Raw genomic sequence first — 138,491 nt, 5'->3', positions numbered from 1 at the left:
AAGAGATATGTGCTGGTAAATTCAGTCCTGTACTGGTAACCAACACTTGGCTTATGAGTCCAATTTCCCTTATACCTAACTCTGCCTAAAGAAGTAAATGATGACAAACCATATGGTAATTTCTAATTATTTTTTTGGTTTAGAAAAATCCAGAGTTAAATGAGGCTTGTTACGAAAAGAATCTTCTATTTTTAGAGTATTTCATTGTCTTTTTCCTGTGTGTGTTTTCTTTTTTGAGATTAATTTTTCTTCCCAACTTTTCATTTTGAAAAATTTCAGCCCTCCAACCACAATCAAGTCAGTCATCATATATTGTAATTACTTGTCATATTGCTCTAATAATTCAGAATAGTCACCCTCATCCTGTGTGTGTATTTTAATATTTAAATGAGTCCACATAAATTAAGCCATGTTGTAGAATGTCCTACATTGTGAATTTGTCCAGTTGTTTCCTTATGATTAGATTCTGGTTTAAATACTTTTTGGTAGCAATCCTAAAAAGGTGGTGGTATTTGAGATGAATTTTTAAAAGAATTATTTGGGTATAAATGAATATGAGAAGGTTTTAATGTGAGTAGATGTCAGGGCCTCAGGTTTGGGGGTTTTGAAGCCGTAGTAGAATGGTTAATACTTCTGGTGAGGCTCAGAAATTGGGACTTCATAATGGAAACATTGGGTGCATTGATATATCTGGGGTTGTTATAATTCCATTGGAGGTTAATGCCCAACGTGCTACATTCATTCATTCAGCAAGTGCTGCTTGATTGCCTACTCTGTGTCAGGGATTATTTAGTAGCTTGATGTATAACCATTGAACAGCAGCAGGGGAGGATATCTGCCTTTGAGAAGCTGACATTCTACCAGGGAGATGATGGCCATAAACAATGTATGAGTGAGTAAATGGCAACCTTTTTGGCACCAAGGACTGGTTTGGTGGAAGACAGTTTTTCCACGAACCGGGTGGGGCAGGGGATGGTTTCAGGATGATTCAAGTACATTACATTTATTGTGCACTTTATTTCTAATATTATTACATTGTAATATATAATGAAATAATTATACAACTCACCATAATGTAGAATCAGTGGGAGCCCAGAGCTTGTTTTCTTGCAACTACACAGTTCCATCTGGGGGTGATGGGAGACAGTGACAGATCATTAGGCATTAGATTTTCATAAGGAGCATGCCATCTAGATCCCTCACAGTACAGCCCTCCTATGAGAATCAAATGCCGCTGCTGATCTGACAGGAGGTGGAGCTCTGGCAGTGATGTGAGTGATGGGGAGCGACTGTAAATACAGATGAAGCTTTGGCTGACCCTCCACTCACCTGTTGTGCAACCCAGCTCTTAACAGGCCATGGACCTATGTTAGAAGGTGGCAACGGACAGGTGGAATAGCAGATTAAGGAGGCTGGGAGTTAGGGTGAGGGAGTGCTGGTTGCAGAATTAAATACATGATCAGGGTAGGGTTTATTGAGAGGGAGAGATTTGAATATAGACTGGGAAGAGGTGTCTGGGAAGTAGGTATCTGGGGAAGAGAAAAGAGCTTGAGTCTAAGGTCCGCATGAGCCTGCTGTATGGAAGACTGAGAGGCGGTCCATGTGGTACACAGTGAGAAAAGGAGATTAAAGCAGAAGGTAGCGAGCAGTCAGGTTGTGTAGGGCCTTGAGGCCATTGTAGGAACTGTCTTATGCTGACTGAGAGTTTGAGAGAGTGACATGGTCTGCCTTCTGTGTTAAGAATTCAGTATCATCCTGGCTGTTGTGTTGAGAAAGCACTGAAGGACAGTTTCTTGAAAGGCAGAAACTGGTAATGTGCTTTTAGAGCAATCCAGGGAAGAGGCGATGGTGACTTGGGCCAGGGTGGTATTGGAGTTGGAAAGAATTGGTTGACTTCTGATATGTGGAAGTTAGAGCTGATGGGATTTCTTTTGAGATGTGCAAGGAAGCCAGAAAGCAGGTATGATTCACAGGTGCTTTTTGCTAGCACCTGGATGCTGCTGTGGGTGGAGTGGGTTTGTGAGGGGAGATCAGGAACTGAGTTCTGGACATGTTGAGTTATAGATACCTATTAGGCATGCAGGTACACACCCACGTAACTTGGGGGAGAGGTTGGATGGAGGTAGTAATTTGGTGTTGGCATAGATGTGACATTAAAGCCGTCCAAGACTGGGTGAGCTTCCCAAGGGCGTGGTCTGAATAGAGAAAGAGCCCCCAGGCCTGGCCCTGGGCAGGAGCGGGGACCCCAGGGATCCCAAGAAAGAGTGACAGTGAGGTAGGAGGAACTGATATTTGTTCTACTCTCTTCAAATTTGAATTCCCTTTTTTTGTTTGTTTGTTTTTGTTTGTTTTTTTTTTGTGTGGAGACAGGGTCTCGTTCTCACCCAAGTTGGAGTGCAGTGGCATGATCATGCTTCCCCAGTTCAAGTGATCCTTCCACCTCTCATCCTCTTGAGTAGCTGGAGCTAGAGGTGCACACCACCATGCCCGGCTAATTTTGGTATTTATTTTGTAGAGATTAGGTTTTGCCATGTTGCTGGTCCTAAACTCCTAGGCTGAAGTGATCCTCCTGCCTTGGCCTCCCAAAGTGCTTGCTGGGCGTGGTGCTTAGGTGCAAGCCACCATGCCTGGCCAGATTTGAATTCTTGCCATCCCTTAGCTGTAGTTTCTTTCAGTTGTAATTTGTAAGATAACTGGTAAACCCACCCAGGCAGCAGTGGCTTTTTCGATGCTCCTCCTGTGACCATTTGTGATCATGTCTTTGAAGACAACTCAGGCATAAAATTAGATTTAATTTTAATCAAATGTAGTTAGCCTTTGACTTTTGTGGCACCTCAGCACTGTCCTTATGCTGACCAAATTGTGCAGTGGATCACAAAGCAGTGGCAGAATGAGAAGCCGTGGCAGTGTAACAGGATTAGCAGGTGTCATTCAGACAGAGGACGCCTGGTGTGGACAAAGCATGGGGTGGGGTGGGTAGTGCTTCATCTTCACATGGTGCCAGCTGACTCTGTGTGAGGACACTGGGTTGGCTGTACTCATCCATACTATAACTTGTGTTCATATGTGTGTGGGTAACTTCTAATATGAAAATATTTCTGAGGAAAATAAATAGCTGGGCATGATAGCAGACGCCTGTGGTCCCACAACAATTATAAGTCATTGTGTAGAAAGCAGTGCAAAATAAAGTTTGTTTGGATGTCATCTGAGAAATCCAAAGGTTGAAAATTACCACTTTAAAATGGCCTGGCATATCCTAGGTAATTTGGCTCAAAGGGAGAGGAAATAATCTTTCGGGTGCTGAAGTTAGAAAGGGCTTTTAAAGGGAAATAAAAACGAGGTAATGAAAACATGTTGCCCCGGGCTTGCCCATGGCCCTGTTGTAGTTTAGTTTGTTAGAGATTCCTCCCCGACCTAGAGCTGTCCAGAAAGTTCAACAGAGACTGGAAGCAGCCCTGAAATTGAGCGAGGACTCAGCAGCTCCCTTAGTTGGTCCTGTGTGGTCATGATGTTCCAAAGCTGGACCAAAGCTTTGCAGATTCAGAAACTTCAAATTTTGTTCTTGTCTCTAGAGCTGATGCAATTTCACAGAGTCGAATCGCTAACCAGGCTGCCAAGAGAAATTGTGTTGCATGTTGTTTGTATTTGTGACAGGTAACATTCCTCTCAGTGGAGCAGGATGTTCCCGCTGGGTGGTGACAGTTCTTTGTACTCAGGAGAGTCGCATAATAAACCAGTTTCGTAATTGGAAGATTGTGTTTGGACCAGAGTGTGGAGTAAGAGAAATGAACTGGATGGCCTTTGTAGCTGGTGGTGTGGACAAGTCTGGCCTGTCTATACTGACAGGGTTGGAGTTCTTGGCTCCGTTGTGTGTTGTGCTACGTCCTCTTACTGCCTGCTAACCACTCTCCTTTTGTTAACAGGAATTGTTAAAAAACAGTTGACTGGCTGGAATGTGGATGTTTTGTCTCCTCAGGCACCCACTTAGGGTTGCTGGTCAGGGTGCTTTCTCATAGTTTAGGGATAGCTTGCTGGTGAGCATGGGTACCATAGGAATATGATTATACCTAAAAAACAAACTGGATAGATTCAGCCAGACTTTGACCTTGTTAATTCATGACTCAACCTCGACAAAGGCCTCTCCCTTTTTTCTGTGGCAAAATATACATAACATTTACCATGTTAATCATTTTTAAGTGTACAGTTCTGTGTCATGAAGTATAGTCACATTGTTGTGCAACTGGCAGAGTCTCTCAATTGGTGACTTTTGTGGTTTGATGAGGTACAAGAAATAAAAGGAGGGCAGACAGGAATGCAAGTCAGTCTGTTGTGAGAAGAGACTACACTGGGGTCCAGAAGCTGAGTGCTAGTTCTGGGTCCACACCACAGCGTGGCAGTGATAACACAACTTCTTTTTTCTGGAGTGTGACAGGAGAGTAACAGCAGTGCCACGGGTCTCATGGATGCTGTAAGAACCCCATGGATCTGCGTCTGTGGGTACACGTTGAACATCAGAGTGCAGCGCCTGGCTAAGGGATTATTTTCAGAGCAGTTAATTGTTACATGATAGGAGAATAAGTTCTAACGGAAATTCCTTTTTGTCTTTGGCGTTATCAAGAAATCCAGACATAGCCTTATGGGTGGACACGGTTCCCCTTTCCAAAGGTGAAAAAGGGAACTTAATACAATCTTTTTTAAAAAAATAAGACTGTAAAAATCTATTGTTTTGAAAGCCAGTGACATGTTCATTGAGGAAATTTTGGCAAAGAAGGAAAATAAAATCATATGACAGAGATAACTATGATGGTTTGGTGTGTCTCCTTTTAATTTTTGTCTTTGCATGAATACACATGCTTTTCTTAGGAAACTGGAATCAATACATACTCATTTTATCATCTTTCACACAGTATCATTGTCAATTATCCTTTGAAATCATGTTTGTGATTCTCACTATTCTGCCCATATTATACTTTCACTGTTCTCATGTTTTAATATGTTGTAGGTAATGCTAGAGAGAACATTCTCAGACACATTTTGTATTTTTCTTAAAATGTATCCTTACGAGATATTTCTAGGAGTAGTGTTACTGAGAAAAATGACATACATACTCCCTTAAGACTTAAAAAATATACCAAAATCCCCTTCCAGAAAGGTTCCATCAATTTTAGGCTCCATATGCGTGTTTTTATTTCCATTTCATCATGACTCACTTTAACTACTTTTTTTTTAATGTTCATTGCCATTTGTATTTCTTTATTGTGGGTTTAGATCCTGGTCCATGCTTAAAAAGGCATTGTCTTGTTTACCTATAAAGTCTTTATAAAAGAGAATCATTCCTTTCCAAAGATATGCCACAAATATTTTCCACGGTTTGCCTTTTCATTTTTTTGACATTACTTTCTTTTTCTTTTGAGACAGAGTCTCACTCTGTCACCCAGGCTGGAGTGTAGTGGCATGATCTCGGCTCACTGCAGCCTTTGCCTCCCGAATTGCAAGCAATTCTCCTGCCTCAGTTTCCTGAGTAGCTGGGATTATAGTTGCCTGCCAACATGCCTGGCTAATTTTTGTATTTTTAGTAGAGATGGGGTTTCACCATATTGGTCAGGCTGGTCTCGAACTCCTGACCTCAAGTGATCCGCCTGCTTCGGCCTCCCAAAGTGCTGGGATTACATGTGTTAACCACTGCACCCAGCTGATACTATTTTCCTTTAAACTTTAAGCTTAAAAAAAGTTCCTTTTCTGAAACCAGGCAGGTATTTCTTGCATTTTGTTCTCGTCTCTCTCGTTATCTCTGTGTGTGTGTGTGTTTATATTTTTTACACTTTAGTAAACTGTGACTTTTCAGTGCATTATGAAATCATTAAAGTGGGTTGCAGCCACCACTTTTTAAAGAAGAAAATGTAATTAAAATAGGATATGCCAGTGCATTGCATGTACTTAAGAGTAACTTGTTTTAGGGGGTACACAACGTAAAATGTGTTCTTGTGCTAAGGCAGTTGAAAGCTGCCTCTGATCTATACGGAGTTCTTTTTGGTGTGTCTTGTGCGATGAGGCTCTAACTTGGGATTCACACACACACGCACAGCCCGTTTTCTGCACACTGGATTATTCTTTCCATCCTGCACACTTGTGCTTGCTTGATTACGGTGGGATCCTAGTCTGTTTCAGCACTATCCATTCTGTTCCATTGCTCTGTCTTGACAATACATTATTTTTAACTTTGGGGGCTTTAGAATTCACTTTTATTGTTGGTGTCTTTATACCTCTTGAAATATTTTCCTAAATGTCTCTTGCCTTTTCCTTCTCCCACTTTGCTAAGTAAAGATTATTTGGTTGTAAGAAACAAAAATTGGGGCATTTAAGCTAAACAAGTGTAATTACAATTTCAAAGAATTGTCAGGGTGCCCAGAGACAGCTTGGCTGCAGGGAGGATTACAGGAGACAGAATCTTGAGGGCTTTTGTGTAGTCTCTTTTTTTTTTTTTTTGAGTCTTGCACTGTTGCCTGGGCCGGAGCAAGATCTTGGCTCACTGCAACCTCCGCCTCCCAGGTTCAAGCGATTCTCCTGCCTCAGCCTCCCGAGTAGCTGGGATTATAGGTGCCCGCCCCCACGCCAGACTAATTTTTTGTATTTTTAGTAGAGATGGGGTTTCACTATGTTGGCTAGGCTGGTCTCGAACTCCTGACCTCAAGTGATCCACCTGCCTCAGCCTCCCAGAGTGCTGTGTGGTCTCTTAACTGCTGCCTTAGAGTTCCTGCTGTCGTTTGGCTGCCTGACTGTTCCTGAGGTTATGATGTTATCATCCAGCCACTTGCCGATTCTTAGGAGAGCTGGGAATTCTCTGCTGTCTTAGATCCAGCCCTCTCCCCACACCTTTCTCCATCTGCTCTATGCCCTTGGAGGCTGAGTTCCACTGATGGCATCCGCTCAACTCCCTTGCTGGAGATTGGAGGGTGGGAGGCCACGCGGTCAGAGTCTACATTCCCCTGCTGAGCTCTCAGGGCTGTGGTTTGGTGGGGACCGCCCTGGTCCTCTGGCTGTGCCCTTCACTCTGGCTGGAAGTCCAGTGACAATTTCCTTCTTTTGGTCGCTTTCTGCCTGTGCCAGAATGCCTCACTCTCCCCTGTAGGCTCCCTTAACTCCACTCACACTGTTTTAAGTACTGTAGTCCCTTTATAAAAATCTGTTAGCTCTGCTTAAAAGTGTTTGTTTCCTGCTGGGAGCCTGAGCCAGTCCACACTCCCAGCTCCTGGGAGGAACATCTGATGGACTGCATTTTGGTTCAGGTGTTCATCCTAGCCCAATCACCCCTGCCTGGGCTGGGGTCACACGGCACTGGTGACTCCAGGAGCCTTGTGAACAGCGCAGTTTTCATGCTAGAATAGTTTGTTTCATTGGGAATTGAGCTGGGAATGTGAGCACATTGACAGTGGCAGTGAGCACATTCACGCTGTGTATCACCACCATCCGTCTCCAGAACTTTCTCATCCTTCCACACTGAAACTCCGTATCCATTAAACAATGAACTCTCCCTCCAGCCCCTGGTAACCACCATTCTTCTTTCCTGCTCTATGACTGACTATTCTAGGAAGCTCATTAAGAAATGCATATTAATTAGACAAGTAATATAGAAGTACATTCTTGTAAAAAAGATGTAAACATGACACCTAAGGATAGACTAACTATGCCCATCACCTGGGCTGCTTCCAGCTTAGTAATTACATGCAGAGGCTACCATGGTTGCTTTAGAGTTTTGGACTCGAAGTCGTTCCTGTGAATCTGTATATATACAGGTGTGCTCTTAGAAAATAAGTGATTTCTTTCCCCCACATAAATGGTATACTGTATGTAGCATTCTGCAACTTGAGCTTGCTTTTGTTGTTTTTTTTAAAACCTAATATATTTTGGAGGACTTTTCCAAATTAATAACATAGGACTAGGTTCATTTTAGCTGCAGCAGCATCAGCGGGAGGGCTGGTTAAAACACAGACCGCTTTGCCTTACCCTGGAGTTTCTTATTCAACCGGATGGGGGCCAAAGAATGCGTCCCACGTGATGCTGCTGCTGCTGTGTTCCGGCTGCACTTCTGAGAACCACGGTGGTAGCTCAGGCTGTTGAACCATTACCTGATTGATAGATGCTTGGGGTGCTTCCAGTTTCTCAGTAAAGTGAAGTTGCAGCGACCTCGTGCCTGCCTTCTGTGCACCTGTGCCAGCATCTTTCTCAGGTGGGTAAGGAGAGGTGGAATTCTGGTCACGGGCTACATGTACCTTAAATTTCAATAGGTTCCATCAAATTGCCTCTCAGTACGGCTGTAACAATTTATAGATGAGCTTTCACACAATATTTTTACCAAAGCTAAAAATAAATCCTGGCCGGGCGTGGTGGCTCACGCCTGTAATCTCAACACTTTGGGAAGCTGAGGCGGGCGGATCACCTGAGGTCAAGAGTTCGACACCAGCCTAGCCAACATGGCGAACTCCTGTTTCTACTAAAAGTACAAAAATTAGCTGGGCATGGTGGCGGGCATCTGTAATCCCAGCTACGCAGGAGGCTGAGGCAGGAGAATTGCTTGAATCCGGGAGGCGGAAGTTGTAGTGAGCCAAGATCGTGCCACCAGATTTTGAGACAAAGCGAGACTTTGTCTCAAAAAAAAAAAAAAAGTCCTATGGGAATTTTGGGCTTGTGATAAGCCAATATGTTAATTTACAATTGAGGCCGGGCGTGGTGGCTCAAGCCTGTAATCCCAGCACTTTGGGAGGCCGAGACGGGCGGATCACGAGGTCAGGAGATCGAGACCATCCTGGCTAACACGGTGAAACCCCGTCTCTACTAAAAATACGAAAAACTAGCCGGGCGAGGTGGCGGGCGCCTGTAGTCCCAGCTACTCGGGAGGCTGAAGCAGGAGAATGGCGGGAACCCGAGAGGCGGAGCTTGCAGTGAGCTGAGATCCGGCCACTGCACTCCAGCCTGGGTGACAGAGCGAGACTCTGTCTCAAAAAAAAAAAAAAAATTTACAATTGATTTTGTTTCTTTTTTTTTTTGAGATGGAGTTTTGCTCTTGTTGCCCAGGCTGAAGTGCAGTGGTACGATCTCAGCTCACTGCAACCTCCGCCTTGCGGGTTCAAGTGATTCTTCTGCCTCAGCCTCCCAAGTGGCTGGGATTACAGGCGCCTGCCACCACACCCGGCTAATTTTTGTATTTTTAGTGGAGACAGGGTTTCACCATGTTGGCCAGGCTAGTCTTGAACTCCTGACCTCAGGTGATCCGCCTGCCTCGGCCTCCCAAAGTGCTGGGATTACAGGCGTGAGCCACTGCGCCCAGCCAAGAATTGATTTCATCATGGAATATTATAACACTAAAATTTACTTTTCTCATATGATAGTAATACCGTGATGATGATTTTTAAAAATTGGGAATTGTGGCTCTTCTGCCTCTGGCTGGAGTCATGACATTGGAAGAAATGATCTCATTGCTCCTTTAGGAATGTGTGTATCTGAACATCCCACTTTGGGCAACATTGATGAGGTTTTTACACACGGTACTTACCACACTTTTACCTCATGAATGAATGATTTTGTGTGTTTATTTCGAACTTCAGTTTCATAGGATAGGGAAGAAGTGGAGGGTCTACAAGAGTGGGGAGGGTATCTTCGACAGGAGTGGCTTTTTTTTTTTGTTTTTTGGGGGGTTTTTATTGCCACTCTCTCACAGCTGGTGCTCAGGGCCCTGCATTTGACACCGTGTTGAATGTCCCTAGGAGTGGGACTATGGCGTAGGGATGAGTAGGGAGACACAGTTGAGCAACTGATTAGGACGTGAGGTAGAATGAGTCATTAACTTTCACCAGTGAAGCCATTACAGTCATCACAAAAAAGAAATGGATCTATTAAGAGCCAGGAATCTAAAAGATTTTAGGATTTGAGGGAGGGCCTTCTAGGAAGCAAGAGTGATGAAAGTGAAAGACAAATAGGTCCGTTCTAGAAACTCGCAACTCGAGCATTTTAGAACGGAGGTCCTTGATTGGTTGGAAATCAGGTGTAAGAGATTATCTGGTGTTAGGCAACCAAAATGAGTTTTAATGAGTGGAGAGCCTATGGCAAATTCTTTTCAGGTGTCTCCACATGTTCCTTTCTCCCTCACTAGACCTGGTTTTTTTAATCCCCCTTTTCTTTTGAGACGGAGTCTCGCCCTGTTGTCCAGGCTGGAGCGCAGTGGCATGATCATGGCTCACTGCAGCCTCAGACTCCTGGGCTCAAGTGATCCTCCTGCTTCAGCCTCCCGAGTAGCTGGGACTACGGGCATGCACCACCACGCCTGGATAGTTTTTAATTTTTTTTGTAGAGATGGGGTCTTGCTAAGTTGCCCAGATTTTGAACTCCTCGGCTCAAGTGATCCTCCCTGCTCAGCTTCCCCAAATGTTGGGATTACGGGCGTGAGCCACTACACCGGGCTGACATTCCGTGTTTGGATTTTAGAGTGCACACGTGTGTACTCTTTTTACTGTTGCTTGGATTTAGTGAATTTAGGGGAAGCACCACCAGGGTGCTACAATTGTATTTTTTCTCACCTTCTCCAGGCCTGTCGGGATTGTCCAGGTTACTTTCTCTGGTTAGAAGTATAATACAAACGTCAATATAAAAAGCATCCACTAGGTGCCAGCCTTGCTTTGTGCAAATTTCGTTTTTGTCCCAGCCTTCTGGGAAAGCAGTTGGTTCCAGCCTCCTCCTGTCTAAACTCCCACGGAGGGTGGGGATGTGAGCTCTCTGTGCGCCAGCCCTCTGGGATTGGCTGAGAGAATCTCCAAAGTGCTTCCAGCTCTTTTCCAGTGTACAAGTCCTGAAGCAGAACCTGAATGACTGTAGCCCAGCAACAGGCATGATGAGAAGGACCTAGAGGGAATCCTGATGGGAGGAGATCGAGTCTCCAGGTGGTGGCTGCACCTCCAGTTTCCCTGGCCTGGCTGTACCCTCCCTGGACCTGACCACACTCCCCATCAGGCTACAGATGCTAACCCGATAAAGTGCCCAGCTGGCAAGAGAAGCGGCAGCAGCTCTTTAGTCTGACACAGTCGCTGAGGTTAGGAAGCTTGAGTTGATGTTTCCCCCTCCTTATGTCCTTAAAAAGTGAAGTAACAGTAAGCCAAAATAAGAAAGAAATTAACCACATCATACACCAAGTGCATCGATTTCCCCATAGACTTTGTCCATGAACACCAGGAGTTTACACATGTCAATGATAGCGGGGGAGAGGGAGAAGAATATGGTTTTTCACTTCTTTTCCCAACTTAGGAAAATTTCAAATATAGAGAAAAGTTAAAATAATAGTATAGGCAGCGCGTGGTGGCTCACGCCTGTAATCCCAGCACTTTGGGAGGCCAAGGCTGGCAGATCACAAGCTCAGGAGATCGAGACCATTCTGGCTAACACAGTGAAACCCCATCTCTACTAAAAGTACAAAAAATTAGCCGGGCGTGGTGGCGGGCGCCTGTAGTCCCAGCTACTCGGGAGACTGAGGCAGGAGAATGGCGTGAACCCGGGAGGCGGAGCTTGCAGTGAGCCGAGATGGCGCCACCGCACTCCAGCCTGGGCGACAGAGCGGGACTCCGCCTCAAAACAAAAAACAAAAAACAAAAAAAGAATAGTATAATGATCTCATACACACCACTTAAAGTAAAACACTGTTGATATAGTCATACAACCCTTAACAACGGGGTATGTTCTGAAAGATGTTGTTAGGTGAAATTGTGTCATTATGAGAACATCATAGAGTGTACTGACATAAACCTGGATGGCACAGCCCACTACACATGTAGGATATATTGTGTAGCCTGCATTGTTTCTAGGCTACAAACCTGTGCAGTATGTTCCTGTACTGAGTTGTAGGCAGTTGGAACACAGAGAGATGTGTGTATCTAAACATAGAAAAAGCACAGTAATATGGTATTGTGTTATAATTTTATGGGACCACCGTCGTATATGTGGTCCAACATTGACCAAAATGTCATTATGCAGTCCATGACTATATTTCACTATATTTTTCTTCCTCTATATTTGTGTGCATGTATTTATTTTTGCTGATCTACTAGAAAGTAAACTGAAGGCATCATAACACTTTACTCTTAACTACTTCAGGGTGACGTGCCTAAAAATTATGACTCCTGCATAACTACAATACCATTCTTATACCTCTGAAGCTCCAAACCGCAATTCCCTAATACCATCCAATAGCCAGTTCATATTCAGTTTCTTTTCTTTTTTTGAGACGGAGTCTCACTCTGTCACCCAGGCTGGAGTGCAGTGGCACAATCTCGGCTCACTGCAAGCTCTGCCTCCCGGGTTCACACCATTCTCCTGCCTCAGCCTCCTGAGCAGCTGGGACTACAGCGCCTGCCACCACGCCTGGCTAACTTTTTGTATTTTTAGTAGAGACGGGATTTCACCGTGTTAGCCAGGATGGTCTCGAACTCCTGACCTTGTGATCCACCTGCCTCGGCCTCCCAAAGTGCTGGGATTACAGGCGTGAGCCACCGCGCCTTGCCCGGTTTCTTTTCAAATCAGGATCCAGTCCACATTCACTCATTGGATTCGGCTGTCAAGTCTCCTTTAGTTACTTTTGCTCTAAAACAGTTTCTTACCCTCTTGCCCCCTTAGTTTCTTCCGTAACGTTGACACACGGAGGAGACCAGGCCAGTCGTCTTGCCAAATGTGCCACATGCTGGATTAGGCCATTTCCCTAAGTGAATTTAACTCATTCCTGTACCCTCTGTCCCTCTGTATTTTCTATAATCTGGAAGTTGTACCTCAGCACTACCCAGTACAACTTTCTGCGATGACAGAAGTATTCTCTGTGCTGTCTACAATGGGGTCATTCACCACAGGTGGCCAGTGAGCACCCAAGATCTAGCCAGTGTGGCTGAGTGACAGAATTTTAAATTTTATGTCATTTTCACTAATTTACTTTTAAATAGCCACATGTAGCTAGTGGCTATTGTCTGAAACAGCACAGGCCTTAAGCTTGATTAGATTTGACAAGACATCAAAGGTGATGCTGTATACTTCATATTGGAACACACCAAAAGCAAGATAATGACAAAGTCTTTCTTTCTTGGGGGGGGGGTTGAGTACGATGTTTAGTATAAGATAGAGTGACTTGGCAGAGTTGGTGCAAAACTAAAGAGTACCAGATTCAGTTCTAGTCAGTGAGTCAGCAGCCTAGGCACTTGGGGAAAAAAAATTGACCCTGCTGTCCCCAGTCCTCCAAGGCCCTCTGCACATACCAGCTAGGAGCTCCAAGACTGATAACGCCACTACTTGGAGGCTTGGGTAGAATCCAAGTGTCCTCAGTTTCCAGAGTGACAAGAGACTGGCCTCAGCCATCAGAGCAGTAGACAAAGGCTTTTTTTTTTTTTTTTTTTTAAAGCTTTGAGGTATAATTTATTATTTAATTTTTAATTTTTTTTTGAGGCAGAATCTTGCTCACTCTGTCACCCAGGCTGGAATGTAGTAGCACGATCTCGGCTCACAGCAACCTCTGCCTCCTAGGTTCAAGCGGTTCTCCCACTTCAGCCTCCCAAGTAGCTGGGATTATAAGTGCCCACCACCACGCCCGGCTAGTTTTTGTATTTTTAATAGAGATGATGTTTCACCATGTTGGCCAGGCTGGTCTCAAACTCCTGATCTCAAGTGATCTGCCTGTCTCAGCCTCCCAAAGTGTTGGGATTACAGGCGTGAGCCACCGCGCCTGGCATGAGGAATAATTTATAATCAATAAAAATATTTTAAGTGTAAAGGTCAATGAGTTTCAACAAATTGAAGTCTACACCTGTATAGTCACAACACAATCCAGATACAGAAAATTTCTATTATCCCAAAGAGTTCCCTTGTGCACCTTCCCAGTTAATCCCAAATGTTCCTCTTTTCCCACAAGTCTGAGGCAACCAATGGCATACTTTCTATCACTATGGAATAAGTGTCTTTGCTCGAGCTTCATATAAATAACATCATACAAAGATACTCTTTGTTTCTTCTCCAACTACCATTATTTTAAGTCTCTGAAACAATATTTCCTTACAACTTAAGTAGTTTTTAACAGTAGTGACATTTATCATTGATGGGATCTGCTTGTTTAATATGACTGTAGTCAGAAGGGAAGTTGGGCCTATTATTCTTCCAGAAATTTTTAAAAAATCATCATTAAGGAAGAGATTTATATCATCTTATTGGAACATGTAAGTCTCACGGTTGGAGAATTCGTGGATATTGCTATATTTACTATATATACATAGTTAGTTGGTTTTTTTTTTTTTTTTTTTTTTGAGACAGAGTCTCACTCTGTCACCCAGGCTGGAGTGTACTGTCATGATCTCGGCTCACTGCAAGCTCCGCCTCCCGGGTTCAAGCAATTCTCCTGCCTCAGCCTCCCAGGTAGCTCGGATTATAGGCATGCGCCACCATGCCTGGCTAATTTTTGTATGTTTAGTAGAGACAGGGTTTCATCATGTTGGCCAGGCTGGTCTCGAACTCCTGACCTCATGATGCACCCACCTCGGCCTCCGAAAGTGCTGGGATTACAAGTGTGAGCCACTGTGCCCAGCCTACATATGTACCCTTGATTCTGGTTTTCCAGTGATGGATCCTCCATGGTTTTGAGATTGATTGATGTTGCATGTATCTGTCGTTTGTTCTTATTGCCGAGTGGTATGTCTTGGTACGGATATGCCACAAGTAGTTTATCCCTTCTGCTGGTGGAGATCTGCATTGTTTCCAGTTAAGCACTGAAGGTAGACTTTCCCTCTATGCACTGCTTTAGTTGCACCCCATAAATTTTGATTACCTCTCCTTCTCCCTCTCCTTCTCCATCTCCCTCTCCCTTCCCTCTCCTTCCCTCCCCTTCCCTCCCCTTCCCTCCCCTTCCCGTTCCTTCCCTCCCCTTCCCGTTCCTTCCCTCCCCTTCCCTCTCCTTCCTTCTCCTTCCCTCTCCTCCCCTCCTTCCTTCCCTCCCCTTCCCTCTCCTTCCTTCTCCTTCCCTCTCCTTCCCTCCTTCCTTCCTTTCCTCCCTCCCATCCTCCCTCCCTTCCTTTTCTCTCTCTCCAGGGTCTTACGCCATTGCCCAGGCAGCTCTGCAGTCCTGACCTCCTGGGCTCAAGTGATCCTACCACCTCAGCCTCCTGAGTAGCTGGGACTACAGGTGTAAGCCGCCACACCTGGCTAATTTTTAAATTTTGTTTTTTGTAGAGTTGGGGTCTCCCTATGTTACCCAGGCTAGTCTTGAAGTCCTGGGCTCAAGTGGTCTTCCCACCTCAGTCTCCGAAAATGCTGAGTTACAGGCATGAGCCACTGCACCTAGCCTGCAGTGTTTTTATTTTAAGAATTCAGTTCTTAGTATTGTCCAATTTTTCCTTCTCTTGTTTTTCTCCTTTGAATCCTGGATTATTTAAAAGTGTGATTTTAAATTTCCAAATATATAAGGATTTTCCAAAGATTTTTTTGACATTTCTGATTAATTTTGTTCTAAGAGAACATATTTTATAGGATTTAATCCTTTATATTTATTGAGATTTGTTTTATGACTCAGTGTATGATCTATCTTGGCAAATGTTTCTTCTTTTTTCCTTTTGTTTCAGAGATGAGGTCTTGCTGTCACCCAGGCAACAGTGCAGTGGTGCCATCAGAGTTCACTGCAGCCTCCAACATCTAGCCTCAAGTGATCCTCCTGCCTCAGCTTCCCAAGTAGCTAGGACTACAGGCATACACCACCACACCTGGCTAACTTTTAATGTTTTTTTGTAGAGACGAGGTCTTGCTGTGTTGCCCAGGCTGGTCTTGAACTCCTGGCCTCAAGTGATCCTCCTGTCCTCCTGCCTTGGCTTCCCAACATGCTGGGATGACAGCCAAGGCATGCAGTGCACCCAGCTGGTGAAGGTTTCTTATGCACTTGAAAACAATGTGCATATGGCTGAATGCGGTGGCTCACGCCTGTAATCCCAGCACTTTGGGAGGCCGAGGTGGGCAGATCGCCTGAGGTCAAGAGTTCAAGACCAGCCTGGCCAACATGGTGAAAACTTGTCTCTACTAAAAATACAAAAATTAGCTGGGTGTGGTGGTGTGCGCCTGTAGTCCCAGCTGCTTGGAGGTTGAGGCAGGAGAATTGCTTGAACCCAGGAGGTGGAGGTTTCAGTGAGCCAAGATTGCACCATTGTACTCCAGCATAGGCGACAGAGCAAAAACTCTGTCTAAAAAGAAAAGAATGTGTATCTGCTATTGTTGGGTGGAATGGTCTGTAAATATCAATGGAATCAAATTGCTTGATAGTGTAGGGCAGGTTTTCTACTTTTTGTGTCTACTTCTCCCATTACTTATTGAAATAGGTCTATTAAAGTATTCAAATATCAATGTACCTTTGTCTGTTTTTCCTTCAGTTCTGCCAGTTCTTGCTGCATGTATATTATGGTTTGTTATTGGGTATATTCACATTTAAGACTGTTGCATCTTCTTGATGAATTGACCCTTTTGACATTATGAAATGTCCATCTTTATACCAGGGAACATTTCTTGTACTAATGTCTACTTTGTCTAATGTAGCCACTCTGGTTTTTCAAGTGGCTTCTTGTTTGTATGATGTATATCTTTTTTTTCCTCTTTATCTGTGCTTTTAATTTCAAAGTGTTTTTCTTATAAACAGCACCTAATTGGGTCTTTTTTTAAATTTAAATTTAAATTTTTTAGTTCTGGGTTACATCTGGAGGATGTGCAGGTTGGTTACATAGGTAAAGAAGTGCAATGGTGGTTTGCTGCACAGATCAACCCATCACCTATGTATTAAGCCCAGAATGCATTAGCTATTTTTCCTAATGCTCTCCCTCCCCCTACCCAACCCCCCAGCAGGCCCCAGTGTGTGTTGTTCCCTTCCCTGTGTCCATCTGTTCTCATTGTTCAGCTCCCGCTTGTAAGTTAGAATATGTGATGTTTGGTTTTCTGTTCCTGCATTGGTTGGCTGAGGATAATGGCTTCCAGCTCCATCCATGTCCCTGCAAAGGACATTGTCTCATTCCTTTTTATGGCTGCATAGTATTCCATGGTGTCTATGTACCACCTTTTCTTTATCCAGTCTATCACGGATGGGCGTTCGGGTTGATTCCAAGTCTTTGCTATTGTGAATAGTGCTGCAGTGAACATATGCGTGTATGTGTCTTTATAATAGAATGATTTATATTTCCTTGGGTATATACCCAGTAATGGGATTGCTGAGTCAAATGGTATTTCTGGTTCTAGATCTTTGAGGAATCCCCACATCCTCTTCCACAATGGTTGAACTAATTTACACTACTACCACCAATGGTGTAAAAGCTTTCCTATTTATCCACAACCTCGCCCGCCAGCATCTGTTGTTTCTTGACCTTTTAATAATTGGTGTTCTGACTGGTGGGGTTTTGCTTTTTTATCCAATTGAACTCTTCCTTTTCATTGGAATGTTTAGACTATTTTCATGTAGTTTAGTTACCAGTTTGATTGGGATTAAGTGTGCCACTTTGCTATTTCTTTTCTATTCATCTCTTCTGTTTTTATTGCCCTTTTCCCCCTTCTTCTCATGACTTTTGGATTGAATAATTTTAAAATTTCACTGCATCTCCACTATTGGCTTGTTAGCGCTGCTTCTTTGTGTTGTTGTTTTAGTGATGACTCTGGGGTTTATCATGTGTGTCGCAATATGCATGGCCTTTCCCATTCCCTAGTGAAGGCCCCGAGTTATCAACAGGGATCCCTCTTTCTGAATCGTTGGAACTCAGATACTGTGTAAGCCCTGGGACCCCTTCAGATCACTGTTTCTCAGCAGCTCTTCGCCTGGCTTCCTGGAATTGTACCTTCTTGTGCACATCTGAGTGTGGAGTAAAGACTCAAGCGGACTTTTGGTGTTTTTTTGGAGACGACTTTCTGCCTACCTCCCTCTTCTCTAAGAGCAGCTGCCTCAACTTTTCTGGATTCCAGTCACTGTCTCCTCAATACCACTAGATTGGGATGCCCCTTCCCTGCTCCATGGTCTAGAATGCCTGATTCCTGGAGGCCTCACTTCCTCTGTTACCCTTCTCTCAGGAATTGAAGGGCTGCCTGTCATCCAGTGTCTGAAAATAATTGTTTCACACTTTATCCAGTTTTCTCATTGTTTCTTCTGAGAGGGTATTTGGTCCATGTTATTCCATCATGTCAGAAACAGAGGGCTCACTTATCTTTTTTATTTGAGACAGAGTCTCCCTCTGCCACCCAGGCTGGAGTACAGTGGCATGATGTTGGCTGACTGCAACCTCTGCCTCCCAGGTTCAAGTGATTCTCCTGCCTCAGCCTCCCGAGTAGCTGGGATTACAGGCATGCGCCACCACGCCTGGCTAGTTTTTGTATTTTTATTAGAGATGGGGTTTCACCATGTTGGCCAGGCTGGTCTCAAATTCCTGACCTCAGGTGATCCACCCACCTCGGCGTCCCAAAGTGCTGGGATTACAGGCATGAGCTTAATTTTTTTCTTTTTTCTTTTCTTTTTTTTTGAGATGGAGTCTTGCTCTCTTGCCAGGCTGGAGCGCAGTGGTGTGATCTCAGCTCACTGCAATCTCCACCTCCTGGGTTCAAGCGATTCTCCTGCCTCAGCCTCCCGAGTAGCTAGGACTACGGGCACGCACCACCACGCCCAGCTAATTTTTGTATTTTTAGTAGAGACAGGGTTTCACCATGTTGGCCATGATGGTCTCAATCTCCTGACCTCATGATCCGCCCACCTCAGCCTCCCAAAGTGCTGGGATTACAGGTGTGAGCCACCGTGCCTGGCCAAATTATTGTAATAATTTAAGAATGTATATAAATAATCCATGTTTACAGTAGAAAAATCTTGAAATAACAATTGAAGCAAGAATTACCCACAATCCCCTGCATCCTGATATGGGCAAAATTAATGTTTTCGCATATATCCTTCCAGACGTTTTTTCTGTGTCTATGTATCTATAAATATAAAAATAAGACCATATCATCCACACCACATGATGGTTTATACTGGCTGCCTACTCCTCAAGAGCGCAGGAGAAATGGCACCCATTTTTCATGTGTATTATGACAGCTCATGAGTTTCACAGGAAAGCCTACTGCATTTCAGCGATGTTTGTAAGGCTCTGGACTTGAGAAATTTCATGTGTAAAAGAAAGCTATATATGTTTTATTTTTTCAAGTCTGCAAGTCTGCAAATGTAAAAGGTTTCAAGAGGAAGAATTTTATTTCATTAAAAAAAAGGAAAGCAGCAGCTTTTACACTACATTTTTAGGCTCCCAAGGTGCTCGACATCAAATGCATTGTTCAAGTGAATGGGCATAAACAGATAACATTTCCAAAATAGATGATCAGATTTCTAGAAATTTGCCAAAGTCTAGACTGTTTATTAATTTGGATCTTTTAAAAATTAAAAAAAAAAAAAACCCTGTACTTTGGCAGGCCAAAATGGGAGGATTTCTTGAGCTCAGGAGTTTGAGACCAACCTGGGCAACATAGTGAGACCTTGTCTCTACAAATAATACCAAAAAAAAAAAAAAAAAAAAAAAAAAGCCAGGCATGGTGGAGTGCACCTGTGGTCCCAGCTACTCAGGAAGATGAGGTGGGAGGATCCCTTGAGCTCAGACACTTGAGGCTGTAGTGAGCTGTGATCACACTACTGCACTCCTGCCTGGGCGACACAGTGAGATCCTGTCTCAAAAAACAACAAGAACAAAACAAAATCAAACAGGCCACTTTGCTTAAAAAATGTAGAAATTAAGCCGAGTGTGGTGGTGGGTGCCTGTAGTCCCAGGTACTCAGAAGGCCGAGGCAGGAGAATGGCATGAACCCGGGAGGCAGAGGTTGCAGTGAACCAAGATCAAGCCACTGTACTCCAGCCTAGGTGACACAGCGAGACTCTGTCTCAAAAAAAAAAAAAAAAAAAAACAACAAAAAAGAAAAAAGAAAACAAAAAACAAACAACAACAACAAAAAAGTAGAAACTAAAGCTCTAGAGCTCTTATCATGAAATGTCCTCCACTGACCCTAGCTGAGGTGGCCACGGGCTGGCCTAGCGTGCCTTTTCCTATAAAGAAATTCAGTATTGAAAAAGCACTGATTAGAGGGGTGAGGATCCAGTCTCCAGCACTTACTCTGTGACCTTTGGCAAACTGCTTACCTTCCACGAGTGTCAATTTCCTCATCTACAAAGCGAAGATAAAAGCAATTCAAAGGGTGAACATGAAGATGAAATAAGATGGTCTTTTTTTTTTTTTAGATAGAGTCTTGCTCTGTTGCTCTATCGCCCAGGCTGGAGTGCAGTGGCTCGATCTCGGCTCATGACACTGCAACCTCCCCCTCCTGGGTTCAAGCGATTCTCTTGTCTCAGCCTCCTGAGTAGCTGGGATTACAGGCATACGCCACCACACCCGGCTAATTTTTGTGTTTTTAGTAGAGACGGGGTTTTGTCATGTTGACCAGGCGGGTCTCGAACTCCTGACTTCAGGTGATCCTCCTGCCTTGGCCTCCTAACATGTTGGGATTACAGCCATAAGCCACCACGCTGGGCCAATAAGATGGTCTTTAATGTGTCTGGGGACAAGGACGCTCAGGTGTTCAGTAAAAAGTCTCAGCAATGTTACAAAACTAGCTTAAATAGAGTCAATAGAGCAATAGGTATAAAATCACACCTTCCATTTATTCCCATTATCTTCATCTCTTTTCCAGCTAGGTCTTCTCTTTCTAATGGTTAAATTATTATTATTTTTATAACACAACAAATTCTACATTTGGCCACCTTGGTTTCTAGACTCACTGGTATGTTCTGCTCTCATATTCTCTCTCTCCCCTCCTCCCTCCTCCCTCCCCCTCTCCCTGTCCTTCCCCCTTACCCCCAGCGGAGGTTGCCCATTTCCTCAGTGTGTCTGTTGGTTGCAATGAGGCCATCTTGGTCCTTTATACCTTTGTCCTTTTCCTCCCACCCATATGCACCCTAGGAAATGTGTGTATGACTTTGGGAGGCCAAGGCAAGTGGATTGCGTGACTCCAGGAGATTGAGACCCGCCTGGGCAACATGGCAAAACCCTGTCTCTACTGAAAATACAAAAAATATTAGCTGAGCATGGTGGCGTGTGCCTGTAGTCCCAGCTACTTAGGAGGCTGAGGTAGGAGGATCACTGAACCCAGTAGGTGGAGGTTGCAGTGATTGAAGATTATGTCACTGCACTCTAGCCAGGGAGACAGAGTGAGACTCTGTCTCAAAAAAAAAGGAAAAGGAAAAAGAAAAAAGTGCACACTGAACATGCTTCTGGGTGAAGTACTTCCCTGTAAAGGGTCCTTAAAGAGCCATTGCTTCTGCTGTGATCGTGGTCAGTATTTCAGAAGCTGGCTCTCTCTGCATCTGGGATGAATGAGGCTATTGGTGGAGGCAGTCTGAGTGCCAGGAAGGTCAGCATGAGAGGAAGCCAGGATATTTGCTCTTTGGTCTCACCGGAAGAATATGCCATCCATTATTCACAGAGAGGACAAAAGTCCTCATGTATTTTAGGATGGAGCACCATGATAGGCTGTGCAGAGAGGTTTCGGGAGGATTCTAGCTGGGCCTCAGGAGGTTTGCAAGGTTTGCACTGCCGGCCATCTCTGGGGGATTGAAATTTGCCACAGAGGTTTTCAGTTCTGGTTTTAGCCCCATTGAAATGTGAGATTATTAGGGTCTGAGAGGTCAAGGGCTTTGCCCAAGGCCACACAGCATCTGTAGCTGCCTGGCAGAATGTGGGGCAGCAGTCGTGAGTGCTACAGTGGAGTCAGAGGCAGGGGGTTTTGGTCCTGGGTGGGCACCTTTCCCAAATGCAGAAGTTGGAAGCTACACTGGCAGAACAAATGAGGATTCCAGAAGACAGGAGGCCCAGTGGGACTCAGGCCATTCACACCAATGGGTCATTAAATTTTGTACCTGTGACATCTCGGAGCACAAGAAGAAAAACAAAAACGCCCAGAAGTTTGGCACCAGACAGACCTCTGTGGGAATCTAGACTCCAGCTGCCTGACCACGAAGCCTCTGATAAGGTCTTTGACCGCGGGAATGAGAGATAAGTTTCAGAAAGCCACCTTGGAATGAGAGATAACTCTTATAAGTAACAATGTAACTGCTCTGACACACAATGGATGCCTAATGAATGTTAATTTCCTTTCTTTTTATCTTCCGTTCCCTAAATTTCTGTTGCCTTCTATGCAATTCTTACAAAAGTCCCAGGACATAGGCAGGAACAATTTTTCCCCCTATTTTTGAGATGAGAAAATGGGATTCAGAGAAGTTTAATGATTTGCATGAGGCCCCAGGGACACAGCTGGGTCTGGATCCCAGAAGTCTTGACCATAGAGTAAAGCTGCTACAGAATTAGATAAGCTGGGTTTTAATATTTTTGTGACCAGTGCTAGTTGAGTGACCTCTCTGAGCCTCCCTCATTTATAAAGCGGGGATAATAACAGAACCTATCCAAAGGGTTGTTTTGAAGATAAATGAGCTAATATGTAAAGCGCTTAGACTGGCAAATAATAAGTGGTAGCTCTGATTCTTAAATGAGCCGTTAGGATCCTGGCCTGCTCTCTGGGGCTTGTTTTTGAACATTTTATTTGGATATTCTAGGGAATGTCTTTCAGAGTTCTGGGTGTCCTGCCTATGAATGTGGGGAAATCACTATTCAAATATATCAAGTTGCTTCTCCCTGGTGGTGACGTGTGCACCCTGTTAGAAGCCCAGGGTAGACTCCCAGGAGCCAGGCACCCACCTGCGTCCACTCTATTGGCTGACCTGAGCTTGCTGTCAAACTCTGTCCCCATGCATGTCTCTGTCTGACTGTGGCTCTGAGAGAGTGCACTCTTTCTATTCATTTGGCTACTGACAGACACCTACAACTGATTTATATCCATGGTAACTGTCACCCAGGGGAACTGTGAGAAACAAGAATCTTTTCTTCCATTCACATCAAACAGAGGTCTCTGGGCACTGACTCTCACCCCGGCCGGCCCTGGCTCATCTCCCTGAGGAGGAAGTGTGTGTCCTCACCCTCTCGCCTCTCCTTCCCAGGGAGCCCTGGCTCACAGCTGGAGCCAGCAGGTCTGGAGGCTGCAGACCCCGAACTGGGACTTGTTGCTTTTGAGAGCTCCCCTGAAGCCTGGCTCCTCAGGTACAGGGTGGGAATCTCTGGAAAGTATTTGTCAATCACATTCCAGAGGGGGGTTGAAATTGCTCACAAAGGCTTGTGTTTGATGGGAGTTTAATTTCTTTTCTTTTTTTATGAGTCAGAGTCTTGCTCTGTTGCCCAGGCTGGAGTGCGGTGGTATGATCATAGCTGATCAATGCTGAATTATTTATATTGTATTTTTCTTTCTTAAATTTTTTCTTTCTTCCCTCTACTCCTGTGACAAATTATGTATTTTTTAGTTCTAAAACTTCTGGTTGTTTTTCTTTGGGTCTTGTGTTTCTCTGCTGAGACTTTTTTTTTTTTTTTTTTAACGTGTTTTAAGCATGTTCATAATTGCAAATTGAAGCATTTTTATGATGACTGTTTAAAAATCCTTGTTAGGGGATCCTCAAATCTGTGTCATCTTGGTGTCGCATCACTGATTGCCTCTTCTCATTCAAGTTATTTTACCTGTTCTTGGTGTGATGAGTGGTTTTCAGTTGTCTTCTAGACATTTTGGGTATTGTGTTATGAGATTCTAGATCCTCTTCTGTCTTCTTTTTTTGCGGGGCATTTATCCTGTTTAGGTCTAGCACACAGATCTAGGTGGGATTGGATGTTCAGTTCACCACTGGGCCTTGCTGATACCATCTCAGCAAAAGCGGGACATCGCCTCACAGCCCTGCACCTTTCCTCACTGCTAATGATGGGATAGAATTTCAGCTCCCTGCTGGGCCCTGCTGGTGGAGGCTTGTTAAAAAAAATGATAAGATACATACAGGAATATGTACATATTATAAGTATGTGAAACATATGCTTAATTTTTACAAACTGGAAGTTTAGGAGCATTTTACACATTTTCCTATTTCTTTGCATGTTCTTATAAAAACATATCAAACTCTTTTTTGCCATTAGCTTCCAGAGTTATTTACTCATCTGTTAACTCCTCCTCTCCCCTTGCCCTCCATCTCTCGAGCTTTCCTGTGGCTGTGGGGCAGGGAGCTGCTCTTTTCTGACATGTCCTTTTGTGGAATGGGGAGAAAGGAGGGAGAGGCCCACCCCATGTGAGGTGAGGGGTTGGCTTCTGTTGGGAGAAGCCCTGAAGGGCAGCTGGGGCCAGAAGCAGCATAACCAGAAGGACTTAGTCCCCATTCTGTCATTACCACTGAGTTCCCGTGTGACTCCATCATCTGTGACAAGAGGGGCTTGGCCTGGTCCTCTCTCGGATCCTGTGCTTAGGTTGCATCTATTATTCTAGAGTTTCCCAGGAACTTCCCAGGGAACCTGTCAGCCCAGTGGCAGGTGCTGGTTGGGAGGGGTCTGTTCTGTGTCCTTGGCAGTGTCTGAGCGCCCCTACCCAGCCTGTGGTACCGACAGAGCCTTCCAGGCTCTCCGGGCTGGGGCTGGCCTTGCAGGGGTGGGGCAGTGGTATTTTGGGAGATAAGCCCGCGCAGTGTCAGTCTGGAGGCAGTGCTAGCTTGCCTGCACCGTCCGCTTTTCTACCTGGGGGCGCGTGGCCTGTGAAGGGAGGGGGCTTCCAGCCCTTCTCCTCAGCCTGGGCCGGGGCCCAGGACACAGGGCATCAGGGCTCTAAGGGACAGGGAGGTCACCCAGTGTCTGATCACAAATGACAGTTTGGAAGCCCAAGGAGGGCAGGGGCTTGTTGGAGGGCACACAGTAATGGTGACAAAGTCAGGACTGGAACCAACTCTCTGTCCCCTTGCCTGGAACACTTGGCCATGCCATATGCTAACCATCCTTAGCCTAGGGGCGCATTATCCTGAGGGATGGGTACCTGAGGCAGAGATGGGGGAGGCGCCTGAGCGTTCCACCTTGTAGGGTCCCTACCAGGGGCCCTCACCCCACATGCTCCCTGGGATCTGACCTCCAGCTGGGCCTGGGATGGTCCTGGTTTATAAGGGGGCAACGCCAGCCCAGGGGGTCAGAACTCCCCCTACCTGTTCCCTGCCATACAATGTGTGGGGCTCGGACTCTGGTCTGCAGCTTGGATCTCAGGTCTGGTCCTGGAAAAAGTGGCGAATGTTGCAGGGGAAGGGGGTTCTTATGCTGCCAGCCATCTCCTCTCCCCATGTGCAGTCAGGTTAGTGTCGCTCTCTCAACACCCATGTCGAATGTCTATTGTGGGCCTGGCTGGCGCTGGTTCTAGAGATATAAGGCATGAGTCCTACCCCCAAGGAGCTCACAGTCCAGGTCTGTGTGGCTGGCTGCTGGGCCAGGACAGGGGCGGGCAGTTACAGTCAGTGGATTAGTGGTGCTGTGATGGGGAAGTGCTGGCCCTGGAAAGGCAGAGGAGAGGCACCTCTTTTCTAGAGAGTCAGCAAGGGCTCCCCTTGGGAGCAAGGGGTGGGAATTGGTCAAGGGAGATAGGGACAAGGTTTTTTTTTTTTGGTTGTTTGTGTTTTGAGATGGAGTCTCATTCTGTCATCCAGGCTGGAGTGCAGCAGCACAATCTCGACTCACTGCAACTTCTGCCTCCTGAGATCAAGCAATTCTCCTGTCTCAGCCTCCTGAGTAGCTGAGATTACAGACATGCACCACCATGCCCAGCTAATTTTTGTATTTTTGGTAGAGACAGGGTTTTACCATGTTGGCCAGGCTGATCTCGAACTCCTGACCTCAGGTAATCTGCCTGCCTTGGCCTCCCAAAGTGCTGGGATTACAGGCGTGAGCCACTGCGCCCGGCCGGAGATAGGTGTAAGTAAAGGGTAGGAAGGGATATGGGAAAGGCTTTTGGGGTGGAGGGAATAGCATGAACAAAGGCCAGGAGAGGAGAGGAGCATGACAGCTACATCCCAGAACAGGGGCAGGAGAAGAACCCTCAGTGAAGTCCCTGTTAATAGCCCAGCTACGTGTTCAGGAGACTATTTGGATATAGGAAGTCCAGGTCATTTGCAATGGGAAGTGTGTTCAGGGCATCTAGTCCTTCTTGTTGCTAGATATAGAAACAGTTTTGTTCACTTTACAAATCAACAAGGGCCAAGAGGACGCTTAGTGACATTTTTTACCGAGGGAACAGGATCAGAATTTAGTAATCTTCCACTGACCAAATCCATTAGCATGGAAAGTTACAGAATGTTGGTTTCTGAAATCTTGAGTGACTTTCTGGGGTAGATGGGGGCTATCCCCTGTGGATATGGAGGGGGCTACTTATTTGGTGCTTTCAAGAGCCCTCCTCCCAACTTGTGATTCTGTATCGTGAGTCAGTTTAATTCATTCACATCAAGTATTTGTTCATCGGTTCTGGGGGGCGGGGGCAGGCCAGTGTGAACACACCCAGGAGAGTCGGGGCGATGACTGGGAACACTGGGCACTGGAGGAGACAGGTAACACCTGGCTTCCTTCCGTAGCTGTTGACCCTCTTCCAAGGGTCTGGCCACCCTTCCGCCAGGGGTCGATACAGGCTATGTGAGGCTCGGGGCTTAAACAATTTGGGGGCTTCTTTAAGAAAGAAAACAAAATTAAGTATGAAAATGTTTTTTTAGAATGAGAAAAGAAGTACAACAAATGACTGGGGCCTGGATTCATGTCCCTTTCTTTCTGAGATCTCTTCAGGGGAGTTCCAGAGAGCTTCTAGGTGGCAGCCTGGCTCCCCTCTCCACCTAGAGTGCCTCCATCCTTCCGGGCAGCTCCTGGCTCCCCCAGAGGCCCGGGGCTCAGGTTGTGTTTGTCTCAGCAGTTTCCACCCATGCTCCTCCCCTGGCCTGCTCCTTACCTCGGGGATTTCATGTGGATTTCATACCTCACTGCCCCTGGGATTTGCTCTCTGTCCATAGTCACAGTGAGGGTGAGTGCGGCTCTGTGCCTGGCGGGCACACTGAGGGTCACTGGAGCCACCCCAGGGAGGGAGGATCTACAGTCTCCCTGCTGGGCGTGTGAAAGAACCAAGACTCAGAGTTTGTTTCTTGCCTAAGATATCATTGCTGGGATCAGAATCCAGTCTGGAATCCAGGGGCTTCAGAGCCCTGGTTCTTAAGGGCTGTGCTATCAATCCCCCCTTATTGCAGGTAACACAGGAATGAACAGGAGGTTACCTGCTGGGGCCTTTCTCTATCACTCAGCTCCTGAGGGCAGGCAGTGCTGCCTCCTGCGTCTCTAGCACTTGGCACAGAGCATGGCCAGCTCACCCCAGGAACACATAATGCTCGACCATCCAGTGGAGGCAGAGTGTGGAGAGTCCGGGAGCCGAAGGAGGATGCAGTGGGGCCTGATTGGAGGGGCTTGGCGGCCACGGTGCTGAGTCTGGCCCTTACTCCAAGGACAGTAGGGGCCACGAGGGGTGTCCAGCAGGGCACAGCCATTGGATAATGTGTTCTAGAAGCTATGACTCAAGCAGCGACGTGCGGATGGGCTTTAGTGGAGCTGTACACACACCGTCTCCCTGGCAGAGCTGAGGGATACCAAAACCTGCCTTGTCACATCCCCGCCCTGGGTTCCCATGGTTGACTCGCTCTCACTCACAAGCTGTGTGGCTTGGGGCAAGGGCTTACCTTGCCAGGCCTCTCTTTCCCCACCTGGGCATCTTCATATCTGTCTCCCAGGGGGAATCCGCACAGCCACTGTTCCTGGTTTGGAGGAAGTGCCTCCTTTCTGGGCCTCTGCTAGAGGGAGTTCAGGAGTTCGGTTCGCCTTGTCAGCTGTGACCTCTGGCTTGGGGCCAGCACTGCCCCAGGGGGACCTTGTTCTCAGTCATAATTGGCTGCCCCTCCTTGCTCCCTCCTGGATCTTGGTAAATGACAGCAGCTACTCCCAAGACCTGCCCTCCCTGGCCATCTCAGGGAAGAGGAGAGAGTCCCAGGAAGGCGCTCCCCGTGTGCAAGCATTTCAGCGGCCCAGGCCTCGTGGAGGTGTAGTTGGCCTCCCACCAGCCCTCCCTGCGTGTTCCACATACCTGCCGATTCCTTTGTACAGTATATGGGGAGGAGCTGCCTGGGAAAATTCATAGAGTCTTTGGGCGAGTGGCTGTTTGCAAGCCTGCATACAAATTGAGTCCTTGGCTCCCACTCTGTGCCCCCTGGATGGCAAGGCTAGAAGTGGGTAGCATGAGGAGTGGGACTGGCTGTCATTCCAGGGAGAGGATGCCAGCTTGAGATTTCCGCCCAAGAGCCTGGGCTCAGTGAGAAAGCACACATGGGCTGCTAGGATTCACATTTTCCAAAAGTTAAGATGGAGAAATCTGGTTGGGAAGAAGGCCACAGGCTTCCTGCTCTGCAAGGATTTCTGGGGAAGTGTTGGAGAGCCTACCAAGTGCTAGACAAAATTACAAGCTGTTACACGCACCTTTGAAATCCTTACAGTAACCCTCTCAAGTCAGTACTATTGTTGTACCCATTTTATAGATGAGGAAACTGAAGTCAAGAAAGGTAAAGTTCTGACCAGAAGGCACACAGCTGGAAGTAGCAGGATCATGATTCAAACCTAGCTCTGCCTGCTCACTCTGGCCTGGATGCTCACTTTGCCTTTCTGCCTCTAGAAGAGCTAGTAAGCAGAAGCAGATTGAGCCCAGAGACCATGTAAACAAAACCAGGGGTTCTACCGCCAACAACATCCCTGCACCAAGCCAGCTATGCACTTCCTGGCTACAGTCACCAGGCAGAGGGGGCCCAGTGCTCTCTCTTTCTGTGGTGTCCATGACCCCAGAGGACAGGCCGGCCACTTGGGAGTGCCTGTGCTCCAGTGAGCCACAGAGGCAATGAGACCAAGGGGAAAAGTCTCTTGGCTCGGTCTCTGCCCCACGCAGGGAGCTATGGGCTCCTTCAATGAGTGGTTGCTATGCAGCCTTGTTTATTCAAGGAGAGCTTTGCTGAGAGCTGGAGCACGCCAGCAGCGGGGCTCGTGGCCACCCAGCACCTGCTCAGACAGGAGGCTGCAGCCCAGGACTGCGTGGCTGGTAGGGGCCAGGCTGGGCCAGGCCTGGGGCTTGCCTCCCTTGCCCATCCTTGCCTCCCTGGGCCCATAAGCATCAACATCTCTGTAGAGACCAAGGACCCTGGATTCCTCCAGTGACAGGGGTTTGGCCTCTGGACAGAGAGGTGAGAGGTGATAAGTCCACCAAGCCATCTGTTGTGGGGAGGTGAATGGGAGGCCGGGTCAGGACCCCTGAAGTCCTTGGAGGGAGGGAGAAGGACCCAAACTGGAGCAGGCACAAAGGCACAATGAAGGAAAAAGCATCCTGCCATGACATGGAGGCTGTGTGACCGTGGGGATGTCCCTGACCCTCTCTGGGCCTTTATGTGGCAGCTCTAGGGGAGGAGGTTGGACTCACTGCTCTCTGAGCACTGGGAGCCAAGGAAGGAGGGGCTGGCCTGGGCTGGCCCCTTCCCTGAGTCATGGCCTCTGTCGGCAGTGCTCTCTGCCTCAGGGTGAACCCTTCACAGGGCAGCGGCTCCCTGGGGTGATGTGGGTGATGGTGCCAGGAGGGGTGTGGGCATGCTGTGGGGACGGCACCTGTGCTTAGGGTGCTAGGGCACCCCGTGAGAGCATAGGCTTTGGAGGGGCTCTGCTCTGGGTTTGAATTCTAACCCCACCTCTTTCTGGCTGTGTGGACTTGAGCTCTTTGCCTGTCTGGGCCTCAGGTCTCTCATCTGTGAAGAGGGGTTTTAAAAAAACCTCTCTTGGTGCCGCGTGTGAGCATGGAGACAGTCAGGAGGGCAGCTGGTGCGTTAGCCCATGTGCAGAACGGAAGTTACTGTTGTTGACGCTGTTGTCACGGTGGAGACTAGCGTGTTCCTTTCTGGAGCGCATTTCAGTCTCCTGAAACTAAGTTTTTGCCAGTCACTTCTCCAGGACAAGGGCTGGTGCTGGCGGGGGACCTCAGAGGGCTGCCGTTTCCTCAGGAGCGCTGGGAGGGGAGGGACTGGGGCCCGTGCTGTTGGAGCATCACGGAGGCAGGCCACCGGGCATTGGTGCCTGGCTCCAGGAAGTGGTGTGAGGGTCCCATAATCATTTCTATCCCAAACCGGGTAGTCCCTCACCCTTCTCACCAATGCCCTGCAGGAGACGGCCCTGCAGCCTTCTAGCCACAGGCTGGCTGGCTCCCAGGACTGGCTCAGTTTCAGCCCATGGATCCCAAGACTAGTAGATTTGAAGAAAGGGGAAGGTAGTTGGGGGCAAGGGATGGGGAGATGTCCACCTGAGCTCTGGAGACACCTGCCTCTGAGGGCAGCGCATCCTCCCGTTGACACCACGGCCACCTCAGAGGCACCAGACTCTACGCACCAGCACAGAGGCTGGAAGTTTATTATTGCAGACAGAAGAATGCATAACATGCGTGCACAGTGTGAGGGATAGTTATAAAGTGAATGTCCATGTGGCCACCACCCAGGCCAAGAAACAGACAAACTGGCCGCCTCCCAGAACCCACCCCCATGGGCCCTGTCCTTATCACAGCCGCCTCCCTTCCCCTTAGGGTTAATCACGCTACTAATTTTTCCTTGCTTTTCTATCAAGTTTTTCATCTATGTCTGCATTTTTATTTTAATTTAATTTCGCTTCATTTTTTGAGACAAGGTTTCACTCTTTCCCCCAGGTGGGAGCGCAGTGGCACGGTCTCAGCTCACTGCAACCTCTGCCTCCTAGACTCAAGTGTTCCTCCCACCTCAGCTTCCCAAGTAGCTGGGTGTACAGGTGCACGCCACCATGCCCGGCTAATCTTTGTGTGTGTGTGTGTGTGTGTGTGTGTGTGTGTGTGTGTGTGTATATATATATATATTTTTTTTTTTTTTGTAGAGATGGGGTTTTTCCATGTTGCTCAGCCTGGTCTCGAATTCCTGGCTCAGATGATCCGCCTGCGTTGGCTTCCCAAAGTGCTGGGATTACAGGTGTGAGCCACCACGCCCGGCCTATGTTTGCATTTCTAAACACTCGATGTAGTTTTGTCTTCCTTTGAACTTTGTAGAAGTAGGGTCATACCCTGTGTGGTCTTTCAGGTCTGGCTCCTTTCACGAAACATTACGCTGTGGCATCATCCATCGTGTTCAGTGGGGCAGTCGTTTGTTTCATTACCCTGTAATATTCTATGTTGTGAGTGCACCATGATTGATTCCTTCATTTTCCTGTTGAACATTTAGATTTTTTTCTAGATTTTGGCCATTATCCATGGAGCTGCCCTGGACACTCTTGAGCTCCTTTCCTGGATCACCTGTGCAAGATTTTCTCAAGGGTGGGTTCCTAGGAGTGGAATTGCTGAACATTAGGTTTGTGCATTTTTAGCTCTATCAGGTAAAGCCAGACCACTTTCCCAGGGGGTTGTGCCCATTTGTACCTCACCTGCCAGCTGTCGTGAGTGCTCCCGTTGCTCTGTGCTCTCACTAGCATTTGGCAGTGCCACCCATGTCAATTTTTGCCCATCTTTGTGGGATGGTGGTAGCATCTCATTTGCATTTTCTTGATTACCAGGGGGTTGGGCATCTGCCTCCAGCCCTTCTTCCTCCCCACTTTCTTCTCCTGTTGGGTGCCTTCCTTCCTCTGCTCTCTGTGATCTCAGCCCCTCATGGTGCTCAGGCTTTTGAGCCCCATTTTTCTCTCTGCCCTCCCCACCCCTCCATCCCTCTCCTCCATTCCTCTTCTTGGAGGACCAATCACTCTTCCACGTACTTCTCAGTGTTTGAATTACAGAGCCACAGTTTCCCATTTTGTGTTTTAAAACCTCTGGTTCTTGGCCCAGCTCACATCCCTTCCTGGGTCTTGGATTTCTCTTCAATAAAACAAAGACAGAAAAAAAAATGTCCCTCCACAGAAGCCATTTACATTTCCCAGGCAAAACCTGGTGTATCTCCTGGAGAGGCACATGCAAACCTCTGGCTCCTATTCAAGAAAGTCGACTTTCTCATGGGCCACTGGGAAGGGACAGGGCCTGGGTCTGAAGTCTTCTGAGCTTCTGGCAGGGAGGCCTTTGCCAAGAGCCCTTTCCTGGGATGTGACAGACATTCAGATGCCAGAGTCATGTCAATACATCTTTGCTGAGATTTTAGACAAGTTGCTTTCTTTCTTCCTAGTCCCTTCTGATCCTCCGAGTACAGGTGTTTGTTCACAGTCTATAGTTTGAAGATTCAAGCTCCCGCTGCTGGGCAGGAGTCCTCAACTGACCAGCCAAACCCTGCAGAAGGCATTCCCGGGACAGTGGGCCAAGCCGTTTTTCATTCGAGACTCCAGCACTGTGATCAAGTGCTGGGATAACTCTTACCTCAACGGTGGAAATCTCAGGGCCAGCAGAAGACTTCCAAGCCCTAGCCAATGGCTGTGTGATTTCAGGCAGGATGGATGCAGTGGCATCCAACCCCTCCGAAAACCTTAGTCCTTGGGAGCACACTGCATGGACTCTGACCAGGCACTGCAGTGGCAAGGTGACCATTTTGGGGCGGCCTTGATGGGAAGCTGGAGAAGGAAGCTTTCCTCTCAGTCCTGCTGAAGGCCTTCCCAGCTGGCAGCCAGTGTGATGCCTACAGGGTTATGGGCCCTGGGATAGGCATTGGCTCCTGATGGCCTTATGTATGTGTTATAGACTGAATGCATGTGTCCCCACAAATGCAAATATTAAAGCCTAACCCTCCATGTGTTGGTATCAGGAGGTGGGGCCTTCGGGAGGTAATTAGATTCAGATGAGGTCGTGAGGGTGGTTCTCTCATGATGAGTTAGTGCCCGTAGAAGAAGAGACCAGAGAACTTGCTCTCTCTCCCTCTGCCATGTGAGGACAAAGGGAAGACAGCTACCTGCAATCCAGGAAGCAAGTCCTCACCAGGAGCAGAATCAGCCGGCACCTTAAACTTGGACTTCCCAGCCTCCAGAACTAAATTTCTGTTTTTTTGTTTTGTTTTTTGAGTTGGAGTTTTGCTCTTGTTGCCCAGCTGGAGTGCAATGGTGTGACCTCGGCTCACTGCGACCTCTGCCTCCCAAGTTCAAGTGATTCCTCTGCCTCAGCCTCCCTAGTAGCTGGGATTACAGGTACTCACCACCACACCCAGCTAATTTTGTATTTTCAGTAGAGACAGGGTTTTGCCATGTTGGTCAGGCTGGTCTCAAACTCCTGACCTCAGGTGATCTGCCTGCCTTGGCCTCCCAAAGTGCTGGGATTACAGGTGTGAGCCATTGTGCCCAGCCAAATTTTTGTTGTTTAAGTAACGTATTCTATGGCATTTTGTTATACCAGCCTGAGCAGGCTAAGACAGTAAGTCAGTCACACAGCCTCTGTGGGCCTCAGATTAACCCCTCATTTATAAGGAAGGAGACTAGCTGACCTCCAAGGCCCCTTCCAGCTTGAAATTTAGTGACAGGAGAAAGGCACGGGAAATTCTGTTAAATCACTAGCCCAAGTTCTTATTTATCTCTAATTTATATTTGCAACAACACCACACACAAAGGTGGCGGCAGGTTCAGAAGATTTTGAATTTTGTAAATTTATGTATAAGTTACACAGCCTTTGTTACTAGGACCACAGCCCACTCATATGGTTCCCTTTGAGAATTAGAAAAAGATGTTTCTTTCTCAAGACACTTTTCTTTTTTCATCAGAAAAAGGCTGAAATGAATGTGCAAATATGTACAGTCATTGTCTAAAACAACATTGCCAGGACTTTGGAGAAGATGTAGTGTGAGGCTCGTGCCTGTAATCCCAGCATTTTGGGAGGCTGAGGTGGGTGGATCACTTGAGGTCAGGAGTTCGAGACCAGCCTGGCCAACATGGCAAAACCCCGTCTCTACTAATAATATACACACAGAAATAACTAGCTGGGCATGGTGGCACATGCCTGTAGTCCCAGCTACTTGCGAGGCTGAGGCAGGAGGATTGCTTGAACCTGGGAGGTGGAGGTTGCAGTGAGCTGAGATCATGGCACTGCCCTCCTCTGGCCGACAGAGTGAAACTGTGTCTCAAATAAAAAAAAAAAAGAAAAGGTTGTAGTGTGAGAGATTGAGAAATGTCTCCTTAATTAGGATGCCCTTGTGCAGTGCCCAACCTAGACAATCAAACATGGCGGCCCTGCTTGCAACCTATCTCATTGTTTTTCAAAAACAGCCTAAATAAAGCTTTCTCCCACCCTAGGCTTTCCTATATCTTTTAGACCATTAATGATCACATCAGAATTTCCTAGGGTTGGTGGGGGACGGTTTCAAATGCTGTGGCCCATCCACCCCCAACCCGAGACGCCCACACTGAGCTGCTATTACAAATGGGTGGCCACATTCATCAGCCGCGCTGGGCATAAAACAGTTGGGAAGTGCTGCTTTGGGTTTCTGACCACTTCCTCTGCCCTGTCCTGGGAGGTCATTAGATTCAGGTGTGAACTGCCTCCTGAACAGACTGTTCTGTTAAGAAAGATTCTTCCCAGCAACGTGGTACTTGACCCCTGTTGTAAGTGTCCCGCCCCAGCCTGCCCACTGCTTCCTGCTCACCCTCGACAGCTCAGGAAATGGAAGGACCTCCTGCTGCACAAGGTGGCACCTCCATGTTGCTGTCCAGCCTCAGCCAGGCCTCTGTAGCTTCTTGGCCCAAAGACTTTCAAAAGGGACATTTCCCCTCTTTCTTCCTGAACATCTGAACAAAGCAAAACAGTTACTAAACAACCAATACTATTAATAGCCACTGTGGATTGGGCCCTTGGGCCCAATCAGCCTATTAAATGTTTCTCATATTTTTTGGAATATTCTCAATAACCTTGGAGATAGATATTATTATTTCCATTTCACAGTTAAATGGAGACTCAGAGAATTTTAACCATGTGCCTGAGATCACGCAGCTAGTAAGTGATGGAATTTGACCCCGTTGACTCCTGAATGAATGCCCTGAAATACTACCACCTCCTTGAGCAGAAACCATCAGCCTCGACTCTTCCACTTAGTAGCTCTGTGGCTTCAACTTAGTTACTTAACCTCTCTGAGCCTCAATCATCTTGTCTATAAAATGAGGATGAAAATATGTACTTTCTTTCTCTATTTCCAAAGCTCAATGACATAGTCTTTGGAAGCATGAAGTATATTGCCTGGGCACAAAGCAAAATGGAACTAAGAAATGTTAATTCCTTCACTTACTTTCTTCTCAGCAAGACTGTCTGGAAGATGTGCTTTAGTTTTGAACTCATTCATTCAGTCACACTACAGTTACTGCGTTATTGCCATGAGCCTGGCACTGTTTGTCCCTTTGTCTGCATTCTGTGGAATTGCTGGCTGGCTGCACCTAATATTGCCTAAGAACAGAGTGGTTGCAGGAGTATTAACCCCACCTGATCTCATGATGGTAGAGGAGACGCCATCTGCAGCAGTGGTGGTAGCCCCAGAGCTGGTAAAGGGGTCCAGTTGTGGTGGGGGTGCTTCTCATCTGTGAACGGCCTTCCTGCTGGCCCCCACACACCCATCACAGCTGGAGTCAGGGGCCTGAGTGGCGGAGGGCCTTGGATACCCCCACAGGCGGTCTGGTGGGTGTGGATATCAATCTCCCCATTGTGGGTGAAGTGGCTCTTGGGACTGCCAGCTCTAGGAGTGGCCGAGTTGAGGGTCAGTGTGGAAACCAGCCCTGCCCCAAGCTAATAAAGATGGACACGCAGGTGGAGCCATCCAGGCCTCCTCGCAGCTTGTCTACAGCTCCAGAGAGGGAGGTCTGGGCTCCACTGTAGGCTTGGAAGTCCCGATAATCAGATGGCAATTGAAATCACAAGGGTAGGTGCTGCCTGTAAGAAGCCCTCCTAATAAAGATGGAGGCATCTGGGAGAGGAAAGGAAAGGAATGGTTTGATCCTTCTAAAGTCAGAATATGCCCCCGTGACTATTCAGAACTTCACACTCCCGAGTCCAGCTCTCACATGCAGCAGACTCACCTCCCTCTTCACCGCCAATATCAAGGCTGTTCTACGTGCCCTTTCTCTCTTCCTGACCTCTCCCTCTGTAGGACCCTTGGCTCTTCCTCCACGGTCTGAGGACTGGCACTCCCGTCTGGCCCAGCCTGTGCCCTTCTCCCTCCGCTGTTAACACTGGGCTCCTGCTCCATCAGCTCCCCTCCCTCCCCTGGGTCTTCAGCCTTTTCCTTCTGGCTCTTTCTCCTCCTCCTGTGAACTTGCTCTAGAATCTCCCTGAAAAATACAGATAACAAACAAACAAGCAAACAACACAACTTCATCCACCCTTCCTTCCCCTCCAGCTACTCTCCAATCTCCTGCCTTTCTCATCCAAATTCCCCAGCATTGTTTGGACTCACTGTCTCTATTTAACCTTCCACTCATACCTCAGACCTCAGGATTTTCTGCGACCCCCATGCCTCCACAGGCACAGATATTGCTCACACTAAGCTTCCGATGATTCCATGATGGTCACATCCAGTTGGATGAGCTGACACCTCTAATCACTCTCTGCTCATCTGGCTCTGCTGGCGCCAACCGCCCTGGCCTCCCTGGCTGTCCTTGCTCAGACTCCCTTGGGGCCTCCCCTTCTCTACCCATCTCTGCTCAATGCTGCTGTTTTCCTGAGACATTCCTTAGCTCTGGGCACTCTCTTGAGGCCAGGTTTTGTTTTTGTTTTTGTTTTTCTTTGAGATGGAGTCTTGCTCTGTTGTCCAGGCTGGAGTGCAGTGGTGTGATCTCAGCTCACTGCAGCCTCCACCTCCCAGGTTCAAGTGATTCTCCTGCCTCAGCCTCCTGAGTAGGTAGGATTATAGACGTGTGCTACCACAAAGCTAATTTTTGTATTTTTTGGTACAGACGGGGTTTTTGCCATATTGGCCAGGCTGGTCTCTAACTCCTGACCCCAAGTGATCCGCCCACCTCAGCCTCTCACAGGCATGAGCTGCTGTAACGGGCCCGCTTTTCATATTTTATTGAATGCAATATTGAAGTGAGATAAGCGTTATCTCCTTTTTTTTTTGGAGACAGGATCTCTGTCGCCCAGACTGGAGTGCAGTGGCACAATCTCGGCTCACTGCAGCCTCGACCTCCTGCCTCAGCTCCCCCAAGGTAACTGAGACTACAAGGACAAGCCACCACGCCTGGCTAATTTTTGCATTTTTGTAGAGACGAGATTTTACTGTGTTGCCCAAGCTGGTCTCGAACTCAAGCGATCCGCCAGCCTTGGCCTCCCAAAGTGCCAGGATTACAGCATTATTTCCACTTTGCAGTTAAAAGAGCTGGGCTCAGAGAAGTTTAACAATGTGCCTTCAGTCACACAGCTTGCAGGCGCTGGATTTTAGTCTTATTCCCCTTCGTATCTTAGTAGCTATGGCATGTTTGAATGAGTGAGTGAATTGCAGATTTTCAGTGACAGGCTGAACTCTGGAGGGCAGAGTCTCATAAGTTGGTCACCTGACAACATCCAGGGTCCTCCCTGCAGGTCTATGGCCTGGGCTGCCTCCCATGAGGGGAGCAGAGGTGGGTGGAGGGGTGAGATGTATGTGTATGGTGATTGGAGGCGTGGGTAGCTGTTTCTTATCCTCAGGGAGACAGCACGAGATATAGGAAGGCATGTTCCATCCAGTCTAAACCCTGTGTATAATCAGTATCAAATCCTGGTTAAGTTGTTTATTTTCTGTGCCTGGTCCAGAGGCTGGGCTAACATCTCTACATTTCAGTCCTGTAATTCTGTCAGAGGCTCCCTTCCTTGGGAAGTCCTTCTAAGGCCCCACTCGAGCGTTCTGCATGAACCTGCAGGTCAGATAATGCCATTCCTCTGCTTGAACAGTCTCCAGAGTTCCCCTGGGCTGCAGGGCAAGCCCTGACCCTCTCACAGAGCATTCTGGGTCTCCCCCGATGGCCCTCATCCCGCTCCCAGGCCTGGGTCCTCTTGCCAGACCCCAGACTCACAGGCACATCTGCTCCGTGCTTTCCTCAGGCCGCCTCCTCAGCCTGGAACGCCATTCCTCCTTCCTACCCATTTAGACCCCATTTCCTACCTGTTTTGATCCCACTTCCAGGCCCAGCACGGAGGCTGCTTTTCTGTGGAGCATCTCTGGTGCCCTAGTCAGACGGTGTGGAGAGTGTCCCTGAGTGCTCATCGCTGCAGCAGGGTTACTTCGTCCTGTCAGGTGTGACAGTGACCGTTCACCTTCTCTGCTCGGCATTACAGCCAACATTCGCTTAGAAGTGTGGGCTCAGGGGTGAGAGCTAGAGGGGGTCAAAGGCAACCTCTCATTTGAGCATCTTATTCTATAGACACATCTGTCTCCTCTGCGTGAGAGGCATCTGTGTCACCTGGTCTGTCTTATAGGAATGGAGGGCTGGCCTGTCATAACTTTAAAGACAGTGCGGGTGTATGGACATGCGAGTGAGTGAGTGTGTGTGTGTGTGTGTGTGTGTGTGTGTGAAGTGGGGGGCGGGGGGAGTTGCTTTTCCCCAGGGAAGGAGAAGGAAGATTCACACCTGACATTACTGAACAATTACTATATGCCAGCAATAGGACTATTATTTCTAACATTACTTCATTTATTCCTAACAAAACCCCTTGTTAGGACATTTTTTTCAGATGAAGAAACTGAAGCTCAGAGGAATTAAATCAGCTTCCCAAGTTTATACAAGAGGGCCCAGGGCAGGATTCCAGCCCCACTGTGTCTGAGCCACAGCCAGCGTTCTGGGAGTTCTGAGTGGGGCACTCGGGGACATACTGGCTCGTGGGGTGTGGGACGGGAGGGGGCCTAGATCTGAGGCCTCTCTTCTGACAGTATGTCAGTGGGGGCCATGTTTTTGGTTCCAGAATGAGGGTTTGTAAACTCTGCCACTCTTCCCCTCAGGCTGGCTCACCCCCCCTCCTTTCTCTGTCACCTTGGTGTGAGCTCTACTGTTCCCACCAGCTTTGTCTGAGGAGATGAGAACTCTGGCTGGAGACGTCTCAGAGGTCTCTGAAAGTCAGAGCGGGTGGTGTCATGACAGCAAGAGAAGCTGTGGGAGCGGCAGCCCCAGGGCTGTGGTGGGTGGGCTGGGTCTGCCCTGACCCGTGGGAGTAGGTGGACGTGGAGCTGCGCGCTCCCTGTGGGCTGTGCGAGGCCTGGGCAGTTGGGGTTTTGTTCTTGGGGTGAACTTCTTTACTGGGCCACCCCTAGCTAGCTTTTGTTCCCTTTCTACTTGACACTTGAGTCCCCTCCGTCACCTTTCTTCATTCCTGTGGCGCCAGTCACTATGGAACCTCTGCAGCCATAGGGTTAACGGGAGGAGGGGACAACGGCCACTTACTTTGGGTCACCCCATTCCCTGGGCTGGGAAACGGAGGCTGGGAGGGGAGGAGCCAGCCAGGCGGAGCAATTCAGAGCATCAGGAAGTGAGGACAAGATCCTGGTCACCAGAATCCACTGGCTCATTTAGCCCTTTGGATCAGGGGCTGGCTGTTCTCACAGGGGAGAGTAGCGCCTTAGTGTCTAGAGCAGCGCCAGGTGCGATGGGGCCTCGGTGAACTGCACCTTGGGGGTCAGGTGCTCAGTGGAGTCTGTGCTCTGTCCACACTTGTGCTGGACTTCCTGATTCTTTTATAGTTTGGATATGGATCATTCAGTTCCCACAGGCCCCTGGGCCAGAGTGATTTCCTAGGGTGGTGCCCCTCACTGCACCCACATTAGTCGGGCCTGTTTGTCCATAGCAGCTCTGACCACCTGCCACCTCTAGGGTGGGCACCTCGGAGATCCTGCACTAGACCCTGGGGCCTGAAGGGCCGAAGGTGTAGACCCTGAGAGGGTCTCAAAGGGGCTCTGCTAGAGGGGATGCTTTGGCAAGCCGTGGAATGGCTCCAGATTTCCTTTCCGTACTGCTGGTGTCCTGGGGCCAGGGGGAACCTGGGCTGCCTTGGCCTGTGACCTCTGACCACTGAGGAGGCTACGGTGGGAGAACTGTCTTGTTCAGAAGGCCCATTGCAGTAGGGGTGGCTGTTGAAACTTAAGCATCCTGTACCCTCAGGCAGCTCGAGTCTTCTCTTTAGCCTCCTAGAGGGTAATCACTTTGGGAAAACTGAGGCAGCAATGACCACTCTGACAGCCTAGGGTAAGAAATAGGGCCGAGGTCTTATTATAAAGTGAATCTGAACTACAGGCCAGTGATTTTTCGATCCTGTTTGAACATCAAAATCAGAAGGTAAGGCCGGGCGTGGTGGCTTATGCCTGTAATCCCAGCACTTTGGGGGTCCAAGGCAGGCAGATCACTTGAGGTCAGGAGTTTGAGACCAGCCTGGCCAACATGGTGAAACCCCATCTCTGCTAAAAATACAAAAATTAGCTGGCCATGCTGATGCATGCCTGTAATCCCAGCTACTTGGGAGGCTGAGGCAGGAGAATGGCTTGAACCTGGGAGGTGGAGGTTACAGTGAGCCAAGATCATGCCACTGCACTCCAGCCTGGGCGACAGAGGGAGATTCTGTCTTAAAAAAAAAAAAAAAAAAAAAAAAATCAGAGGCTTTAAAAAAATCCCTGTGGCCTATTTCCTAGACTTAATTCAGCAGGGGCTAGAGATGGGGCCTGGAAATCTATAATTTTAATTAGTTTCCAGGATATTCTAATCTGCAGTTAAGGAGAACAAGGACTGTAGCTAAATATTGCTTTTCTGCATATAATTTTCATAGAAAGTGTATCCTCTGGTTAGAGACATGGGGAACAGGTGGGGCCTGCGGCTCTCACAGCCCCCAAATCCCAGGACCCCAGCTTATTTGCTGTAATTCAGCCATGGAAGGTCTGTGCCAGCCTGCCACATTCCTGCTGGGCTTTGTCTGGAAACCAGCTGCCTGGTCAATCTCTTGAGCCTGTTCTCTAGATCAGGGGGTGAAGTCTGGGGTGTTGGTATCTGTGGAACAGAATCTTCCCTCGCCTTGCCTGGGAGAGGTGCCGTGTCTCACAGGGGTTCAGGACTGCTTTTCAGCACCGTGTGGCCACATCCTTATCCCAGTAGGTATTAAACAGAGAGTTCCCCTCTCCCCGGTTGTGAGGAAAATTCTCAGACAGGGAACTCGTGTCTTGAGGTTCTAAGAAGTGAGACCAGGCTGGGGCCAAGCTGGGCTGGGTGCTGGGCTGGGTGCTGCGCCCGGCGCTGGGCTGGACACCTGTGTTTGGGTGGAGGGTTGCTAGGAGCTACGCTGCCTTCTGGGGCCCGGGTGGGGCAGCGGCTGGCTGGCTTCCAAATGGAAGGCAGGTTTCTCAGTTCCTGAGTTGGGATTTCTTGCTCAGAAAAGGGAGTTGGCACAGGTTCCTGCCCTGTCCGCAGACGCTTTGTGGACGAGAGCTCCTGTCTGGGGTAGAAATTGGGAACTGTGGGCTTCACCCCTGGTCTTACCACAGATCAGCTCTGAGGGCACCTCCATTACCTGTCAGGGGAAAACGGTCGCCATTATCTCAGCAAAGGATTCATAGAATTGTGTGAAGCTGCAGAGGGTGCAGTGAGACCCTGTCACATGGAGAGAGAATGAAGTTAGGTCAAGGGCAAGAGCTGACGGCTGACCCCAGAGGCTGAAGGGAGGGCAGGAGGGATCAAGTGTGGACAATGCAGTGGCTGAGGGGTCACAGGTGTGGCTTGTTCAGTCCGGTGAGAATGAGCACCAAGGACGTCATGGAGGTCGTAACCACACATCCCGAGAGAGACTGGAGAGCCGGTGTCCGAGAGGCCCCGCCAACACCTGTGTGATGAGTGGTCACAGAGGCCAACATCGCCATGGGCTTTCAGGGCAGCTGGTGGACTGAGGGGTATCGGAAGCAAACAGAAACTGCTGGAGAAACAAAGTGTCAGACACTACCTTGAAAAAAATCATCTTTCCCCGCGACCCTAAAGGTGCCCATGTCTCAGTGACAAGGGACGGCAGGTTGATGGGTTTCGTTGACACTCTTCATAACGAACTCTTCCCAAAACCACGTGGCCTCGCACTTGGGAACTGAAACATTTGTGAGTCCAATGTCAGAAAAATGGCATCCTTCAGTTTAATGGCCGATTTCTTCATGACAATAATGCTTTAGCTCCTGACGGGCTTTTTGTGAAGTAGTTTAAAAGTGTTAATTTGCTTTTACTGACTTCTCTTTTCTCTTCTTATCCTTAGGTCCCAGATGTTACAGGTCGGACCCCTCCAGACCCCCAAGGACTGTACGCACCACCCAGAAATAGCTGCTGCCTCTGGGCAACCTTGCAGGCACCTTCCCCACCCAGGACATGGGCACCCGTGATGATTTCCCCAAAGGTAACGGGCACCACAGGCCTGCGGCTGGTGTTTTCCGGGCTAGGGGACCTGCCTTGGACACTCCCAGAGGCCAGAAAAAGGGAGATGTGGGGATGAAGGCTGCTGGGAGATGCAGCCAGGTGGCCGTGCCTTTCCAGCCCTGGCCAGCAACCCACGTGCTGCTGCTCAGCTGGCTCTCTGGGTGGCTCCCTGGCCTAGGAGTGCTTGGAGCGTTCTAGAGCCTTGGCCTGAGCTTTGCCTCCACTCTCTGCAGCAGGGTGGCTGGTTCCTTGAGGGGCTAATTCTGTTCTGTGGTCAAGGGTATGTGGATGGGCAGGGGATGTGGATGGGCAGGGGATGTGGGCTGGGGCCTCAGGGAGAGTGAATGGCTCTATTTCCTTTGCCAACTGGGTGGAGTAGTGGGAGCAGTGCGTGGCCAGTTAGCATCAGGAGACGGGCCTCGAGGCCTGGCTCTGCTTTTGGGAGCCGACTGGGTGAGCCTCAGTTTCCCCTGGAAAGTGAGGGGATTGGTCCTGCCCCAGATGAAATGGGTGCTAGCAAGGTGCAGAGCTGCTTCATCCTGCAGGGGCTGGAGCAGGGGCCAGATGGCCATTTGGAAGGAGGGCAGAGCAGCAGGATGGCCAGAGCTGCTGTTCAGGAGACAGCGCATGATGCACACGGCAGAGCTCCCGGTGGCTTCGACATAGGAATCAGAAAACACCTGCTTACTTCAGTGCTAAATCAGATCCCACCCGAACGTAGATTCCAGTGGGGAAGTGGGAGGTGCTGAGATCTTAGAAAGAAAAATCTACAAATCTAGAAATAGGATAAAGATGTTGTATGAACCTTTAGTGCTGTCAACTCCTTTGCTTTACTGATGTGGGAACTGAGACTCGGAGAAGTTAGTGTATTTCCTCAAGGTCACACAGGTGGCAAAAAGTGGGAACCCAGGCTCCTGAGTCCCAGACTAGGAGTCTTTCGACCTGGGGGTGGATGAGCTGGGTTTCCACCTGCGTGGTGGCTTCTCCAGGTGGTGGGTTAGGGCCCCGTGGATGGTCCTGAGGTGTGCTTGGGAAGGACTGAGCTGGGAGGGTGTGGGACCCATGTTTGTGAAGTGACTGCTGAGTGGCAGGTACAGAACTGCAGAGATGAGTAAGACACAGTGCCTATTCCTAGGGAAGCTGCAGGGCAGGAGCAGAGAGAGGTGTGGGGAAGAGAGAGTAATGGGGGTGTGCCTGGGGCTGTGGGAACACAGGAGAGGGGGTTTCTCTTTCTCTTTTAAAAATACTGACACATAATAGTTGTACATATTTTCTGGGTGTACATGTGGTATTTGGATACAGGCATTCAAGGTGTAATGATTAAATTAGGGTAACTGGGATTTCCATTACCTCAACCATTGGCCATTTCTTGATGTTGGGAACATTCCAATTCTAGCTGTTTTGAATTATACAATACATTATTATGAGCTATAGTCACCCTACTGTACTATCAAACAATAGCTCTTATTCCTTCTATCTAACTGTATTTTTGTACCCATTAACCAACTTCTTTTCATTCCACCCCCTTCTCTTCCCAGCCTCTGGTAACCACCATTCTGTTCTCTGCCTCTGTGAGATTGACTTTTTTAGCTCCCATATACGAATGAAAACAAGTAAAATTTGTCTCTCTGTGCCTGGCTTACTTCACTTAAGATAATGACCTCCAGGCTGGGCATGGTGGCTCACATCTGTAATCCTAGCACTTTGGGAGGCAGAGGTGGGCAGATTGCATGAGCTCAGGAGTTTGAGACCAGCCTGGGCAACATGGTGAAACCCTGTCTCTACGAAAATACAAAAAATTAGCCGGGTGTGGTGGCATGCGCCTGTAATCCCAGCTACTCGGGGGAGCTGAGGCAGGAGAATCACTTGAACCCAGAAGGCGGACGTTGCAGTGAGCCGAGATCGCACCACTGAGACTCCATTTAAAAAAAAAAAAAAAAAAAAAAGATAATGACCTCCAGTTCCATCCATGTAGCTGCAAGTGACAGGATTTTATTCTTTTTTATGGCCTGATAGTATCCCATTGTGTATATGTGCCACATTTTCTTTATCCATTCATCTGTTGATGGACACTTAGGTTGATTCCATATCTTGGCTATTGTGAATAATGCTGCAATAAACATGAGAGTGCAGATAGCTTAATGTACTGATTTACTTTCTGTTGGATATTTACCCAGCAGTGACCTCAAAAGCACAAGCAACAAAAACAAAATAGACAAATGGGATTCCATCAAGCTAAAAAGCTTCTGTATCCCCAAGGAAACAGTCAATAGAGTGAAGAATGGGAGAAAATATTTGCAAACTATCCATCCAACAAAGGATTAATAACCAGAATATATAAGGAACTCAAACAACTCAGTAACAAAAAACAGAGAATCTTCTTTAAAAACTGGCAAAAGATGGAAGGCTTCTTAAAGGAGCGCATGCCTTAGCTGAGCTTCCCCTCCTCTTTCCTGACTCCTGCTCCCTGTATGGTCTCAGTTCAGTGGTCCCGCCCTCTGGGAAGCTTTTTCTGTCCCCATCTCTGGCCGGGCTCCCAGGCCCCACACTGTCATTGCTTATTAATCATTGTCTTCCCCTCCAGACTTCAAATCTCACTGAGGACTGAGTCAGCCTTGCCCACTACTGTCTCCCTGCACAGGGAGCGTTCACAAATCCCTATGTCGGGGATAGAGGGTGCCTTTTGCTGAGCCGAGGGAGGTTAGGAGAGAAGAGGGAAGATCAGTGTAAGACCTGCTGATGAGGTGCCTGGGGACTTCCAAGAAGGAGTTGGCAAAGTAATCTGATGCTCTGCTCTGCAACGGGTGGGATTGGTCAGGGTGGAAGCCATAGGGTAGGGGATTATCTGCAGGGCGTGGCAGTGAGGAAGTGGCCTGGGAAGAGCAGCTGGTGGACAGAGGTTGGGGATGGGCACTCCAGGGGTCAGTGATGTTGGGTGATGGAAGAGGGGTGCCCATGAAGGAGATGAAAAGATGGAGTGGGGTTTGGAGCAAAGCCAGGGTACGAGGAAGGAGGAGGCAGCCAGGCTGAGAGGCTGGGATAAGTGGGGTTGGAGGGATTTGGTGGAGATCACAGGCACCCTGCTGACCCTTCCAGGCTCTGGTGTTGTGGGTGGGGCCACCACATGCCTTGGGTTTTTGGGCAGGGACACTGGGGGTTGGAGTGCTCAGGGTTACGGCCGGGTGTTCTTGGTTTGCTCCCAGTCTTGGCCTTGGAGGTCTCTCAGGTGCCACTCTCCTGTGCTTCTGTCTCCAGCCAAGGTCCTGGCCCCCGTGGCCGAGTACTGCGGGAGCATCCCTCAGACCAGTGCTGGGCCCCGGGTGCTCCCGCCTGGAAGCATCAATTCCAGTCTGCCTCATGGAGAAGGTGAGATGGGAAGACCCGCCTGGTCAGGGCCCCTGGCCTCATCCTGGAGCGGGGAGTGTGGTAGATGCTGGCTGTGTTCTCAAGCTACCAGCAGGTGTCATTTTCCTGTGGCTCCTGCTGAAAATGCCCTTTGATTCTTTCAAAGGCAGGTTCTTTTCAACCCTGTGCCTCAGAGGTTGGAGGTGTGCAGAGGGGACCGGCAGGAATAGGGAGCAGGGCTCTCTGCATGTGCCTGGACCTGGGAGTGTACTGAGCACCCAGGGTGGCAATGGGGAGGGGGCCCCTCTCAAGATGTCCACTCAGCGTCTCTGCCACTTGTCCAGCATCTGTGGCCTGAGTCTCTGATGGGGCTGGGGTGTGGCCGAGCTTTCCAGAGCCCGCATGTCTGAATGCTTTCCCTGTCCCTTTCTGCACCAGGGCTCCCCCAGGGCCCAGGTGAAAAGCACCACTTCCTGAAGGTCTTCTAGAGCCTCTTTCCTCCTCTAAATGTGCTGAGCGTTTTGTTTCTCTCCCATCTGGTGTGTCTGCTAGGGGTGGGGGTGATTTGCTCTGAGACTCCTGAGGTCCTGCTTGCAGCCTGTGCTCGGCATAGGTCAGTGCTCAGGGATCTGATGACTTTGTTGGACCCTGGAGATTGGTGGATGGTGGACCCTGGAGATTGGTGGATGGTGGTGTCTGGAAATTGGTGGATGGTGGATCCTGGAGACTGGTGGATGGTGGTCCCTGGAGATTGGTGGATGGTGGACCCTGGAGATTGGTGGGTGGTGGTCCCTGGAGATTGGTGGATGGTGGTCCCTGGAGGTTGGTGGATGGTGGACCCTGGAGATTGGTGGATGGTGGTCCCTGGAGACGGGTGAATGGTGGTCCCTGGAGACTGGTGGATGGTGGACCCTGGAGATGGGTGGATGGTGGTCCCTGGAGATTGGTGGATGGTGGTGTCTGGAGATTGGTGGATGGTGGACCCTGGAGATTGGTGGATGGTGGACCCTGGAGATTGGTGGATGGTGGTATCTGGAGATTGGTGGATGGTGGTCCCTGGAGATTGGTGGATGGTGGTCCCTGGAGATTGGTGGATGGTGGACCCTGGAGATTGGTGGATGGTGGACCCTGGAGATTGGTGGGTGGTGGTCCCTGGAGGTTGGCGGATGGTGGTCCCTGGAGATTGGCAGATGGTGGTGTCCGGAGATTGGCGGATGGTGGTGTCTGGAGATTGGCGGATGGTGGACCCTGGAGATTGGTGGATGGTGGTGTCTGGAGATTGGTGGATGGTGGTCCCTGGAGGTTGGTGGGTGGTGGACCCTGGAGATTGGTGGATGGTGGACCCTGGAGATTGGTGGATGGTGGTGTCTGGAGATTGGTGGATGGTGGTGTCTGGAGATTGGTGGGTGGTGGTCCCTGGAGATGGGTGAATGGTGGTCCCTGGAGATTGGTGGATGGTGGTCCCTGGAGATTGGTGGATGGTGGACCCTGGAGATTGGTGGGTGGTGGTCCTTGGAGATGGGTGAATGGTGGTCCCTGGAGATTAGTGGATGGTGGACCCTGGAGATTGGTGGATGGTGGACCCTGGAGATTGGTGGGTGGTGGACCCTGGAGATTGATGGTTGGTGGTCCCTGGAGATTGGTGGATGGTGGTCCCTGGAGGTTGGTGGATGGTGGACCCTGGAGATTTGTGGATGGTGGTCCCTGGAGATGGGTGAATGGTGGTCCCTGGAGATTGGTGGATGGTGGACCCTGGAGATTTGTGGATGGTGGTCCCTGGAGATGGGTGGATGGTGGTGTCTGGAGATTGGTGGATGGTGGGCCCTGGAGATTGGTGGATGGTGGTCCTTGGAGATTGGTGGATGGTGGTCCCTGGAGATTGGTGGATGGTGGTGTCTGGAGATGGGTGGGTGGTGGTCTCTGGAGATTGGTGGATGGTGGTCCCTGGGCAGATGACCTTCCCTGTGATTCATGGCCTCTTGTCTGTGCTGTGATAGGACTGCATGTGGATTCCCCCTTTTGTTCTGAGCACTTCGTGGCATGGGTCTTGTGAAGACTAGGTGCTTCAGAGACACTGTCGAATGAATGACTCGCCCCCAGGAGTGACTAAAACATTAGATGACTGGGTCTCACCAGGCAAGTGGCTGCCTGTTCAAAGGAAGCAATGTCAAGGAGCTTGCTGGTGCCTGCTGCCACCCTGGGTACTGCGTGCCAAGCCATTCACAACTCTGTCCCCCTCAGGTTCCCTCCAGCCTGAGCCGAGCACCCTACTGAGCAATGAGGAACCGTCACAGCTCCCGAGTGGACACGGAGAGCTGGGTGGCCGCAAGCTGGACACCCCTTCCAAGGGCTGGCAGGAGAGGAACGGTTGCCCCAGGAACCTCGGGGCCTTGTCTTTGGGGGCCCAGCCTCTGGTGCTCCTCCCTTCTCTGGAGTCAGAGGCCAACAGCGTGGCCAGGGACACCACCCAGATTAAGGACAAGCTCAAGAAAAGGAGGCTCTCAGAGGGCTTGGCAGCATCTTCCCGAGGTGAGCACTGGCCCCTGCCCACCCCTCACCCACCCACTTCCAGGTCAGGCCCCCAGGCCACCAGGGCTGTGAGGGTCAGCAGGCTTCCAGGTGGCATGCTGGGATCCCCTGGGGGTGATCAGTGGGCACACGCCAGGTACCCTCTCTGTGACCTCAGTGACCTCCTTGGAGCTGAGCCTCCCTCCTGGGCTCTGCAGTGCTTCCCGACTGGCCTCTTCACCCCCACCCTTGCACCTTCTAGTCTTGTTCCAGAAGGATCCTTTTAAACAAATGTTCTTCCCATTTCCACCACTATGCTCAAAACCAGCCAGTGGGTTTTCGATGTGCTTAGACTAAGACCCCAAATGTTCCCTTATGCACAAGACCCTCTGGCCCTGGCCTCACACCAACCGTGTCACTCTCTGCCTTCGGTCCCTGCTGTCCAGGGCCTGGGGCTTGTAGGCTATTTCCTGCCTGAGGTTTAGAGCCACTGCTCCTGCCCCACCCCTCCTCCATTTCCCACTCCGAAAATCCCCATCCAGCCTCTCTTCTTGGCTTCAAAGCCCTCCTCAGAGAGGCCTCCTTGACTCCCCAATGTGAATTTGCCCCTTAGGATGCTCTCCAATCATGCCCTATCATTTGTTTCCTTCGGTTCTTTTCATGATTTGCATTTATATCTTTACTTTTGTGACTGTTTAAAACCTGAATCTTGCACGTAATCGTCTGCTCCAAGAGGGCAGTGACCGAGATCTCGGTGTGAGGCACAGTCGGTTGGCACCTCGGAGGCTCTCAAGAAACGTTTGTTGAGCAGATTAACAAGGGATTCAACAGCAGGCACTTTATACTCTCTCTCATCTGGGTGGTGGACAAGCAAAGTTCAAATCTTAGTCCCTATACTCATTGGCTCTGGGGCCTTGGGCAAGTCGGCAACCTTTCAGGCCTCGATTTCCTCCTCTGTGGAATGGGGACACTATCAATAATACTTCTGTGTTACTGTGGGGGTTGAGTGAAAACTTGTACACAGAATTCTCAACACCTGGCAGATGGGAAGAACTTAATACATTGTTACTATTTTCCTTCTTTCTCTCCTCTTCTGGGCGAATCCTATGGGTTCTTTTTAGCAGAATGAACTCTTGGGTAACAAGAGCAGTAAGAAGTCTTGAGGTCTTAGGAAGAAGGGGGAAGTGCTCTCAAGAGGCAGGTGGTTGCTGCTGTCAAGCCTGGGGTTGTCGTTGGCTGTTCTTCCCCTCCCCTGTGCAGACTGCTCCCCCTGCTGAGCCTCTCCTTGGAGTTGTGGGGTATGTCCAGCTCCTGGGGAGCCCAGGAGGATGCCAGGGAGCCCCTGGGAGGAATGGTCCTGGCTGGATATTATAGAGGCAGCAGGTGGGGTTGGAGTGCCCGAGAAGCTTCCTTAGAACTTGCAGGAGGTGCAACTTCTAGAGCTGCCACACCAACGACTCTCTCCTTTAGGGGTTTGAAGCCTTTTTCTAGTCATTTCGTTTATTTTTTATAAAGTTCCAGTGTAGGGGAAAAAAGAATGGAGTTGTTCTACCTAATGTTCTGATGGGCAGTGACCTGTAGACTTATCAGGTCTCTCAGCAAGCATGGAGGGCCAGGGATCTCTGGCCCTCGAGCAGGGCTGGGGCTGCTCTGGCCCCTGCATTGAGGCCGAGTTGACTCCTCTGTGCCCTCACCCAGCTGGGGCCCAAGGTGGCCCGACAAGTGACACGGTCTCCACTTGACCACAGTCCTTCTTCTCCATCCTTTCATCACCCCACAGGCTAACCACAGCACAACAGTGCTCCAAGACAGAACAGAACCAGCACCAGAAGCCAGGAGGGGAGCAAGCGTGCAGGAACAGAAGATATTTTGACTCGGCTCATTTATTTTTTGTTTTTGTTTTTCTGGGACAGAGTCTTGCTCTGTCGCCCAGGCTGGAGTACAGTGGTGCGATTTTGGCTCACTGCAACCTCCAGGTTCAAGCGATTCTCCTGCCTCAGTTTCCCGAGTTGCTAGGATTACAGACAACCACCACTAGGCCCAGCTAATCTTTGATTTTTTGTTTTTTTTTCTGAGACAGAGTCTCGCTCTGTTGCCCAGTCTGGAGTGCAGTAGTGCCATCTCGGCTCACTGCAAACTCTGCCTCCCAGGTTCAAGCGATTCTCCTGCCTTGGCCTCCCAAGTAGCTGGGACTACAGGCGTGTGCCACCACACTGACTAATTTTTGTATTTTTAGTAGTGATGGGGTTTCACCGTGTTGGCCAGGCTGGTCTCGAACTTCGGACCTCAAGTGATCCTCCCGCCTCAGCCTCCCAAAGTGCATGGGATTACAGATGTGAGCCATTGCGCCTGGCCTTACTTGGCTGTTTTGATGCAGTGGTTTTGATGAGGCCAGAACAAAAGTTAAAATGCTAGTCTTTTTTTTTTATTATTCCTCATCACCAATATTTGCAAAGATAACCCTGAGCTCTTGGCCCACCCCAGTGTTTCTTGCCCTGTGCCTTTGCCCGAGGCATGGCTGCTGGGTGAGGTGGGGTGGGGCACAGGGCCCTGGAATGTCTGTTGAGCACCTGAAACATTCAGAAAGGAGCTGGAAGTGTGGCGGCCTGTCTTAGACTACGTTAGCTGTGTCAAAACAGCTACGCCCCCACATCACTAGCCGAAAAGGAAGGGGGAGCAGAAGTAATTTACCAGCCCCTGTCATGTGCCACGTACTTGCCTAGCATCTTATAGAAGTGATGTCATTGAATCATCCCATTCCACAGAAGCGTAATGGGGTTCAGAAGACAGTGGCTTGCCCGAGGCCACATAGCTTCTACCCCGCGACCAGGACCTGCCGTGTTTCCTCCTGATCTGGCACTGCTTTATTTCCCTTCCTTCCCACGCTGCCTCTGAGTCCTAAATCCAGGACTCTTTCTGGAGACAGCACTTTCTGGAATGGCACAGACACTCAAAAGTGGCTGTTTGCTCAGTCTATCAGTGGTGGGGCTGGGGGCAGGTCTGGCCTCTCTCCTCACCATCCCAGTCCTTCCCAGGGCAGAAGGTTGCTGGGGTCTGAATCCCCCCTCCACTCCCTGGTCTTCTGGGACTAACTGATTTCTCATCCCATCCCTGTACAGCCTCTCTGAATCCAGGGGGAGGCCCCCAAGGAGTTCCCCTGTGGAGCACCATCCCCCGAGCCACCTCTCAGAGGCTGCTGAGGGTGCCCAGGCCGATGCCTCCCATCCAGAGTATCCCCACCACCCCCGAGGCCAGTGGAGTCAAAGAGAAGGGCCTGGACCTGCCAGGGAACGTTCCGGGTCCTCACGAGTTGAGACCCGGTGCTCAGGAGGTAAGGCAGTTCGACTGCTGGGAGTCTGGTCCTCAGCTTCTTGTCCCCCTTCCTCCTGCCTTTCTTTCTAGCCTCCACCAACCCCTGACCCTATGTCCTTTGCATCCCTGGAGGTGTCTCGAGGTCTGCAGTGAGGATAGGGACAGCACTGGGAGAGGCTCAAGGCTCTGATTTCACCACCTCTCACAGCATCCCAAACCTCCATAGCTGGCCTGGGGGCTCTGGGTGGCTGTGCCAGAGGCTGCATGACCTTTGTCCTAGAACTGGTGGTCCCCTAGGCCTTCTCCAGTCTACATGTTCCAGAATTCCTCCTGCTTTCTGGCCCTCTCCATTTTAAGCAAGAGTGTGGCAAAGGATGCTGGGCTAGGACCCACATTTGGGCCTTGGTTTCTGCTCTGCCCCTCAGGGGCTGTGTGACCGTGGGCAAGTCACACCCCTCTTTGGGCCCCAGTTTGCACATCTATGAAAATAGTGGTTTATACCAGATGTGTTTGAAGGTCCTTCCAGTTCTGATTGTTCTAGGATTTTTCTGAAATGAGAACAGAAAAACAAATAATAGTCACAAAAGGGCTTGCCAGTCTCCTCACCAGGAGCGGTAAGGAAGCAGTCAGCCTTCTGGGGGTCCTAGGGTGATGTGGCTAGAAACAGACAGCAGGCCCCACACTGTGTGAGGTGCCTGGGAGGTGAGCGTTCACCGTGGGCTGTTTCCATAGGCCAGACCCCTGTCCCGCCTCTGCTCCCAGGCACAGATCTCCAGGCAATACCTGCACTGCAATGATGAGAAGATACAGAAGTCCCTGGGGGGCATCGTGATCCCACCCATCCCAAAGGCCAGGCCGGTTGCAGCGGCTCCCTCCTGTGTGCCTGGCTCCCTGCCCAGCCCATTACCTCCAGGCCAGGGAGTCCTCACAGGCCTGAGGGCCCCACACCTGCGGTAAGAACTCTAAGTCAAGCCTTCCTTGCTGACTTCTCTCCCTCTGTCCCCCTGAGATCCACTGGGGGTCCTCATGGCCGACCCTCCATGGGGTTGAGTTCTTGGGGCACCAGGCAGGGAAAGGGCCGGGTGCTCCACCCATGAGCCACAGACCTGGGGAGGTCCCAGCATGGTTGCCAGGGCTTCTCTGCCTCTCGGCTCTGGCAGGCTGGGTCAATGGCATCACGGACAATGTCTCCAGCCTCTGTTTTCTCCCAGTGCCTTAGTGGATGAGGTTGCTGGAGAAATGAATAAAACACTAATTATTTTATCATATATATATAATTCTGAGACAGAGTCTCGCTCTGTCGCCCAGGCTGGAGTGCAGTGGTGCGATCTCAGCTCACTGCAACCTCCGCCTCTCGGGTTCAAGCGATTCTCCTGCCTCAGCCTCCTGAGTAACTGGGATTACAGGCACCCGCCACCATGCCCTGGTAATTTTTGTATTTTTAGTAGAGACGGGTTTCAGCATGTTGGCCAGGTTGGTCTCGAAACGCCTGACCTCAGGTGATCTGCCCTCCTCGGCCTCCCAAAGTGCTGGGATGACAGGTGTGAGCCACCATGCCCGGCCATGAATAAAACACTAATTATTTTAAAGCATGATATAGTTAATGGCAGCTCTTTGTAATTAAATATTTTCTTAATTGATGGATACTAAAAATACAACCAGTACCGTGTGTATGGGGGACAGTCCACAAACTTTTGGACTTGAAAAGGGGTCTTCATATCTTCCTCATATAAACAAGTGGGGAAGAGGATCTTTGTGTTGGTATAAATCGGGTTATGGTTTGTTAAGACAGACAGTGCTGTAGGTGGTCAGCAACATCCCCAGGGTCAGTCCAGAGTGATGTCAGAGCACGTGTGTGTGAGAGTGTTTGAGTGTGTCTGTGTGTGTGCATACCTGTATGAGTGCCTGCATGTATGTATGTGTGAGTGTATGTGTATGAGTGTGTATATGTGGATGTATGTGTGAGTGCATGCATGTATGTGAGTGCAAGAGTATGTGTGTGTATGTGTATGTGTGTGAGTGCATGCATGTGTGTGAGTGTACATGTCTGTGTTTGTGTGTCCATGAGTGCAAGAGTATGTGTCTGCATCTGTGAGGTATGTGTGCATGTATGTGTATGTGAGTGCATCTGTGTGGAGTGTGTATGTGTGTGCATGTGTGACTGCGTGTATGTGTATGTGCGTGTGAGTGCGTGTGTGCATGTGTATGTGAGTGCATGTGTGTGTGCCTGTGTGTGGGGTGTGTGCATGTGTGTATATGTGAGACAGTGTGTTGTGAGTGCATGTGTGTGGAGTGTGTGTGCGTATGTGTGTGCATGTGTGTGTGCGGGGTGTGTATGTGTGCGTGTGTGTGAGACCGTGTGTGTGTGAGTGCATTTGTGGAGTGTGTGTGAGCACGTGTGTGGGTGCATGTGTGTGGAGTGCATATGTGTGTGCATGTGTGTGTGTGTGAGAGCATGCGTGTGCATGAGTGCATGTGTGTGACGTGTGTGTGTGCATGTGTGTGAGTGCATGTGTTTGTGTGTGTGACTACATGTGTTTGAAGTGTGTGGAGTGTATGTGTGTGCATGTGTGTGGAGTGTGTGCATGCGTGTGTATGTGTGAAAGCATGCGTGTGTGAGTGCATGTGTGTGCATGTGTGTGCATGAGTGTGCATGTGTGTGCATGAGTGCATGTGTGTGGTGTGTGCATGTATGTGTGAATGCATGTGTGTCCATGTGTGAGTGCAAGTGCATGTGTGTGCATGTGTATGTGTGTGTGCATGTGTGCATGTGTATATGGGTGTGAGTGCTTGTGTGTGAGTGCATGTGAGTGCATGTGAGTGCGTGCGTGTGTGTGTGCGTGCATGTGTCTTGTGAGTGCATGTGTGTGCATGTGTATGTGTGTGAGTGCATGTATGAGTGTGTGTGCATGCATGTGTCTGCATGTGAGTGCATGTGTGTGAATGCATGTGTGTGAGTGCATGTGTGTGCATGTGTATGTGAGTGCATGTGTGTGCATGTGTGAGTGCATGTGTATGAGTGCATGCGTGTGCATGTGTATGTGTGTGACTGCATGTGTGTGAGTGCATGTGTGTGCGTGTGTGTGAGTGCATGTGTGTGAGTGCATGTGTGTATGTGTGTGAGTGCATGTGTGTGAGAGTGCATGTGTATGCATATGTATGTGTGTGAGTGCATGTGTGTGAGAGTGCATGTGTGTGCATGTGTGTGTGTGAGTGCATGTGCGTGGAGTGTGTGTGCGTGTGCTCAGGGCCTATGGGCCTAGCTCCTTCAGTGCAGTCACAATCCAGTTCCTCCTGTGACTGCTTCCCTCCCGTTTCTTGGTGCCTGATGACGGATTCTTCCATTTTTCTCACATTTCTTCATTTCCTCTGTCTCCCTGGTGCCTTCCCTCTGTGCACACACGTGTTCATGTCTTTCTCCGACCCTGTGGGGTATGGGGAGCCATCCGTGAACCTGCTTCTGGATTCGTATTCTCTATTCAGTTTTCACCATCAGCCTCCTCAGACAGCAGCTTGCTCCACTGACCTCTGCCTCCTCACCATTGGACACGTCCTCCCCTTTCTTACTCAGACGCTGGCCTCTTCCTCCCCTCGGAGCAGCCTTGTCTGTGCCTCTCATGACTCGCTGGCTCCAGACCTGTGACTTTTCCTCTTATCTCCTTACTCTTGACCTTTTTGCATCATTTAAACCATGGATGGCCCTTGAATTTTTCTTCTTTTTCTGCATCCTGACTCTACACCTGCTTCTCGACATTCCAGGCAGCTTCCTGTGTGCCCTCTTCCATTTCTGAGTTCTGCCATTCCCGAAATTGTTCCAGGGCTCTTTGCCCCCATCTCCTGTTTTCTTCTAGGGCCGTTGTGTGTGTCCAGGTCTTCCAGATGGTGGGATGTGGGTGAGTTCACATCTCCTGCTCTAGCCCTGGAACCATCCACAGTTCAGGCTACGTGTTTCCATCTTTCTATTGGGCATCTCCAGTTTCTCCTGGCTGATGTGATCCATCACCAGAGGGAGAGACAGGGAGGCTGTGCTGCCATCATGGCAACAAGGACCACCTCGTGTTTCCCCAAACCACCCGCTCCCAAGACCTCATTGCTGTCAAGGTGCAGACCTTCTCCTTGGCCTTCAAGTCTCAGAGTCATCTTCGACCCTTGTTCCTAGTGCCTCCTGCTCCTAACACATTTCCATAGCCCCTCAAGTCTTTCTTAACAGCCATGAAAGCTCCACCCCCTTCTTGCCCCTGCCTTTCCCTCTTGGTTCACACTTCCGCCTCCTTCTTGACCTTCCCTAATAGTGCCTAACCTGTCTCCTTGCAGCCCTGTGCTTTCCATCCCCATCTTTCATTTTCCTGCTTCCCCCACCGCCTTGCACACTTCTTCCATGCACTTTGCCTGTATTGACATTCCTGATTGAACGAATGCAGGGTCCTTTGTGTCAAGGACCCAGGCGTATCATGCTGAGTCTCCTTGGCCTGACATTCATGGTCCATCCAGCCCACGACCCCACAGTTCCTCCCCGCTGCCCCCCAGTGCTGCTCTGCGGGGCCTTCCTACCCTTCCAGACCCTGAGGACCTATTACCATTTCACTCATCCATCCGTCCCTTTACGAGGGGTAATGGTGCTTCCCCTCATCCATCTCTGCACCCCCAACAGCCTCTCACCCCTTTCCCCACCCGTTCATTCCGTCTCTACTGTTCCATGTCTACCTACTCTCCCTTTAAAGGGTGGCAAGGAGGGGAAGTGGCCTTCTCTTCATTGTCCGCAGGCATCCAGCCCAGGAAGTGCGTCAGCCCCTCCCTTCCACTAAACAAAATAGGCAAATCTTGATTATTTAAATTTATTTTGTTTATTTTATTTGTTTTTTATTTTTTATTATTATTTTTTGAGATGGAGTCTCACTCTGTCACCCAGGCTGGAGTGCAGTGGCATGATCTTGGCTCACTGCAACCTCCGCCTCCTGGGTTCAAGCAATTCTTCTGTCTCAGCCTCCCGAGTAGCTGGGACTACAGGAGCATGCCACCATGCCTTTCTAAATTTTGTAATTTTAGTAGAGATGTGGTTTCATCATATTGGTCAAGCTGGTCTTGAACTCCTAACCTTAGGTGATCTGCCCGCCTCGGCCTCCCAAAGTGCTGGGATTACAGGCATGAGCCACCGCACTCAGCCAATTTTTTTTAAATTTTTTTTTTTTTTTTTTTTGAGATGGAGTCTCGTTCTGTTACCCAGCCTGGAGTGCAGTGGCTTGATCTCTCCTCATTGTAACCTCCACCTCCCTGGTTCCAGTGATTCTCCTGCCTCAGCCTCCCGAGTAGCTGGGATTACAGGCACACACCACCAAAAATACAAAAAATCGCCTGGCTAATTTTTGTATTTTCAGTAGAGATGGGGTTTCACCATGTTGGCCAGGTTGGTCTCGAACTCCTGACCTCAGGTGATCTAACCACCTCGGCCTCCCAAAGTGCTGGGATTACAGGTGTAAGCCACCGCACCTGGCCCAGCCTACTTTATTTAAACCTCATTCTGTTCTTTAACCTGGAGCACCACAGGGCAGGGGCCATATGTCAAAAACCTCTGTGGCTTCCGTGGGGCCAGGATTGGTACCTGGCGTGGATTAGTTCCATAATAAACATCTGTCCTTTCCTGTCTAGTTGTGACATGGATTTCTCTGTGTTGAAAATGTGGGGCTCTCTAGTCAATGGAGGGGATGGAGGCTGTATCACCATTTCACTCATCCGTCTGTCCATTTAAAAGCTGTTGGCTGGGTGCGGTGGCTCAAGCCTGTAATCCCAGCGCTTTGGGAGGCCGAGACGGGCGGATCACGAGGTCAGGAGATCAAGACCATCCTGGCTAACACGATGAAACCCCGTCTCTACTAAAAAATACAAAAAACTAGCCGGGCGAGGTGGCGGGCGCCTGTAGTCCCACCTACTCGGGAGGCTGAGGCAGGAGAATGGCATAAACCCGGGAGGCAGAGCTTGCAGTGAGCTGAGATCCAGCCACTGTACTCCAGCCTGGGCGACAGAGCGAGACTCCGTCTCACAAAAAAAAAAAAAAAAAAAAAAAAAAAAAAAAAAAAAAAGCTGTTAAGCACCTACTATGTGCCAGGCGCTATGAACTCAAAGTCAAATAGGCCATAATCTGTGTGCTCCAGGAGCTCATGAGAGATACCTCTCAGGAAGTCATCAAGGTGAAGTTCAGAGAGCTGGGTGTGTAGGCGAAGGCTGCCTGTCATGTTGGTGACCCAGGAGAAAGAGATCTGCATCACGCCAGGCAGACTTCTGAGGAAAGGGTGAGCGCACGCTTGTGAGATGGAGATGGAGGTGGAAGAGGGAGAGATGGAAGGAGGAGTGAGCCCCTGCGTCCTTGAGTGACAGCCTGCGGGGTGGGGGTGAAGGGCCTGTGTGCCACCTGAGAGGTGGGAGCTTCATACTCCTGTGAGGAGGTGCCACCAAAGGCTTTCGGGTATGAACGTGGCATCTGCTGTGACTTAGAAAGGCCACGTTGGCAACCTCAGAGTGGCATGGACTGTGTAGATGGAGGTGGGGCTGCTGCAGGAATCCAGGGAGAAGGCCAAGGGTGCCTGAACAGGGCAGAGGCAGGGACTGTGTGGGGTGAGGATGCAGAGGTGGGGGTGGGGCGGGACGAATGGTAGGGCTGAGCCACCGGCTGGATGTGGGCTGACGATGGGGGAGCTGAGACCATGCCTGAGTTCCTGGCTTCAGCCGCTGGACAGATACCAGCACCCTTCCTGGAGACAGGGGATAGGAGAAGAGGCAGGTGCTGGGGACAGTGCTGAGGCCACTCTTGGACACACTTAGATGTTTGGGCTGGAGCAGGGAGGGGCTCTTGCTGGAAACAGGGCTCTTGCTGCCCCTGCCCCGCCCACCTCATTGGGGCCTGAGGAGGAGCCGGAGCGGTGGTGGGTTTTCTGTGAGGTTCACAGAGGGTGCAGTGGGGCTGCCACGTGCAGGAAGGCAGGGTCCCTGATCGGTGTGGCCTGTCTTGGCCTCATTCCTTTCTGCTGAGGGGTCTCTAGAAAAGGGGAGGGCAAGAGGCTTCCCTAAGGTCCACAGCTTGAGAGAAGCTGAGCCAAGTCCTCTGAGGCCAAATCGCTTGCTCAGAGCAGGTGTGTGTGTGTTGTAGGGGGTGGGGTGGGGGCGAGGCTGCAGCTCAGGGCCCCAAGCCAAGGCATGAGCAGGATGAGGCCAGGCCTTGGAGAAGGGGGTGGCATCGGGGTTTTTGGCATCCTGTGCTCACCTCAGGCAGCCTGGGACCTCCATGAGCTCCTAGAAGCCAAGGGCAACCGTGTGGACTTTGACGCTCCACTTCCCTTCCCCACCTGCCTCCAATCCTGTTAGTGCTGTTGGGCAGTGATTGGGCAGTAGTGGGTTACAATGGCAAAGGCCTAGGGGATGGGCTCCCCAGGTCAGGGGTACCCTGGGGCATTCACTTACCATCTCCAGCCCACACAATCCCTCCCTGTGGGTCTAGACCCAAGAGGCTGGTCCTGGCCCTGGGAGCAATGGCAAGTCCCTGCTGATCTAGGCCCAGACTGAAGCTCTGCTCCTCCCATGGACCCAGGGTCCCCTGACCTCCACAGTCCCCAAGGATCAGGGTTCCCCTGGATCCAGGCAGGCACTGAGGTGGGCTGTCCTACCGCCTCTCCTCCAGCCTGGCCTGGACTGTGATCCTCTGAGGCCAGAGCATGGGATGTTATGTTCCTGTCTTGTTGCTGTGGCTTGTAACTCGTCATCCCCCCAGTGGGTCCTGATGTTCGCTGAGAAGGGAAAGCCATGTGGGATGCTGCAGGGCTGGTCTCCATGGGAACCTGAGCTCCCGGAGGGCAGGGAGTGTCATGTCTGATTGATGCTCCATTCCCAGTGTCTAGAATGGTGCTTGACACATAGTAGGTCTTCAGTAAATACCTGTTGAATAAGTAAATGGTGCTTCCAACTTAAGAAATTACAATTAAAACCAGTGCCAGGGATGCCACTGTTTTCCCTTCCTATGGGTAACTGGGGTTGAACTTCTTGTACAAAACGGTGGTGACTTCCTGTCACAGCAAAGGGGGTCAACCCCCCCAGTCCCTGGGGGATGGGAGATGGGGGGATAGGGATTACAATCATGAGGAGTGGACTGTTTAGGGGTCACTGAGCTCTCACGGGGTTGGGGCAGCTTGGAGAACTTAAGCTCAGTGCTCTCTGAGCTGAGAGGCAGTTTACCCTTGTCTGCTGCAGCTGCTCTCAGTTCCACAGGCCCAAGCAGCGCAGCGGGAGGGTGGGGGCTTCCTTTAAGCCAGCAGTTTCCGTGTGGGTGTTGGCCTCCTGGGGAATGGGTGAGCTGCACTGCCAGGAAATGGGGCTGAACCTGGCCTGGTGGTCAGTTTGCCCTTGTGTTTGCAGAGGGAGCTGTATCTCCTGCAGCTTGAATCCTGGGCCAAGAGCCTCTGCCGAGATAACAGTGCCCTCCCCTCAATCCCCCATCTTGGCCATTGTCCCATCCTGGAGCCACCCTGGGCTCCCCCAGCAGTGTCTGTGGCTGGCCGTCCCTCGTGATGCTTTTCTCTCCCCCATTCTTTTAAGATTGGCTCGGGAGAGTGGGCCTCGGGAGAAGACCCCTGCATCTGTGGGTACGTATTTTCCATGCACACCTCCCTTTGTTATTTGACTCTCTGCATTCCTGCCCTCGGTCATGGAAACAGAATTAGGGCCAGAGGAGATCTGAGAGCTCTTGTCTCTGGGCCCTTCATTTCACAGCAGGAAGCTGAAGTCACCGGAGGTCTAACTGGAGGGTGGCAGCAGGCCCAGGCGAGGTGTGGAAGAGAAGTGACATTTATTGGCACCTGCTCTGGTACATCAGGTGTGTTGACACACACCAGTTTGTGCAGCTTGCCACGGCCTCGATAAGAGAGATGATGCTTGCCCTGTGTGACAGATGAGCTGGCACACGAAGGCTCTGTGAACAGGATGTTCTCCCTGGTCGCTGAGGTTGCAGTCAAGTTCCCATGGCTCTAAAGCTGGGGTCTTGACACATCAAGCAGCTGCCCCTTGCAGTGTGTTAAGCAAACAGAGAGAGTATTCCTCACCTAGAGAATGAGAAGGTAAACCAGAGTCCACAAACCTCAGCCAACCGGCCCCAGGAGCTTTAGCTGTCAGGGAATAGGGCCAGCACAGGATTGAGGCAAGGAGAGGGAACAGGGCAAGGTAGGAGGCCTTTAAAGAGGGAGGAAGGATCCTTCCTGGGTTGAATTCTATGGGGAGGTGGGACTGGTGGATGGAAGCTGAGCCTCTGCTGCAGGATTGGGGAGCAGCACACGCCGAGCCCAGGCCATGGTAGGGAAGATTTGGAGACAGCTGCTCTGCTGCCCGGGAGGAGGGGTGGCCTTCCCAGGACCAGCTTCCTGGCAGGTCACTCTGCTAATCAGCTCAGCTGGTGGGGCAGTTTGGGGAAGAGGGGTGGCTGTTGCCCAAGAGGCCCTGGGATCAAGACACAAAGCTGGGCCTGGCACAGAAACCTCTGTGGCAGCTGCTTCTCCCCGGCTCTCGGGCCAGGCTGCAGCAGGGTGAGCTCAGGCAGTCTGTGGCGAAATGCACTGGCACCCTGAGTGACCTTAAGAGCTAACCCAGAGGATGCTGGTGTGGGGGCTGGGCCAGGAGACCCCAGGCAGTAACCACTTCCTCCCCTGGCTCTCCAGCTTGCTGTTTGAGAACCAGGTCACCAGGGGGCTGTGGCAGGGGCAGGCTGCTCAGACAAGGCTTTCCAGGGCATACCTTTGGGGTGCAGGTGAAGAAATGACATAAAAAGTAGTTAAGTCCTTAAAGGGCTGTCTGCCCTCTGGCTGGCAGCTGGGCTGACACAGCTGGGCTGACACTGCCCTCTATGTGCAACATGCCTAGTACATGGTAGGGGCTCACAGGGTCTTGTCTGAAGCTGGGGGCTTCCTCACATCTGTGGCATTCCTGCAGTCCTTGCGCTGGCCAGATGGTGCCTACCACATGTGCCCTCTGCTCTGCCTCTTACCTCTGGGCAGATGAAGCTTCAAAGCCCCTCTTTCCCCTTGGCCCTTGATCCTTCTCCCTGCACCAAGCAGAGGAATCCTTTGCAGAAGACACGGGCTGGGCAGAGGACCCCGGTGACCTGGGAGCTCCGCAGGGGCTCCAGATGTAAGCTGTGTTTTCCAGCCTCAGGCAGCCTCAGCTGGTGGCCCCATCTCAGCAGACCCCTGCCTTCCAGGTTCACCCAAGGATGGTGAGCTCAAAACCCTCTGAGTGGCAGAAAATGAATGGACCTGTTTGAGCCCTGCCTTCATAATGAGAAATGTACCTTTAAAATCCGCTGATGGGGAAAATATGAATGACAAAGCAATACTGTGGATTTGATGACATCAAGTGGAAGTGAATGGGTATTTTATCCATCCCAAGAGCATTCGAAGGTTACTGGCTGTAGTAGCGTTCTCCAGAGGGATGGAACTAGTAGGATATATGTCTCTATATAAGGGAGTTTATTAGGGAGAGTTGGCTCACACGATTACAAGGTGAAATCCCACAAGAGGCCGTCTGCAAGCTGAGGAAGAGAGAGGCTGGTAGTGGCTCAGTCAAAGTTCGAAAGCCTCAAACCAGAGACGCCAACAGGGCAGCCTTCAGTCTGTGACCAAAGGTCCGGGAGCCCCTGGCGTGCCACTGGTGCAAGTCCCAGAGTCCAAAGGCCAAAGAACCTGGAGTGTGATGTTCAAGGGCAGGAGGAGTAGAAGGAAGCGTCCAGCAGGGGAGAAAGCAGGCAGCCAGAAGACTCGGCAAGCAAGGTGATCCCACCTTCTTCCATCTGCTTTGTTCTAGCTGTGATGGTAGCTAGCAGCTGATTGGATGGTGCCCACCCACGTTGACGGTGGGTCCTCCTCTCCCAGTCCACTGGCTCAAATGTCAATCTCCTCTGGCAACACCTTCACAGACACACCCAGAAACAATACTTTACCAACTATGTAGGCATCCAATCCAGACGGCACCTATTATTACCCATCACACCGGCTCTCAGCTTTCCCATCTGTAAAATGAGACTGGACTAGTGTTAGTTCTCTGGTCCTGGCAACTCTGCCCTTTCCTGCTGCGTCATGCTTTCAGGCAAGCCCACAATCATATGAAAGCATTGGTGGGCCCATTTTGTTTTTTCTTTTCCTTCTGTACAAGCCTCCCAGGACAGATACACTTATATTCTCAGGAAATGTCTTATATCTCCTGGATAACACATCTGGCCCTGTTTCCCGCCCAGCCTCCCCCCACTCCCGCACCTATCTTGGAATAAAGTGTGCAGTGAATGAACGAATGGGGGGTGATGCTGGTCCACAGGTAGTCCGCCCCATGCCTGCCAGTGCTGCCCTGTACAGTAAACCTAACTCAGGTCTTGCTCCATCGAGGAAGAATTGAGGGTGCGGGGCTTAGCAGTAGAGTTGAGCAAGCCACAGGGTCAGTGAGCTCAGGAGGGTCCTGGGTGTTTCAGCTCCACTCCTGTTCTCAACCCCTCAGAGCCAAAACCTTTGGCCTCACCCATCAGAGACAGACCTGCCGCTGCCAAGAAGCCTGCCCTGCCTTTTTCTCAGTCTGCTCCCACGCTGACAGCCTTCTCCTTTGACCATGCCAAAGAAGCCTGCCCTTTGCTGAAAGAAGAGGACCGGAAGGAGATCAACACCAAGGTACCTGGGGAGCGGGAGGAGGAGGAAGTGGGGCTGGAGTGGACCGCAGGCTACATGAAGGCAAGCATCTGAAGTATTCAAGAGTGGGACCAGCCACAAAGCAGAGCAAGGAGAATCTGAGGCAGCCACCCAAGTACTAAAGGCCAGAACCTGCAGACGGGGTTAGGGTGGGGGCTGGAGAAAGGATAGGGGCTGGAAGTGGGGTGGGGACCTAGGTGCAGGGAAGACTACAGAGGGTTGCTGAGGGGTAGCAGGGAGGAAGGAAGGAGGACAGGGAGTTTGCACAGGGCTCAGGAGGAAGCCGGATGTGGGGGAGAGAGCAGGATGCCTTAGGTGAACTGGGCTGTGTGGTTTGAACTAATACCCAACATAGCAAATAAGAGGCAGCTGACTCAGGTCTGATCAGCCACGGGCTGTGCTCCACGGACTGGCGAATACCTCACACTTCTCGGGTGGCCTTGGAAGGTGGTCATTTCCCTGGTTTGAACGAATTTAGTGAAGCTTGGGGAGTCACTGTAGTGAGGAGCCTGTGCTCATTCTTTGAAACAGAGAACATTCCAGGTCAAGAAGCGTATCTTGAAGGCCTCCTGGGTGCGTATTCTCTGTTAGAGACTGGGTGGCTGTGTAAGTCATCACCACAGCCCTCCCACCGCAGAGAGGACCACAGAACATGAAACACAAAAATTCAGTGCAGCGAAACGAGCTCATCCTCCACCCCGCTTCTGCGCTCCCTCCCGTGGCCACATCGTAGGCCTTGGCATTCTAAAGTGTGTCCCCACACCATGGTCTCAATTTCAAGCATCCCATTGGCTCACCACCCTCTCCTGTTGTTCCGCTCAATCCGGCTAATCCTTCAGTTCCAACACTTTTTCCCTCTCTGGCGTCAACGATATTCTCGTTGAAACGGGATCATTGCTATCAGCGTATCAGCTCTCTGTTACCTCTCTTATTTTAAGAAAGCAAAACAAAACCAAGACAAAATGATTGCTGCGTCTCTTTTCTCTCCCGAGTCCACGCCTAACAGGCATTAGTCCACACTCCCCACTGAAACTGCCCACGCTGGAGTCGCCAATGACCTTCATCTTCCCAAATGCAGCCACGGTTAGTCCTTGTCTACTTTGACCCCATCACAGCTTTTGACACGACTTGTGTCTCATCCTTGAATTCTCCAGCCAGGGATAGGGGCGAGGGGTGGCTCTTTTTTGGTCCTGACTACATGAAAGGCAACTCCTTTCCAGCCCTTCTTGGCTGCTGCCTCCTCATCTCCCCCGCCTCTGGATGCTGGAACTCCCCCAGCGCTCAGCCCTCTGGCCTCTCATCTATTTATACTGACCTGCTAGATCCTCATCCAGTCCAGACATTAAGTACCATCTCTACGCTGAGGACTCCCACACCTCCCTCGCCAGCCTAGACCTTCCCTTGACCTCCAGACTAACATATTTAGCTGCTACTCAATACCTCTGCTTAAGTGCCTAATTATACTTCCAACTGACTGTGTCTAAAACTCAACCCTTGAACGCTCACCTCACAAAACCTCCTGTCTCCCCAGGGGACCCACTCAGCTCCAGCCTTCCAGTGGCTCAGGTCAACCATCTCGGGCATCCTTGGCTCCTCTCTTCCTCTCTTGCCCTGCACCTCATATATCAGTGAAGAAAGTGAGCTGCACCTTAGAATCATGTTCAGAATCTGCCCACCCCACCACCCCCCATCGCCGTCCAAGCCCCGCCACCTCTTGACTGGATGTTCAGCTGCCTCCTAACCACTCTTCCTGCTTCCAGGGTGAGGCTAGCTGCAGACTCTTCCTGCTTCCAGGGTGAGGCTAGCTGCAGACTCTTCCTGCTTCCAGGGTGAGGCTAGCTGCAGACTCTTCCTGTGCAGCAGTTAGCATGAGCCTCAGAGAAATGGAAGTCAGAACGTTCTGTGGATGTGGAAGATGTTATCATTGGGAAGGGTGAAGGGAACACAGGAAGTCTTGGTTCTATTTTGACAACTTACAAGTTGTTCTTGCGTCTTAAATGATTTCAAAATAAAAAAGTATAAAAAACAACACTTAGAGACAGCCCCCAACAGTGGAAGTCAGATCATGTCACTCCTCTGCTCAAAACCTTAAACGGCTTCCTGTGTCCTTCAGAGGAGAAGCCCAGTCCTTTCCTTGACCCATGTGATGTGGATCCTGCCCAGTCTTGTGTCCTGTCACTTCTCTGACTCAGAGAGCTCAGCCAGTGTCCACCCCCCGACTGTCCCCAACCAGCCAAGCACACCTGGCCTCAGAGCTTTTGCACCCACTCCCTCTGCTTTGAACACTTCTAGAAATCTGTGGGGCTGGTCTCCTTCCTTTATTTCTGTCTCCACTTAAGCTTCACCTCCTCGAGGAGTCCCTCAGGACCTTCTAGGCTAAAAGCCACTGTCATCTCTGTCTCTTTTCTTTCAGCACATGCTGCCTGATATCAGCATTCGGCCTGTTTATTGTCTCTCCCCTACACCTCGAAGCTCTTAAGGTGCAAGGATTTGTCTTTTTTCTACACTTCCAGGACAGCAATGGGCACACAGGAGACATATTTTTGATGACTGAATGTTGGTGATTGAATGATTGGAGGTTAATAGAGTTTGCCTTGACCTTGTGCCAGATCCAAGTCACCATCTCCAAGTCTGCCCAGGAGAAGATGCGGCTGAAGCAGATGAAGGAGATGGAGCTGCTCCGGAGGCCGGAGGAGCCCAGGACAGAGCGGAAGCTCACTCCCCAGGGCCTGGGCTCCCGGAGAGCCTTCATGAAGGAAGGTACTGGGTGCCTGGTGTGGGATTTGCTCAGGCTGGGGGAGCTGAGTCCACTCTCTCATAGCCTGCTGATGGGCTCATTTTCTTTTTCAAAGTTTTTATTATTATTTATGTATTTATTTAGAGATGGGGCCTCGCTCTGTGGCCCAGGCTAAAGGGCGGTGACACAATCACAGCTCACCCCAGCCTCAAACTCTTGGGCTCAAGGGATCCTCCCGCCTCAGCCTCCCAGGTAGTGGGAAATATAGACATGTGCTACCATGCCTGGCTAATTTCTTTTACATTTTCTGTAGAGATGGGCATCTCCCTTTGTTGCCTAGGCTGGTCTTGAACTCCTAGCCTCAAGCCATCCTCCTACCTCAGCCTCCCAACATGTTGGGGGTACTGGCATGAGCTACCGTGGCCAGCCATGGGCCCATTTGCAAAGGAGGACATTGAGGCCAGGGGAAAATAGACCTGCTTAGTCCTAGGACTTTCTCTGTGTCCACAGGCCTCCTTCCCCTCCGAGGCAGCGGGACCCTGTCTGTGCCCACTAGGCTGAGTGGCCCACGCAGAAACGATGTCAGCGTTATTCTGAGGAAGCAGGCCAGCCGGACCTCCCTGCCCAGCATTCCCGTCAGCCAGCAGGAGCCCCGCTTTGTCCGCCACGCCTCAGGTGGGCAGGCCCAACTGGCAGGCACATGTATCCCTCTGCCTATGCTGCCTCGGGATGCCCTGAGGCATGGCAAAGGTGACCTCGGCGGTTTTGCTTCCGCCCCTTGTCCATGTTAGACCAGGAGGCAGTCTGGGGTGGTGGCTGCCTTGCCAGAGAGAGAAACAGTGTCAGGGACTCATCATTGTCTACAGGCTGGGCTGGGGACCCAGGATATCACAACTGGAGTTGTGATGTGCCCAGCCTGTGTGACATGTCCTGGAGGAGTGACCAGTGCACCAGGGCCAAAGACACTAGACAACAGCCCCCAAGGAAGCAGCTGAGAACAGCAGAAACAGGATGAGAGGATTGGAGAAGACCTCAGTTTCTTTCCTGTTGCTTCGTAAAATGTCAGGGCTGGACAGCACTGGCTACAGACGGGAATCAGAGGGTCCAGAGCTTCTACCAGGGCACCTCAGGAATCATGCCTGGGACATGGGGACATTCTGTCCCCATTCTACCAGGGGAGTTTCTATTTTGCCTCTTTTTTTTTTTTTTGTATACTGGGCATTCATGTGAGATTTCATTTGGAAAGATTTTGCTAGTGAAAAAAACTTAAAAACAGTCAGCTTGGTTCAGAGTGTCTTTAAGTGTGGGATGTGATGGTAAATGATCATAGACTAGAGCACAGACTAGATCATAGACATATAATTTCCATGCTATAAATAATGCCAGCTCACCTCCCTTTTCAATTCTCTTTCTATCCTTTCAATTGTCTTAAGTAGAAAGTCTGAATTTGGTGCCAGTCTATAGCACCTCTCTTTTTATTTTTATTTTATTATTTTTTATAAAGAAAAGAGGTTTTATTGGTTCGTAGTTCCACAGGCTATACAGGAACCATAGTCGCTTCTGTTGCTGAGGAGGCCTCAGGAAACTTACAATCATGGTCGCACCTGTCTTTTTAAACAAGGAGATTCTCTTTCAGGCTCAAAGACAGAAGCTGCCTGCACATTCTTCAGCTAGAGTTTTTAACAATGTTTTACTTTCATTGTAAATATTTATCATATTCTATGACAATGTTAGTTTATGGTAGTGACAGAAAGTTCCCTTTAGAGTTAAATTCTTTAGGATTTGAAATTCTTTTGTGATTTGAAGAAAAGTACAATGTAAATGAAAGGGCAGGCTATTGAAAGATATGGCAAACATCATGAAAGTGGTAATTGAATGATATGATTGATCCTGAGAACTATTGATCTATATAACCCAACCCACTCTTTTTTTTTTTTTTTTTTTCTTCAAGACAGAGCCTCACTCTGTCGCCCAGGCTGGAGTGCAGTGGTATGATCTCTGCTCACGGCAACCTCCGCCTCCTGGGTTCAAGTGATCTTGCCTCAGCCTCCTGAGTAGCTGGGACTTCAGGTGCATGCCACCATGGCCCAATTAATTTTTGTATTTTAGTAGAGATGGGGTTTCACCATATTGGCCAGGCTGGTCTCGAACTTTTGACCTCAAGTGATTCGCCCACCTCAGCCTCCCAAAGTGCTGGGATTACAGGTATGAGCCACCATGCCTGGCCAACCCACTCATTTTACAGCAGCAGAACTGAGACCTAGTGATGTAAAGGCCACCCAAGGTCACTCAAGGTCATGGTGCCCGGTAGTACCACCATCTAAAGATCACTAGACTGAGACTTTGGCTAGTGATGATTGACCGAGGATAATCTGTTGTCCCTCTTTATTTGAACTGTTTATATTTGGCAGGTGAGCAGGTAGGCAGAAATAAAATCAAGTAGGTTAGGTTGTTGGAGTTAGGAAAAAAAGGCCAACATTCTCCTCTTACAACCATCCTGGAAGCTTCATTCGAATCCTCCTCATCTTCCTCTCTCCTCACAGTGAATGAAGAATCCCTTAACTTGCTTTATAGTTTGGGTTTTTAGTCTGGCTGGAAATGATAGTATTTCAGGATTGTACACCTGCTTGTCCTCCTGATTCTCCTAATATGTCCTGTGAGGGTGTTGGAAATAAGAGCTGGGAGTCACAAAGAAAATGAGCACTCAAATAAAGGATTTCCTCAGCGAGGCAAATTTACTTCTGCAGAAGGCTGCTGCTCATTCTTCTGGTGTGCGAGAGCACACCCAACAAAGGAGGGAAGCGGTTTTTATCCCGAACGCAGTCAGTCCCTACTACTGTGTCCGGTCCCCATTGGCTGGGGTCAGACGGCACAATCTAAGCTGATCCCGACTGGCTACTTCACATGGGGGTGGGGTGGGGGTGGGGCTCCAGCAGCAGGAAGAGCAGTTTTGGAACTAAGGACGTCAAATAAGGATCAGATGTGGGTTGTTACAGATTGGGAACGGGTGTGGGTTACAGATTGGGAATGGCTGGAAAGTTGTTTACCGTAACTAGGGGCAAGGAGGCAAGGAAGTTAAGCTTTGAAAATAGAGGACAGGTGGGAACTTTGAAGAGGAACTCACTGTTTCCAACAAGGAGCTGGCCATTCTTGGGAGACTGGGTTGGTTTAGGTGAGCTCAGCTCAGGATCTGTTCAATTTCTTCTGTTTTGTGTGTGAAAAATAGAAATGACTGAACCAGAAGGCACAAATATGAACCTGACAGGAAAGCTGTCAGACATAGGGCAAAGGGGGAGGCCACACAAGCCCTCAAGACACTGGAGGCTGGAGGCCCCCTGCCAATGCCTTTTGTGGGTTTGTTTTTAAGTCCAGTGGATGCTAAATGCCCCTGCAGGGTGTGGGGAAGGCGGGGAAGGGGGGGCAGCGGGGCAGGAGGCTGGATTGCTCTCTCCAGAAGACCGAGCCTCATTTTGAGAGCGTTGCAGACAGCATGTCATTCATGTCCGTGCTGCCCAGGGAAGGACGGGGAGGTTGGATGTTACCGTCTGCCTTTCAGAGAGTGACTGAAAGAACTGATTAAGAGACCGTTCCACTTGCCAAGGGCAGTGCTGAAAAGAGAGTCCAAGAGTGAGGGCTTTGTGTCTCTACTTTTTTTTTTTTTTTTTTTTTTTTTTTTTTTTTTTTTAAATCCCTGAGACTGAATCTCATTCTGTTGCCCAGGATGGAGTGCAGTGACATGATCTCGGCTCACTGCAATCTACGCTTCCCGAATTCAAGCGATTCTCCTGCCTCAGCCTCCCAAGTATTTGGGATTACAGGCGTGTACCACTATGCCCAGTTAAGTTTTGTATTTTTAGTAGAGACAGGGTTTCACTATGTTGGGCAGGCTGGTGTTGAACTCCTAACCTCAGCTGATCTGCCCGCCTCAGCCTCCCAAAGTGCTAGGATTACAGGTGTGAGCTACTGTGCCCGGCTGTGCCTCCACATTCAGTAAAGGGCTTCTTCTCCACTCAGACTTGCCCAGTACCTCCAGATGTACTGTGATGAAAATCATCCTGGTGGAGGTGAAGCTCAGAAGAAAACTTGCCAGGAAGGAAGATGTGGTAGTGAGAGCTCTGGACTGGGAAGGGAACCTTCTTGTCCTGGTTGTGCTGACAGAGGAGCTGAGGGGCTGTGGAGTGTCCCCCACCCTCTCTGGGCCTCTGAGACCTCAACTGTGTGATCAGGGCATTTGGCTAGACAGAGGCCCTGTAAGATTCCTTCCTGTCCTAGGAGTTTCTGATTCCAGCATCTGTCCGCAGGCAGGAGAGCCTAGGAAACATGACAACCTGCTTGTTGTAGGTTGCTGTGTGTGTGGCTGCATCTGGACCGTGTGGGTGCCAGTTAGCTACATTGCCTTCCTCCAGCCATCTGCTCTTGGACCCTTCCCTGCTCGTGGGCAACCTCACAAAAGGCTGGATAGCAGGAGGGAAGGAGGAGGCGCTGACCACATGGGCCTCTGGGGATGAGGTTAGACTGCCACCAAAGTGAGTAGGGAGATCATTCATTGATGGCTGAGGGGGCCCCACTCCACCACAGATGGGGCAGGTTTGGAGGTGTCCCCCTGGCTGGGGGGGTTTTGTCCCATGACATCACGTGGCTTATCACAAGTCTGTTTATAAGAATCACATTGGCAAGGGCAGGAAGGGGAAAAGTCAGTCAAAGGTAGAGTGAGGAGGTCTTCATGGCTCCTGGGGAGGGAAGCCCAGGCGCTGGGTTCTTAGCCTCACCAAGCACTTCCCCTTGTACACCCTCCCTGTTAGGTGGGCTCAGGGTGGTGGCATGGCCTCCCAAGGTGAGCGGTGGCAGGAGCGGCCACTCAGGCTCTTGCCTGTCCTGCTGTGTGAAGCCTGCTGTTTCTTTCCTGTGAATGCAGCTAACTCATTACCTGCGGTGCTCACATTGGGTTCTCCTGAATGGGAAGAAGAGGAGGAGATGGATCTTAGAGGCTGTAAGGAGTTGAGGCCTTTCTCGAACCCGGAGCTGGGGCTGATGGATGCACTCCAGTGCCTCAACAGCAGTGACTGGTGAGGAGATGCCTCCGCCATGTGCTGTGTTCCGGCCAGAAGCAGGGGCTGTTGCAGAATAGCTTCTGCCCCTCAACTTCCCTCCTCTCCCACTCTGGGGTTGCAGCACCACGGAGGGTAAAAGCCAGTTTGGAGGGAGGACTGTGTGCATGCATATAGATATGCGTGTGTTTATGTGCATGTGTGCATGACTGTGAGGTGCTCCTGGCTTCATGGGTGTGCCCTGGGACCCTCCAAGCAGCCTATGCATGGCTCTGTGATGTCTGTGATGTGCCAAAGCCAGGCATGGCAAGGATGCATTTGATTCCACACCGTGGGGCCCAGGAAAGGCCGCAACCCTTTATTTCTCTGAATGAAATTGAATCTGCTCCAAGCGCTCCTCCCACTGTGGGAACACAGGACCGTGGTCATGAGCAAAGCAATGCCTCGGGCTCCAGAACATTTGTGAGGAGCCCTCCCTGCCTTTAGTCCTCCCTGTTCAAGTGCCTTTTATTGAAGGTGTTGGCTTTGCGTCGAGGACCCAGATAGGTCCTGGGGGTGGGCTTCCATACAGCACTGTCAGAGCTGAGGGCTGGCCAGAGGCCACATAAAACTGGCTTTTACTGAGTGGTTAGGATTCCAGGCCAGGGTGTTACCCCAGGAAACTCTACTCTGAGGCCATGCAATGGCACCCTGCTGTGGGTGAGGGTGGACCGTGATGCTGTGTGATGTGGGGCCCCTAGTCTGCAGAGGGGTGGGGCTCCTTCCTCCCCACCGCCTGCAACAGGGCCTGGCCTTGCTTCTCAGGCAGATGAAGCAGAAGGGCCTGGTGAGCATCCAGCGCCTGGCAGCCTGTCACTCAGAGGTCCTCACCGGGAGGCTGCACGACGTGTGCTTGGCAGTGACTGGGGAGGTGAGGCCCCCCAGCCTGTGTGCTGTGCATTTGGCCCCACCGCGGCTGCTCGATGCAATCCGCTAGCAGCTGTGGAGGGGCTGTGGCTCCAGGAACATGGGGATCCCTGCCTATTTCTCAGCCTTCAGCCACTGAGGTAGGAGGTAGCCACCCATTTCTCAGTTTGGAAAACAAGCCTGGGGTTTCCTTATTTGTAATCTTTGGGAATGGAAACAATTAGAATCCCACGTGCCCACGTGTTGGCCTGCATGGTCCTCTGTACTGAAAATGCCTAAGGAGGGATGGAGCGTCCTGGGCCAGATCCCCAACTCCAGGGCAGTGGCAGTGTTTCCCAAAGCCTTTCTTTCATGGCTCTGGAGCTTGGTCTAGCTGGGTCCAGAGAGGCAGGAGGCTGCATTTGGTCTCACGTGGAGGCTGTGCCCTGCTCTGGGAGCGGGGGGCTCCAGTGGGGGTCAGGGGATGAATACGAAGGACGCTGTTTTGTTGACACACAAGGGCCTGGGCTGTGTTGGGAGCATCTGCCTTCCTGCATGTGGCCTGGAGTCTCTGTTTCCTTTGCAAAGTGAGGCATCCAGGAAAAATAGTTACGTTCTCCCAGGTTAATTAGAGCCTCAGTCAGCACTACTGGGCTTCTCATGGTACCTACTTCTCATTTGGTAGTTGCAAAGATAAAATCAGACATTCTTTGTAAAAGTGCTTTGAAGACAGAGTGTACACATTTCCTATGGTCATGATGATGACGGGATTAATAATTGAGATGATAATGAAATGGGACAGTTTTGCTCAGAGTGGCTGCAGGGTTTTCGTTTCCAGCGTGGCAAGACCTAGGTCAGGGGAAGGGTGGGGGTGGAGGAAGAGGGTGGTGCAGGGCCCATTCTCCGTGTGTCCTAGAGCCCTTGGCAGGGTCCAGCACCCTGGAGGGCCCCTCTCCTCTCTCCAAGGTCACCAACCTGCGGTCCAAGGTGTCTTGCCTGGCCATCACCACCTTGGGAGACCTCTTCCAGGCCTTGAAGAAGAATATGGACCAGGAGGCCGAGGAGATTGCCCGCTGCTTGCTGCAGAAGATGGGGGACACCAGCGAGTTCATCCGGAGAGCAGCTGGCCAGTCCCTGAGGGCCATGGTGGAGAACGTGACCCTTGCCCGCTCCCTGGTGGTCCTCACCTCGGCGGGTGTCTAGTATGTGGCTGCCTGTTGTCTGAGGGGCGGGGGAGGTCAGGGAGGGTAAGGCAAGGGGAGAGGCCCTGGGATGTGAAAGAAGGGTCCAGGGAGGGAGGGAAGCAGGCGAGTGAGGCTGCAGGGGGTCCCTCGGGATGCTAGAGGCCGGGGTGATGGGTCAGAGGTTCAGAGTGAAGAAGGGGCCCACCTCAGACTTCACAGCAGGTGCCTTCCACTTAGCTAGGGGAGGAAGAAGACCCCTGCTTCCCTGTGCCGGGCACCAGGCTTCTCTCCCACTTTTCATCGTCCGGGCCGGGGTAATGCAGGGAGCTCTGGCTGGAACAGGAAGGGGCTGTTGCACTCCAAGCCTGGGGAGCACACCATGGCTGTGGGAGCACCCCGGGAGACAGGGCTGCCGAGGCAGCCTGAGCGTGGGCCCTGGAGCTCCTGCCACCCGCAGGAGCAGTGTTGCTTTCTGATGAAATGTGGGCCAGTGAGAAAGGCGCAAAGTTTCATTTTTCAGCTTGCCTCACTGGATCTGCTCCTGGGGAGGGGAAGGTATTGGGCTCCTGTTGGAGCTTTTCTGCAAGTTTGTTTTCCCTGTCATTAAAACCCCACACTAAAGGCAAAACCAAAAGCATTTCCTAAGCCGCTTCTCCCACAGAGCAAAAGGCTTCTCCACCCCATACGTGGATCATTGCACCGATGCATGAGGTTTCTTAGTAGCCCTGGGGGCCTGTTGGACCAGCTGGGAGACCTTTAGTAACTGCACCATAGCATATTGCAAAGGGTGAGATCCTGCCCAGCCACATCACCTGGGTTCACATCCTGATTGTCACTTCACTTCTCTGAGTCTCAGTTGACTCATCTGTAAAATGGGGATAATAATGGTGTCTACCTTATGAGGTTGTTATGAGAAGGAATTGAATTGACTCATGAAAGCACACTTAGAATGGTGCCTGCCCGTACCTGCATTCACTGAGTGCTTACTGTGTCTATAATTAACTTAGGAGAAATGAATTGCATTTTTTTTTCTGGATGCTTCCCTTTGGCTCAGCTTCCTCACCTGCAGAATGATGATGATAATAGTAGCTAATGAGGTGGATGTGAGATAATGGATAAAAGGTGCTGGCATGGAGGGACAGGCAATTGATCACTGTCAACAAGAACCAGGGTCACGGCTTGTGCATCTGAGTCCACTGGGATCTTGCTGAAATGCAGATTCTGGTTCAGATGCCAGTGCTGCTGGTCCAAGGACCAAGCTGAGTAGGCAGAGCTCTGATGTCCCCCACTGTGTTCCACTGGGGTGGGACTGTACGGGACAAAAGGGTCAGTGCTTTCTGATGGAGTATGAACAGAGAGGCCCTTTGAAAGAGGTGCTGTTCTGACAGGTTTCTCTTATAGAGCTCAGGTGCCACTTGTTATGGTCACCAACTCACCCATGAATCCCTCGTCTCCCTCCTCTCTCAGTTCAGTTCAGCAAACATGCATTAAGCTCCTGCTGAGCGCCAGGGATGTGTCAGGCACCAGCAGGGCAGTGGGGTTGTCACAGAGGGGGAATCAGAACTCCAGCCAGGACACCAGGTAGGGCAAGGCCAAGGGCCTGGGATCAGAGAAGGCAACCAGCCAGCCCTGAGGGGCCTGGAGCACGCAGCTCAGCTTTCCTGGGATCCTGCAGAGGGACAGGCAGGTGGGTGGAAGCTATGTCCTTTCCTTTTAGCTCTTGTCCCATCCCTTCCGTCAAGCCAAGCCCATTCAGCAAGGAGTCCTGACTCCCTGCATCCACTTTCTTGCCTTCCATTTCCCTTCTGTCCATTGAGTGTTGCTCTTGTTTCTACCTCACCCCAGCACCGTTCTCTGTAAGACCATTCAGGCCTTTTATTTCTGGAGATACTTAATGATCACTCTTTTTGTCATTATGGATACAGCAGTGAAAAAGAAAAATGAAGCCCCTGTTGTTTTGGAGTTACTTCCTAGTCCAGAGAGACAGACAACCTGGTCCCCGCCCACAGGGAGCTGGCAGCCTGATGGGGGCCCAAAGGGTGCAACTGTCCTTCCCCGGGGACAAAGACAGCTACCTTGGGCAGTGGTTGTGACGTCTAATTCTGCCTGTGGGGCTGGGGAAGGAAGGAAGAGGGGACGTTGGTTAGGTAGGACTTTTCTAGGTGGAGGGAAGATGGAGAAGAGTATTTAGAAAAAGGAAGGTTATGTGTGCAGGAAGCTCCCTGGAACAGGAGGCATACGGTGTATTGGGGAACATCGTGTAGCTTCATGTCGGTTTCCTTCCCTCTCCTGTTGTTGCTGTCACCCTGTTAGTAGAAAGTGAGTGCTCTTTCCTCAAAGATTCCCCTCAGCCCACATGGGGACAGGTAGTTTTGGAGCCCCTGGCTGGCATGAAGCATGGGTCTGCAATGGTAGATCCACGTTTGCCAGCCTGGGGACTCCCACACCACTATCCTGAGACTGACCCCGGGGCCATGATTTCCTTTCAGCCACCGGAGCCCCTTGGTCCGGAAATATGCAGCCGAGCACCTGTCAGCTGTGCTGGAGCAGATTGGTGCTGAGAAGCTTCTCTCGGGCTCCAGAGACAGCACAGACATGTTGGTGCACAACCTGGTGAGGCTGGCCCAGGACTCCAACCAGGACACCAGGTAGGACAGGGCCAGGGGCCTGGGGGTAGAGAAGGCAACCAACCAGCCAGCCCTGAGGGGCGTGGAGCACACAGCTCAGCTTCCCTGGGATCTTTTGGAGGGACAGGCAGGTGGGCGGAAGCTGTGTCCTTTCCTTTTTTTTTTTTTTTTTGAGACGGAGTCTCGCTCTGCTGCCCAGGCTGGAGTGCAGTGGCCGGATCTCAGCTCACTGCAAGCTCGGCCTCCCGGGTTCACGCCATTCTCCTGCCTCAGCCTCCCGAGTAGTTGGGACTACAGGCGCCCGCCACCGCGCCCAGCTAGTTTTTTGTATTTTTTAGTAGAGACGGGGTTTCACCGTGTTAGCCAGGATGGTCTCGATCTCCTGACCTCGTGATCCGCCCGTCTCGGCCTCCCAAAGTGCTGGGATTACAGGCTTGAGCCACCGCGCCCGGCTCCTTTCCTTTTAGCTCTTGTCCCATCCCTTCCGTCAAGCCAAGCCCATCCAGGGAGGGGTCCTGACTCCCTGCCTCCACTTTCTGGTCTTCCATTTCCCCTCTACCCATTGAGTGTTGCTCTTGTTTCTACCTCACCCCAGCACCGTTCTCTGTAAGACCATTCAGGCCTTTTTTTCTGGAGATATTTAAGGATCACTCTTTTTGTTATTAGGGACACAGCAGTGAATAAGAAAAATGTAGCCCCTGTTGTTTGGGAGTTACTTTCTAGTTGAGGGAGACAGATAATAAATAAATAATTATAGTAATTTTAGATACATATCAGGGATATAAAGAAAAAATAGGCCGGATGTGGTTGCTCATACCTGTTAATCCCAGCACTTTGGGAGGCCAAGGCAGGAGGATTGCTTGAGGCCAGGAGTTTGAGACCAGCCTGGGTAACATAGTGAGATCCTGTCTCTACTTAAAAAAAAAAAATCCTAGGGGTAGTGTTGCACACATATAGTCCCAGCTACTGAGGGGCTGAGGTGGGAGGATCTCTTGAGCCCGGGAGGTAGAGGCTGCAATGCAATGGTGTTAGGCTGGGGGCTGCTTTAGATTGAGGGTTTGGAGAGCCTTTTTTAAGAATGACATTTGAGTTGAGAGCTGAATGGCTACATGGAGCCAGCTCTTTGAGAATCAGGCAAAGGAAATGTCACAAATGGATGGGAACAAGCTTGGGGTCCAAGGGTGGGGACGGCCAGCCTGGTGGAGCACAGTGAGTGAGGGGTGGGGTGAGGGTGGGCAGCAGGCCCAGGTCAGGGACATTCTCTTAGGCGAAGGTCAGAAGTTGGGATTTTGGGTGGTGTGTGATTGGAAGTCACTGGAGAGTTTTCTTAGTGGAAGTATGAGGAGGTGTTAGGGGATTTTAAGCAGGAGAGTGAGAGGATCTGGTTGACTGTCTTCAAAAGCCAGGGCTGGGGCTCAGTTCCTCACACTCCTCAGTTCAGGGCTTATTACTACCACATCCATTTAGATGAGTGTGTAGGTCTCCACCCCTCACTCCATCCCCGCCCCGACTGGAGACCGTGTGGCACCTGTCGGGGCTTCAGAGGCCGTGCCCACTCTGGATGGCTGAGCTCCAGGCCAGGCATTCTTGTAGGGTACCCATGTCTGAGGGTGCTCCCTGAGGGATGTAGTGCCTGCAGTTCTCCTGTTCTTCCCTGCTGCAAACAATGCTGCGTGGCACCTCCTCGGACGTGCCCAGGAGCAGGACTGTGGGTCAGGCGCACGTGTGCACCAGCAGCCCCGCCCTGCCTGAGGTCCGCATCTGCCTCCCTCCTGCCCAGCCTCTCAACGTGTGGCAATTTCTGGATTTCTAATTTTTATCCATCTAATGGGTAAAAATGACAGCTCATCATTGTTTTAGAGTGCTTTGCCCCCCACTTATTAATAATGAGTTTGAGTATTTCTTTACACGCATGCTAGCCTTTATGATTTAAAAAAAGGCTCTCTGGCTGCTGCAGGACTGGTAGTGAGAGAGAAAGGCAGGAGGAACAGCAGATGATGGCTGCCCCACAGTCCAGGCAAGAGGGGCTGGAGGCTCAGACTGGAGGGTGGTGAGTGGTTTTGGGTGTATTTTGAAGACAGAGCCAACAGGATGCAGGTGGTAAGGTTTTCAAAGACGAACTGAAGATGCTCTTAAGTTTTTACCTTGAACAGTGGCGAATAATAGTGCCGTTTGCTGAAATGAGGAATCTCAGTGGAGAAGTGGAAGGTTTTGCTTACTCCTGCAAGAATGGCCATATCAAAAAACCAAAGAAATAATAGATGTTGGCGTGGATGTGGTGAAAGGGAACACTTCTACCCTGCCGGTGGGAATGTAAACTAGTACAGCCACTATGGAAAATAGTGTGGAGATTCCTTAAAGAACTAAAGGTAGAACTACCATTCGATCCTGCAGTCCCACTGCTGGGTATCTACTGGGTATCATTATACAAAAAAGATACTTGTACATGCGTGTTTATAGTAGCACAATTCTCAGTTGCAAAAATGTGAAAACAGCCGAAAGGCCACATCATCAATCAACGAGTGGATAAAGAAACTGTGATATGTATGTGTGTATATGTGTGTATATATATGCACACACAGAATGGAATACTACTCAGCCATAAATAAGAATGAATTAACGGCATTTGCAGCGACCTGGATAAGATTGGAGACTATTACTCTAAATGAAATAACTCAGGAATGGAAAACTAAACATTGTATGTTGTCACTCATAAGTGGGAGCTAAGCTATGAGGATGCAAAGGCTTAAGAATGACATAATGGACTTTAGGGACTCAGGAGGAACGAGTGGGAAGGGCTTGAGGGATGAAAGACTGCAAATTGGGTGCAGTGTACACTGCTCAGGTGATGGGTGCACCAAAATCTCACAAATCACCACTAAAGAACTTATGTAACCAACCACCACCTGTTCCCCAATAACCTTATGGAAATAAAAAATTAAAAACAACAAAAACAAGCAAACAAAACATTGCCTGGCCAGGCACAGTGGCTTACATCTGTAATCCCAGCACTTTGGGAGCCCAAGGCAGGTGGATCTCTTAAGGCCAGGAGTTTGAGGTCAGCCTGGGCAACACAGTGAAATCCTGTCTCTACAAAAAATACCAAAATATTAGCTGGGCATGGTAGCATGTGCCTGTGGTCCTAGCTACATGAGAGTCTGAGATAAGAGGCCAGGAGGCAGTGGTTGCAGTGAGCTGAAATAGGGCCATTACACTCCAGATTGGGCAACAGAGTGAGACCCTGTCTCAAAAAAAAAAACAAACAAACAAACAAACAAAAAACATAAATCACATTGCCATTAAACTTGGGGCAAATGCTTTGAAGAGTCACTTTAGGGGGACTGGAGGAATGGGATGAAATGTTTATAAACAACCATCCTTTGTGTAGCATCTCCTAGAGCATCTACTATATAATAAAGTGTTGTGTAACTCTGCCATACAACATAAAAAAAAAAAAAGACGTAGAAGGTTTTGGTTTGTTTGTTGGTTTTAAATGTTGTTAGAGGGATGGAAATCAAGGTCTAAAGTCTCTCCAGATCTGCTCCTCTCCATTCTGACCTCTCCCCACACTAGATGGTGGTGACTACATTTCCTTTTCCTTCCTAGAACTCTGTCTTTCCCGGTTTCCATGGCACTGTACTCTGGGTATTCTCCTTGTCCCTCTGTGACCATTCTGCCCCTGACTGCCAGCTGAGTGTAGGTGCTGCCAAGGTGTCTTTAGTCCTCATCTCCCTCTCCTGACTTTCACTTCTGGTGGCTCCAGCCACCAGCAAAGTTGGAGGCTTCTCAATTCTTGCCCTCCAGTCCAGACGCTTCTTCAAGCATCAGTCCCCTATTTCTTTTTTTTTTTTTTTTTGAGACGGAGTCTTGCTCTGTCACCCAGGCTGGAGTGCAGTGGCCGGATCTCAGCTCACTACAAGCTCCGCCTCCCGGGTTTACGCCATTCTCCTGCCTCAGCCTCCTGAGTAGCTGGGACTACAGGCGCCTGCCACCTCGCCCGGCTAAGTTTTTGTATTTTTAGTAGAGATGGGGTTTCACTGTGTTAGCCAGGATGGTCTCGATCTCCTGACCTCGTGATCCGCCCGTCTCGGCCTCCCAAAGTGCTGGGATTACAGGCTTGAGCCACCGCGCCCGGCCAGTCCCCTATTTCTAAAGCCTCCATGGGACCCACCACCTGATGTCCTACTGCCATCTCCAGTGCTGAGTGTCCCTAAATGAACTCATTGCCTCCTCTCCAAGTCTGCTTCTCTGTGTTCTCTCTATCATTAAAAGTGACTGTGATTTACTGAGCCACCCAAGAGGCAAAATGGGGACTCTCATACTTCACTGATTTCAAGACACACATCCTTCCCTGATTTTAAGATCTTTAAAATTGGCATGTATCTTACAATGACAGGCATTTCACAGTTGCTGTTGGGTTTCAGTTGGGCTAGGCAGTGATTATGACATAGGCATTTTTGTTGTTTTAAGAGATGGGGTCTTGCCACGTTGCCAGAGTGCAGTGGCTACTCACAGGTGTGACCATTGCACACTACAGCCTTGAACTCCTGGGCTCATGTAATCCTCCTGACTCAGCCTTCCAAGTAGCTGAGACAAGGCATGCACCACTGTGCCCAGTTTATGATGTAGTTATACTATCTGCACCTTCACAAACTTAGTCATTGTCGCTCAGAGTATTATTTTCTGAATTAAGTTTTCCATTGTAGGAACCACACTATGAGCTTTTCTTTGTAAACTTTTAAATCTATTTTCAGAAGTGATTTTGGGATGCTCTCTGGAGAATCATTGAGTTTAATCTGTTTAAAGTTTCTTAGGAATATTACACTATTATTTGCAATTGAAATGAATCATCATTGTATATGAGAAAAGGCATGGCAACATCAGTGGATATCCATTAGATATCAATGAAGCAAACTCTCACTGTGGAAGGAATGACCAACTCCCACATTTTTTTGCAAAGCAATCACTAAGAACTTTACCTGAACTAAGGAAGAAAAATACCGACAAGCAATGCTATCTTCTGTTTCTGAGACAGCACATAGAAAGATTGCCTTCTCACATGGGTCAGTGTCATTGGAGGCTGCGGAAATCACCAGTTTTTATTTTTCTGATTTTCCTTAGTGGAAAATAAAGTAAGGGCACCTTTTACAATTAATGGAATCTTAGGTTTGAATGAAATATGATTTATGATTTTAGATGCTTCCTGCTTCACTTCCAGCCAGCTACCAAATCCTGTAGTTTCCATCTTCTTAGCAGCTCTTGGATTGGACTGTGCTTCCTTATCCTCACTGTACTGCCTGATTTCAGGCCTGCACAATCTTTTGCCTGGACTATTATGGTGGCCTCCTAATAAGTCTCCTCGCCCCTAGCCTTGTCTCCACCGATCCGTCGTCTGCACTGCTGCTAGAGACATTTTGACTAATGTACAAATTGAATCATTCTTCAGCTTTCTATTGCATGCAAACTAAGGTAGTCTAACTCCTTCATGTCTCCCTAAACAGGGTCCTGTGTTCTCCTCTGGCCTGTCTGCTTCCTGTGTCCAACCCCTGCTCACTATTCTCCAACATATCCCCCCTGCTGACATGTCACACTGTGTTATAGACCTAAATAACCCTTTTCCTCCAATGTACCCCAAATCCCACCCCATTTGTGAACTCCTAGTTATCTGTTGAGCCCCAACACAAAGGTCACCTCTTCTATGAAGCCCTCCTTGATTCCCTCACCTGCCACCACTGTTCATCAGGTAGATTAACTACTCCCTCCTATATTGTCCCACTTTACCCTTTCTCAGACTTCTAAATGTTCCATATAAGAACAAAATTGAGTACACTTTGGTATAGCCATTCAAAGGAATATTTTGTAGCCATTAAAAAGGATGTTTATGGAGAGTTTTAAGGGACTTGGGAAGATGATTAATGAATGATAAAGTGAAAAAGCTGAATACAACTTGTATATACATTCTGATGTCAACTAAAGTAAATGCCACAGAAAAAAGACTATAGGAAAATATGTGAAAATTTAATAGTGATTTTCTCTTGGTAATGGGATTATGGATGATGTTTATTTTATTAATCTATTTTTTAACTGGGTAGGGATTGCTTTCGTAATTAGAAAAAGTATTAAAAACTCTCTTTAATTAGGAAGATTATGTAAAGCTGTAAAGCAAATTTATTATGCATTTCCGAGCTGTTTCTTTATCTTGCTGTCTCTCCTGTGGCAGATTTTATGGCCGGAAGATGGTGAATATCTTGATGGCGAACACTAAGTTTGATGCATTTCTGAAGCAATCCCTCCCACCTTACGACTTGAAGAAGGTCATGGCAGCCATTAAACAGCGGGTGAGTTGTGGGGCATGAGTGGGTCATGGCCTTTTGGGGGTGGGGGCGACAGTGCTGAGCCTGGCAGCCTTCGAGTGGGTCAGGGGAGTGGGGAGTGGATTCCAGAGGTATTGATTTCATCCACTACTCCTGATAGGTGAGATAGATGTGATTTCTGTCCTCTGTGCTCACACCTGGTTCTGCCCCCACACTGCCTATGTTCCTTGAGACTTCCTGGGCTTCCACACCTTCATCTGTTAACTGGGGATCTTGATTTCTGCCCCAGCTACTTTCAGGGCTCTGGAAGGCTCAACTGTGACATCTGAAGCTCTCCTAGGTGGAAGGGATTATTGCCGTTATGTCTCCACTAGAATGTCTGGCAGTTCCCTGGAGGGCCACTCCTTTTGGCTCATGCTCTGTGTGTATTTTTCAAGGGAATAGAAGATAATGATGAACTTCCCTCTGCCAAAGGCCTCAAGGTGTCGAGGAGTGTGGTGGTGTGTGAGAACGGGCTGCCCATCAAGGAGGGGTATGGCTGCTCCTGTCTCTCTGGGCTTCACATCTAAGACTTCTGACAGAGGTGTCCTGCTTGCCCATGGCCAGGGGTGGCTCTGGGGTGGATACATGGATCTGGGGTACCGCTGACACCTAGTTGGGTCTGCAATACTAATAGATGAATTTGTAGGATGTGTTCCCCCTCAACCCAAATCCCAGGGAGACCAAATCCTGGGCTTGGGGAGCATATGCCAGTAGAAGTTGGTTCCTGCAGTCCCAGCTGAATGGGTGAGGTTCCACTAGCATCAGTGGTTGCTCTCTGTGTGAGCTCAGTGCGAGAGCTCTCTGTGTGAGCTCAGTGCGAGAGCTCTCTGTGTGAGCTCAGTGACAGATCTCTCTGTGTGAGCTCAGTGCGAGATCTCTCTGTGTGAGCTCAGTGCGAGAGCTCTCTGTGTGAGCTCAGTGACAGATCTCTCTGTGTGAGCTCAGTGACAGATCTCTCTGTGTGAGCTCAGTGACAGATCTCTCTGTGTGAGCTCAGTGCGAGAGCTCTCTGTGTGAGCTCAGTGCGAGAGCTCTCTGTGTGGGCTCAGTGAGAGATCTCTCTGTGTGAGCTCAGTGCGAGAGCTCTCTGTGTGAGCTCAGTGCGAGAGCTCTCTGTGTGGGCTCAGTGAGAGATCTCTCTGTGTGAGCTCAGTGCGAGAGCTCTCTGTGTGAGCTCAGTGCGAGAGCTCTCTGTGTGGGCTCAGTGACAGATCTCTCTGTGTGGGCTCAGTGCGAGAGCTCTCTGTGTGAGCTCAGTGACAGATCTCTCTGTGTGAGCTCAGTGAGAGATCTCTCTGTGTGAGCTCAGTGCGAGAGCTCTCTGTGTGAGCTCAGTGACAGATCTCTCTGTGTGAGCTCAGTGAGAGATCTCTCTGTGTGAGCTCAGTGCGAGAGCTCTCTGTGTGAGCTCAGTGCGAGAGCTCTCTGTGTGGGCTCAGTGCGAGAGCTCTCTGTGTGGGCTCAGTGCGAGATCTCTCTGTGTGAGCTCAGTGCGAGAGCTCTGTGTGAGCTCAGTGCGAGAGCTCTCTGTGTGAGCTCAGTGCGAGATCTCTCTGTGTGAGCTCAGTGCGAGAGCTCTCTGTGTGAGCTCAGTGACAGATCTCTCTGTGTGAGCTCAGTGCGAGAGCTCTCTGTGTGGGCTCAGTGAGAGATCTCTCTGTGTGGGCTCAGTGTTTCCCCGCTCGCTTAGACCAGCAGATCCTTTAACCACCAGAGTGACCAGCCTGGGACTAGTTCAGAGGCCCAGCCTGAACTAAGGCAGATGAGAAGGCATGGACTGAGAGGCTGGGAGGAGGGGATGTGGGGGTGCTGGGAGCAGTTAGAAACCAAGCAGGAGTCCAGTGGTCACGCCTGTGCTTAAAACTGAAGCCCCTCTGCAATGTCCTGGGCTGATCCCATCTGAACTCCCTAGCAGGGCACCAGGGAAACCCCATGCCCACTTCTTCAAAGGTAACTTCCTGCCCCCTCTCCCACTCTTCCTCTCTCAGCCTGACCAGAGCAGCACCTGGGATAAGCAAAACACAAGAGCAGCTGGTATTCACGCCCCTCCACATCCTTTCTCCCTGCTGTGCCTTTGGTTATCCTAGGTGCCATCTACACCTAGAACATGTCTATTGGTTCTGCAAGATTCAGCTCACCTGTCGCTTTCTCCAGGAAGCTCGACCACTTTGTGCCCCCATGTCCTCAGGGTGACAGGCTGGCCTGTTCGTCATACCTCTGTCAACCCTGTTAATTTATCTATCTCTCATTGTCTGTGAGCTCCTAACAGCAAAGGCTGTGCTCTCATCTCACAGTTCTCAGTGCTCAGCACAGCTCTTGGCTCTCAGTAGACAATGAGTGTGGAATGCAGGAGTGAATCACAGAATGAGGGACAGTGGGCTCTGCTGGATAGGACCGGGGTATAGGGCATGAGCCAATGACCTAGGCTTGGAGCTGAAAGGTAGTAGTTCTGCACAGAGCTGTTCTCATGCTGGCTAGAAGGGGTTAGCGGGCTGTGATGCGCAGATGATCCCAGCGTAAGAAAATGGGACTTTTTACAATGTCCCCAGTCGCTGGGGGAGTGTGAGCAGAGCCTAGCCAGCCATGGCTCAGGATATAGGAGCCAGGTAGAAGGTTGGCCATGATGACCTCCAAGGTCTTTCCCCGCTCTTACATGAAATGTGCACCAGTTGAAAAGTAATTCCAGCACTTTGGGAGGCCAAGGTGGGTGGATCATGAGGTCAGGAGTTCGAGACCAGCCTGGCCAACATACTGAAACCCTGTCTCTACTAAACATACAGAAATTAGCCGGGCATAGTGACACATGCCTGTAGTCCGAGCTACGTGGGAGGCTGAGGCAGGAGAATCGTTTGAACCCAGGAGGTGGAGGTTGCAGTTAGCCGAGATCGTGCCATTAAGCTCTAGCATGGACAACAAGAATGAGACTCTGTCTCAAAAATAAAATAAAATAAAAATAAAAAATGTGTACCAGTCATCCTTTTGTGGATAGCCACTCCCTCACTCTGACTTTCCCCATTGCTTACATATCTTCTGAAAAGAGAAAAAGGCAGGAAGAGACAGCCCTGACCCCTGACAAGGGGATGGGGCCCTGGGTAACAAGCTGTAGGTGGAGGGAAGCTGGGGGTGGACTAAGCTGCAGGTGACACTCTCCTCTCTGCCCCACCCGCCTGTAGGAGGTGGCATGGGACCAGAAGTGGGTTCATTCCCCTGGGCTTTTCCCTGGGGGTCAGATGCCATGCTCCTTACCTAGGTTCAGCTCCAGTGGCCCAAGGCTGGTGGGGCTGCGCTCCATGCTGCAGGGCAGCGGGGAGATGGTGGAGCAGCTACGGGAGCTGATGCGGCTGCTGGAGGCCAAGGACTTCCGGTCCCGGATGGAAGGCGTGGGGCGTCTCCTGGACTTCTGCAAGGCCAAGCCGGAGCTCGTCGCTGCCCACCTGGTCCAGGTGAGCACCACCTGCTTCTACTCTCCCACCTGTCTCTCCCCTGGGGGGTGCAGCTTGAAGTTTGAAAACTCTGAATGGCGTTGGACATTGTGTCAGACCTCTCGGGGTGTAAGGAGCACTTGCTATGCAGTTGGTCTTTGTAACATGGAGACTACCTGGAACCGGCTGAGTGGGCAAAGGCACCGCCTCTGCCGGCACCTTGGAAATGCTCAGAGATGTCTCTTGTGCTTCTAGCAGATTTACAGCGAGGAGGGTAGGAGGGAGAGGTGGAGGATACTATGGTGAGGCCTTGGGTTGCTTCTGGGGAGCTAGGTGCATCATGTTTGGGGGCAGAGCATGTGGCTGGACAGGTGACTGGGCAGTGATGGCTGGACAGGTGTGTTAGGAGCAGGTACAAGCCCTTCACAGGCTGAACACTCGGGTGGCGCCTGCTTCTTGGTGGAGTGAGGCTGCTGACGGTCACACAGCTGAGCAAAGACACAGCTCAGAGTCAGCAGACCTGGGTTTCCATCCAAGTTTCTTACTAGCTGTGTGATCTCAGGCAAATCACTGAACCTCTTGGAGCCCCAGTTGTTGTTGTTTATGGGAAAGTGGGGGTGGTAACATGTGCTCCATGGGTTGTGGAGATCATTCAGTAAAAAGGAGATTGCAGAGCAACTAACAAGATGCCCTGGACACTCGGCATGCAATGAGTGCTCAATGCCTGTCGGTTCCTCCCCTCTTGCCCACCCTTTTGAGGAGGTGAGCTCTTTGTTTTTGAGAGTGCTCTGGCATAGGTCGGGGATGCAGGAGGAGTCTCTGCTGAGTTCGCTCAGCTGGGCCGGGTGAGCTCCAAGCTGCCTGCACTGTGAGAGTCCCGCCCAGCCTGGGTTCCCATGGGTTCTTGGTTTCTGTTTCCTCAATAGGTCTTTGATGCTTTCACCCCAAGGCTTCAGGATTCCAACAAGAAAGTGAGCCAGTGGGCGCTGGAGTCCCTCGCCAAGATGATCCCCCTCCTCAAAGAGAACTTGCACCCCATGCTGCTCTCCATCATCATCGCTGTTGCAGAGAACCTGAACTCCAAGAACTCGGGGATATATGCTGCTGCTGTGGCTGTGTTGGATGCGATGGTTGAGAGCCTGGGTGAGTGTCCCACCTGGGCCTGTGTGGCTCTGGTCACCATGTCCACCTTCCTGCTTGGAAATCTGCAAGGTGGATAAAGCTTTGGTTGGTTCCCAGGCCAAGTGTTTCACCAGAGGCTGTGTAGGGCAGAGGTGGAAACCAGAGCCTCCAAGGCTCTTGGCTGGTGAGCTTTTCCATGTCACAGCCACCCACACCTCTGGACGACTGGAAGTAGAGGTGATGTGGAGATGATCCAGTCCAGCAGCCTCATAGACACATGAGGGCAGTGACCCCCCCAGGGCCACAAGGCACCACAGTGAGTGAGTCAGGAGTGCTGAGAAGCTGGGCCGGGGCTTGGTGTGGGGTTTGTTGTGATGGGCAGGGAGGGAAAGTGGAGGGAGGGGAAAGAGGATAGAAGGAAAAAAGGTGGGAGCTATGGAAGAGACATCAGGAAAGGTGAGAGCTTCTCGGTATGACATCTTGCTTCTGGAATGTTAGGGGAAATGTTGGTGCATCTGCTTGTGTTTTCTTGTTCCTTTCATGGATGATAGAAGGTGATGTTTGGTGTATCCAGTACGTGGATCAAAGTGCAAATTCCAAACTTTGGGTGTGTGGAGAAAGTAGCACATGAGTGGACTTATGGCCAGCCCAGCATAAGGATGAGCTTTCCCAAACAAGCCTTGCTTCATGGCCTGAAAACTGCCTGTTTGCCTTGTTGCTGTGTGTCCTGATGAGCATAGAGCAACGTCTTGGCTTTAGCATCCAAAGACCATCCTTTAGAGAGGCTGGACACACCTCCTGACACACTTGCTGCCCCCGCCCCCCACACACCTGCTTCCTGGCCCGAGCCCAGCTCCCTGGGGCTGGGACAGCCACCATGTCCTTGGCTGGAGGCTCCAGGAAAAGTTTCAGTTACAAATCGAAGGCCTGGTCAGGTCCCTCTCTGCCTCTTGAGTTCATAAATATTGTCAATTTCCGCTCTTCATCTCAGAGGGAATTTATGATTTGCTGAGTTTGTTGCTGTAGAACAAACAATATAAATCCAGCTCTAAATTACGGCTTGTTCTCAGCGTTGCTCTGGGTAAGTGAGATCGCTGTTGCCAATAACCAAGGCTCTTGGTAAATCACCATGGGCCTTGGATTTATTGGGAAAACCTGTACCAAGCGAAATAGGCTTTAGCTATTTGAAGAGGATAAGCATTCTTGTCTGGGGAGAGGAATTTTTAACTCTTCCCCCTCCAGGTGTTTTAGTTACCACTTTTTGCCATCAGGCCAGCCTCCTTGAGCTCGCTGGAACTGTGGTGCTTTGGGCAACAGAATCTAGTGTCTCACATTGTCACAAGACTCAGGTCCCTCTTATTTGGGGCTCTGCTGTACTCCCACTAGACTGGGCGTCCTGGAAAGGAGAGCCTGGGGGTGGCCTGCTTTTGTGATCTGAACTCACCTGGTAGCAGGATTGTAGCTACTAGGAAGATGCCTCAGTTCTTCCTTCCAGGACAGGGCTTCCATGGGTATGGTACCCTGTGGTTCATCAGTCAGAGGTTTTAGTGCAAGATGAAGGGTTGGCTGTCTTCCTCTCTAATCCATAGGTCAGCGCTCAGGCTGGAATGGAATGGTGTGGGCCTCAAAGGGATGAATGGAGTCCAGTAAATCCCTGGCAAAAGTCTCTGGTGGAGCCCAAAGGGTAAAACACTGTTTTTTTTGTTTTTTGTTTTTTTTTTTTTTGTCTGTTTTTGTTTTTTTGAGACGGAATTTTTGCTCTTGTTGCCCAGGCTGGAGTGCAGTGGTGCGATCTCGACTCATTGCAACCTTGCCTCCCGGGTTCAAGTGATTCTCCTGTCTCAGCCTCCTGAGTAGCTGGGATTACAGGTGTGTGCCATCACGCCTGGCTAACTTTTTTTATTTTTAGTAGAGATGGGGTTTCACCATGTTGGCCAGGCTGGCTGGTCTCAAACTCCTGACCTCAGGCGATCCACCAGCCTCGGCCTCCTCAAGTGTTGGGATTACACGTGTGAGCCACCGTGTCTGGCCAAATATACTGTTTTGGATCCAGGTAATTTTTGAGCAGGTGAGGCATGGGCTATCTGGGCCTGATGACTTTGCTGTAAGCCACACCCTCTCAGCCCAGCCAGCAAAACGGGTTTTGAAAGTGTTCCTAACTTTGAAGTGACAAGCTGATTTCCACATCCATGTAGGTCAGAACTGGAGGGAGTAGGTTACCAACAAGGGGAACTCATCATTGCCAGGGAGTACCTAGGGTAGAATCCATCTCTGGGAATGGTTCTTATCTGCCTGTCATGGTCTGAACCTGGCCTGCGGATGGAAGTAACTAAAGTTCCCGCTGTCCCAGGGGATTGGGTGGTAGCAGCCGAGAGTGCATCAAATCGGATGGAAGAGAAGGGGTATGAAGTCCCCCCAAATCACCCAAGCTGAGCCTGGTGGTTCTAGTGGTTTCTTGGGGGACCTTTAACACCTGAGGCCCCTCCTGGAAGTGGCTTGGGTTGGATATGATCCAGTTTCTTTGATGGGAAGGAGTTTTCCCCTAAACCTCTTTCTTCATGCTGTGTAAGAGATTCTGGGCTCCAGGCTGGAGATGAACTGTTGCATGCTGTGAAATATTTAAATGTGGAAAGTCACAAAGCAACAGCTCAGCAGGTTACTGTTTATTTCCTGCAAAACTGGAGGTCAAGGGGATCAAGAATAATGGCAAGCTAGGATGCCTTCTGGCATAAAATCCAGATGGCACAGCCAAGCTGGGAGGATGGCCTTCTTGGGGGACCTTCTAGAACTCACTAATTCTAGAATTCAGTGATAAGGAAGCCAACATCATCTCTTCTAATCCCTTGGTTTCTGGGGTTGAACGGAGGATTGGTTGGCAGAGCAGGTGAGGATTTTTGCCCATGTCATTTTCATGGGAGGTAGTAAGGAATGAGACATGTTGGCAGCTTGCTCCCTGACCTCCGCCGTCTGTCACTGCCAGCCTTGAGGCCTCTCTGGGATCAAGGCTCAAGTGGCATTCTTTCTACTCAGCACCAAGACCTTCTGATTTCAGGGGAATTATTCTGGGATCAAGAAGCTCCTGAGTAGAACTGGGTGGCTCTGTCTTTGGGTTCTGTCACTGGATTAGTTACAGAAGAAACTTCGCTAATTAAAACATCAGGCTGCTGACAGCTCATCCTCTCCTGATCAGACCTCAGCATTCAAGCTTCTCTGTGCCAAAAGGAACTTTCTTAATTTACTCCAGCCCCTGGTTAGTACTAGAGAGAGCAGATAAGCCTGGAATGGGGGTGGCTTCAAGTCTACTTTTGCTCTTTTGCTTTCTGACTTTAAATTTATTACCTTATATAAATCATATGAACATTATATTGTTAATGGAATTTAAAAACGCATCCGTGATGCTTCTCCAATATACAAACTGCTTAAAAATCTCTCTTCTATTTTTGTCTGTCTATATACAAATTCCCTGGTTAAAAATCATAATGTAAATACAGTTCTGATTTTGCTTCTTTCATTTAACACTACCCAGTTTCCCATGCTACTAGGCAGTCTTTCTAGTTAATTAAAAAACCTAAAGTTCACTCCTACCACTGTAAAGAAGTCATACTTATTATTGAGAAAATGAAAATACAAAACAGTTGAAAGGGGAAAAAAAAATCCCTCACTTATAGTCCCAACTCTTAAGAGAAACCATTATTAACATTTGGCATTTCTCAATTTGAGTTTTTTTCTGTGCACATTGTTGTAGGGTAAATGCAGCTGATAGCAATAACTTAAGCATCCCCTTAGAGTGATCCTGAATGGCAGACACACCTAAGTGTGTTTTCTGAGCCAGGGAATCTGGGAGTGGCCAACTCAGAGATTCGTTCCTTGTTTATGAGGCACATCTGAGCCCCCGACCTGTCCTTTGGAACGTGAGCCATACAGGGGATTGAGGCCCTGAGTTTTGGGGTAAATGAAGGTTGCCAGGTGGAGGGTGTTAGGTGAAAATGCTATATAAATTGCATGCTGTTTGCAAGTGGTTGCGATTTTCCTGCCCAGCCCTCCGCCACTGGGCTATGAGGCTCTCCCATTCAGCCCACTGCCACTAGACTCTCTCCCCTCTATGTAAGCCCCTAATAAAACCCCGTGTCTTGTTTGTTGGCTCTGGGTCTCTGCTTTGGCCTCTTGAACCAGATGCCCTTTCTATAAATGGGGGTCAATAGGGGTTCAGCACAGCAGTTGTGTTATAAGTTTGGATTTGCATCCTGCTTTTAAAAAAATCAGAGCATAAGCATTTGCAGATGATTATACTCTTGAGTCACTTTTTTTTTTTTTTTTTTTGAGATGGAGTCTGGCTCTGTCATCCAGGCTGGAGTGCAGTGGCGCGATCTGGGCTCACTGCAACCACCGCCTCCTGGGTTCAAGCGATTCTTCTGCCTCAGCCTCCTGAGTAGCTGGGATTGCAGGCTCCCGCCACCACACCTGGCTACTTTTTGTATTTTTAGTAGAGATGGGGTTTCACCATGTTGGCCAGGCTGGTCTCAAACTTCTGAACTCAGGTCATCTGCCCACCTCGGCCTCCCAAAGTGCTGGGATTACAGGCGTGAACCACCACGCCCGGCCTTGAGTCACTTTTAACAGCTCCATCAGGTGGCTGCACCATAGCTTGTGTGTTTCTGTGCAAGTGTGTCCCAGTTTTTTCTTTAGATGAACATACCTAGTGTTGGCAGCCATGTTGAATCTGGTAAAACCAGCATGTCATTACTTACCAAGTCTTGTGCTTATTTGGGGGACTCCAGTCTGACTCCAGTTTCTTTGCTGCCACTGTCCTTGTTACCAGGTTTCCTACACTTTCTTAAAAGTTCTTTTCTGGCTTCCCAGTAGCCAGAGGATGATGTGGCCCAGTAGCCTCAGGGCTTGGCTGAATGGGACAGACGTAAGGCCCCTTAGACCTCCACCCCATTGTAGACAGGGGAGTCTGAGCCTAGGAATGACAGAGTCTCTGAGCTGCGGCTGGTGGCTGTTTTTTCTCCATTGCAAGGCCCGTGTTTGCTTCCTTGTGATGCAGAAAAGGAGCCTAGGAAAGCCCCAGGCTAGGCTAATGGAGTGTAGATTTTCAGCTTTTAAAACTTAGATTCTAGCCTCTTCATTGGTCTCTCTACCACGATGGTTGCTGGGCTCTCAGAGTTTTAAGGTAATAATAGTAACAATAATAGCTGATACTTGCATAGTAATTATATGCTCTAGGCACTATCCTAAGCACTGTTTGTTCATTGAACCCTTACAGCAACTTTATGAGAAAGCTATTAGTATCATCCCCATTTTATAAATGGGTAAACTGAGGCATAGAGCAGCTAAGTGGCTTGTCCAGTGTTCCACAGTAAAATATGGAAGAACCAGGATTCAAACCCAGGCAATCTGTATTCAGAGCTCTTATAACTGCTATGCTTTAGTGTGTCTTATTGAACCTGGAGGTAACCTGAAGATGAGGCTTCACTCTAAAAGTGGCCAGTGGAAAGACAGGCCAATTGCCTGGGTGTAGTGCTCTGGGGTTCATAAACCAGCCCAGGCACACTGTGTCCTGTTTTGACGTTGCCCTGCACACTACGAGCATTTATTCAGCACCTGCAGTGTGCTCTGCACCGTGGGAGCATGGTCTGGCATGGGTCTCTGCTGGATGTGCATTTTTAAGTGTTCCCCAAGTTCACTTCTTTCTGGCTCTGGGGAGAGGGGATGTTTGGGGCCAGAAGCGCGAGTCCCTGCTGTGTCTACATGTCAGGTCTAGACATGTCCAGGGTCAGGTTCCAGCTCAGGCTGAGGTCTGAAGGGAGTGGGTGGATGAGCAGAAAGGACACTCAGGGGGCTGCAGGCAGGTGAAAGATGATTTTATTCAGCAGCAGCTCTCAGCAGCAGCTTACTCTCACACCATCTGCCCCGTCTCAGCTGCTAAGTCTGTTGGCTCCCACACACAGCTGCGCCGGCTCTCCCTTGCCTTCAGGGTCAGCAGCTTAACTCTTTCCCTCTGGACACAAGCCGTTTCCTGGCTCCATGTCCATCTGCAGACGGTCATTCTCTCTTACAGGGGACAGTAGCTTCACTCTCTCTCTGGGCACACACAAGCCTGCACAGTGTCAGCAGGGCAATTATGCCTTTTACAGACCATAGTGGCATAGGGCCAAGGCATGGCCTTCCCATGTTATGGCTGTGATAACAAGTGGAGTTATATGTCTGTACTCTAAACTTGCTGAGTCACTCTGGGTGTTTACCTCAGCCTATCCTTGACCAAAGCACAGCCATGTTCCTTACATTAGAGAATGTTCTAGACTGAGCATTGTGGGAAGTGACCAAGGAGGAAGAAGTCCTTGTCTTCAAATCTGAGCCCAGGTAAATGATAGGGGTGGGACAAATAGAAACACCTGGAAACAAACAGGTGCCATTCATATGAAAACCTATTCTTATGCAACTGACAGCTTTACCAACGCACCCTGAGACCTTATCTTGCTAATTGCAATATTCTAGAAGCTGGCATCTCATTTATCTCCCAGGACAAATTATTTTAAAGCCTCTTGATGGGTGGATGGAGCTTTTGCAAACAGCAGAGATGTACCTGGGTACATTTTCTCCTGTGTATCCCTCAGGAGGAGAGCAAGGCAAGCAGGGATGAGGTCTTAGCTAAACTTTTGCCTGATGAGAAAAACAAAGCACTGAGTGCACCTCTCCAGGGATGCAGGGGCTCTGTGCTGAGGTATTGAAGGAACTTGGAAAAGGTGAGTCTGGAAAGACTTCCTCGTGCAGAGCTCTAAAAACTCTGACCCTTGCAAAGAGAAGTCTGGCCTTGAGGTGGTCGGCTCCTGGGTCCCAGGATACACGTGCTGGGACTGCTATGTTAACACCACACAGGCCACCCACCCTCACCTCCCTGACAGGTGCAGGCAAGCCCCAAAGCCACATCTCTGAAAAGTGCATTTTGTTACTTGCCCCACCTGCTACTGAATTAAGCTGTGACTACTGTGGTTGCAAAATGCTGGGAGCTTGGCGTGCTGGTTTCTCTGCAGTCCACAAGGAGAAGGTTCTGAGGATGGTGTGGCTTTCTCAGCTTAGCACACCTTTCTAGGACAGCCCCATTTTTCTCATCTTGTGTGTTTTTGTGAGAAATGCAGCTCTTCAAGTTTAATAGTTTGAGAAACCAGGAGGTGTCAGCTAGAATGGAGAGGAACGAGCGGCTTCTAAATTCAGTAGAAATGGGGTCCTGCTGCAGTTGACTTCAGGAATATGAAGGAGCCCGAGAGCCTCTTTATTCCGGAAACGTCCTCACCCCATTTGCTTGTGTTTTCACCATTAGTGGCTCATCTCTGTAATAAACACTCATACTATTTCAGTTCTTTCAAGATACGAAGGGGGTGGTGCTCAGTCCCTAGAGCTTTACCCATGGGCATGGCTGGGCAGCCAGGGAGCTGCGCCTCGCAGCTGGGTGTGGCTGGATGGTTGGTGGAGCTGGGATTGGGGGCAGGGGCACTGGGACAATTTTTAAAAAAGGGTTAAAATCCCTCTTTCCCCAAACCTCCTGAAAGACATATTGGGGCATATAGATGATAAACTTAGCCATCTTTGCAAGTATATTCATGCTGGGTCTGGGACTCAGACCACCTGGAGTTTACAAGTAAGGACAAAATCAGGCCCGGGCAGTGAGGTCATATATAAACCATTGATGATAATACGTGCTCCTCAACCCGCAAACTCCCTCCTCGGACCCTGCCAGAGCCAGCCGGGTGCTTCTGCTCTGGATAGGAGGACCAAGCATCCTGGGTTCCCGGGACTCGAGACTGACGGTGCTGAAATGGGGAGAGCCTGGGCCCACCAGGGCCAGTCGGTCACCCTGGCTTCAGACCCGCAGGTTCTTGGTTACAAGAGCACAGTGCTTCTCACCCGGTGTCAGGGTTCATGCCTAAGCATCCGTCTGCTTGTCAGAGGAGCCTCTTGAGGGGGATGGGAGTACTGGGTTTTACTTGGCTTCTAGCTCCATGCCTATTACATAGATGATATCAGTATGTGTTCAGTGCAGAAATAAACCACCACTGGCTGTGGGTACATCTTGGTGGTTAAAGCACAAATTCAGGCTTTGAGAAGAGCTATACTTTCTGAATTTTAATCCTAACCTTTTACTGACCTTTGTGTAATCATGGCTCAGTGATTCCGTTTTCCATAAAACAGTATCTGTATATCCATCCACCCCTCTCTATTATCTATCTTCTATCTATCCATCCTCCAATATCTTCTCTCCAACATCCATCCATCCATCCATTCATCTTCTATCATCTATCTACCTACCTATCTACTTTATTTTGTCCCAAAACTCATGGCAATTTTGAGATGCAGAGGCAATATGAATCAGATCTGCGGGAATAAATGAGGCCTGTTTGGGAGCCAGTTCAGCTATTTCAGGCCGCTGATTCTTTCCCAAACACGCTACATACATTCACTTTAGGTGGCCCCTTTGTGACCTGGAAAAATTAATTCAGCTCCCCCAAAGGCCTCATCCCCATGCAGGCACTGTAAGTATGTGGCCCTACAAACCCCTAGCGCTGTCACTCAGTCCCCAGCAGTGTGGCCACTGACATCCCCCATCTCTTTCAGACAACCTGTGCCTTCTACCAGCATTTGCTGGGCGGGTGCGTTTCCTGAGTGGCCGTGCAGTGCTGGATGTCACCGATCGCCTGGCAGGTGAGCACCCCCAGCCCCACCCCACCCAGCCTCCCGGTAGATTTCTGTTCTCTCCTGGCCTGTGGTCGAACCATTCACCCAGTTATCTTAGACCTGAAATAATTCCCCCCCAATCATTTAAAATTCTGATAATCTTTTTTTTGTGTGTGTGACAATCTCCATATTGCCAGAAGACAATCTTTGTTTTGATCAAAATTAGGTAGGTTTGTACAAAAGCAAAAGTGTCTCTAAAAAACTGTTAAAGGTTGAATCCTCCTAATCAGAAAATTAGAAATGCTCCAAAATCTGAAACTTTTTGAGTGCTGACATGACATTAAAAGAAAATGTACATTGGGGCAATTCCGATTTCAGATTTTTGGATTAGGGATGTAGAACTGGTAAGTATCATGAAAACATTCCAAAATCAGAAAAAAATCTGAAACACTTCTGGTACAAAACATTTTAGATAAGGGACACTCAACCTGTGTGCGTTTCTTCCTCCTTGCAAACAAGGCTGCTTCTAGCCTATAGAGTACCTTTGTGTGAGTCAGAAAAAGCCTCCCTTTCCAGATAGACACTGCCTAGTGGGTGCATATGGATTGGTCAGTTGACAGCACCATCAAGAGAATTAGAAAAAGTTGCCATGTGCAGCCTTTAGCATATGCAGCCTGGCAAACAGGCACCGGCTGGGTTTCAACCCCACAGGACCCCTTGGCCAGTGCTGGGACTGTACTATGTGGAGACGGGGCCTCGGTCTGAATCTACTCAGCCTTGCTCAAGCTCCAGCTAACGAAGGGTTACTCCAATCCTGTTTCTGCTTTGAGTCTACAGGAGAAGTCCAACTGACTTCATTCCAGGGCCGAAATCTGTTCTTGTGATCCTTGAGGTGGCAACACAGAAAGGACACAGGCTTAGGTGTCCACACACCCATCTGCCGCCAGCAGCCCTGACCTTGGGCAGATTACTTATCTTGGTTTCATGATCATTTTTGCTTGCACAAAGCCTCCTCCTTTGCCTCGGGAAGGTCCACATGTGGCCCACAGCTGTCACTGCTGCTCTAGGATGTGCCCCCTTCCTCCCACCCCCAGCTCTATGCACTGGATCATTGAATTCTCATGACCAACCCCCAGGAGGATGTAGATTCCACTTGGTGGAGAAAAGGAGAATGGAGCTTAGAAAAGTGAAATGCACAAGGTCCCTTGGTGAGGAACCCAGGATGTATCCTGAGAGCCTGGCTGCAGAGCCAAGCCCCCAACCCTGTGCTGTGCTGCTTCGCCCTGACACTGCCTCCTGGGTGCCTGTATGCACCCTCCACACAGTGGCCAGTCTCTCAGCCTCTTGCTCTGCCCACACGTGGCTGCCCTGCCCGGAAAGCCTTCTCCATTCTTCTTCCTCTACCTGGGGGATGCTTGCTTGGCTCTGGCATTACCTTCTTCCCGTGTACTTCTCAAGACTGCATCCCACATGGTATCACTGGTCTCTCCGCTGCCCTCACCTCCTAGCCCAGCTGTGAGCATTCAGAGACAGGCCCGGCACATGCTGCATGGCTGAGGACCTCGACACTAGCTGCCCTTTCAGCTTCTCCCCTGCCCCATCTCTAGCTCCTGGCCTTGCCTCTGTGTGGGTTCTATCCTTCCAGCATTCCTGGAGTGGCCTCTTACCTTACGGGAAGGCAGGTGCGAGTGAGGCAGGGCCGGCTGCAGGTGAGCTGGGGGAGAACAGGGTAGGTAAGTAAGATGGTCCTAGACACCAGACACGGAACCCTTTGCCATTGCTCAAAATCAGCATTTTCTGATTTACCTGTCCTTGTCTGGGTAGTTTACAGGGCCCAGAGGTGGGCAAGTATCTTCACCTTATCCACTTACTGTAATTTTTTCTTGTCTATTTCCAAGAGACCTCAAAAGCAAGAGCTTCTCCATAGGTCTTCTGTTAACTCCGTGTCCACCAGGAACAGAGAAGAAAATTTTTATTGACACAGGCGAGGACTAATAATAGCACAGCTTAATAGGAGTAAATCTTCTGCTAATTACTTCAGCTGCTTCTAAGCTTGAGTTTAATGGGGTTTTCTCCCTCATGCTGGCCCCCAGAAGGGCCTTGCCATCTTTGCCAGCTTAAAAGTCAACACCTGCCAGCCAGGTGACTGCCACATCCTTGCACCTGGGGAATGTGGCTCTGAAGTAGCCTGAGTTCAATTAGCCAAGACGTGAGCGGAGAGGGTGGTGTGAGCTGTGGAACTGAGTTTGGGTGGGGACTGCTACTCTTCCCGTGGAGTGAGCTTCCTGGGGGCTGAGGTGTAAACATGCCTCACTCTGCGGAAGAGAATTCAAGGAGCAAGAGTGGATCAAATGTAGCAGGATGGGGAAGGGGGCTCTGTCGGGGGCAGGTGGAGCCTCCAGCCTTTGGTGGGGATGGGGGTGGAGGGTGCGTGCCTGGGTTTGGTTCTTGAGATAGTTCTCGCTTTTCCCTGCTGTATTAGCCTATTCTCACGCTGCTGAGAAAGACATGCCCGAGACTGGGTAATTTAGAAAGAAAAAGAGGTTTAATGGATGAACAGTTCCATGTTGCTGGGGAGGCCTCACAATCATGCCACTCATCTTACATGGGGGCAAGGAAGACAGAATTTGTGCAGGAAAATTCCCCCTTATAACCTTATAAAACCATCAGATCTCGTGAGACTTACTCTCATGAGAACTGCACTGGAAAGACCTGCCCTCATGATTCAATTACTTCCTACCGGCTCCCTCCCATGACACGTAGGAATTGTGGGAGCTACAGTTCAAGATGAGATTTGGGTGGGGACACAGTCAAACCACAGCACCCCCCATTAAAAGAATTGTGTTAAAATACACAACAAAATGTACCACCCTAACCATTTTTAGGTGTACAGTTCAGTGGTAGTAAGTGTCCATGATTTTTGCAGTCATCTTCAGAACTCTCACCTTGCAAAACAGAAACTATGTCCCCATTAGACACTAGCTCCCCATTTCCCTCTTCCCCAGTCCCTGGCAACCACCATCTACTTTCTGTCTCTATGATTTTGGCTATTCTAGGTATGTCATATAAATGGAATTATACAGTTTATCTTTTTGTGTCTGGCTTAATTCACACAGCAGAATGTCCTCGAGATTTATCCATGTTGTAGCAGGCGTCAGAATTTCCTTTTTTTTTTTTTTTGAGAGAGAGGTTCTCGTTCTGTCACCCAGGCTGGAGTGCAGTGATGAGATCTCAGCTCACTACAACCTCTGTCTCCCACTGCAAGCCATTCTCATGCTTCAGGCTCCCGAGTAGCTGGGATTACAGGCACCCACCATAACACCCAGCTATTTTTTTTTTTTTTTTTTTTTAAAGACAGAGTCTTGCTCTGTTACCTGTTCTCTTCCCACTCAGCCTGGAGTTCAGTGGCATGATCTCGGCTCGCTGCTACCCCTGCCTCCTGGGTCCCAGTTCAAGCAATTCTCCTTCCTCAGCCTCCCACGTAGCTGGGATTACAGGCACGTACCACCATGCCCAGCTAATTTTTTCTGTTTTTTTTTTTTTTTTTTAGTAGAGATGGAGTTTCTCCATGTTGGCCAGGCTGGTCTTGAACTCCCGACCTCGTGATCCACCCGCCTCGGCCTCCCAAAGTGCTGGGATTACAGGTGTGAGCCACCACACCCGGCCTAATTTTTGTATTTTTAGTAGAGACAGGGTTTTGCCATGTTGGCCAGGCTGGTCTCGAACTCTTGACCTCAAGTGATCCACTCACCTAGGGCCCCCAAAGTGCTGGGATTATAGTCCTGAGCCACAGCACTTTGGCCAGAATCCCCTTCATTTCGAAGGGTGAATAACATTCCATTAAATGTGCATACAACATTTTGTTTATCCATTCCTCAATGGACACTTGGCTGCTTCTGCCTTTTGGCGATTGTGAAAAAGGTTGGTATAAACACGGGCATACAAATCTCTGTGTTCTCACCTATTTTTGCAGGTGAGATTCCACAGGGATTGAGGACACCTTTGAGTTACCATTATTCAGTGCAGGTAGCTACTCAGGGTCATTCATTTTCTTGTGGTTCCCTCTCACTGTCCCCCTTCTAGTTTCCCCTCATCTCCCACCCTGCGGCTGACAGGGACTGCTTTCCTGTCACCTGTTTTCTTCCCACTCAGCCTGTTTCAAGCACGGGGAACAGAACTCTCAACTCTTTCCAACCAGTGTACCTCTTCACTCCACTTTATAAAGCTCCTCCAAGCCCTTTCCTCCAGGATCCTTTCCTGGGAATGCTGGGGTGACCCACAGGGTACAGTCCTGCCCTTCCAGTTATCAGGACCACCTTCACCTCTGAGGGAACTGTGACCCTCGGAGGTTCCCTGTAAGAGCTCCGAGGGTGCTGCCTCAAAGCCAAGATTCCTTGAGAAACGTCACAAGAGAGTGTGAGGCTGACCAGAGGGTGGCCCAGGGCATCTTCCCTGGTTCCTCATTATTCCTGGCTGGCTTTGAAATCAGAGGGACCCGTGGGGCTCTCAGGGGAAGATATCCTAGGGGATTAGATGATGTGGTCCTGGTGAAGGAAGGACAAATTGCAGATTCATGAAAAATAAAACATGGTGGCTCACACCTATAATCCCAGCACTTTGGGAGGTCAAGATGGGCAGATTGTTTGAGACCAGGAGTTCAAGACCAGCCTGGGTAACACAATGAGACCCCCATCTCTACAAAAAAGTAAAAAAAAAAAATTAACTGAGCGTGGAGGTGCATGCCTGTGGTCCCAGCTGCTGGGGAGGCTGAGGCAGGAGAATCACTTGAGCCCAGGAGGTCGAGGCTGCAGTGAAACATGATTGTGCCATTCTACTCCAGCCTAGGTGACAGAGCAAGACACTGTCTCAATAAATAAATAAAAAGTAAAGCTCCAGGTCAGCCTCTGAAATATGGAATCCCTAAGAAATTTGGGGACAGTGTGAGGTAGAAAGAGTGTGGACTTTGGAGTCCAGGCAGATTTGGCCTCTGTCCTCTGCTTTGGCCTTTGCCTTGATTTGAGTCTTGCTTTCCTCCTCTGGAAAACGGACAAGCATCCTGCCTCTTGGGGGTGCTGTGAGCATGAAGTAGAGCTGTGATGTGAAGCTCTGAGCCCTGGGCTCAGGCAGTTTCCAGGATATGGAAACTATTCCACAGAATTCCCGGCCCACAGAATCCATAAAGCACTGCTGTTGGTGGTGTTTGCCTGCTCCAGCACTTATCCTTCGGCAGGATGACGGGCAGAGCATGTGAATCGCAAAGCCAGCTTCGTTAGTGCTAATGCGCTTAGGATAATGCGGCCACAGCTGAAGGCCCGAGCAGCCCTTCTGGGGACCCGGGAGAGCCCTTGATGTGTTTTTTTTTTTTGTTTTTTGTTTTTTGTTTTTTTTTTTTTTGAGACGGAGTCTCGCTCTGTCGCCCAGGCTGGAGTGCAGTGGCCAGATCTCAGCTCACTGCAAGCTCCGCCTCCCGGGTTCCCGCCATTCTCCTGCCTCAGCCTCCCGAGTAGCTGGGACCACAGGTGCCGCCACCTCGCCCGGCTAATTTTTTGTGTTTTTAGTAGAGACGGGGTTTTGCCGTGTTAGCCAGGATGGTCTCGATCTCCTGACCTTGTGATCCGCCCGACTCGGCCTCCCAAAGTGCTGGGATTACAGGCTTGAGCCACCGTGCCCGGCTGATGTGGTTTTGATGTGGCCACAGCCCTGGCATTTACTCAGGTGATGAAGAGCTGGTTGGCAGATTCAGCTGGCTTCTGGGTTTTCTGGGGGTCAGAGAGGGTTGGGGGCCTTGGGAAACCAGATTTGGGGGCTCATCACCGGAATGGTCTGTGTAGAGCTTGCTGGTTCACAAGCACGTTCATGCCTCTGCTGCTGGTCTGGTCCTGAGGTTTGGCATCCGGGCACCCGGGAGGCTGTGCTAGGCTTCTCCCCTCCCAGCTGTCTTGTCTGCCAGCATGCTTCATGCGAGAGGGTCCTGATTTCCCTCTCCAGTAGTTTTTCTCTGTATTTGTGTGGACTTCCATAGGTGGTGATGTGGATAAATGCAGTATTACTATAGTTACTATTTGTCACCTGCCTGCCTACAGGTAGGCACTTTATGTATATTTATTATCGAATTTCTAACAGACTTGAGAGGTTGGTTCAGCATTTTTATCCTTACTTTATGGGTTTGGAAAAGGCTCAGAAAGGTCAGGTGGCTTCCTCAGGCTGACACAGCTGATGGCGGCAGGATTATAACCAGGTGTGCCTGCCTCTTTCCTGTTCCCTGGGCTGGAGGAACCCTTATGATTGTCAGAGATTCTGCATATTTCTGCCTTTGCGTGCCCCTTTCTCCATAAAACTTTTAAAAATTATAGTTTCTGACTGGTTGGTGTAAGCACAGATATAAATCAGTTGGATATATTCATATATTTTTTACTAATGTTAAAAGAAACTAACACATTTTCGTAGGCCCCTAAATGTGTCATGATCCTTAGGTTCTGCACCTGCTGGGTTGCCAGCCCTTTGGGGGACAAAGTTGGTGTCCCAAGAGAGGGAAGTGGGAGAGGGAGAGAGTGCCTGGCTCAAGTGACTCTCCTTTTCTGCCTGACAGTGCTGGTGGCCTCAGTTTACCCCCGGAAGCCTCAAGCTGTAGAGCGGCACGTCCTTCCCATCCTCTGGCACTTCCTGAACACCACCACAGGCAAGGGCACCCTGCCTGGACCCAGCGGGAACATCCGCGGGGTGGTGAGCAGGCTGGCCAGGAGCCTCCAGGAGCACATGGGCCCCCGCCTACTGGACTTCGCCGCCAGCCAGCCAAAGCACGTCCTCAAGATGCTCCAGGAACTCTTAAGACTCGGAGTCCTTGGGAGGCAGCCACAAGGCCACTAACAGAGGGGTGGCCCCTGACAGCAAGACAACTGGCAGCTCATACCCTTTTCAGCTGGATTAAAGATGGATCTGAAATGGGCAATTATTATTTTTTATCTTATTTTTGTGATGGAGTATTCTCCTGGTTACTTTCCCCCTTAGAGTTCCAGATGTACATGGTCTATTTTGAAGTAGAAATAAAAGAATTACTTATTTTCCTAAGGTTTTATTATCTTGTACTTTTTTTAATCACAGAGAATTTTCCAGTAACTAGGTTTGTGATGAACAAAATGAAATGTGACAGCAGCAAAACCAGTTGCAGACAGTGTTAAGCGTTAGGAAGAAAAAGGGTAGCACAGCCCTGCAAGCTGCAGCCCGCTGGAGACGATAGTTGTCCATCTGTGAGCTGCTGGGCAAGCCCTCCCGAAACCCGCAGCCCGAGGTGGTCATGGAATCCAGTCCATTTGTTATGGGTCTGATTGGAGGTGAGTGTAACAAATGTGTTCAGGGACATCGTGCTTCTGCCCTGCAAAAGCTGCAGCGCGTGTCTGTTGGTCCTGTGGGAACCTTCTGATGGGATCTGCGAAGCTTATCAAAAGACAAGTGGAATTTGAGATTTGCATCACTAAAAGCCTTCTCTAGAAGTTGGAGTTCTGGCTAGTTCTGAAGAGGACTAGACAATGCTTTGCCATCGAAACACCCTAAATGGAGATGCATGCAGAGCGTAAAGTGCTACCAGTATGCAGATGCTGCCGAGTCTCTGAAACTGCACAGGCTGCGATTGTGAGCCACATCAGAAGCCTGGAGGGGCGTGTGGGCACAGCACAGGCCAGGACTTGTGGAAGCAGGGAAGGTGTTGGCCCCTGGGGGAGCAGCCAGTGAAATGGGGTCCTGGCAGTTGGAGAGGGAAGTCTGGGGCTCAGGCTCTGGACACATTAGGTAGGAGTGGCTCTGCCTTGGCTGGGGCCAGTGGCAGGTTAACAACTGTGTGATCAGAAAGAGTTAGAGCTAAGGCCGTGACCTCAAATGCATAGGCAAGGCAGGCCTGGTAAGACAAAGGCTGAAGGGGCAGCATCCCAGCTCTCGCAGGGGAGCCCAGCCTGCAGCCACGCGCTGGGGCAGATGCAGGCAAACGAGGCCCTGAGGGCCCAGCCTCATGCCAGCAAGTTTTCTGGCAGACGCCCGCCTCCCCTGTCCTTCCCCAGTAGAACCTCTTTCCCCTGTCACTTGCCCCCTAGACCTAACAGCCATTCCACATCCCTGTTCTGAGCCTCTCCTGGAGAGTCTGGCTCTGGAAAGCCCCGAATCTACTCACTTATGTATTTCCAGACCCTGCCAGGCTGAGGAAGCCACTTTCCCATCTTGCCTGTGTGGCAGGTGTAGTTAGGCCGGCTCCTCCTTAAGCCCCGGGGTGAGGCTGGGCAGGCAAGTCATCCCGGGCCTTGGGCTTGTCATAGGCGGCTTAAGAGTGACTTTGGGTAATTCTAGTCCAGTGAGCTGCTTCTCACCTGATTGTGACCCCAGCATGGGCTTCCCTGCGACCATCTAGCTCTTTGTTGATTCTGACCGAACCAGGTTAAAGGCCTGCTAGACAGGCAGCCCTCCAAAAATGCCCAAGAGGCTGACAGTAAATGTTTTACGTGTTGCACAATTTAATGAATTGCGTTTGCCTGTCATCTGAGCAAATGTTTTTGGTTAGGTGAGGAGACTTGCATTTTCTGCTTTTATCCTAGAATATATCAGAACATTTCAGGATTTTTTAGATCCCTAGGAGGCCAGGGATGTAGAGTCTGGCGGGGATTTTGACAGCAGAAATGAAGCTCAGCAGCACTGTCCTGCCTTCCTGCCCTCCATGTCTGTTCTCACACAGGAGGTTTCCCATCCCATGGGCCTCCACCCACTCTCAGGGGTGGAGGCGTTGAAAACAGCTGAAAACACTGGAAAAGTGCAGAATACATCTTTGCACTGTTCTTTTCCCTCATTATTTCAGGTTTTATTAATCACACCTGTGGCGTGACGCTGCTGGGAGGCACTGGGTGGCTCGGGTGTACCTTGGGAAATTTCCGTCCCCAAAGATTTCCTTACCTCATTACTTTGAAAACAAAGGGAAGACAGCATGTTGGTAACCTGGCCCTGGGCCTGTTGGGAATACCTGTGGGAATCTAATGGGATGGCCTGTCATGGGAAATGAAGATTGTCCCGAGAGCTGGGGCTGGAGCTGAGCCCACACATCCTTTGCTTGGCTCTGTGTGCGGCCAGGAACTCCACTTACATGAGATGCTCTTGGGGGTGGGAATACAGCCTCTAATGATGGAAGATTCTCTCTCTCTCTCTCTCTCTCTCCAGGTAACAAAAAATGCAGGTTCAGTCACTCACTGCTTGCAGACTCCAATGAACAAAAGGGAGGCCTGGTATAAAGAAACTGACTTTTTATTCCAAAACTAGTTTAGGGGAAGAAGCTGCCTTGAAGGGTACTGAGTGGGTTTTGGAGCAGAAAGCGGTCCCTTTTAAAGCAGGGGGTGGGGTGCTGGCGTGAATGGCATGCAGGAGAGGAAGCAGGCAGGTGGGGGAGTGCACATACTTGCTTTGATGACTTATGTAACGGGTGGTCGAGTTGGCATCTTTGTGGGCAGAACGAGGTTATAAAGGTGGCTGAAGCTCTTTAGGTGGGAGGGAGTTTCATAGTGGGCATACTTTGGGTTATTAATTGACTGTTGTGTCTCCAGGCAGTTTCCTGGTGGGTGCAAGTTCTGCTCTGGAGCTTCTAAGCACAGATGAAACTGCCCTGTAGGGAGAGTCTGGTGAAAGAGGTAAAAGCTTATAGTTGCATTTCTAAAGAGCTAAGTAGGAAGTGGGGAACAAGGGGAAACAGGGAAAAGAGAAGAGAAATAATTTTAAAAACTCATTTTGTTTCTTAGAAAAATGGGTGTACTCGGTTTAGAGTGAGACTCATAGACTGAAGACTTGTCTGAGAGCTGTAACTGCCAGGACTCCCTTTTACATCAGGTAGAATTTTTTCAGATTTTGGGAAACTTTTCCTCTAGGTCCCATTGTGGCAGGCCAGGTCTCACTAACACAGACCTCCATAACAACCGTTTCAATACGGAGTGAGTGGTTAAGTTAAACATTAAGAGCTGAGAGAGCTGGTGCCCTTATACAAAGGCTGGAATGTCACAAAAGCCCACCAAGAGTTTTGCCTGGGCCTTTCCTGGGCCTTGAAGCTTGACGAGATAATGAGGAATTCTTAGTGGGACCCGTTTAGGATTAAACAAGTTTTATTAGGGGTCTGAAGAAACTCCCCAGGCCTCCACAAACAAGTTTATTGGGGGTCTGAAGGAACTCCCCAAACCTCCATGATTTAGCAGGAGACAAGATAAGGGTAATCACCGCAGCACCTGGACCCATTTAGATTAAGTGACTTTATTGAGGCTCCAGAGGAAGGGCTTTAGGATTTAGATCTTAACTACAGATTAAAAGAAGTTAATCACCTGTGTCTTTAGATGAATGCACACTTACACACAGACGTGTAGCGTAGAAGGTATGTAAGCTCTGGAAAACTTTGTAATTTGAGTTGTTCTGGTGATATTTTCCAGGCCTTCTCCCTGTAACCAATTACAGAAATAAACCCTCTTCCTCCCCGGTTCATCTGTATCTTGTTTTTGAGCCACGAGAAATAGCAGCCCGACCCTCAGTTTGGTCCGGGAACAAAATCTCATTCTGTTTTCTCCTCCCTTTATTATCTCCTACCTTCTGAGATAATAAATGTTTCTCCCCTCTCATTGTGCTTCAGAATAATCTGGCAAGACTTAAAAAATACTGAGGTCTACCCCCACCCCACAGGGATTTTGATTCACTTGGTCTGAGGTGAGGTCTAGGCAGCTGTATTTTTTTTCTTTTAACTCCAGGTGATTCTAATGGCTGGGTGAATTCAAAAACCACAATAAAAAGTCCAATAAAAAAGGAAACTAGCCATGGCTTAGGCCCTGTGGGCTCGTGGCCTGCCAGCTCCCCGTACCTCCCAGCCCTAGAGTGTTCTGGGGTTGACGGCAGAGACTGAGTCCGGGCTCCGGAGTCAGGCCTGTGGCCTGCTGGCGTACGGCTTGGGGCCCATCTGTCAACCTCTCTGATCTTTCCATATCAATCTCGTGTGTGGATGACGTCGGTGCCCACCTTCACCTGGCTGTGCTGAAGATGAATAAGAACATTCTTATAAGGTACTTGTAAGTACTTATAAGGCCACGAAAACAGGGAGCTGTTCTCTGTTTGGGGCCTGTCATTACTCCAGCTATCTTCCCCTTTCTTCATATGCCTTCACAACCATCCCTCCCCGCAGAGAAGAAAACCCAGAAGCTCTTCTTTCCTCGCGGCCGTTCCCTCCGTTCCACTCTTCTGACTCTTGAGAATGGAGGGGGGATGATTTGAAGGGGAGCAGAGCGCTTTCTTGCCTAAAGCATTTTCCTTTTATTATAACTTAGTTCTGCCATTAGGGAAAGAAAGGGGGAAATGACCGTAAGCCTTCTGTTCTCCTTGTAATGGAGGGAGGAAGATGGGGGTCCAGAAAGGGAAGCCGAGAGGAAGAACCAACCTCCTCATTAAATTCTGCAGTGTTGCAGGTCTGCCATTCTTCTTGATATCTTATAAGGAAGATATTATTTCTTTCATTTCCTGATGAGGAAACTGAGCCTCAGCGATGCTTAATGAACAACCTTAGCCAGTACACAGGAATCACCTGGGAATTTTGGTAAAGTGCAGATTCTGCTTCAGCAGGTCTGGGTGGAGCCTGAGAGTCTGTATTGTTCAATTCCTAGGTGATGTCAGTCCTGTGAGTCTGGCAGGGACCACACGTTGCGGGGTCAGGCCCTAACACAGCAAGAAAGTGGCTGAAACTTGGGTATGTGTCCAGGCCTGCTTGACTCCAAAGCCCCTGACTTTCTGTTCCAGGATGCTTTATGGCTCTAAGACATTTACCTTCCCTTGGGTCAGTTTGAGCCCTTTGAAAGAACCCATTGAAGCCCCATGGATTTCTGGAGTTAGTCTGGTCCCAGAGTTTTGCTCCCAAAAGCTTCAGGGCAGAGGGTCTGCTTGGTCAGCTCTAATCATTAGGACATTCTGTGAACACTTGGCCTCTGGTGGGGATAGGATTTGCGGGCACAAATGAAGACAAATGAGAAAAGTGTAGTCTATTCAGAGCTTGCTTTAGCAAGGGAGTCTGCCATGATGACCTGAGTTTTGGCAGAGGCTCATATGCAAGCAGAGGAATGCTGCAGCTTCATAGTGGAAAAAGGGAAGACTTCAGGTATGCCCTGATTGGAAGCTGTTGGCCTGGGGATGCTATAGGCACCAAGTGTGGACTGTGGCTTGTTACAATATCACCCACAGTGATTGTTAAAGTAGAGATCCCTGGGTTGTACTCCAGACCTACTGAATCAGAGCCTTGATCGCTCACACTCAAGATTGAGAACCTCTGTCACGATCTCAAAGCTTTCAGTGGTTATTAGGTTCCCAGGCTAGCCCACACCTGGGAGTCAGCCTCCCTGAATCAGTCTTTACCAAATGTGGTTGATGAAAATAATTGCTTGAGGAGATGGGGAGAGAAACAGGAACAAGTGCTTTTTAAAAACTCGGACTCAGTCTCAGCTGTAGACCTGTTACTGGGGGGAAGGCCTGGGAATCTGCAAATTATCAAGCAGCTGATTCTGAAGACCAGGCAGCCTGGGAAGCAGCGTCCTAACTGCCTGCTCCCAGCTGGGTTCCAGATAGCACGGCAGCATCCCTGTGCGCATGGGTGCTCCCTGGTGTGTGTTTCTGAGTCAGGGACCTCTTGGGGGCTCAGGTTTGGTCCTTATCATTACTGGGGTTTATTCAGGGGGCGTGCTGGTTTCGCCATATCCCGTCCCCTGGTGTTTCAGTGAAGCTGGCTGTAACATTTGAAGGCTTTGCTTTGTTTTAATCACATCTTTATAATTACCTCTCTGTGGGTTGACAGCTGTTATTAGCATCACCTTGGGTTCTCCTTGAGAATTTTTACATCCTTAAAGTGATCCGGCACTTCTGCAGCTGATGTCAGAAGCCGTTAACTAAACAATCACTTTAAAATGTCACCAGGTTTTGTAACCATAGCCAATCCTGTCCCCTTCCAAAGGAGGGAAAAAAAATTGCTAGATAAATAATTTTCATGAAGGCAATTTGTTTCCCAGGGTCTACAGTCTTTTCTGTCTCATCCGCTGGTTTTTACCGCTGTGGGGCCCTGGCAATAAAGAGCTATCTCCAGAAGGAGGCCAGTCTGCTCCTGCCAGTTTTCATCTGGAAGCCCACTTCAGGGTTCGTGGCAAAGAGAAGCAAAGATTTTTGGAAGATACTTTTCTCTTTTTCTTAATGCTGGCAGCAGTTTGTGTGTGTGTGTTTGTGTGTGTGTGTGGCTGGAAAATGATGGGAATGGTCGAGGTTCTCAGAGGGAATTTAAAAACTCTTGGAGACCTAGTTTTGAGTTTTCATCCAAGCTAGTTTGAGGAATGGCTAGGATTTCAGCTGAACTTTGGTGAGATATGAAAAGTAATTTCCTGGGCTAGGTGTGGCAGCTCACATCTGTAATCCCAGCACTTTGAGAGACTGAGGTGGGAGGATTGCTTGAGTCTGGGAGTTTGAGACCAGCCTGGGCAACAGAGCAAGACCCCATCTCTACAGAAAATAAAAAAATCGTAACTGGGGCATGGTGGTGCATGCCTGTAGTCCCAGCTAATCAGGAGACTGAGCTTACGAGTTCGAGGCTGCAGTGAACTACAGTGAGCTATGATTGTGTCACTTCACTCCAGCCTAGGCGACACTGAGTGAGACTCTATATCTTTAAAAAGAAAAATAATTTCCTATTTGTAAATGTTAGAGAAAATGGAGAATTTCTTCCATAGAAAGGTATGCTGTCTCCTTCCAGTATTGCCTTTCTGGAATAATCTAGATCCTGCTTTCCAGGTATCAGGAGGAAGGCTGGCCAGGGTAAGAGGTCTGCTCTGCCCTCACTGGCAATGTGTCTCTGGAGTGAAGTATTTTTCTCATGTGTAAAAGGTATTGAAAAAACATTTGCTTTGTCCATCTCAGAGTCTTTTTTCCCCTAAAGATTTAATGAAACAATGTAGATAATCGCATTTTGAAAAAGTAGAGCGTTACATACAAAGAAAGGTAGAATTGTTATTAACTGGAGGGAGCCTCATCCCACACTGCATGCAAAGCCTGCTGTTTAGCAGTGTTCAGAGTAATTGCTGGCCATCTATCTGACTGACTGACAGCCTCATGACTCAACATGGGAAAGACGAGAGATTCAGAGGCTTAATTTGTTTTTTTCCATGTGGTATATTTGACATATGTACTTGCAATTGCAAGCAAATGTTGTGAAGTCTTTTCTCTTCACTTTGAAAGACATGAAAACCTTCAAAGAAGGAAGTCAATTCTTGCTGAGTTTGACAGCTGTTTTTAAGTTTCTCCAAAGATCAAAGCGCAGCTCAGAAATGAGGGGGAAATGATACTGGCTTCTTTTCTCTTTATTAAAGTGCGGAGGCAGCAGAGATGAACATTAAAGACCAAAATGGCCAGGATTATGAGTTCCGTTCCCCCAAGATGGCTCAAAAAGATGCCTTAGAAAAGACACGTTTGCCCCTGTCGTGCAGATGGTGGGATAAGTAGGCTGACATTATCACTGCTTTGCAGATGAAGATACGGGCCCAGAGATGCCGGGTCATAGAGCCAGGGAATGGAGGTGTCACGACTCAGGCTCTGGTGTTGTAAATCCAACCCTCAGGAGCATGATACTCTCTGGTTCCTGAGAATGAGTGGCCCATTTTCCATACCCCTTGTTTCTTTCCCCTCCTGCTCTCTTCCTCCTCTTTTTCTTTTTCCTCCAGTTTAGGCCAATCAGCTTTATCTGTGGGCATTAACTGAGCCCCGCCAGTGCTATCACTCCAGCCAAAACCGATTGCTGCCTCCTGTGCTAGACTTCAAGGGTGTCTGATATGACAGCGTTCAGAAGCGGGTGACTAGGTCAGTGGAATCCTAGAGCCACCTGATGCAGGGCCCATGGACTATTCACAAAGTTACTTTCTGAAGTCCAGGAGTGCAATCAAGCCTGCAGTGTCCAGGGTCCTCCATAAAATTGAATTAGAGTGCTCAGTGAATTAACTGTTTGCTCCTCTTCTTGTGCGATGCATTTTTAATAACATTTCATAAAAATGTCTGGATGGATTGATGGAGCTTTATTGAAACCTCAGGTAGGCATGGGGAGTAGACAATAGTGCAGTATAACATGTTCTGTTAATACGGGCCCAGAACACGTGTACTTTATGGCAGTTCAACTGAATCTTTGATGTGGGGCTACTTAAAAATATATTACCTTTGAAAAGACTTCCTTTGAAAGATAGAGTGGGTGCTTTAGCAGCCTGTAAGCCGTCAACCAGATGATCAATTGACAAACACGTCAGCACTTATAATTCACTGCAGCGGCTCCTCTGATACATGCAAACCACTGGTTTATTTCAGAAAAAGAATGTATTTCTCAAAATCCCTTTCATTCACATTGTAAGGTTTATGAGGCAAGTCTTGTCAATCCTAGGCCCTTCACAGTGAAAGAAAAGTCTCCTTGGTCTGTGTGCCCTGTGTTTCCTTTCAACATGGATTATTTTAGGCTCTGAACTGGGCATATGATGTGAGGAAGATAGATACTGCTTAGAGTCAACGGCAGCTCGGACCCCAGCCGCGGAGGGAGGTTGTATTTCATCTTGAAGATTGTGTTTATACTTGCAAAAAACTATCACTGTTCTGCCAGAATATGATGTTTACTTTCTTTTTTTTTTTTCCTCCATGAATTCTTTTGATGGAAGCAGAAAATTGTGTTTTTTTTTTTTCCCCCTGGGGTGGAGCTGTTTACAGTGTCATTAAAGTGTTGGGTAAGGGGCTAGGCTCAGTACCTCCCTCTCCACAGCTCTGGGGTCTCCATGGTCGGGAGGATGAAAGCTGTGCTCCTCCAGGGTGGAGCTGGCCCGGGTAAGAAGATGGGTATGACGTGCACCCCTTAGATGGATCTGTGGTGGGTTCCTCCTTCTCTGTATCCCTGACGGTCCTTGGTTTCTAACTCTATGAAGAAACAGTGTAGATTCCTGCCATGCATGCTCACGGAAAGCACAGTTGTTCATTCGGGACCCCTCCTGTGTGTTCTCCATGACACTGACCCCTTCAGTGGTGGAATACTCTGCGTGGCTCCTTGCTGCCCCTGCTAGCTTGCACGGCCACTGCAGGGGGCACCTGGCCACCCTTTCCACTTTCTACCCCGCCCTGGACCTGTAAGATGAGGCCCTTTACGGAAGGAGGCCTGGGCTGGAGACTCAGCCTTGCTTCCCCTCACTGCTGATCTGGCTCCACTTCATATCCTGGTTCCAGTAACTAAAATGTTTCTAATTCCTGTGGTTACACCCCCTCATGGTATTCCAGTTTCACCCACTGTGTCCCATTCCAGCCTCCCTGCAGCTGGGGAACAGCTTTGTTTCCTCAGACCTCCAGGAATCCTGCCCCTAAATCCTAGCTCAGGCAGGGCCCACTTTCTGAGCAGTCCCACCTGAAGCCACTTACCTGTGCGCTAACCTCAAAGGCTGCTCACACTGTATGTCTCCTCACTCAGCTCAGTGCCCAGCTTTCCTAAGGCTCACCCCATGGTCACCCAGTGGTCTGCCCAACCATTTAGGGAGAATGCCTAGATATCTGTCGGGCAAGTTTCCTGAGCCTGGTCCATTCTCATGTGTTTACCTCAGCCCCTGCCCTGCCTGGGTGGCTGGGCTTCCCTCATTGCCTGCAGCCCAGGCAACTCCTAAGTGTCCACCCAGCAGTGGGTGTGGCTTAGCTCTAGAATCGCTGGCCTGGGCACTGCCTGAGCACTTCTGAGATGAGGGCGACAACAGGAGCAAACATGAGCAGAGCTGCATGTGCATTTCCAGCAGAGGGGCGGGTTGTGGCCCCTCTTGGTAGTTTAATCAGCTGTTCTTTGGGTGCCTTTGAATAATAACTGGACAAGTCGAGGTGGGATTCATTTACTCAGTCATAGCCTCTCTCTGGGGGAGGTAGCTGGAGTCCCTAGGGACACAGTTTCACAAGTTTTTGAGCGCACAATCTCAGCAAGAATGGGTTTGAGGTCTGTAATTTCCCCAAACTTTAAAAATCAGCTTTGCAGCAGATCTGGAGGATCGTCCCTTAGCTGTACCGCAGTGGGTAAGAATTCTTGTCTTTTGCCAACCCATTGAGCCGGCATTGAATCACTCAGTTACTGCAAAATCCTTTCTAAACAGAACGTACACCACAGCCTCCAATGGAAACATTCCAAGATTGGCAGCAAATATCTAGCTCATTGGCAGAAGCAGGTTTTTGGCATGAACAACTGTTTTTCACTTTGATTTCAACTCCAGCAGAAGTTCTTGCAAGATGACCTGGGAATAAAGTTGGCCAAGAAGCCTCTGAGGGGAGATCGGCGTGTGGGTGCGTATGCCTTACCCACGCTATCTTCTGCGCTCCAGCGCCCACGGCATGTAGAGAACGGGCTGCCTTGTTTGGGAGGCTTAGTTTACCCTACTCAGTCGAGAAGCACGTAATGCGTAGGGCAGTGAGAGCATTTGCTACATGCTTAGGCCGAGAGGCAGCGTGGCTGGTATTGTGAGCTGTCAGCTTTGGGTTTAAAGCACTGAAACTGAGCTTGGGAAGGAGGAGAGGACAGGTGGGGCTGTGTGTTTTAATCCCAGCTCACTCAGCCTTCTCATTTTGGGAGCCACGCGTTTCTAAACAAAGCTCTCAATAGGGGCTTCAATGCTGTGCCACGACTTAACCTTACAACAAAGAAACTTTCCGACCATTTGCGCACCCATGTCTGCTTTAGGCAGGTGGAGTGACGAAATACTTATGGGCAATGGAATGTAATAAAAAGAGCAGAGAGATTCTAGCACCAGACTCATCTGTGCAAAATTTTGCTCTATTCTCTTCTTAGCTGTATGACCTCGAGCAAAACACTTGAGGGGGCCTCTCCCCACACCTTCGGTTTTCATGTGCGCGAAACTGGAGAATGCTATCTGCTTCATTCACCGTTGTGAGGCTTCAGTGATCTCAAGGAACGAACCCAGTTAAAACCCTATCAAGCATGCAACAAATACATTCTCCACTCCCCACCCCACCCCAAAATTAAGGCCAGCACTTGAAGGATTAAATACTGTCATTGTGGGGGTCTAAAGTTCTGGTTAACTTTTGAACCCCAAGGCAGAGCAGGATCTGGGACTGAAAACGGCGTTTGTTTAAAATTCAGCAGACCCGCTGGGCAGTGCACCTTCCAGGCCTTTCCAGGACACCTCGGTAGGAGTTTGGTTTGCCCACCATCTCTGGGTCAGGCGGGACACTTGGCTGTCACACTTGGCAGCCTGGGGTGACTGCATGAGTGTGGCCCCCTCGTCAGCCTGTCAGGACACCTCCTCTTGCTGGGGCTGCGCCTCTGGCTGGGATTTGTCCTGGATGTGGCCGGCGCGAGGCTCTGGTTGCAGCCCGTGGCCCAGCACACAGAACTCTGGGGGAGATGCACGCCTGCTGCTGCCCTGCAGTTCAGGGGAAGAGGGGCTGCTCCCCGGCTCTGTGTCCTTCTTAGGGCTCTCCTCGCTGCTGCTGCCGAGAGAAAGGACAAATGCAGGTCAGACACTCCTCCTCTGCTGCTCCTTCCTGCCCCACCCCTGTCCTCCATTCTCCCTTTCTGTCCCACCCCAGCCCTCTCCCACAATTGTGCCTGTTCACTTTGGGGACCAGGCCTCTGCCCTCTGTACCAGGCTTGCCAGGCTGGTGCCGCCCTTGCTGTGTGCCTGCAGGGGTGGGCGCTGCGGGAGCTGGGGTGACAGGCTGAGTCTTGTTCTTTCCCCTGAAGCCCTGGATCCTGCTGCTCTGAACAAAGCAACTCCCTCAGAAGCTCTGGGAGCTGGGCCTTAATTTTGTTTTTGTTTTTAAAGCACTTCTTGTTTAATAAGGGCTAGGCTTAGCCAGTTGAATTAAAGATAACAACAACAAGGAAAAAAACCGGCTTCGCGCAGCTGCCACCCTTTTCCTGAATTGAGAAAAATGCAAACAGCTTGGCCCAGCCCAGGCCCCGCATTTGGCTGGAACAGAGCTTCTCAGCTGCGGAGTGACACAGCTAAGGGGGACTTTGCATGGGGAGGGGACCCCCACAGGAGCCTGAGTGGGATTTGGCATGCCTTAGGAGTGCAGAATGGAGGGTGGCCCTGAGCATGGAGCAAGCTTCTGCTAGCAGGGGACCTACCCAGGAAGCCACACTGGCCATCTGCTGGCAGGACAGCCTGAGGCTCCCCAGAGTGGGGATTAGAGGCTAGCTGCCTGGGTTCGAGTCCTGACTCTCCGGCTTATTAGTTCACCCCTCCGAGTCTGTTTCCTTCCGTATAAAATGGAAGTAATAGGCTGGGCGTGGTGGCTCATGCCTGTAATCCCAGAACTTTGGGAGGCTGAGGAGGGTGGATCACCTGGGATCAGCAGGTCGAGACCAGCCTGGCTAACATGGTGAAACCACATCTCTACTAAAAATACCAAAAATTAGCCAGGCATAGTGGCAGATGCCTGTAATCCCAGCTACTCAGGAGGCTGAGATAGGAGAATCGCTTGAACCCAGGAGGCGGAGGTTGCAGTGAGCCGAGATTGCGCCATGGCACTCCAGCCTCTTGGGCAACAAGTGTGAAACTCCGTCTTAAAAAAAAAAAAAAAAAAAAAAAAAGGAAGTAATAATAGTACGCAGCTCATCAGGCACTCATAGGTATCAATATTGGGTGAAGCATGGAAGACCCTTGGTGTACTGTTGTATTAATAGTGTAAGTGCCCCAGAGGTGGGTAGCGATACTATGGAGCTGCATTGTTGAATGAATAGGAAGTCGCACTAGGAAAGGACTCTAGGGACCACGTCATCCTACTACAGGGACTATGAGGCCTTGGTCAGAGCTCTCAGTCAGTTGCCTCAGGGCCAGGACAGGACCCCAGTTCCGCACATGCACAGGTAAGAAGGCATCTCTCTGCTTGCGACAGCACATTCTTGCGTGATCTGTGAGCTTTATTGTGCAACATGCTCAGCTCTGTGAAGTTAGGCTTACATGGGATGCCAAACCACTGGAGAAGATGTTTGCATTTGGATCTGAACACGATCGAGGTGGGTGTTAGGAGTTGTGGGTAAGTGCGGTGGGCGCTTAGACCAGCACACAGCTATGGTTGTCAGACAGGAAGGAACCCAACTCACTGTGCCTTGGAGCCAATCTCATCTGTGTTGGCCTCCGGCCCCATCACAGGTCCCTACAGGAGTTCAGGGCCCAGGGGCCACTGGGCTTCTGATCCAGGAGACTGAGTAAAGGCGGCAGAGTGTGCAGGCCTGGGCAGTCCAGGCCAGGCAAAGGCTGAAAGCACCACATTGAGGGGAGAAAGTCTGGAGCCTTCTCGAATGCACACAGTGCCCCAACATCCAGAGACCTAGAGGCTGGAACCCCCACTGGGGGATTTGGCACATAAATAACAGTTGCAGCTCAGTCATTGAGCTTCCTGGGTAAGCCTCCAAGGGCTGTTCCCAATCCCCAGGGCCCCAAGATCGGGAGATACAAACATCATCCATTTTCTAAAAAGGGGCTCCTGCCTCGCACGGGGTGACTGGAAGGGCAGGCTGGTTCAGCTTGCAGGCCTGCCTCAGCTGCAAGGCATCATGGGTGTGGTTGTGTCCCTGCATGTCGCTGCTTGGGGAAACCCCTTTCTGAGCAGCCTCTGGCTCCCTGGCACTGGCTTGTTGCATGATCTTGGGGAAATCATGCCTAGTCCCTGATGGTGTTTCCCCATATGCAGGATGGCGGGAAAAAAAAGCTTGCTATTCACAGGGTGGCAAAGCCTGACGTGCTTACAGCAGGTGCGCTTCTGCTCCCGGATGCCAACTTTATACCTGGGGGCGGGGGTGCTGGGGAATGAGCACTTTCCCATCACATGTTCACAGTGTGGGAAGGCTTAGAGCTGTGTGGTGTCATGAGAGGCAGGGGAATGGTTGCAAGTCATTATATAACCTTCTACGTGACCTTGGGAATCCTCCTGTTTATGAACCCTCTCTCTCTCTCTCTCCCTCTCTCTTTAAATTCTTCTTGAGATGGAGTTTTGCTCTGTCACTTAAGCTGGAGCCCAATGGCATGATCTTGGCTCACTGTAACTGCTGCCTCCCAGGTTCAAGCAATTCTTGTGTCTCAGCCTCCTGAGTAGCTGGGATTATAGGCACGTGTCACCATGCCCTGCTAATTTTTGTATTTTTATAGTAGGGAAGGGGTTTTACCATGTTGGCCAGGCTGGTCTCGAACTCCTGACCTCAGGTGATCTACCCACCTCAGCCTCCTAAAGTTCTGGGATTACATGCGTGAGCCACCGCGCCCGGACATGCTCTCTCTTTCAAGCCACTGTTACCTCCCCACCACCCCTGCCCCAAGTGTTGAGATTCAGGACATAAAACAACCTTTTAGCTGCCCTGTTCTGAGGAGAAGCCTGAAGAAGGGCATTATTTTCTTCTTGAACAATTTTATGTTACTTTATTATTGCTCCTGCTGTTTTAAAATGTTAGTGTTTTTAATTAATGCCATTTTATTGTCCCTGTTCTCTCAAGCTCTTCTCCTGAAGGGCACAGTTTTAGAAATCTAATAACTGAATAAGTGGCTTGAGTGAGGAATAATGCATTAACATTTATAGAGGTTCTTAGATGAAAACCACTGTACTGTAGGAAGCTCATTTTAGATTTAAGAAAAGAGCAATGTTACATTAAGATTCTTGCAAAAATAATATTTCATTTCTTTCAAGTGGCTGGGGAAGTTTAACTGTAATAATGCACAACTTTCCTGAGATAATCTTTATTTAAAATTGACTGCCGAGTACTTTGTAAAAAATTACCATTTGTGCCTGGACAGATTGTGAAGTCTGCAACACATATCACTCTGGCAGAAATTAACTGCTGATTTACACAGTCGTGGGCTATGCAAAGATAGCAAGGACCAGTGTCAGTTGAGCTTTGTCTGATCTGATATCAAGACACATTGATAAGAGTTCTTCTCTAATAGATCTCAGAATTTTTTTTTGTTATTGTTTCTACGCCAGTTTGGGTAAAGGCACATTTCCCTGTGTATTCTGTAAAATAACCACTTGAGCATATGAGTTCTTCTTTCAGTGCCCAGCAATGGCTACACTTTGACTCATGCCCCATTGCGGCTGCATGTCCGGGCCTGTCTGTGCGGCTGGGCCAATGACATGCACGTCTGTTGCCCTGATGAGAAAGGCACACTTGGAACTCAGTCTGCCCGGGGAAGAGGTAGCAGCCCCACCCCTGGATTCTGGCACTCAGCACTCATGAAGACTCTTGTTCTCACTCTACAAACTTTTGAAGTTAGAGGAGAAGTGGAGCCATGTCCCTGGGGATATGGGAAGCCACACATTTATATTCCATGCCTCCAGGACTAGCCATTCTCAAAGTGTGGTCTGGGGGCTCCTGGTTATTCCTGAGACACTTATAGGGGGCCCATGACATCAAAACTATTTTCATCCTAATACTAAGATGTCACTTCGCCTTCTCACTCATTCTCTTGTGAATGTAGGGTGGAGATACCAGCATCTATATGAGGTGTGAGATCCCAACAGGTTGACGATGGAAGCAGAGCTGTGAATCCAGTCATTTTATATTAAGCCAGATGCTAAAAAGATTTGAAAAAATGTACAACAGTGCTATTCTTTTCCCTACATTTTTTGTTGTTGTAGAAGATACTCTTTTCATAAAGACACATGCATGCAAATGTTCATTGTAGCACTATTCATAATAGCAAAGACATGGAATCAACCCAAATGCCCATCAATGACAGACTGGATAAAGAAAATGTAATACATGTATATACCATGGAGTATACTATACAGCCATAACAAAGAACAAGATCATGTCTTTTGCAGGAACATGGATGGCGCTAGAGGTCATTAATTATCCTTAGCAAACTAACCAAATACTGCATGTTCTTATAGGCGGGAGCTAAATGATGAGAACTCATGAGCACAAAGAGGGGAACAGTAGACACTGGGACCTACTTGAGGGTGGAGGGTGGGAGGAGGGAGAGGAGCAGAAAAAATAACTATTGGGTATTAGTACCTGGGTGATGAAATTATCTGTACAATAAGCCCCTGTGACACAAGTTTACCTACATCACAAACCTGCACATGTGCCTATGAACCTAAAATAAAAGCTTTAAAAAACTAGACAAAAGAAAATACACACTTTTTATAAGAGTATATTATTTGTGTTAACATATATTTTTTTAAAAAATAATTTACATATTTCTCAGTTTTAACTTCCAATACAGTAAACATTGATAGATACAGCCTCCACACACAAAGGCTCTTTTGGGCTCTTAATAACGTTAAAGGGTTTAAAGGAGTCCTGGGACCAAATAGTTTGAGAACCTCCCAACTAGATGCTGGTCTCCTGCGGGGAACCAGAAACAAGGGGAGCCAGTGAGCCAGCCATAGGGGCAAGCCTTTTCATCTCAGCTTCCCCAGCTGTAAAACACGGGTTGTGTGGGGTTGAACTAACTTGAGTGTTTTGAACTTTATTATTTTATTTTTTTGAGGTATATATTTTAAGTTCTGGGATACATGTGCAGAACGTGCAGGTTTGTTACATAGATATACATGTTTCATGGTAGTTTGTTGCACCTATCAACCCATCATCTAGGTTTTAAGCCCCGCATGCATTAGGTATTTGTCTTAATGCTCTCCCTCCCCTTGTTCCCTACCCCCCGACAGGCCCCGGTGTGTGCGCCTTTCCTGTCCATGTGTTCTCATTTGAACTTGATTTTTTTAATACAGCAGGGCCTCTTTTCAATTAAAATCTTTCTTAGGAAGCTGGAATGTGTAACAGATAAGAGCCCAGTAACTCAAGGTTGGAGAGTAGGGGAGCTGGAACTGCCCCCTGCACCTCTTTTTCCCAACTGCCTCTTCCCTTGGAGCACAATTTGAAAACTACTAGGACCCAGAAGATCCTGAGGCCCATGCGCTCTGTTCCTCCCTATTCCAAGCCGCTGAAGGGCAGTGACCCCAGGACACTCCTTACCTGCTTTGGCTGAGCTGGGATTCACAAGAGGTGCTGGTGGGGTTCAAGACGGGAGGCTGCGGTCGGGCACCCGGCTGGCGGTCAGAAGCTGTCCTCCTGAGGAAAGGCAGAGGGTTGAGGGCACACAGAGCCGCTCTCCGCTGTGAGTCTGCTTGCAGCCAAGGCCCTGAGCTGTTCCTCCAGCATCCTGCTGGGTTCCCGAGAGGGCCTCCAGCCTCTGGCGGCAGCGATGGTGGGGTCAGTGGGTGGGTTATTGAGAGCGGCGGTTTAGCTTCAAACAGAGAGGAGGTAGCTGGGCAGAATATGGAATGTGTGTTCCCAGACACTTTGGCTATGACTGCTTGGCTGTCTTCAGAGTCTCTTGTTTCCTTGTGCCCCTGAGAAGGGGACATTGGGGGTAATGGGGAGGGAATCAAGGAAGGGGGGCTTGCTTCTGGGTGCTGGGTTGGAGGGCCAGAGACGTTGCACAGAGCAGGTGCACTCTCGGGGGGAGGGCTGGGCAGCTTGGGCTGGTGTGGTGGGGAAGTTCGCTGCTTTGTGGTTGGAGGGCTTAGCACCCTGGGGCTCACGGGTGGGCTGGGAGCTCCAGGGCTGAGTGGTGGACTGGGGGGCGTCTGCACAGCAGAGGGGCTTGACTGGGCAGGTCTGTACGAGGAGGGCAGGCTCCGGCGCCTCTTGTCTGCTTGGGGCACCCAGTGTGTCCTCGTGGGAGAGGCCTTTCTGCCCACTGTGGGGCTTCTCTCTCGGCTCTGCCTCGGTCTGGCCAGGCTGGATTCTGAGGTCCTGTTTTGTCCAGATGGAGGGCTGGAGTGGTGCCAGGCAATGGCTTTCCGGGGCTGCCTGTAGAGGCTGGCGGCCTTCTCTGCCTGACTCCAAGTCCCACCCTTCACCTCTGGGCTTTGGCTGGTGGCTGGTGGGCGGCTCAGGTCCAGGACTGGCTTCCTGGGCTGGCAGCTGCTCCTGCCACTCCCTGGCCCTGTGCTGCGAGGCTTGGTGGGGCTGGCGGTGCTCTTGCTGGGCAGCAAGTCCAGGGGGCTCACAGAGGCCCTCAGCTTTGGGGAAGCCCAAGTTCTCCTGGTGGGGCCAGCCTCTCCCGGCCCTGGCTCCTGGGTTTCCTCGGGGGAGCTCTCTGTGGACTTGCTGCTTTCTGGGGACTCCAGAGAAGCGAATGATTTGTCCATCAGGACTTCCAGGGGCGGTGGAGGGAGGTGCTCGGGGTTCCCCTCCATTTCACAGCTGAGCTCCTCACTCTTGGCTGCTTCTGCTTTGGGCAGAGGGGGAAAGATAGGTGCTAAGGGCTTCCAGCCTATGCCCATTTTGAGAGATTCTCTGCCTGATGCTGGAGAAATTTGGGACTTCGGATACAAAGGGGCAAGGCCCCTGTACATGGGAAGTCTGGGCGGCATGATGCAATTCCTGAGGCAGGGACTTGCCCCAGAGTCCTTAGAGTCCCCCAGTGTCCTCAGACTCTCCGTGGGACTGAAAGTTTCAATAAGCTTCTTGACGGATGTTCTGGTGGGACAGCCCCTGACATTCTGGTCTGTGGCCTCGGCAGCCTCACTGACATCTCCTGATGGGATGGCATTTGGAAGCTTCTCAGCTTTGCCCTGTTCGTCCTCAGGATGGGGACTGCATTTCTGCAAGATGCTCTTGTCCTGACTAGGCAAAATACTGAAGTTCTTGGTGAGGGATGCCTTGAGCCTGCTGGTGGTGTTGCTTGGACTGACCTTGCAGGTGCCATTGGGCCACACGGCTGCTGCTCTGGGCTGCAGAATCTGCTCCTGGCTTTGCTCCTGCCCTTTGGCACTCAGGGCATAAAATGCCTCCAGCTTCTGACTGAGGTCCCTCTGGACCCTTCGCAGCTCCTGAAGGGTGGGGTCCTCCACGTGACTCTGGAGACATGACTCTGACTGGGACCTCCTCTGCCTCTCAGGGGCCCTCCTGCTGCCACTGATGGTGCTAGGTCTTGGGGGGACCACTATCCTCCCCTCCTCCTCCTCAGACCAATCCTGGTGCCCAGAGGGCACAGGGACAAATTTGATCCTTTCACTGATTGCTTCCTTCATCTTCAGAATCATTTCCTGGGCCTGGAGGCTCCTAAGCCTCCTGGTGCGGGCCTGAAATGGGCTTTCCCGGTCAGCAGGTGAAGATCGTGGCCTTGAATGTGGAGTTTTTTCCTGCCAGACACACAGACTCATGCTGCTCATTTCGTCTTCCTCCTCTGGGCTGCTGTCCTCGCTGTCACTAAGAGATGGAGCGTCCATCAGCCTGGAGGTTTCGGAAAGATGTGGTTCCACAGAGACCCCAATCCCAAAGGAATCACATGGGGTGCTTGTCCCCAGCTTCAAAGGCGGGGAGGTGATATTTTCTGGGTTTGTACTGGAGAGGCATAGGCTCCTTGCTTCATCCTGTGCTTGTGGCTGAACCTTTGCCATAGGAGCCCCTGAGAGCAGGCAGTCCTGGGGTCTGTCTGAACCCATACAGAATGGACTTTGCTGCCAGGCATGTCCGGACTGCCTAGCTTCTGTGTGGGGTGAAGTCACCGACTTCCATTCTTCAGGCTCTGGTGCAAGGTCCCAGCTGGTTTGCTTGCCCAGCTTGTCCACCGACTGCACAGACTCATTGTCAGCACCAATGCCACTGTCCTCAGAGCATAAGGGGAGACCCTGCACCCCAGCATCACCACGGCCACTCGCCAGGCTCTGTAGCTGCCCCAGAGTCCCCAGGAGGCGTTCATCCACGTTCCTTTTTGCGCTCAGCTTGTTTTCCAAGTGTGTTGCAGTGGAGTGGAGGTAGCTGCTGGAGCCCTCCAGGAAGCTGTTGGTGAGCAAGGCCACCGTGCCATTGAGCACCTGCAGTTTGCTGACTGTGTACTGCAGCAGCTGTTGCAGGAGATCTGGTTGTTCCTGGGGCTCTCTTTTCTTCAAAGGCCATGCCAGATCCTCCCTAACTTCCTGCAGGAGTACTTCTCCATCCTTGGAGATCTCCCCCAAAAGCTGGCTGATCTCCTCAAAGCACAGCAGCAGGAAGCTGAGCATGGGCTGCAGCAGCTCCCGGGTCTGGGTGGCCTGATGGATGATGCACAGAATTGCTTCATATTTGGAGAGGCTGGAGTGGAGATAGGTGTAAGCGTGCTGGTGGGCCTTTACCAGGGGCTCCGGGAAGTCCACTTTGCCTTCAGACTCATGAGCAGGGTGGATGGTTTGGTAGCAATGGCTCTGTTTGCTTGACGTGTGACATTTTTGTGTCCTTTTCCATTTGGAAGTGTCTTGGGTACTACTTTCCTGACTCTCATCTCCAGAAAAGTCTGCCCCTTGTGATCCATGGGAACCCTGTGTCTTGAACAGAATGTCCTTAGCCATGTGGCTTTGTGATTTGTTCAGCTGGGATGAAGAGGTTTTGGTTCCTGGGATCAGTCCTTCCATATCTTTCCTTTTGCCTGAAGCAGGATCTCCCATAAGCTGACAAAGACCTTTAGCTGTGGTTTGGTTCCTCCTGGAACTTGGCTGCTCCTCTGCCAGGCCCTCCCCAGCGTCATAGCAGGTGGAGTTTTTAACCAGCAAAGGGATGGAACCTCTTTCACTTCCGCCCTGACATCCTGGCCGAATTGCTTTGGGCTTTTTCAAGAACTGAATGCCACTCTTTGCAACGCTGTTTACAATGTCACTGTGTGAAGGTGTACACCCCATGATTTCAGCTTGTAGTCATCTTCCACCCACAACCTTCACAATTTTCCAAGAATCATGTTGAAATAGGAACAAAAGGCAATCTTACTAGTCCAGGCAATTTTCAGGCCAGAATCCTTTGAAGTCCATGGTACAATATCCTAAACTTGGAACCAGCTTTCTTTATTTTCTTGGTCCAAATGTGAAGAGGGAGTGGTACCTGTCGTCCTGTTGTTGTTCTAAGTTTGGAACCCTGTGCTGTTAGTGAGCAGCAGGACAATTCTGAAGGCCCCCAGTCTGGTGGATTATGGGCCTGTGTTTTGCTTGCGTCCTGACAGATGTGGATAGCAAGTGCAGCTTAAGCCTATTAGGTTAATCATGCCCTAGCCAGTCAGCACTCACAGTGTGTTCTAATATAGAACTTCTCAGCATTTACTATCTTGGGAAGCGGATTATTTTTGCACGTGCTCATGCTTTTAATTCTGTTCAGACGCCTGCCATATGAAACCTAGAGAAATGAGCCATAATTGCAAAAGGCTCTGGAAGGGATGCATTTGTGGAAGAGAAGAAGAGGGCTCGTTGATTGCAGGCCCTGGAAGAGAAGTGACCTTCACGGATTAATAAGGGCAAACCAGCCAAGTGTGCTCCAATCTGTTGTTATCAAGAAGACCCCAAAACATAATAGACAATAATTGAAGTAACGTGTTGTTGTTTGTGTGGCTTATAAAAACCCCAGGACTCTAGTGATAGAGAATGTCTCTAAATAAGATAGTGAATGAAGAAGGCAAGATTGCTTTCCTTTGCATTAGAAAATTGAGTTAGATAGCAGGAAAGCTATCCCCCCAGTTTGGATGGGGACAGCAGGAAAAGTCACTGCTGTGTAAAGCTCAAGGCCGGTCACTACGCTCAGGAAAGCAATGCTTTCACGCGAAGAGGCTTTTTATTTAACCTTCTTCATAGGAAAACAAGCTAAAACTGGGCAGTGGAGAGCCATTTCGTTATTAGGAGGATAACTCAAGGGGAAGCCCATCTTTCTGCTCAAGCTGAGCGTCAGGCTCCTGCCTGTGGCTAAGGGTAGCAGCTGCCCATTGAAAAACTCATTTTAAACTTTATTTGCTGTCAGTAAAATCTAGAACAAGGGCTTGGCCTAGAGAGACTGGAGTTTGGATCCTGACTCTTTCTCCTGTTAGTTGGGGAAACTTCCGAAAGTTTTTAAAGTTCCCTGAGGCAGAGCTCATCTTTGAAATGAGGACCATGGTACTTACTTCACAGAGCCACTGTGGGGATTGTCAATTAATATTTGGTAAGTGCTTGACCCAGTGCTTGACCCACGGTAGGTATTCAAAAACATGCAGTTTCAGCCAGGTGTGGTGACTCAACACCTACAAATCTCAGCACTTTGGAAGGTTGAGGCGAGCTGATCATTTGAGCTCAGGAGTTTGAGACCAGTCTGGGCAACATGGTGAGACTGTCTCTACTAAAAATACAAAAAATTAGCTGGGGATGCTGGCACACACCTGTAATCTCAGCTACTCGGGAGGCCGAGGTGGGAGAATCACCTGAGCCCAGGAAGTTGAGGCTGCAGCGAGCCATAATAGTGCTACTGTAAGCCAGTCTGGACTTTGGAAGTGAGACCGTGTCTTTAAAAAAAAAAAAAAGTTTCTTACTCTTTTCCCCTGGAAGCTAGGGCGCTTATAATAATGAAAGTCTTAAGAATTTCATTGGTTTGCATTGGTTTATTCCTGAATGGTCTGGAGATAATTGCCTGTGATGCACTTAGAGCCGTCTGAATCTGGTGCTCTTTTTGCCCCCCACCCCCACCCTGTGCTCAATCCACTGCTGCCCCAGGAGTTTTCTAAGGCCTCATTGTTTAATTTCTCTGCTCTCAAACACAATGATTCCCACTGTCTGCAGGAAGAAGAGGGGCTTTTATTTAACCGTTTCCTATTTTTGGGCATCTAGGTTGTTGCCAATTTTGAAATTTTCCAAATAGAAAAACATTGCATTGAGCATCTCTGAGCATCCCCCTGAAGTTGCTGAGATTGGAGTTGCTATTCTGGCTTCCCGGTCTTCATTTTTTCCTACTTAACTCCATACAACCAACAAAAACAACCCTGTGGGTGTCAGGATGTCTTCGAAACAGGCAGGACTTAGAGCTGCCTCTCGTGCTAGCTGGAGACTGGCCACTGGGGCCGTGTGCAGCGCCTGCTGCCTATCGCAGCCCAATGCCCCAGAGTGCATCATTAATAAACTTCCCTGATCTGTTTATCTGAAGCAGAACTCAGGGGAAACACAAAGCCGAATCAGCGCCTGCAGGCGAGCTGCGTTAGGCATCAAGACGGTGCTTCATTTGTCACAGCGCTGGGCTGGCCTGGTAAACAAGGGTGCCACGTGGGAAGGCTTTCTTTTCCCTTCGGGTCATCCATTTAACAGAGTGAAAAGCTCATCTGGAGGACGCTTTATGTAAATTCTTCTCCTCTCGGGATTTGGGCCCCTGCTTGACTCATCTTTGTGAAAAACTTTGATCTAAGTGATTAAAATTATTTCCAAACCAGTGATCAAAATCAAAGTGTTTGCCTGGAGGATTGGCTGTCACATAGCTCTGTACCTTACATATGAGTTTCCTTGACTATTCCAAATAATTTAGGAAGCTCTTCATTCATTGCCATTCATTTTTCATTAAGACCAACTTTTGTTTTTCTTTCTTTCTTAAACTGGATTTGCTTCAAATGAAAATTATTTTGAGTGGGCATATAAAAGTACAACTATTTTGGAAAACTGATATTTCAAAATATACCCTGTGACCCGTCAATTCCACTCCTAAGAATTTACCCAATAATATTGAACATAAAGGTCTGCAAAGAGACTAGTATAAGAAAATTTATGAACTCTACTCATAATGGCCTCAGATTGGAAACAACCCAAATGTTTATCAATATGGAAATAGATAAATTTGATATAATTGTACAATGGAATACTACCCAGCAATGAAAGGAACAAACTAATGAAACATGTAACAACAGGATAAATTTTAAAATCATTATGATGAGTGAAAGAAGCTAGACATTAAAGAGTGCAGGTTGAAACATTCCGTTTTTATGGAGTTCGGGTACAGGCAAGTAATCCATAGTTATATTAAATAATTAGAAAAATGGTGATCTCTGCGAAGAGTTATCAACTGGTTGTGGACATGAAGGAATTTTTTAGGGTGTTGGAAATGTTCCACATATTGACCTAGGTGGTAGTTATTTGGGTATATACTATATAGGCAAAAATTCCTTGAGTTGTACAATGAAGTTCCATGCTTTATGTATGTTGTACTTGTGTGTGTGCACGCGCACGCACACACACACCTCTAACTAAAATGCAGTATTGTGTGCTTTGCTTGGTGCCTAAGAGGGTCCTAGCTATAATGTCCTTGGTCTTGGAAAAGGGTCCCTCTGTTAGTTGTCTGTTTTTATATAACTACTCAAAAAATTAGCAGCTTAAGATAACAAACATTATCTCACAGTTTGTGTGGGTCGGGAATTTGGGGGCAACTCAAAAGGATCTCTGAGTTTCCAGCCAAGATGTCAGCCAGGATTGCAGTCATCTGAAGGCTTGACTGGGGTTGGATGATTCTTGTCAAGATAGCTCATCTACATGGCTATGATAACTGACTCACATGAAGGCCGCCATTCCTTGCTGGCTGTTTGTAGGAGGCCTCAGTTACATGTCACGTGGACCCCTCTGTAGAGCTGCTTAAGTGTTCTTACAGCAGAGCAACTGCCTGCCCCCAGAGCAAGTCCTAATCTCAAAGGTCACCTTCACTTCCTCCATATTCTATTCTGTAGAAGCCAGTCACTACTGTAGAGTCTACATTCAAGAAGAGGAAAGTTAGGCTCCACCTTCAAAAGTCACTTGAAAAAAAAAATCAGGCCATATCATAGCTCAAACTATGGCATCTAAAATATAACTATTCTAAACATTAGTTTATAAGGTACTAGTCTTTCCCCTTTAGCATGTTAAATAAATTCCGTGCCATTTTGTTTAATGTGGCCCTGAACTAATTGATCAGCAAAGATGGTTCTAGTGTGACATCAATTCTGAGCCAAGACTGAAAGTCGTTTAAACATCTAAGAAATGTTTTACCTCTCAAATTCTATCAGCTTCACCAAAGGGGCTCTCCTGTACCTTAAGAGCTAAGAAAAATTTCCCACTAGTCAAGGCCTACCTAGGACATACCTGATCTTCCATATCTGAAGGAGTGCTTTTTGCAACACAGTTCCCTGGTCTAGATGTGAGATGAACAGGTAACAGAGAGATAAACACGCATCTGTTATGGTGAGCTGGCAGGGAAGGAGGTCATGTTTGTGTTCCAGGCACTTCATTAAGCACTCACTTTACATTTGTCTTTTCAGAAGCTGGCCTTCCTTGCTTTGCTTTGGAGGATCATTAACTATCATTAAAAGAACCAATCTGGCTACTGTTATGTACCTTAGAGCAATCCATCCAGAGTTGCTCGTGAGATACACAATTCTATCAGAAACCAACATGTGATATCCAGGTGCCTGCCCTAAGTAGCTTTTGATTTGGTGATCATAGCAGAAACACCTGCCTGTTTTTCTTGACTCTTAGTGTGCGTGGCTTGTGGTCTGAATCAGTCATCACACAGGTACATTGTCCCTCTGGAGGTTGACTGCTTAACCCTTTAAGGTGCCTCTAAGGATCCTCCAAAGAGAATTTCACGTACACGAGGTCGTGTATATTTAGAATCAAAGTATCCTAAATGTACCACAAACTTGAAAAACATTTATCTAGTTTTTTTGTGTGGTAATAAGAGAAAGTGTTTTATTGAAATAGATTCAATTCTTGCATATAAATTGGGTTTTTTTTTTTAAAGGGTAGGCTAACTATTGTAACTAACAATCCCCAAATTTCAGTGACTTAGCACAGTAAGAGTTATTATTGTCTATACAATGCCAGTGTAGACGTTGGCACATTCTTTTAAACAGCCCTACTCCACATGGTGACTCAGGGATTTAAGCCCTTCCATCTTGCAACATCACCATCTTCAATACATGACTTATAGGGCAGAAAGGGAAGAGAGTATGGGGAAGGTAGGCCAGATCCTTGACTGTCTTTGCCCAGAGTTGACACCCATCATTTTTGCTTACATTCTGATGGCCAAGACTTACCACATGGCCCTACTTAGATGCAAAAAGGGCTGGGAAATGTAGTCAAGAAGAAAGCTGTTTACCAGCAACATTTCTATACTGTGGAAGAAGAGTCCCAGTTTTGGGGGTCAAGTAGTCTTCCTCTGCCATACTCATGCTTCCAGATGAGGAAACTGAGGCTGAAAAAGTTTAGATAATTTTCTCAAGTCGTATAACTAGCATGTAGCGGATCTGGGATTTGAACCCTGGTCTATTTGATTCCTCAGTCTGTGTTATTCCTACATTTTAAAAATGAGATATCTACATTTTAAACTTTACCTGGGCTTGGACGTTCAACCACATTGAACTTTTCAGATTCTGAAAATCTTTTCAGATTCTGGCCTCGACAGGAGGAAGGCTACAACAGTCTATGGCAAGCAACTTCAGTTTTGCCCCACAGCCCAAAGAATTCTTCCAGCTTGTCCTTCCAAACCTTCTTTGTCCCTGACAAGTCACTTTAGATTGATGGCTTTGCTGGATGGTCACTGGTTTTAATTTTGTTTCTGGATGGGGATTTTCAGATACCCTTAGCTCTGAGTTCTAGATCCCAGAAGGAGTCCCATGCTCAGTCGTCTCTGACCTCAGCCCAGTCTCCTGGTCTCTGGTCCTCAGCCAGCCCACCTCCCAGCTTGCTACCTTGCCAGAGAGGTGGTAGTGCCAGGGAATTGGACTTGTAAAGTGGTTTCCTGTTAACTACTGATTAAAGTCTCTATTACAAGAAAACAAGAAATGTTTTTCTATTCCCAGAGATATTTTAAAGTAAGAAATGTTGATTTTAGCAAAGATGTTTATGTTTCATTAAAATATTTGAATTTTACAAGCATTATCATTTTTAGTTTTGCTTATTACCTTCCACTCTTTTCTTCTACTTGTATATGTAGTACATAGTCGCTAATCATAATATACATACCGTTGCATTATTCTTGTTCACTTAACACATTGTAAACATTTTCCAAATTAAATTGTTCTATAGTTCTTAAAAAAACGCGAAGTGTATAATAAAACTATACACAATTATACAATTATCTCTTTATCAAAAAGATTAATAGCAAAGAGTTTATAGGTGTAAATTGAAGTGCAATACGTGAATTTGCTAACTCTTCTTTCCCATGCAGATATTTCTCAGGAAGAAGTCATTCACAGAATTGCATATGGACATCACCATACGTACCTACGCGGTGGCATCAGTGAATGGAGAAGGGGATGACCAAATATTAAGGTCACATTGAGAAGCCAATGTCTGTGGCATAGACCAACATTTTGAAAGTGGCTGAACTAGAAGTTAAACCTCAGGTATGGCTGACTCCAAAGCTCTAGCACCTTCTACTGTATCTGGCTGTCTACCACAACAACTTCAAAATGAGGAGGTTGAAATATGTTAATGATTTTCAGACTCTGCTCTAAGGAGTTCTAGGTAGGTCCATGACGACTCACCTCCACCTTTTATTTTATTTTATTTTTTGAGTCAGGGGTCTGCCTCTGTCATGCAGGCTGGTATGCAGCAGTGCCATGATCCAGCCTCAAAATCCTGGGATCAAGCAATCCTATGACCTTAGCCTCCCAAATAGCTGGGACTACAGGCATGTGCCACCATGTCTGGCTAATTTTTATTTTTATTTTTTGAAGAGATGGGGTCTTGCTATGTTGTCTAGGCTGGTCTCAAGCTCCTGGGCTCTCACAACCCTCCTGCCTGAATCTCTGGAAGTGATGGAATTACAGGAATAAGCCACTGCTCCTGGCCTTCCACTTTTATCTGTTTCATATATTGGGCTTTCCTGTAAAATATCTTCCAAGAGATTTAGCAGGAATCTATTGGGGCCTACTCTGGGCTTTCACAATCCCGTGGCTGTTAATGGATGACTCCCAAGGTCCCTTTTGCCATTAACATTCTCGTAGTTAAAAATGTGGTTCTACAATAGTTTGCCTTTCAGAGCAGCAGAGAAAAAGTGGGGTGTCCTATGGTCTGATTGCCATCTCTACCTTGCGAGTGGTCATTAGAGGAACCCAAATCCTCAAACCCTGTAACAAACATAGAATTCTTTTTTCCCCCTCCTTATTGGTCCAGATTTATTGATCTGGTTTCAAATAAAATAATATAGATGCTAATCAGAGGAAACAACAACTTTGTGCTCTTCCAACTATCTTAATGCAGCTTAATGCAGTTTTTCATCAGAATATTTTTAAAATTTAAAGACATGTTTACTGTTTTTCCTCAATATAAAGATCATTCATGCACATATGAAGGTCAGAACATTTTTTAAAAAGTAAAATGTGAATAATCTCATTGACTCAGAGTTGATGATGATGTTCACATTTATTGAATGTGCCAGATTGTGTTGTGAACACTTTGTATGTCTTATTTAATTACACTATATGTAGCCCATTGCTGCATGATGAGCAGGCTGTGAAATTGAATGCCCCCAAATGGAATTTAGCATTATTAGACAAGATCCCACACTAAGAGGAAAGGAAAGGTGAAACTCAACTGAGTTTTCCTGGGAGCTGGTTGCTGAGGTGGTTGTAAGGAAGACTCTGGCCTAAAAAGCTCAAGTCCACAGGTTGAATGCGGGCCCTTTCTTTCTTCATTCCTGCCTTTTCTTCTACTCCCCAGGCCTGTGAAACATCCTCAGATCTTTGCCTTTGTCCCCCAGGTATGAGTCTCTCCACCTGTAACAGAGGATTGTCCCTGTCCTCTGGAACTTAGCTCTGGTGTGAAGACAAGATAGCTCGGGGAAAGAAATGCTGAGTTTTGAGTCAGAACACAGCACACAGGGAAGGAATTAATTGAGAATTCTTCCCAAACTGTAAGATCACTGCTCAGCCATGTTATCAGAAGAACATACGGGAAAACTGTGTCAATGTCCTTATGAACTATGGGATGGTTTGCTAATTCCCTGTAGGGAAACAACAGCAGACTCGAATTTCTTGACTTTTGACTGGTTGTTTATTTGTGTATTTACTTTTACATGTATGTACTGTCATGGGATCCTTAGGGTGTTGCTTTACCAGCTGGAAACCTCTGTGGCTAGCAGTGCCTCTTCTTGGGTTTTGCTCACACCCGCTGGGCTCCTTCTGCCCACTTGGCCCATCAGGCCCATCTCCTGCTTCCAGCCCAGATCCCACACCTGCCAGGGTGTGTGAGTGAGCAAGTGCAGGGTCCAGCCACTGCACACAGCCAGTTGTGCCAGCTGTGGTGGGGCAGGCAGCTCCAGGCGCCAGTACAGGCGCCAGCTCTGTACAAGGCTGCAGCTGGACCAGACATACTGCAAACAGCTCCTGCTGTGGGTACCAGCATGTGCACAAGGGGAATGCAATAACACCGGAAAGCTCAGAGACACCAGGAACCACAAAGCCCCAAAGAAGGAGTTATAGCATGTCACAGCCATGACTTGGGGAGCCCTGAGGTCTGGGCTCCCAGAAAGTCTTCTCTCCTTGTCACCCACAATATGGTGAGCAGGGGGCATGTTTCATTCCTGTTTGTGTTACAGCTCTTTCAGTCCCACCACTCAGCAGGTCCTGAGTTCTTGTCCCATGTCCAGGAAGAATGAGGCACATGGGCAATTGAAGAGTGAGCAAGATGGAAAGGAGCTTCATTGAATGACAGAATAGCTCTGAGGAGACCTGAAGTGAGTAGCTCCTTTCCACAGGCAGGCCATGCTGATGAGTGTCCAGCTCTCAGTGGAGAGGAGACCCATAGCAGGCAGCTCCTTTCCACAGGCAGATCATCCTGACCAGTATGCAAGTGTGGCTGAATCCAGGGATTTTATGGGCTTAGAAGGGAGGAACTGCATGATGATTGGTCCATGGGTGGCCATGGGCATACCTGGAAAAAGCACCATAAATTTTCACTCTGGGTCATGGACACCACCTGCGACTGGCAGCCTGGCCCCCAGGCTTCAGGCTGTCCCTGGTTTGAAGGTGGGTCTTCACCAGCGACCCACCCCTTCCCTCCTAGGAACCTGTCTGCCTCCTGCCACCATCAACATGCCCTCCATGGCATCCAGGCTGTTCACACCAAGGGGCGCTTGCAGGCCTGCATCAAGCCTCCCTCAGCCCTCCTGGCCTCCCTTCCTGGCTCATTGGTGCTCAGTTTCAGAGGGGACCAAGGCAGTGGGGAATGTCTGGCATGTCAGTGCTGCCCTGAGTGTGTACACACCTAGCTGGGCCATGACAGCACCCAGTTTCAGGATCTGACATTGGAGCAGGTGCCGGGAGTTGGGAGAGGCCAGAGAGTGGAAGCAGGCACTTCCAAGCCTGTGGGGGCAGGGGGCTTCCCATGCCCCTGAGCGTACAGGGATGCCTGGGTCTGGAACTGTGTCAATGTGGCTGCTGCTGCACTGGGGAGTGAGGGGCTGTTGCCCAGCCAACTCGGTAGGGGGTGGGACCCCCGCCTATTCCCACCCTCCTCTGGCTCTGTGGAACACATAGCCCCAGCTGCACCTTCCCCACTGCAGCTGGCATCCCCACAGTGGCTGCTCCAAACAGGCCACTGCCACCAGCAGTACCCTGGGCTTTGAAAAGATAATGGCTGCTAGTTGTGCAAACTTTTCAAAATAGACTCTTCACTCTAGTTATTGTTTTGTGTGTATGCATTTGTGAGTATGAATTTGTGAGTATGCATTTGTGTGTGTGGCAAATTTGGGGAAAGACATTGGGTCATATGAATTCATCATAGTGGAACACAAGTCAGAACTGAGTTTCACAATTTCCCAGGGTTATGCAACGAGAGTCAGACTAGCTCAGAGTCTTTGAAATATTGTCGACAACTCAAATATTGTGTGCATTTTTCTCAGAAAAAGTTACAGTATTTAAATTATTATTTAATTGTATTGTAACTTAGTCTAAAGTCTGCGCTTAGATTGAAGAGCCGATAGCAGATTCAGTTCCCCTTTACATTTATCCATAAGGGTGGTTTGTCTGTGCCGAATGGGGGAATGGGACATCAATCACCACTTATAACCCTGCTTATAACTTTATAACGTTATTGCTGGGAAATTTCATTCCTGCTTGCTCATGACTTAAAAAAAATACATCCCATTTATACATTTAGAATTAGGCCCCCAAGGCCGGGCGCGGTGGCTCAAGCCTGTAATCCCAGCACTTTGGGAGGCCGAGACGGGTGGATCACGACGTCAGGAGATCGAGACCATCCTGGCTAACACGGTGAAACCCCGTCTCTACTAAAAAAAAATACAAAAAACTAGCCGGGCGAGGTGGCGGGCACCTGTAGTCCCAGCTACTCGGGAGGCTGAGGCAGGAGAATGGCGTGAACCCGGGAGGCGGAGCTTGCAGTGAGCTGAGATCCGGCCACTGCACTGCAGCCTGGGTGACAGAGCGAGACTCCGTCTCAAAAAAAAAAAAAAAAAAAAAAAAGAGGCCCCCTTCCCTAAAAAAACCCATAAGTATTCATAATAGATTCAAAGGAGATAAATTACCCAACACTGACTCTGAAGAATAACCCAGGGAGGTGGTGATTAAAATACTTCGGCCTTATGAAAGGAGCATATCTTTGGACCAGATTAATTTCCTTTTGGCATTTATGCAGAACAGGGAGTCGATCTCTGCAGATTCTAATTTACAACAATGTCAACATTTAAAATAGACCACTAATAAAGACACCAAGAACAAACATGCCTCTAACCTGAGGTACATCAAATAACCCTTCCCTTGTATGTTTGTTGTTTTGACATTAAATGCGAATAAATAGAAAAGTGGGATCAATATTAGGTACACATTTAAACTATGTTTAATAATAATTGTATGAGCATCTCACATCATTAGCTTTTTTTTCTTTGTGGTGTTAGTGAGGTATAACTGACACATGTATTTAAAGCATACAGTTTGATGAGTTTACACACACACATGTATCCGTGAAACTGTTGCAGGACTTTTCCTTAGTTCAGTTAAAGACAGGGTTTTTTGTCCTATGGCCATGAAAATTCAGGCTTGCAGACCATTGAGTAAGACAGGGTTTTATTGGGTAAACAGGGAGAAAAGTGGGAAACAGAGACTCTTGCTAGGCCAGAGTCCCTGCTAGAGCACTTCCCACCCACCATTTGAATCCCACGTTCCACACAGGAAGAGGAGGGACCAGGCTTCTCCTCGTTGCAAAGGTCGTGAACTTCCTGAGGCTCCACCTCAGTGGGCAGGCTGATTGGAGTTTCTCCAGGGACCCCCACCCACCTGGCTGTCTCAAAACCATCACCACAATTAAGATGATAAACATGTCTATTAGCCCCAAAAGTTTTCTCATGGCCCTTTGTAATTCCTCCCTATATACCCCTTCTCATCCATCTAGGCAATTGTTGATCTTCTTTCTGTCACTATGGACTAGTTGGCATTGTTTGGGATTTAAAAAATTTATTTTTGTAGAGAAAGGGTCTCACTTGGTCACCCAAGCTGGAGGGCAGTGTTGACTTCCTGGGTTCAAGTGACCCTCCCACCTCAGCTTCTTGAGTAGCTGGGACCACAGGTATGCTCCACCATGTCTGGCTAATTTTTAAAGAGACAGGGTCTTGCTATGTTGTTCAGGCCAGTCTCAAACTCCTGGCCTCTGGTGATCCTCCCACCTTGGCCTCCCAAAGGATTGGGAATACAGGCATGAGCCACTGTGCCCAGCCTTGAATTTCATACAGATTTATTTTTTTGGTTTAGTTTCTTTTTCTCAGCATAGTTATACTGAGGGTCATTCATGTTACTGTATGCATCATTAGTTCAGACCTTTTCATTGCTGAGCAGGATTCACACTTGATTAGCTTTTTTTTTTTTTTTTTTTTTTTGAGTCAGGGCTTCACTCTCTCACCCAGCCTAGAGTGCAGTGGCCCAATCTCGGCTCACCACAACCTCTGCCTGCTAGGCTCAAGCAATTCTGCCTCAGCCTCCCAAGTAGCTGGGATTACAGGTGTGCGCCATTACTGCCCAGCTAATTTTTGCATTTTTAGTAGAGATGGAGTTTCACCATGTTGGCCAGGCTGGTCTCGAACTCCTGACCTCAAATGATGCACTTGCCTCAGCCTCCCAGTGTTGGGATTACAGGCGTGAGCCTCCGTGCCCCACCCCACATGATTAACTTTTGATAGCTTGAAATGTCTAGAATTTGCCCAACTCCAGGCAGTCAAAAATAAAGAATGAACCAGTCCACCTTTAGTAATGACCATCAACTTGTTTTAGTACACCGTTAACATGTCAACATGAGACTTAAATGTACATTATTTTCCTTATCGTGCATTGCCTCTAGGATGCAAAATAGTAAATAGAACTGCAGGAATAATGGATAAAATGGTAAAAATCACCTTTGCCTTCCAAGCTAGCCAAAGGGAAATGAAAACATGAGCTAATCTCAAATATTATATCAATTCTTACAAAATCCTCTTTAATTCAATTTGTGTGTTGTGAATTGAAAAGATTGAGAAAAATATTGTTCAACTTTTAAAAGATAATTTGGGGCTAGAAACTTCACAAATGAAAGGAAGATTGGGTCCTTGTACGCAAGTCAACAAATTTAGGAAATTCCTTAGGGAATCAGCACTGATATAGACTGGGGGATTTAGTGAATGTAATTTATTTAGATGTTACCTTTTAAGAACAGCATTTTTACATTATAGAAGCAATAATGTTCATAGCAGCACTATTTACAATAGATATAAATGGAAACAACCCATGTGTTTGCCAGCTGATAAATGGATAAACAAAATTTGTATATCCATACAATGTACTATTATTCAGTCATAAAAAGGAATGAAGTATTGGCCAGATGCTACAACATAGTGAACCTCGAAAACATGATGCTAAGTGAAAAGCTGGACACAACAGCTCACAGGTTGTATTATTTCATTTATACAGAATATCCAGAATAGGCAAATTCATAGAGACAGAAACCAAATTAGTGGTTGCCAGGGACTGGATAGGATAATGGGAGTGACTGTTTGATGGATACAGGGTTCCCTTTTGTTGCAATGAAAATGTTCTGGAACTAGACAGTTGTGATGATGGTACATTGTGAATGTACTAAATGCCATGAAATTGTACACTTTAAAATGCTGAAAATGATAAATTTTATGTTACATATACTTCACCACAATAAAAAGCAATATATACCATGTAAAAATTTAGAAGGTAAAGATAAGCTCAAAGGAAACTAAAAATAAATGTGTCTATCTTTATTATCTATTTATCTGGTTCTGTCTCAGTGAAGATAGAATGTTGCTGTCCATATAATCTGTAGCCTAGTTTTTCTTTTAATATATCATAAATTTATATCATCCAATATTCTTTACAGTATTTTTAATGACTACAATATTCCACTGAATTAAGGAAAAATAATTTCTTTGGCCAGTCTATTATTGAGCATTTAGTTTATATATATTACGAATAATATTGAAATATTCTTGTAGGTAAGTATTTGCCCACATTTGTGATTATTTTCTCAGAACAAATTCTGGGAGGTTGAATTGCCTAGATAAAGAATGTAAACATTTAAAACACTGATAGACTTTACTTTTTAAAAATAGTTCTAGATTTACAGAAGAATTGAACAGAAGGTTTCTGTATACTGTCCCCACCTTCAGTTGCCCCTGTTATTAATACCTTATATTACTATGGTACATTTGTTACCATATGTAACAAATTAATGAATTGATATTGATTCATAATTTTTAAAGTTCACACTTACTCAAATTATCTTATGTATTAGGGTTCTCTAGAGGGACAGAATTAATGGAATATAGATATATATCATAAATATATATAAAAATATATATTAAATAACTTGGAGTCCGATGTTTGAGGGCAGGAAGCACCAGCATGGGAGAAAGATGTAGGCTGGGAGGGTAGGTCAGTTTCTCTTTTCACATTTTTCTACCTACTTACATTCTAGCCTGGCTGGCAGCTGATTAGATGGTGCCCACCCAGGTTAAGGGTGGGTCTACCTTTCCCAGCTCACTGACTCAAATGTTAATCTCCTTGGCAACACCCTCACAGACACACCCGGGATTAATACTTTGTACCCTTCAATCCAGTCAAGTTGACTCTCAGTATTAACCATCATACCTTAGTTTTTATCTAATGTCCATTTTTTGTAGTTGTTCAATGATCCCATTGAGGATACCACATTATATATATGTGAAGTAATGGATACATTAATTAGCTAACGTGTATATTCTTTAGCTAATTACAATATATAATTAGTAATTATATATTATACATATATGCATATAATACAATATACACATATACATATATTATACATATCTATATACATATAGTCTTTTGAGACAAGGTCTCGCTCTGTCGCCCAGGCTGGAATGCAGTGGCGCCATCTCAGCTCACTGCAGCCTCCACCTCCTGGGCTCAGAAGATCCTCCTACCTCAGCCTTTTACATAGCTGGGACTACAGGTGTGCACCATCATGCCTGGCTAATTTTTGTACTTTTTGTAGAGACAGGGTTTTGCCATGTTTCCCAGGCTGGTCTCAAATTCCTGGGCTCAAGCCATCCTCCTGCCTCAGCCTCCCAAAGTACTGGGACTATAAGCATGCACCACCATGCCTGGCCCCACGTTATATTTAGCTGTCATGTCTCAGCCTCCCCTTGGCTGTGACAGTTTGTAGATTTTCTTTGTTTTTGGTACCTTGTTTTGAGGAGTACTGGTTTAGGTATTTTACGGAATATTCCTCAGAATCTGTCTGATGTTCTCATGACTAGACTGGGATTCTGGGTTTTGGGGGATGATCACAGAGGTAGTATACCATTTTCATCACATATCAAGGGTGCATGCTGTCAATGTGATTTGTGACTGTTGATATTGACCTTGATCCCTGGCTGTGCAGCATTTGTCCTGGTGCTCCCCTGTGAACTTCCTCCTCCCCCTCTCCATACTGTACTCTGTGGAAGTAAGTAGCTACTTCTGATACACGTATAATTGTGAAATGGTTAAATCAAGCTAATTAACATATTCATTACTTCACATATTGTGGTGAGAACATTTAAGATCTACCCTCTTAGCAATTCTGAACTATACAGTACATTATTAACTATAGTCAGCAGGTTGTACAATAGATCTATTGAACTTATTCATCCTAAGTGAAACTTTGTACTCTTTGACCAATATCTCCCCATTGTTCCCCTGGCAACCACCATTCTACTCTCTGCTTCTATGAGTTTGACTTTTTTTTTTTTTTGAGATGGAGTTTCACTCCAGCTGTGTCACCCAGGCTGGAGTACAGCAGTGTGATCTTGGCTCACTGCAACCTCCACCTCCCGGGTTCAAGCGATTCTCCTGCCTCAGCCTCCCGAGTAGCTGGGATTACAGGTATGCACAACTAGGATCGTCTAATGTTTGTATTTTTAGTAGAGACAGGGTTTTGCCATGTTGGCC

At 48.9% G+C, this 138,491-nt stretch overlaps 2 protein-coding genes and 1 long non-coding RNA gene across 5 annotated transcripts in view; 2 read left to right on the top strand and 1 right to left on the bottom strand.

Annotated features, from left to right (window-relative positions):
- Nucleotides 1-28,992: 28,992 nt before the first annotated feature.
- On the top strand, nucleotides 28,993-102,322 carry TOGARAM2 (TOG array regulator of axonemal microtubules 2). 2 transcript variants are annotated; one of them, XR_010580518.2, is made up of 20 exons: nucleotides 28,993-29,242; nucleotides 42,178-42,315; nucleotides 45,591-45,701; nucleotides 47,922-48,209; nucleotides 51,308-51,519; nucleotides 52,263-52,453; nucleotides 60,081-60,127; nucleotides 63,018-63,184; nucleotides 65,812-65,962; nucleotides 66,450-66,614; nucleotides 70,855-71,005; nucleotides 71,792-71,897; nucleotides 72,839-73,074; nucleotides 75,546-75,704; nucleotides 81,904-82,021; nucleotides 82,435-82,529; nucleotides 85,290-85,482; nucleotides 86,411-86,604; nucleotides 95,197-95,283; nucleotides 101,846-102,322. XR_010580518.2 is itself a non-coding variant. In XM_045369567.3 (20 exons), the coding sequence occupies exons 2-20, from the start codon at nucleotides 42,288-42,290 to the stop codon at nucleotides 102,121-102,123; spliced, it is 3,000 nt and encodes a 999-aa protein (XP_045225502.2). In that variant the 5' UTR covers nucleotides 28,993-29,242; nucleotides 42,178-42,287; the 3' UTR covers nucleotides 102,124-102,322. The 2 variants fall into 2 exon arrangements, 1 of the variants encoding a protein (XP_045225502.2); XM_045369567.3 differs by having other exon boundaries at nucleotides 86,388-86,604.
- A 7,104-nt stretch (nucleotides 102,323-109,426) lies between these two features.
- On the bottom strand, nucleotides 109,427-123,236 carry PCARE (photoreceptor cilium actin regulator). The gene is made up of 2 exons (XM_005576207.4): nucleotides 119,258-123,236; nucleotides 109,427-113,772 (listed from the first exon to the last, which is right to left on the bottom strand). The coding sequence occupies exons 1-2, from the start codon at nucleotides 122,944-122,946 to the stop codon at nucleotides 113,574-113,576; spliced, it is 3,888 nt and encodes a 1,295-aa protein (XP_005576264.3). The 5' UTR covers nucleotides 122,947-123,236; the 3' UTR covers nucleotides 109,427-113,573.
- A 6,000-nt stretch (nucleotides 123,237-129,236) lies between these two features.
- Nucleotides 129,237-138,491, top strand: part of LOC135966699 (uncharacterized) — a 10,848-nt gene continuing 1,593 nt past the window's right edge. The window contains exon 1 of one of the 2 annotated variants that reach the window (XR_010580243.1): nucleotides 129,237-129,410. This is a non-coding gene — a long non-coding RNA (uncharacterized lncRNA). Of the gene's footprint in view, nucleotides 129,411-137,642; nucleotides 138,426-138,491 lie in introns of those variants that run through there. The other variant, XR_010580244.1, reaches the window with a different exon arrangement.

The sequence above is a fragment of the Macaca fascicularis genome, chromosome 13, assembly GCF_037993035.2.
Source record: "Macaca fascicularis isolate 582-1 chromosome 13, T2T-MFA8v1.1".
Taxonomy (NCBI): domain Eukaryota; kingdom Metazoa; phylum Chordata; class Mammalia; order Primates; family Cercopithecidae; genus Macaca; species Macaca fascicularis.
This window is presented reverse-complemented; position numbering and strand designations above follow the sequence as displayed.

What these genes read in the sequence shown, in the direction of transcription:
- TOGARAM2 (XM_045369567.3), top strand. Translation starts at nt 42,288, where the DNA reads ATGGGCACCCGTGATGATTTCCCCAAAG. An exon ending in CAGTCTGCCTCATGGAGAAG is followed by an intron (nt 45,702 to 47,921) that starts GTGAGATGGGAA and finishes TGTCCCCCTCAG; the next exon opens with GTTCCCTCCAGCCTGAGCCG. An exon ending in GAGAGCCTTCATGAAGGAAG is followed by an intron (nt 65,963 to 66,449) that starts GTACTGGGTGCC and finishes CTGTGTCCACAG; the next exon opens with GCCTCCTTCCCCTCCGAGGC.
- PCARE (XM_005576207.4), bottom strand. Translation starts at nt 122,946, where the DNA reads ATGGGGTGTACACCTTCACACAGTGACATTGTAAACAGCGTTGCAAAG. An exon ending in TCCCAGCTCAGCCAAAGCAG is followed by an intron (nt 113,773 to 119,257) that starts GTAAGGAGTGTC and finishes TTCTCTCGGCAG; the next exon opens with CAGCAGCGAGGAGAGCCCTA.